This window comes from Lynx rufus, unplaced genomic scaffold (genome assembly GCF_022079265.1).
Source record: "Lynx rufus isolate CCGP_SWC_20201006 ecotype Redwood Valley unplaced genomic scaffold, mLynRuf1.p SCAF_14, whole genome shotgun sequence".
In the NCBI taxonomy this organism is placed as follows: Eukaryota; Metazoa; Chordata; class Mammalia; order Carnivora; family Felidae; genus Lynx; species Lynx rufus.
In genome coordinates this window covers 64107042-64251220 of record NW_025814828.1, presented here as the reverse complement: position 1 = coordinate 64251220, position 144179 = coordinate 64107042, and the positions used below count along the sequence as shown (strand labels likewise).

Here is a 144179-nt window from a genome sequence, read left to right as displayed (position 1 = left end):
CTTGCTAAGTTGCTAAAGGAGAAATAAACAGTGAATAGCTTTTTTGTCCCTCGGGGGTGGGAGAGGTAGTATAGGGTCATTCCCATTGCCATTGGGTCCCTGACCATGTTTACCAAAACTACTTCAAATTGTTTCTACTCTTCTCAAATGCCCAACCCAAGCCCACCTACTTCAGCAAATAATCTCCATTCTTGCTTTACTGAGAAGGTGGGAGTTATTTTCTACCTCAGAATTTCTTCCAGTTTTCTTTCCCATCTATTATCCCCAGAGAAAGAAAACCCCTTTTTCTCCCCCTTCTTAAGGTCAATAGCTTTGCTCATCATCTCACAACATTCTCTTCCTATCTCCTCTAGAACTTTTTCCATAAATTTTCTTTCTCTTGCTTCCATCTTCAACCTTTTTCTTGCCTCTAACACTTTCTCTGCTGTCTAAAAACATGTGAGGAACAGGAATTTTGCTGACTTATGTGAGCTGAGAAGTGGGAAGAATGTTTCCCTACTAGAGAAAGCCCCCTTCACACCCACCCCCCTGCCACAACCCACCACACACACACACAACCACGTCAAGACTGTTTTTACAGACAAGTTGGAGAAAGTTTAGAGGAAAGTAAAAGTATCAGAGCAAGGAATTCCCAGGTTTTAGGTCAGGCTAGGAAGTAAAAAGCAGCACTAATAAAATGCAGAGGACAAGAATAACCCTCTGTCAGTTATTTACAGAGTGGTTTTTGCCACTTTATTTGTCTAGCAGAGGTCGCTTCCAATGAATTGGGGTTTCATGCAACAAAACCAAAAGGGTTAAGTACAGGGATAGACAAAGGTGAAATGCCTCAGGAGAAGTTGGGATGTGAGAATGAGTCAGACAGTAGGAGGAGGGGAGTGTGTATGACATAGACAAGGAAGCAGGAAATTAGGAGATAAGTTGGAGAAACATGTTAGGAATATAGGGCCACACTGCTGAAAAAGCTGAATTTTGTCATTGGAGTTGATAAGCAATAAGGCAAAGCTATGATAGACCAAGAATTGAAGTCTCAGTGTTGTCCCAGTCAATGTTCTGAACATCCTCTGCAGCTTTTGTCAAACATCTCAAATGCAGAACTCATCTCACACACTTGGTTACCTTCCACCCTCTTTTACTGTTCTTAAAGCTTCTGCTAAACCAGAGCCAGCAGCTGGGATGTTATATAACCAAATATTATGTTCTGTTTGTTTTCAAATGTATTCCATTTAGGCCAAAACCACTTCAGTTACAGTTAAAGTGGAAAAAACACCAAATTAGGAGTTAGAAGACAAAGGTTCTAATCCCAAGTTTGCTATTACATTGCTGTTAACCTTTTGAGACATGTTGTTTTTTTTTCTTCTTATGGAGAGGATAATACCTGCCTTGTTCAGTTGATTAGATTGTGAATCAAACAGGATAATGAATGTGAACATATATTGAATATACTGTATTTATAAAGTGCTATTCAAATGTAAGAGATTATTATTTCTATTGCTTCAAGGTCCTAGTGGCTTACCTATCTGCAGAAGACATAAAGACCCAGAGTAGATTATAGCAAAGGAAGCAGTGCCAGGAATGTAATTAGCTCCTGTTTCCATGATAGATCAGGTATTTTTCAAGTTTGCTTGTTTTTTTGTTTATTTAGAGAATGCACAGGGGAGGGGCAGAGAGAGAGAGAGAGAGAGAGAGAGAGAGAGAGAGAGAATCCCAAGCAGGCTCCGTACTGTGCAGAACCCAATACAGGGCTCAAACTCACAAACTGTTGAGATCATGACCTGAGCTGAAATGGAGAGTTGGATGCTTAACTGACTGAGCTACCTAGGTGCCCCATAATAGGTCAGATATTATAGCACTTTAAGTAGACATACCAACAAGGCAGTCAGACTCTTATTAACCATCTTTATGTTATCAATCTTCCCATCCTCCTAGCCAACCCAGAATACTAGACACATGCACACATACTAACAATCTTTACATATGGGATTGCAGGATAGGATATACAATGCAATGAGAACTACTGGATCTCTAGGCTAAAGAGAACAGCTAATGATTTCTACTTTGATTGTGTTTAGGTTGCTGGGGCAAGGTGGGCATTTCTTGCTTGTAGCTTGTATTGAGAGGAGAAGGGTATTAATATTTTCTGAGCTCATACCCTGTGCCAAACACAGTGTAAGGCACTTGCCATCTGTTACTTCCTGTAACTTTCACAACAATTTGTGAAGTAAGGATTATTGTTCCCAACTCTGCAAATAAGGAAACTACAGCTCAGAGATATTAAGTAGCTTGTTCAAATTTATTAAGCTAATAAGAAATGAAAGCTGGGATTCTACCCCAAATCCGTCTGACTCCAACGTTAATGCTCTTCCAACTTCTCTCCTCCCAGACAGTGCTTCAATATTAAAAGTAGGGCACATCCTAGAAATCACCACTTCTTGGTGCATTCAAAAGCACATAGTGGCATAATATCTGGCAAGTACCTTGGTCACCAACAGGTAGAGGCCCCTTTCAGGGATACTTTTAAATCCTGAACTTGTTTTGAAATCTAAAGTGAGCCTGGGCCTAAAAGACAAGCGCCATCAGTCTTTTACATCTGGTAGTGATCTCCATACAGTTACGCTAAAGAAAGGCAAGATACTTGCCTAGCAGATGCAAAATTATAATTTCTTTTTTTTTTATTTTTTTTTATTTTTTTTTTAATTTTTTTTTTCAATGTTTATTTTTTGGGGGGACAGAGAGAGACAAAGCATGAACAGGGGAGGGGCAGAGAGAGAGGGAGACACAGAATCGTAAACAGGCTCCAGGCTCTGAGCCATCAGCCCAGAGCCTGATGCGGGGCTCGAACTCACGGACCGCGAGATCGTGACCTGGCTGAAGTCGGACGCTTAACCGACTGCGCCACCCAGGCGCCCCCAAAATTATAATTTCAAGGTGAGAATCTGTCAGTGATAAAAGGATGGCTCACACAGTGTTGTTCGGCCAATAACTAATCAAACTCAGAGTTACCACACTAGCCCCTCCTTCGGTTCAACTTTAAATTCAATCTTATAGGAGTGGATAGAGTCAGTAGGTACCAACTTGGTATGGTTTAAGGAGGATTAAAATGCCATTACTAATCAAAATGACTTCCTCCACCGGCCCTGCCATGAGACTTACAGTTTCCTATTAATCACTTCTCTCAGGTTAAGGCACTGTCAAAATATAAGTGCTATCTTCAGTCATTATACATTATACTCATTAGTTTATCACTTTCATTCTAATCACCAGACAGGTATGAGACACAAGGCAAATGACTATGAAGGGGAAGGCAGAGGGAAAGATTCAGTGTGACATATGATGGGCAGCTAGAGTCCAGCAGGGCCAGATCAAGATACTTAGAAGCACCAAAGAGATAATGTTATAAACCCCACACACCCATATATAATTCAAGATATAAATAATACTAACCTGTAAAATAAGCATAAGATGGCTCAACAAAAATCTGATCTTTCCCATAATTACTACTATAATTCTTTTTTATTGCCATATAATTCACTCCTTAAAAGTGTACAACTTAGTGACTTTTAATATATTCGGAGTTGTGCAACCATCACCACAATCAACTTTAGAACATTTTTATCACTTACCCCCGCAAAACCCTTATCAGTCACTCCCACCCCCACTTCCACTCCCAACCCTAGACAACCACTAATCTACTTTCTGTCTCTATAGATTTTCCTATTCTGTATATTTTATATGAGTGGAATCATAGAGTATGTGGTCTTTTGTGTCTGGTTTCTTTTACTTAGCATGTTATCAAGGTTCTTCCATGTTGTAGCGTGGATCAGCTTCATTCCATTCTGTGGCTGAATGATATTCCACTGCATGGATATGCTACAATTTACTTATCCATTCATCAGTTGGTAGACATGTGGGTTGTTTCCTCTTTTTGGTAATTACGACTATTGCTGCTATGAACATTTGTGTACAAGTTTTTACATGGACATATGTTCTTGATTCTTCTAAGTATACACCTAGGAATGGAATTGCTGGGTTATGTGGTAAACTCTATGTATAACTTTTTGAGAAACTGCCAAACTGCTTATCAAAGTGGCTGTACCATTTTATATTCCTACCACACCAATACTTGCTGTCTTTTTTATTATAGCCATCCTAGAGGCGTGAAGTGGTATCTCATTGTGTCAATCCTTTTTTGAAATGTCAAATATCCAATTCTTTCTTTAAAATATTTATTTATTTATTTATTTATTTATTTATTTATTTATTTATTTATGAGAGAGGGAGAATCTTTTTTTTTATATGAAATTTATTGACAAATTGGTTTCCATACAACACCCAGTGCTCATCCCAAAAGGTGCCCTCCTCAATACCCATCACCCACCCTCCCCTCCCTCCCACCCCCCATCAACCCTCAGTTTGTTCTCAGTTTTTTAACAGTCTCTTATGCTTTGGCTCTCTCCCACTCTAACCTCTTTTTTTTTTTTTTTCCTTCCCCTCCCCCATGGGTTCCTGTTAAGTTTCTCAGGATCCACATAAGAGTGAAACCATATGGTATCTGTCTTTCTCTGTATGGCTTATTTCACTTAGCATCACACTCTCCAGTTCCATCCACGTTGCTACAAAAGGCCATATTTCATTTTTTCTCATTGCCACATAGTATTCCATTGTGTATATATACCACAATTTCTTTATCCATTCATCAGTTGATGGACATTTAGACTCTTTCCATAATTTGGCTATTGTTGAGAGTGCTGCTATGAACATTGGGGTACAAGTGCCCCTATGCATCAGTACTCCTGTATCCCTTGGATAAATTCCTAGCAGTGCTATTGCTGGGTCATAGGGTAGGTCTATTTTTAATTTTCTGAGGAACCTCCACACTGCTTTCCAGAGCGGCTGCACCAATTTGCATTCCCACCAACAGTGCAGGAGGGTTCCCGTTTCTCCACATCCGAGAGAGGGAGAATCTTAAGCAGGCTCCATGCCCAGTGTCCCAATGCAGGGCTCAGTCTCACAACCATGAGATCACAATGTGAGCCAAAATCAAGAGTCAGACGCTTACCCAACTGAGCCACCCAGGAACCCCTAAAAAATCTTTAATTCCTCTATTTAGCTGATTTACTAAGCATATGCTTGATCTGCCAATTATTAGGCCATCCAGGACTGAGATCAGGTTGAATTGATTTAGATCCTGGAGTTGGAGGGCACATAAGGGAGGGCCTGTTATGTAAAATATTTCCAACATCAAACCAAGACACAAAGATGACTAAGCCATACTCCTTCTCGAATAGAGGGAGGCAGACATCTTCTCAAACAACTGTGAAAAAAAGTAGAATGAGAGAAGTGCTCTAAGGCAATGGAAGAAGAGGGGGGTGTTAGGACAATCCAGACACAGTCCTCCCAAAGTATAGTGCTAAGCATCCCCAAATGTCACCAAAGTGGCCCAGCTCTCCATTCCTATGCAGCCACAGCATGAAGTCAGTCTTCTTGGAAACAGCTATTAGAGCAGGGAACAAGGCTCTTAGAGATATACTGCACTGAGCCTGAGAGGTATGTTTGTCACTTTCTCATTTCAATCACTATTCATACTTAACTACCCACTGGCTGACTCTTTCAGACTTGGCCTCATTACTTTTAGTCTTACGTCAATTTGTAGGACTGCACTGAAGAATGGCTATAAAGTGCTGTGTAATTCTGAAGTGCATTATGAATAATAATCTCCCATTGCCACCATCTTACCAACAATAAGCAAATCCTACTCCAGCAGTTCCTCATTGGCCTCTTTTCAATCTACTATTTTACCTGAATTGTTCCCATTACACCTCTTTGCAGTATACCCCAACTTCTGGAGATAATGCTTACAAGCAGCTACGCCTTCAGAGAGCTTTTGCAGTCTTACATGCACTTTGATTCAGGATTTTGCTTTGGAAATAGAAAGCAAGCCAGAGAGATTGCTCCTATTTCATAATGGAGGTGCTGAGGCACATAAAGATGAAATGACCCACTATTTTTTTTAAATCATGTTTTTGGACTGATGTTCCAGTTGTTCTCCCTGTCTTACCATCACCTCTACCCATAAGAAAACTTCAGCTTATTAAGGTTGTGAGTTTGGGGTACCTATTCCCCAAGTCCTAAGATTTCCTCCTGAGAGTAGCTAAGAGTTAGCAGGCTGCCCAATCAGAGATAACTTATATTCAACAGACCAGAGAAGGTAATTTCACTTTTGAACTGCTCTCTACTTTTCTGAAGTGGGACTCAATTGTGCTTGAAAAATGTCAAGCACAACCTAATTGCTCTTAGCCATCTGTCTAAACCCTGCTCACAGCAATGGGCCAGGGAGTTGTAAAAACACGTGATTCCGCCTGAGGGAGGCCTTGGGGAAGCCCTTCAGAAAATAGAGACCTCTAATCACTTATTTCTTTATTCAAATATTTATTGAGCACTCACAAATTTTAAAACTTCAGAGTAGTAATAGCATAGGGGTTACTAGCACAGGTTCTGAAGGTCAGCTGCCTGGGGTCAAATCCTGGCTCTAATGACTGCTTATTGACTTTAGAGTCCCTCTTGGTAAAACAAAAATAATAAAATTACTCATGACTTGGGGTAGATACAAGGATGAAATGAGAGCTACATGTGAAGTGCCTAGCACATTGGCTGGTGCACTGAAAATATTCAATAAATGTTAGCTATTGTTGCTATTTGTGTAGAATCATAACAAACCTGTCAAGGATCAATGGATAGGAGTAAAATTTTACAGCTCTTCAGCCAGTTTCATGGGCCCATTGCTGGAACTGCTCTGGGGAAGAATCATGCCCCAAGAAGAGTGGTTGTAAAGGTACCATGGTTGGAGGAGGTAACTAGAAATGATACTTAGATGCCAGAGAACTGCTTGTTGCACCACTGAAGTTTCAGAAGATTATCAACACTGAAGAGGATATTATTGGGGTGCCTGGGTGGCTCAGTCGGCTGAGTGTCTGACTTTGGCTCAGGCCATGATCTCACAGTTCATGAGTTCGAGCCCCGCGTTGGGCTCTGTACTGACAGCTCAGAGCCTAGAGCCTGCCTCAGACTCTGTGCCTCCCTCTCTCTCTGCCCCTCCCCTGCCTGTGCTCTGTCTCTCTCTCAAAAAATAAATGTTAAAAGAATTTTAAAAAGAGGAAATTATTGCATGCCAATACATTGTATTCTAAGGTAAATGATTCCTCTAATGTAGCCAGGCCTCGACCAGTCCTGTTTTCCATCACATGACAAGGAGCACAATGCAGACGTAGGGCAGTGATTCTTAGGTGCAAATCCCAGAACCTGACAAATCATTCCAACTCCTCCCAGTAGCATTTTACCTGGGATTAGTCCTGCAAGTTGGGGTACTCTGACCCCAGGAAAAGGCAAAATTGTGGCCAAGAGAAGATCTAATCGATGAGCCAAATGAAGAGAGGACTTATTTAGGACTACCTTGAGCAGGTAGAGGGTCTTTTGCTGGGGCATGGTTTGAAAAGAACTAGGGAGGGTGGAGAGTGGAGGTGATAACTGTTTTGACCAGGCTAATGGCTGTCAGGCAGGAATCTTTAACCCCATTCCTGGCTTTCATGTTTATCAATCATCTACTCTGTGCACAGTAGTGTTAAGTTTCACGAGAGGCACAAACGTAGCAATAAATGAGCTTCCTGCTTCCAACCTGTGATTAAACTGAAGTTCAAAAAATATTCTGTATTTTCTACCTATAGCTTAATTCCAGATTGGGGAGTACAATGATAACAGCTTCACTAACTGCTTTTATTTCACATGCAGCACTTAGAGTTAGGGCTTCTTGAACTCAATTCACAGAGTGACATTAAACCGTGCATAGGCACTTCTGTTTGTTTATAGGATTGTAGCCAGAACTGTACAAAATTCTACATTTATGTTCTCTCACTGGATGGGCATTCTATAGTTTTTAAACAACAACCAACCCAGTGAAGTATCTCAAGTCCTCCCAGTAAGGGCTGGAGGGCCCAAGGACATACACACAGTGGATTAACATCATCAGGCATTCCTGTGCTAGATGTGCTGTTTTCCCTTAAGTCCTTTTGCCAGTCGAAGGCCCTGTTTTTGTTTTCCACTCCTGATGGGTTGAACCTCAGAAACAGTGGGCTAGTGAACAACCATTTGTGAACAATCTAATTGTGAGGGAATCAGGGCAATGGCAGACTGAGCATAATGAACCCTAAGCACCAACCAGCTACCAACCCACGCACTGATACACTCTCCAGATTCCTATGCCCAAGTTCCTCGTACCTCCCACTTAGGGTAAGAAGGCTAACAGTGAGGGGAGGTACCAGGCGAGGCAAGTACTTTTCTATGATTATTTTTCTCTTCTACAAGACATTCTCAAAAAGTTCTCCTTTGCTAGTCTAGGGTGGGTTAGGTGTAGTTCTGCTGAAAGCAAAGAGACCCTTTCTTCCAGCTACGTGAATCTCTGGTTCTGTTTCCTGACTCGCACATAGATGAGCCAGGTTTAGCACCCATGCTCTCTATCTAGTCTTTTCTTCTGTTCAAAGCCACCAAGGCCAAACTATCCAAAAGGTTTCTGCTTATTAAAGGTTGCTGCTACTGGTAGTACTACTATTTCTGTTTATCACTGTTTCTCCTCTTAGAGAGAAGCTCAGCCTGATAGCACAGACTGAGAAATTAATTACTTTTTTAAAATCAAAATATAGGGGCGCCTGGGTGGCGCAGTCGGTTAAGCGTCCGACTTCAGCCAGGTCACGATCTCGCAGTCCGTGAGTTCGAGCCCCGCGTCAGGCTCTGGGCTGATGGCTCGGAGCCTGGAGCCTGTTTCCGATTCTGTGTCTCCCTCTCTCTCTGCCCCTCCCCCGTTCATGCTCTGTCTCTCTCTGTCCCAAAAATAAATAAACGTTGAAAAAAAAAATTTTTAAAAAATAAAATCAAAATATATGTATATATTTTTCAGGAATAGAATTTAGTGATTCATCACTTACATATAACACCCAGTGCTCATCCCAACGAGTATTCTCCTTAATGCCCATCACCCATTTAGCCCATCCCCCCACCCAAAACCCCTCTAGTAACCCTCAGTTTGTTCTCTGTATTTTAGAGTCTCTTATGGTTTGTCTCCCTTCCTGTTTTTATATTATTTTTGCTTCTCTTATGTTCATCTGTTTTGTATCTTAAATTGCACATATGAGTAAACTCATATGATATTTGTCTTTCTCTGACTAATTTCCCTTAGCATAACACACTCTAGTTCCATCCACGTTGTTGCAAATGGCAAGATTTCATTCTTTTTGATCACCTAGTAATATTTCATTGGATATATATACCACATCTTCTTTTTCCATTCGTCAGTCAATGGACATTTGGGCTCTTCCCATACTTTGGCTACTGTTGATAGTGCGGCTATAAATATTGGGGTGCATGTGCTCCTTCAAATCAGAATTTTTGTATCCTTTGGATAAATACCTAGTAGTACAATTGCTGTGTCATAGGGTAGTTCTATTTTTAGCTTTTTCAGTCATACTGTTTTCCAGAGTGGCTGCAGCAGTTGGCATTCCCTTTAAGACTGAGAAATTAATTCTGACCTCAAGGAGTCACTGTGGGACTTCTAAGAGGGACTGATATTTAAACTGATCACCAGACAGAGAAGGGCATTCCAGGCTAAGGGAACAGCATGAACAAGGGTACAGAGGCATGTAAGTGCGTGGCATGTTCAAGAAAACAAATAGCTGAGTTGGGGTGACAATGGAGGGTATTAGAGCAAGGAGAGTGATGTCCAAGAGACTGGATCAAGGTAGGGTGGGGGCAGATTGTAAAGAGCATTAAATGCCATGTTAAGGGGGAGGTGGACTTACTCCTCTAGGCAATGGGGTGTTCTAAGCAGATGAAACACAATCCAATCCACATTTATAAAATGAGCTCTGGTGGCAGAATGGAGGCTTAACAGGCAAAGGCAAGGAGGCCATTTAGGAGGCTCTACCATAGGGCTAGATAAGAAATAAGAGCCATATCTAGAATAGTAACAGTGGGAACTGAAAAGTGGCAGATTTGAACAACACTAAGAAGTACTGGTATGCACGGGGCCCCCCAGGTGGCTCAGTCGGTTGAGCGTCTGACTTCAGCTCAGGTCATGATCTCACAGTTCGTGGGTTCGAGCCCGCCTCAGGCTCTGTGCTGACAGCTCAGAGCTTGGAGCCTGCTTCGGGTTCTGTGTCTCCCTCTCTCTCTCTGCCCCTCTACTGCTCATGCTCTGTCTCTCTCTGTCTCAAAAATAAATATAAGCATTAAAAAAAAAAAGCTTAAAAAAAGAAGCAGTGGTATGCTGGTAAACAACTGGCTCAGCAGAAAAGGAAAAACCCTTAATTTATAGTGTTTGCTGATTTCCACAGTGTAAATACTTCCCCGTAGCTGATTTCAAGCTATCAACTGGATGTCACTGGATGTGGAATTGAGAAGATCTCAATCAGCTCTTTCGAGCCAGCCAGTGTACCACTATGAAGTGACCAATTAGATGTGGGGGGAGGGTAGCAACGTGGATAGAACTGGAGAGTGTAATGCTAAGTGAAATAAGCCATACAGAGAAAGACAGATACCATATGTTTTCACTCTTATGTGGATCCTCAGAAACTTAACAGAAACCCATGGGGGAGGGGAAGGGAAAAAAAAAGAGGTTAGAGTGGGAGAGAGCCAAAGCATAAGAGACTCTTAAAAACTGAGAACAAACTGAGGGTTGATGGGGGGTGGGAGGGAGGGGAGGGTGGGTGATGGGTATTGAGGAGGGCACCTTTTGGGATGAGCACTGGGTGTTGTATGGAAACCAGTTTGACAATAAATTTCAAAAAAAAGATGTGGGGGGAGGGGAGGGAGAGAAATATCAAAGATTATGGATGTGTCTAATTTGAATGACTCCTTAGGCGTCAAATTAATGGAGAGAGGGAACTCAGAAGGAAAAACAGATTTTGTTTGTTTGCTTGTCTGGGATGGGGGAAGATAAGAGGTAAGAGGCATACCAGGAGGGAATTAATGACTTTGGTTTTCGACAATGTTGAGTTGGAACTGTTAGCCATGAAATCCAATTTTCAGTGAGGCTCTGCCTGGTAACAATAACTCATACTAATGGAATACTAACACTATACTAAGAACATTATGTATTTTTATGTTCTTTCCCCTTCATAATAACCCTATGGGTCTGGCAGAATAGCTGGAATATAGTAGTTGTTCAACAAATATCTATTAAGTGAATGAATGAATTAGGCACTCTTATTTTCTTTGGTTTATAAATAAGGGAAATGAAACACAGATTCATTAAGTAACTTGTACAATAGCACACAGCTGGACTCAAGCCTGGATTCCATCATTTTTTTTAATGTTTATTATTTTTGAGAGAGAGAGACAGCGAGCAAGCAGGGAAGGGATACAGAAAGAGGGAGACAGAGAATCCAAACCAGGCTCCAGGTTCCAGGCTCTGAGCTATCAGCACAGAGCCCCATGTGGTACTTGAACTCATGAACCGTGGGATCATGACCTGAGCCAAAGTTGGATGCTTAACTGACTGAGTCACCCAGGAGCCCCTAAGCCTGTGTGATTCCAAAACCACTTTGCGATACTATCTGTGTGCTGTGGAGACAAACCATGGCATGGAAGTTTTCTTTTTTATCTTTCTAACTCTAGCCCATCACAATGTCTATACATAGTGTTATGGACTGAATGTTTGTGTCTTCCTAAAATTCATATGTGGGAGCCCTATCCCCCAGTGTGACTGTATTTAGAGATAGGGCTTTTGTGGAGATAGTTAAGGTTAGATGAGGTCATAAGGGTAGGTCCCTGATCCAAGGAATTAGAATTGTCCTCATAAGAAGAGTAAGAAAGACCAGAGCACTCTCTTTCTCACTCTCCAATCCCTGCCTTCATGTGTATCCACTGAGGGAGGGCTTTTGAGGACAGAGCAAGAATGTGGCTGTGAACCAGGAAGAGAACTCTCATCAGAAGCTGAATCAGCCAGCACCTTGATTTTGGATTTTCCAGCCTTCAGAACTGTGAGAAAATAAATGTCTGTTGTTTAAGCCACCAAGTCTGTGGTATTTTGTTATGGTAGCCTGAGTTGACTAATACACAAGTACAGGACCATAAATATTTGTTGAATGAATGAGAACTGATCTTAACATTTATATTGGAAATACTATTTTTCAGAGATAGGACCTAGTAGGACATAAGGAAATTAGGAGTCAAAGAAAGCCCCCACATGATCTCTTTGATGGTGGATTTTTCTTTGATGAAAGCTTTGCTCTGTAGGATTATTAAGGGGTTTCTTGCCAGAATTTACAGCGTTATCCATAGCCAAGCCTCAGAAATATCTTCTCCTAAGGATCTTTGTACTCTATTTCCTCAATTCTTAATTTTCTTATGTCATTAGTACAATGGGAGAATTACAAAAGTATTTATTACTTTAACAAAAATGGGTTGAGTATCTTCTGTGCCATACAATATGTCCATTATAGTATTCATTTTTTACCACAAACCTTGGCGGTATTTCATGTTACCCCATTTATCCAGTGAGAAAATTGAGGTTGGTAGAAGGTATGTAATGTGCTCAACGTTCTTATAAGTGAAATCACACATTTAAACTCCTGTTTGGCTTTTCAAAAAAAATATCCTCTCCCTTTCTTTACCCTTACTAAACAGTAGGGTGCGACCTCTGCTCAATAATCTTTTCTCTATCTCTTGGCTTCTGGTTATTTCCACTTGGGGGCACAGTGCTAACTATTAATGCATTCTCTTATTTCATTCTCACAACAACCCTAGGTATCTAGCCCAGTATCTAGCTCATAGTAAGTATTCAACAAATATTTTCTGGAAGGATTACTATGTAATAATAATAGGAAGCAACATTTATTGATTTTCCTATGGGTCAGCATCCATTCTAAATGTTTTACATGCATTCACTTATTTAATTTCCACAACAGAATGAGTTAGTGACTATTCTTTTTCCACCTTTTAAATATGCCTACTGATAACTTTTTGGGTGTTTCACGGGCATCTCAAATTCAACATGCTTAAAATTGAGTACCTTTTCCCATAGCTCCTTTCCATACAGCCACCCTTCCCTCCCAACTTTCTCCTTCCCTGAGTAGACATCTCTCTGCCTAACATTCTATCAGCCCTGCTTCTAGAAAAAGTATGTATCAAGGCGCCTGAGTGGCTCAGTCAGCTAAGCATCTGACTCTTGATTTCAGCTCAGGTCATGATCTCACGCTCACGGGATTGAGCCCCATGTGGGAGATTCTCCCTCTCCCTCTCCTTCTGCCCCTACGGCCCCACCCCCCCTTAAAACAGAGAAAAGCATATATCATTCTTTGATATTTATATGTATCAATGAATGATGGAAATTGGCCCTCCACCATTTCATTGGTTCTTGAGGAATTATGAATACATTACCTCCACTTTCCACCATAGCAGTGGACATGTGATCCAAGCAAGGTTGGATTCTCTTAGAAAAGTGAATCTCTTTTTGGAACAGCTTGCGAAGGATAGGTATTATTTCTGCTTGAAATGTCTGATAGAATTCCCCAGGGAAGCCATCTGGTCCTGGACTCTTATTTGTTGGGAGATTTTTGATAACTGATTCAATTTCTTCGCTGGTTACGGGTCTGTTCAAGTTTTCTATTTCTTTCTTTTTGAGTTTTGTAAGTGTGTGGGTGCTTAGGAATTTGTCCATTTCTTCCAGGTTGTCCAGTTTGTTGGCATATAATTTTTCATAGTATTCCCTGATAATTGCTTGTATTTCTGAGGGGTTGGTTGTCATAATTCCATTTTCATTCATGATTTTATCTATTTGGGTCATCTCCCTTTTCTTTTTGAGAAGCTTGGCTAGAGGTTTACCAATTTTGTTTATTTTTTCAAAAAACCAACTCTTGGTTTCATTGATCTGTTCCAAAATATAGAAAGGGAAGGAAAACTTCCAGACTCATTCTATGAAGCCAGCATTCCTTTGATTCCCAAACCAGACAGAGACCCTGCAAAAAAAGAGAACTACAGACCAATATCCCTGATGAATATGGATGCAAAAATTCTCAATAAGATACTAGCAAATCGAATTCAACAACATATAAAAAGAATTATTCACCATGATCAAGTGGGATTCATTCCTGGGCTGCAGGGCTGGTTCAACATTCGCAAAGCAATCAATGTGATACATCACATTAATAAAAGAAAAGATAAGAACCATATGATCCAGTCAATCGATGCAGAAAAAGCATTTGACAAAATTCAGCATCCTTTCTCAATAAAAACCTTCGAGAAAGTCAGGATAGAAGGAACATACTTAAACATCATCAAAGCCATTTATGAAAAGCCCACAGCTAATATCATCCTCAATGGGGAAAAACTGAGAGCTTTCCCCATGAGATCAGGAACAAGACAGGGATGTCCACTCTCACCACTGTTTTTTAACATAGTGTTAGAAGTGCTAGCATCAGCAATCAGGCAACAAAAGTAAATTAAAGGCATCAAAATTGGCAAAGATGAAGTCAAGCTTTCGCTTTTTGCAGATGATACAATATTATACATGGAAAACCCAATAGACTCCACCAAAAGTCTGCTAGAACAGACACATGAATTCAGCAAAGTCACAGGATACAAAATCAATGTCCAGAAATCAGTTGCATTCTTATACACTAATAATGAAGCAAAAGAAAGACAAATAAAGAAACTGATCCCATTCACAATTGCACCAAGAAGCCTAAAATACCTAGGAATAAACCTAACCAAAGATGTGAAAGATCTGTATGCTGAAAACTGCAGACAGCCTATCAAGGAAATTGAAGAAGATATAAAGAAATGGAAAAACATTCCATGCTCATGGATTGGAAAATAAATATTGTTAAAATGTCAACACTACCCAAAGCTATCTACACATTCAATGCAATCCCAACCAAAATTGTACCAGCATTCTTCTCGAAGCTAGAACAAACAATCCTAAAATTTGTATGGAACCACAAAAGACCCTGAATAGCCAAAGTAATTTTGAAGAAGACCAAAGTGGGAGGCATCACAATCCCAGACTTTAGCCTCTACTACAAAGCTGTAATCATCAAGACAGCATGGTATTGGCATAAAAACAGACATATAGACCAATGGAATAGAATACAGACTCCAGAATTGGACCACAAAAGTATGACCAACTAATCTTTGACAAAGCCAGAAAGAATATCCAATGGAAAAAAGACAGTGTCTTTAACAAATGGTACTGGGAGAACTGGACAGCAACATGCAGAAGAATAAAAGTACACCACTTTCTTGCACCACTCACAAAAATAAACTCAAAACGGATAAAGGACCTGGATGTGAGACAGGAAACCATCAATACCCTAGAGGAGAAAGCAGGAAAAAACCTCTCTGACCTCAGCTGCAGCAATTTCTTACTTGGCACATCTCCAAAGGCAAGGGAATTAAAAGCAAAAATGAACTACTGGGACCTCATGAAGATAAAAAGCTTCTGCACTGCAAAGGAAACAATCAACAAAACTAAAAGGCAACCAATGGAATGGGAAAAGATATTTGCAAATGACATGTCAGACAAAGGGCTAGCATCCAAAATCTATAAAGAGCTCACCAAACTCCACACCTGAAAACCAAATAATCCAGTGAAGAAATGGGCAGAAAACGTGAATAGACATTTCTCTAAAGAAGACATCCAGATTGCTAACAGGCACATGAAAAGATGTTCAACGTCACTCCTCATCAGGGAAATACAAATCAAAACCACACTGAGATACCACCTCATGTCAGTCAGAGTGGCTAAAATGAACAAATCAGGAGACTATAGATGCTGGCAAGGATGTGGAGAAATGGGAACCCTCTTGCACTGTTGGTGGGAATGCAAATTGGTGCAGCCACTCTGGAAAACCGTGTGGAAGTTCCTCAAACAATTAAAAATAGATCTACCCTATGACCTAGCAATAACACTGCTAGGAATTTACCCAAGGGATACAGGAGTACTGATGCATAGGGGCACTTGTACCCCAATGTTTATAGCAGCACTTTCAACAATGGCCATATTGTGGAAAGAGCCTAAGTGTCCCTCAACTGTTGAATGGATAAATAAATTGTGGTTTATATACACAATGGAATACTAGTTGGCAATGAGAAAGAATGAAATATGGCCTTTTGTAGTAACCTGGATGAAACTGGAGAGTGTTATGCTAAGTGAAATAAGTCATACAGAGAAAGACAGGTACCATATGTTTTCACTCTTATGTGGATCCTGAGAAACTTAACAGAAGACCATGGGGGAGGGGAAGGAAAAAAAAAAGGTTAGAAAAGAATTTTTTAAAGATGAATGTTGATCAAGAACTTTGGAAATATGGCCTTTTGTAGCAACATGGATGGAACTGGAGAGTGTTATGCTAAGTGAAGTAAGTCATACAGAGAAAGACAGGTACCATATGTTTTCACTCTTATGTGGATCCTGAGAAACTTAACAGAAGACCACGGGGGAGGGGAAGGAAAAAAAAGTTAGAGAGGGAGGGAGCCAAATCATAAGAGAGTCTTAAAAACTGAGAATAAACTGAGGGTTGATGGGGGTGGGAGGGAGGGGAAAAGTGGGTGATGGGCATTGAGGAGGGCACCTGTTGGGATGAGCACTGGGTGTTGTATGGAAACCATTTTGACAATAAATTTCATAAAAAAAGAAAAGTGTATCTCAAGTGTATATGGAGATGAAAGTTGGCTAGGGTTTGGTAATCTAATATTAGCACTCTAAAGAGACATTCCATAATTTCCTGTTGCAGAGAAACTTATAGTTGCTTCTTTTTATTCTGTACTTTCTAAGGTCTGATCCAGCTCTTCCTTCAGTTGTGACCTACCCTTCCAATGAATTCCATTTTTTGTTTAAGTGAGCTAGAGACTTCTCTTTTTTAATTTAATTTTTTTGCTGCTTGCCACCAAAGGATTCTGTTTAAACCAAACTCAGTGAATGGTACCATTTTATTTGCCCAGTAGTTTAGGTTAGAAATCTGAGAATACTAGGCTGATAATGTATTCATCAGTCTCAAAGTCTGATATTAATTTTACATCTTATATCTTTTTAATCTTTCTATTTTTATTGCTACTGCCTTGATTCAGGCCTTTGTCTTGCCTTAAATGCAGCAAAAGTCTTCTTCTGGTTTATTCCCCTTCTGATATTTTCATGCTATAGTGAATGCTTTCTAAAAACCCAAATCTGATCATGTTACTCCACTATTTAATACCTTTTGTGCTTCCCCATCCCGTTGAAAATGAGTTTTAATTCCTTATCTTAATGCAAAGGGCAATTTATGACTAAGCCCCTGCCTACAATTCTCCCTCTAGAATAAAAGAAAATAAAACCACTATTTTTGTGTTAACATTCAACTACCCCTCTACCACATAGTACAAACCAATAGGCAGGAGATATTTTCAAAATATTTCCTCAAAAGCCCTTAACTCCTGGAGGAGAGTTTTTTTCATCTTTGTAATCACAGTGCCTATTCATAGACACATGATACTTAATTCTCTTTGCTCTTTCTTATGCTGGATATTCTCCAATAATTTCTCAGTGGAATTATTTCATTCTATTTCTTTGTTGCTTTGACCCTTCTGTACAAGCCAAAATGTATACATTATTTTCTTTCCTTCCTGTGGTGGTCCCCCAATGAGTCCATGCCTCCCTATATTCATGCCCTATGTGACCCATCCCATATCCCTTGAATCTTGACTGGTCTTGTGACTTTTTTTTGACCAATAGATAGAACTGACTGTGTGAATGCTGAGGCAAGGTTAGAAGAAGCTTTACGGCTTTTACCTGAGCAACTTGGACCACTCCCTCTCAGAGCCCAGCCATTATGCTAAGCTCAGGCTGCATTGAAATGGCACATGCAGTTGCTCCAGTTGACAGCCCCAACTGAGTTCCTAGCCTACAGCTAGCATCGGCCACCAGTGATGTGAATGAGCTACCCTGAATATCCAGCCAATCAAGTCCTTTGATGAATCCAACCCCAGCCAAGAATTGCCTAGCTGAGCCTAGTCAGCTCACAAGACTGTGTGAGACAAAAAATAGTTTTAACTTTGTGGTGGGTTTGTTATACACCAAGAGATAATTAGAACACTGTTCTCATTCCAGCCTGTATCTAAAAAAAGTCTCATAGATAAACTAGCTCATGTTGTAGGATTGAACCTTCTTTCCTGGTTATACTATTGTCCAATCTACTAAATTTTTCCTCCTAGGACAAGCATTCAGAGAAACTAACCTAGATGACTCAGCCTTACTGTACATCTACAGTTCTGAGTTTCTCTAAAAGAAGTAATATATTCATTGAGATTGACTGATTGATTTTATGAGATAGAGAGAGGGTGTAAGTGAGCGAGGGCTGAGAGAGAGAGAGAGAGAGAGAGAGAGAAGTGGGGCTCACCTGAAGCGGGGCTCATGCTCACCCAAAACAGGGCTCATGTTTACCTGATTTGGAGCTCAGGCTCACTCAAAGTGGGGCTCGATCTCACCCCATGTGGGACTCAAACTCATGAATCATGAGATCATGATGTGAGCCAAAGTTAAATGCTTAATCAACTGAACCACCCAGGTGCCCTGATTGGATTTTTTTAAAAATTAGGAGTAGTACTGATTATGGAACTTCTGACATTCATCCTAAGTAATGGCTAGGTACTTTTTTCTTTCATCTCTAAATGTCTGTTCTTGAACTCTTCTATCGGTAGCTATAGAATCCACAGACATCTTTATCCCTACACTTGGTCTCCAGGAGTAAATCCCTCTTCTCTTTGCAATAGAAAGATACTTAACAAAAGTAGACCACTGACATCTCATTCCCACATTAGAAAAGATCTAATGCTTCCCTGTTTTTTCTTAGTGGCTAGTCACTGAATTGTCAATTGTGTCTTTGTGTTTTTTTCTGGCAATATATATCAATGGCAACAATTAATAAGAACCAAGTTAACTATTTTCTCAATCTCACAACTTCTCCCTGCAAATCCTCAGCATCTTAACTAAAGATTCTCACTTCAAAGGAGAATTGCTAGATAAAGAATCCAGAGTCCATCTACTACTATCACTTTAGGCAAAATGTTTCCTAAGGGACTTATTGATGATTAATTGGGTGAAGAAGTGATAATAATAATGGTTAGCATTCATCAAGTGATCATTATATACTTAGCACTGTTCTAAGTGTTTTACATATATTAATTCATGTAATTCTTGTCACAACCCTGAAAGGAAGGTGGTATTATTATTCCTATTTTATAGATAAGGAAACAGAGACACGGATAGATTATTTAGGCCACATACCTAGAGTATGGCAAAGTCTAGATTTGAACCTCGGCAATCTAGCTTCAGAGTCCACTTTTTAACCACTATGCTATTAGGTCAAGATTTTGTTCAAAGCTTTCAGACACTCAAGCTTTAAAGAATGAATAGTGAAAGCAGAATTACCCAGTACCTAGTTTTCTTCTATTTTCTTTGTGTTAGAAAAGGATTATTCATTGGTCTGGAAAGGGTAGAACAATTACTAGTATGAATGTTATATCCAAAAATGAGTAAGCAACACTAAAGACAACATCTAAATTCTAGGGGCCTGTGCCAGTAATTTACCCTCTGCTCCTCAACTTTACTCCTACCATTCTGTATTTGCTCTCTACAGTTCCCAGGCTTTCTTGCCAATTTAGTTCTTAGGGTCTGCCAATAGGAGGCATTAGCAGGAGATCAGAAGGCAGGAGGAAGAGAGATGCTTCCTGCTTTTGGCTCTGATGGGTGATAGCTGCTGGCAGGAGCTGCAGTGCCAGCAATACCTGAGTTTCTAGCCTTGGTTAAGGTGATACTACTTTGGTAGATATATACTTGATTGTAATAATGTCTCTAACAGTGCAATAGTAGGAACAAGCTTATGAACTTCACTCCAGAAATATCACTTTCTGATCTCTGTATCATCTCTTCCTCCTTTTTCCTCCGTGTCTCCCTTTTGCTCTACCATTCTTTTCAAAATCTTTGTAATTAATTCATTTTATTAAATTTCCTGTTTGAAACACTAGAAGTAATTTTGCTTTATCTGGCTAGACCCTAAGACCTCAAAGAACTTACAGATGAGACTATTGGATCCCTATCAAAGATCTTTGAGAAAGTGACAATTACAGGAATGGCATCAGAAAACTGAAAGCAGTGAAATATTGTACTAAAAAAAAAAAAACCTTTTGTATTGTGAAGAATAACACATACAGAAAAGTGAGCATACATAAATATATAGCTTAATGGTTTACCAAGAATCAGCCATAAACCAGCACTCAGGTCATGAAACAGAACATTACCAACACCCCAGAATCCCCCTGCCAATCATTAGATTGTCTTTCTTCCACAAAAGCAATCATTAACCTGACTTTTATGACAATCATGTCCTCGTCTTTCTTTATAGCTTTACTGTCTAAGCATCAGTTAATCTTCAGGTAATGCCTGAACATTAATAATCTGTTTTTTTAACTATTATATACATGTAATCAGGGGCACCTGGGTGGCTCAGTCGGTTGAGCATCTGACTCTTGATTTCAGCTCAGGTCATGATCCCAGGGTGGTGGGATCAAGCCCACATTGGGCTCCACACTGAGTGTGGAACCTGCTTAAGATTCTTTCTTTCCCTCTCCCTTTGCTCTCCCCTGCCTGTGCTCTCTCTTTGTAAAATTTAAAAAAATAAAAATAAATGAACTATTATATACATGTAATTAAACAATATGTATACTTCTGTGCTGGCTTCTTTCACTCAACATTACATTTGTTAAATTAATCCATTCTAATGCAAGGAACTGTAATTAATACATTTTATTGCTCTATAACATTCTATTTTATGAACAAACATGGCTACCAAACAAGGTTTGATCTGAGGCCATATCAATAAAGTAGGAACCATTTGGTAAAATATCAATGAACTAGATGGCATGCTGTGAAGGATGACCAAGACAGTAAAGGTCTAGCTGTATATACTGGTTTGGAAAAAGAGAAGGCTTAGGGCATAGAAGGAAAGGAGCCACAGCTATCTTAAAATTTTTAAAGAGCTACCATGTATAAGAGGAATTGAACTTATTTTATGCAATTTCAGAGGGCATAATTAGGACCAATAGGTAGATGGTGTAAAGATTTCAGCCATCTTATCACTATATTCTTGCCCTTGTCTTCCATAAAGTTCTTGGAGATAAATAGGGATAAATTAAATGATCTTTATGGTTAGTTGCCTGAGCCCAGGGTTTTTAAATGCAATTAAATAGTTCTAGAAATAATCTTTATCTCAGCATTTTCTGCAAACTTTCTGTTGACAGAGACTTTTCAGCTGGAACAAGCAGAGGCAAATAAATATTAAAGATAAGCCAAAAACTGTATTATATACTGACCATATGAATCATGAGAACTAAATGATGTGAAGACTTCTGATTTGGAAAATTGCCATTTCAGTACTAATCTTTTTTTTTTTTCAGTTTTACACTAATCTTAAAAATCAATTCCTGGGGCGCCTGGGTGGCGCAGTCGGTTAAGCGTCCGACTTCAGCCAGGTCACGATCTCACGGTCCGTGAGTTCGAGCCCCGCGTCGGGCTCTGGGCTGATGGCTCAGAGCCTGGAGCCTGTTTCCGATTCTGTGTCTCCCTCTCTCTCTGCCCCTCCCCCGTTCATGCTCTGTCTCTCTCTGTCCCAAAAATAAATAAACGTGGAAAAAAAAATTAAAAAAAAAATCAATTCCTATACTAGGTAATGCTGGGAACTTTCTAACAAAAAGGTTATCTCAAATATGAAAAGTTAGAGGAAAGCCAGCAGAAATTTCTGGGAGCTTCTGTGTGAGCATGTTTGTCTAACACTACTTGCTTTACAGAGTTACAAAGTTCAAACAAGATAAGGCATATATAAATACTTTCTAAAGTGTATTAAACTAGAAGATGGGATTTAAAAGAAAACAAGGTTCTAAAGAACTCTCAGAAAGATCAGCCTAAAGTTCCAAACCAGGGCTTAGTCTGAATAAGTTTTTCAGAAATGAGGCTCCTAAAAATTTCCTGATGAGATTCTTAAACACAATTAAACACATAATAAGAATTAACCTCTAGAGAAGGAGTTAATTTGTGAATAATGAATAAGCACAAAAGGATATACCATTAAACTTTAGACCCTCAGGTCAAAATTTTGCTAAGAAAAAGCCTCTTCTAATCTAACATCTCCTTAAATACAATATCAGAGGTTTTTCTTTTATAAGCTGGCCAACAATACTAACAGGGTTGTTTAAGTGGCTATTGCAGAGATAACTAATAATGAAAGTGGTTTTTGCTAAACTTTATTCCCCAAATCTAAGCATATTAAAGAAAGATATGGAATCTGATATTATTAGTAAATTCTGGAGGAAAATCTCAGAGCTGTCAAATTCTATCTTAAGATTTAAAAAAAAATGTTTATTGGGGTGCCTGGGTGGCTCAGTTGGTTGAGCGTCCGACTTCGGCTCAGGTCATGATCTCACGGTTTGAAGGTTCAAGCCCTGCATCAGGCTCTGTGCTGACAGCTCAGAGCCTGGAGCCTGCTTCGGATTCTGTGTCTCCCTCTCTCTGTGCCCCTAACCCACTCGCATTCTGTCTCTGTCTCTCCCTAAAATAAATAAAAAACATTAAAAAAAATTTTTTTAAATGTTTATTTATTTATCCTTGGCGGGCCGGGTGGAAGGGGAGAGAGAGAGAGAGAGAGAGAGAGAGAGAGAGAGAGAGAGAAAGAGAACAAGCGGGGTAGGGGGAGAGAAGGAGACACAGAATGTGAAGCAGGCTCCAGGCTCCAAGCTGTCAGCTCAGAGCCCGACCCGGGGCTCAAACCCACAAACCGTGATATCATGATCTGAGCTGAAGTCGGACATTTAACCAACTGAGCCACCCAGGCGCTCCTATATCTTAAGATTTTTGATGGATGGGAATGCAAACGGGTGTAGCCACTTTGGAAAACAGTATGGAGTTTCCTCAAAAAATTAAAAATAGAACAACCTTACAACCCAGCAATTGTACCACTAGGTATTTATCCAAGGGATACAGGTATACTGTTTTGAAGAGGCACATGCACCCCAATGTTTATAGCGGCACTATTAACAATAGCCAAAGTATGGAAAGAGCCCAAATGTCCATTGGTGGATGAATGGATAAAGAAGATGTGGTGTGTATACACACACACACACACACACACACACACACGCACACACACATACATACATACATACATACATACAATGGCAATCAAAAAGAATGAAATCTTGCCATTTGCAACTGCATGGATGGAACTAGAGGGTATTATGCTAAACAAAATTAGAGAAAGACAAATATTATATGCTTTCACTCATATGAGGATTTTAAGATACAAAACAGATGAACATAAGGGAAGGGAAGCAAAAATAATATAAAGACAGGGAGGGGGACAAAACTTAAGAGACTCTTAAATATAGAGAACAGAGGGTTGCTGGAGGGGTAGTGGGAGTGGGGATAGGCTAAATGGGTAAGGGGCATTAAGGAATTGACTCCTGAAATCATTGTTGCACTATATGCTAACTAACTTGGATGTAAATTAAAAAATAAATTATTAAATGATTATCAGCAAAATAATAATTAAAAAATAAAAAATAATAAAAATACTTAGGAATATTTTAACATAGGAAGTTTAAGATTTGCACATTGAAAACCATAAAATATGGGGCGCCTGGATGGCTCAGACGGTTAAGTGTCCAACTTTGGCTCAGGTCATTATCTCACGGTTCATGGGTTCGAGCTCCATGTCAGGTTCTGTGCTGACAGCTCAGAGCCTGGAGCCTGCTTCAGATTCTGTGTCTCCCTCACTCCCCTCCTCCCTCACTTGCGCCCCCCCCCCAAAAAAAATAAATAAACATTAAAAAAAAAGATTTTTGATGGAGACTTTGTCATTTGTAATGAGTACAATGATTTCAGTTATACCTCTCTCAATTTACTATTAGCCATAGTATGATGTCTCATTGTGATGGGGAAAAGCCAAGTAGATGTGGTTGGGTGTTTTGATTTTTGTTTTGTTTTCTTAAAATTAGAAAAAAAAATGATTAAGACAAAATAGAAATAAAAAAATGTTATTTGAAAGTTACAGAAGACAGAAAATGACAAAATATTGCTGAAAAAACATTTTAAAACCTAAATAAATGGATTGATATACTATGTACATGGGTCAGAAAACTCATTATTTTAATATGTTAATTTTACCAAAATTGATATATAGATTTAATACAATAGTGATAGAAATGTCAACAAGGTTTATTGTGAAAATCAACAAGATGATGCTAAAATTTATATGGAAATGCAAAGGTTCTGGAAAAGTCAAAGCAATCTTAAATAAAAACAAACCAGGAGGGCTTACACTATCAGACATCAAGACTTGTACTATAATGCTAATAATACTATAATACTATAGTTAATAATTAAGACAGTGTGGTACTCACGGGAAGACAGTCACATACACAAACAGGAGGAGTGAAGAGTGACATCAATAAGATGGCCACATAAGATGTCCTTTGCTCATATTCCCCTCTCAACATCAGTTCAGAATACATCCACAGACAAAAGTGCCTTGGTGGGAATATGGGTTCCAAGTAAGAGACTGAAATCCTGATACAGTCTATGAATACAGACAGCTGGTTTGAAAAGACAGGCCCACACCCAGGCTGTTGACTCATCTACTATGGCCCCACCTATAGAACTGATACAGTTGTGTACCCCTAAAGATTTGGATACAGCCCCGTTTAGGTTTGGTTCTAACACCAGTACCATACATCAAGGGACTCAAAAGGAGTCTTACTGTATCCATAATAGGCATACTGATTTTGGTCCAGACTGGACCTTGATGTGGCTTGTGAAATGGATCCAGCCCCTCTTGGTCACAGTCTGAGAACCCCTAGAGAGCACTGATTTAGATAATTACCTATGGATAAGAGAGCCTTTGTGAAAGTCAAGGAGTCCAGTGGAGAAGTTCCAGCATACCATTTAAGCAAAAAAAAAAAAAAAAAATCCAAGATTGGACACAGTAGAGAGAGTAAGATAAACAATAGAACTTTACCTGCATTATTCCTCCCTGAAGGCAGTATAGGTTAGGGCCAGAAGAGCACCCTTCAGCTCATGATTTCTCCCACAAGGGAAAACGAGAACATGTAAGTGAGCACTGAGCTTCCCCACCTGTGCAAGACACTGCCAAAGAGGCCCACATCTCTTTCCCTCCGCCCAGAGTACCAAGTCATGAGTTGTAAAACTTGGGGTTGGTGAGTAGCTGGGAGAATAGGAGCTGGAGTTAAGAACATATCAAAGGGACATGGATCCTAATAACTGTGTCAGGAGTCTGTTCCCAAACTGCTAAGGACTACTCACCTGCAGATCATCCCAACTGGCACATAGACACCCTCAAAGCTCCATGCACTCCATGCACATTTCTCCCTAACCCCTTAGTTGGTTCCCTGTGCAAATTCCCAGTGACAGTGAGATCAAGCTTTTTCAGACAGCTAGTGAACACGTGCAGAAAGCCAGCCTGAATCACAGAAAGACAATTCAACAAAATCAGGAAAATAATATACAAACAAAATGTGAAGTTTAATAAAGAGATAGAAATCATACAAAAGAACCAAATAAAAATTCAGGAATTGAAAAATACAATGAATGAAATGAAAACTGCAATAGAGAGCGTTAACATTGGACTAGATCAAATGGAAGAATCTGTGATGTAGAAGAAGGGACCTTTGAAATTATCCAGTCACATGAGAACAAAGAAAAAAATGAAAACATCCAACTTGAAATATGGGATATCATCAAAAGAAATAATCTATGAATTATTGCAATGAGTCCCAGGAGACAAGAGGGAGAAGGGAGCATAAAGTTTATTTAAGGAAACAAATGGCTGAGACTTTCCCAATTCTGGGTAGACATTTGGCTATCCAAGTTCACGAAGTACATAGTCCTTCAAATTCAACTCAAAGAGATCTTCTCCAAGACACCTTATAATAAAACTGTAAAAAAATCAAAGACAAAGAATCTTAAAAGCTGCAACAGAAAAGAATCTTGTCACTTATAAGGAAACCCCCATAATGCATTCAGTGGATTTCTAGTAGAACCCTTATAGGCCAGGAGAAAGTGGCGTGATTTATTTAAATTGCTGGAGAAAAAAAACCCTGCCAACTAAGAATACTTTATCTGGCAAAGTTATCCTGTTGAAATGAAGCATATATAAGGATTTTCCAAGACAAACAAAAGCTGATGGAGTTCATCACCACTAGACCTGCATTATAAGAAACGTTGAAAGGAGATTTTCAAGTTGAAATTAAAAGATACTAATAGGTAACGTGAAAACATATGAAAATATAAAACACACTGACTGGTATAGGTAAGCATATGTCATATTCAGAATATTCTAATACTATAATATGATGCTGTGTAGCCACTTAACTCTAGCAAAAAGGTTAAAGGACAAAAGTATTAAAAATAACTATACCTATAGTAATTTGTTAATATACAATTTAAAAGGGGGTAAATTGTGACATCAAAAACAAAAATAAGGGAAGGAGTTAAAGGTGAGAGTTTTTTTGCAAAAACACTAACTCAAAAAGATATCTGCACCCCCATGTTCATAGTGGCATTATTTACAATAGCAAAGATATTGAACAAGACTTAGGAGACAACTTAAGTGTTCATCAATGGATGAATGGATAAAGAAGTTGTGAAATATATATGGATGGACCTTGAAGGCATTATGGTAAGTAAAATAAGTCAAACAGAGATGGGTGAAAATAGGTGAAGGGGATTAAGATGTCCAAACTTCCAGTTATAAAATAAGCCACAGAGATACAAAGTACAGCACAGTCATTTAGTCAATAATATTGTAATAATGTTATATGGTGACAGATGGTAACTATACTTATCATGGTGAGCACTAAGTAATGTATATAATTGTTAAATCACTATGTTGTACACCTGAAACTAATATAACATTATATGTCAACTATATTTCAATAACAAAAAAGAGAATATATAACAATCCTATATATGCACCCAACATTGGAGAACCTAAATATATTAAGAAAATACTAGCAGATCTGAAGGGAAAAATAGACAACAATACAATTATAGTAGGAGACTTCGATACCTCACTTTCAACAATGGATAGATCATCCAGACAGAAAAACAATTTGAAAACTTTGAATTTGAACTACACTAAAGACCAAATGGACCTAAAAGACATATACAGAAAATTCTATCCAACAACAGAAGAATATACATTCTTCTTAAGTGCACATGGAACATTCTCCAGCATAGATTACATTACAGTTCCCCCAACAAGCCAGCAAATTTAAGAAGACTGAAATCATATGAAGAATGTATTCCAACTACAACGATATGAAACCAGAAGCCAATTATAGAAGAAAAATTCACAAATATGTAGAAATTAAATGACACATTCCTGACCAACCAATGGATCAGAGAAAAAATCAAAGGGGAAATTAAAAAAATCTCACAACAAGTGAAAAGAGAAATACAATATATCAAAACTATGGGATGCAGTGGAAGCAGTTCTTGGGGGTAAATAACAAATGCCTCCATTAAGGAAAAGAAATGAAAATAAAGGACCTACCTTTACACCTTGAAGAACTCAAAAAGAAAGAACAAACTAAGCCCACAGTTTGCAGAAGGATGTAAACAACAGAGATATATGAAGTAGAGACCAGAAACATAATAGGAAAGAGCAACAAAACTAAGAATTGGTTTTTTGAAAAGGTAAATAAAACTGGCAAGCCTTTAGCTACACTAACCAAGAAAAGAAGAGAGAAGACACAAATAAAATCATAAATAAAAGAGGAAACATTACAACTGATACCACAAAATATATAGCATCATAGAAGAATACTATGAACAATTATATTCCAACAAATTGGATAACTTAGAAGAAAGGGATAAATTCTTAGGAACATACAACCTACCAAGAATGAATCTTGAAGAAATAGAAAATTCTGAACACACCAACAATGAGTAAGGAAATTAAATTGGTAATCAAAAGCCTCCCAACAGAGAAAAGTCCAAGACGAGATGGCTTCACTGGTAAATTCTAAAGAATTTAAAGTATCTAATGATTAAATTAATTTAAAGAGTTAATGACAATCTTTCACAAACTCTTCCAAAATATAGAACACTTCTTAACTCATTCTATGAGGTCAGTATTACCCCAATATCAAAACCAGACAAAGATATCACAAGAAAATACAAACCAATATCACTCATGAATACAGATGTTGTAAATACTCAATAAAATACTATCAAGTCAAATCCAACCACATATAAAAAGTATTGCATTCCATGACCAAGTGGGATTTGACACAGGAATGTAATGTTGAGTAAACATATAAATATCAACCAATGTAATTCATGGTATTAATAACATAAAGTTCAGAAACAAAACCATATGATCATCTCAACAAAAGCAGAGAAACCAATAACTTTTTATATAATAAAAGAACTCAGCAAATGAAGAATAGAAGGGAATTTCCTTATAAAGAACATCTACTAAATGTCCATAGCTAACATCATACTTAATTCCAAAAGAATGAAAGCTCTCTCCCTGAGTTCAAGGAACAAGAAAAAGATGTCTACTCTCCCCATTTCCATTCACCATTCTACTGGAGGTTCTACTAGCCAAGATAATTAGTCAAGAAAATGAAATAAAACACATCAGATGGGAAACAAAGTAGTAAAAAAATCTCTATTTGCAGATAGCATGATCTTGTGTATAGATAATCAAAATAAATCATCTAAAAAACTATCTGAGCTATTAAACAAGTTCAGCAAGGTTGCAAGATACATGATCAAAATACTAAAATCGGTTGTATTTCAAAACAGCTACAACTGAACAGAAAAAAAAAAAAACCAACCCTGATTTTTAAAAAAGGGCAAAGAAACTGAATTGACATTTCTTTGAAGACACAGAAATGGCCAAAAGGCATATGAAAAGGTGTTCAAATCACTAATCATTAGGGAAATGCAAATCAAAATCATAATGAGATATCACCTCATACCTATTATGATAGCTATTATCAAAACAAGCAAACAAACAAACAAAAACCCAAAGATAACAAATGTTGTCAACACTATGGACAAAAAAGAACTCTTACAAAGTGTTGGTGAGAATGTAAATTGTGTACTACTATAAATAACAGTATGGTGGTTCTTCAAAAACTTAAAAATACAATTACTATGTGATCCAGCAATCCCACTTCTGGGTATATATCCAAAGGAATTGAAATCAAGTTCTTGAAGACATACCTGCACTTCCATGTTCACCGCAGCATTATGCACTATAGCCAAGACATGGAAACAACCTAAATATCTATTGATGGATGAATTGATAAAGAAAATATGTTATATACATACAATGGAACATTACTCAGCCTAAAAAAAAACCAAGAAAATTCTACCATTTGTGACAACATAGGTGAATATAGAGGACATTATTCTAAATGAAATAAGCCAGCCACGGGACAAACACTACATACCATATATATGAAGAATCCAAAACAGTCAAATTCATAGAAGCAGAGAGTAGGATGGTATTGCCATAGGCTGGAGGGAGGGGGAATGGGAAGGTAATATTCAAAATGTACAAAGTTTCAGTAAAAAAATAAAATACAGATAAAATCAGTTGTATTTTTATATACTGATAATGAACAATAAAAAATGAAATTAAGAAAACAATTCCATTTACAATATCACCAAAAAGAATAAAATACTTAAGAATAAATTGAACAAAGAAGCATAAGACTTGTACACTAAAAACTACAAAACATTGTTGAAATTAAGTAAAGCAGACCTCAATATATGGAAAGATATCTGGTGTTTATGAACTGAAAGATTTAAAATTGTTAAGAGGACACTACTCCCCAAACTAATCCACAGTTTCAATGCATTATCACAATTCCAATTGTCTTTCTTTGCAGACATTAACTAGTTAATCCAAACTTCATATGGAAATGCAAGGGACCCAGAATAGCCAAAACAACACTGAAAAAAGAGAACAAAGGGGATTATCCATACCTCTCAATTTGAAAGCTTACCACAAAACTACACTAATCAAGACAGTGTGGTACTGACATAAGAACAGACGTATAGATCGTTGGAACAAAATTGAAAGTATAAACCCATACTTCTATAGCCAATTCATTTTTGACAAGGATGCGAAGACAATTGAATGGGGGAAATAATAGCCTTTTTACTAAATGCTATTGGGATAAATGTGTATCTTCATGCAAAATAATGAATTTGAACCTCTAACTCACACCATATAAAATAACTCAAAATTGATGAAAGGTCTAAGACTGTAAAACTCTTATAGAAAAAAATATTGATGTAAGGGTAGATGGGGAGGTGGGGGAGAGTGGAAAGCAGGTGATGGGCAGGGAGGAGGGCACTTGTTGGGATGAGCACTGGGTATTGTATGGAAACCAATTTGACAATAAATTATATTTAAAAAAATATTGATGTAAATCTTCATGACCTTGGTTTGGGCAACAATTTCTTAGACATGACATCAAAAGATAAGCAATCATGGGCGTGTGGGTAGCTCAGTCAGTTAAGTGTCCATCTCTTGATTTCGGCTCAGGTCATGATCTCGTAGTCATGAGATCAAGCCCCGCATTGGGCTTGGTGCTGGGCATGAAGCCTATTTAAATTTCTCTCTCCCTCTCCCTCTCCCCCTGCCCCTCCCCCATCTCTCTTCCTCAAAAAAAAAAAATACAATTAACCAATGAAAAAAATAGATTGGACTTCATCAAAGTTGAAAAATTGTGTGTACCAAGGGCACTATCAAGAAAGTGTAAAGGCAACGAAACATTTGCAAATCATATATTTGATAAGCATCTTGTATTCAGAATATATAAAGAAGTCTTCCAACTCTACAACAAAAAAGACCAACAACCCAATTTTTAAACATGGGCAAAGGACTCAAATAGGCATTTCTCCAAAAGATACAAAATGGCCAACAAGACACAAAAAGAAGCTCAACATCATTAGTCATTAGGTGAATGAATATCAAAAGCCACAATGAGATACCACTTCACACCCACTAGCATGGATGTAATTTTTTAACAATGAAAAATAATAGGGATGCCTGGGTGGCTCTAGTCAGTTAAGTGTCTGACTCTTGGTTTTGGCTCAGGTCATGATCTTGTGGTTCATGGGTTCGAGCCCTGTGTCAGGCTCTGCACTGGCAGCATGGAGCCTGCTTGGGATTCTCTCTCTCTCTCTCTCTCTCTCTCTCTCTCTCAAAATAAATAAATAAATAAATAAAACTAAACAAAAATGAAAAACATTAGTGATTATGTGGAAAAAATGAAACCCTCATACATTACTGATGGGAATGTAAAATGGTGAAGACTCTTTGGGAAACAGTTTTGCAGTTCTTCAATAAGTTAAACATAGAATTACCATATGACTCTGTAATTCTATTCCTAGTTATATACCCCAAAGAACTGAAACACAGGTGTTCAAATAAAAATTTGAATGTTCATAGCAGCACTATTCACAACAGCCAAAGGTGAAAACAACCTAAATGTCCATCAACTCATAAACGGATAACAAAAGATGGTATATCCATACAATAGAATATTATTCAGCCATAAAAAGTAATGAAGTACTGATACATATTGCATAATGTTGAAACCATTAAGCTAAGTGAAAGAAACCAGACCCAAAAGGCCACATATTGTATGATTACATGAAATATCCAGCATATGCAAATCCATAGAAAGAGACACAGATTGGTGATTGCCTGGGGCTGGGAGAAGAGGGGAAAATGAGGAGCAACTGCTTAACAAGTACATTTGGAAGGGGTGATGAAAAAGTTCAGGAACTAGATATTGGTGATGGTTGTATAACATTGCAAATGTATTTGTTGCCACTGAATTGTACACTTCAAAATGGATAATCCTAGATTTTGTAGTAATAACATGGAATTCTAAACATGATTAAGATTTTTTATACAGAGTATATTAGAAACTGGGTTAACTTTTTGAAATAAGCCTAATTTTTACAAAAAGATGCTCAACATAACTCGTCATAAGGGAAATACAAATCAAAACCATGATAAGATACCACCTCACACCTGTCAGAATGGCTAAAATTAACAACACAAGAAAAAACAGATGTTGGTGAATATGTGGAAAAATGGGAAACCCTCTTACACTGTTGGTGGGAATGCACACTGGTGCAGCCACTCTGGAAAAAATTAAAAATAGAAGTACCCTACAACCCAGCAATTGCACTACTAGGTATTTGTCCAAAGGATACAAAAATACAGATTCAAAGGGGTACATGCACCGTGATGTTTATAGCAGCACTATCAACAATAGCCAAACTATGGAGAGAACTCAAATGTCTACCAACTGATGAATGGATAAAGAAGAAGTGGTGTATATATATATATATATATATATATATATATATATATACATATATATATATATACATATATATACATATATATACACATATATATACACACACACACACAAATATATATATACACACACACACACACATACACACATATACACAAAGGAATATTACTCAGCCATAAAGAAGAATGAAATCTTGCCATTTGCAACAATATGGATGGAACTAGAGTGTATTCTGCTAAGCAAAATAAGTCAGAGAAAGACAAATACCATATTATTTCACTCATATGTGAAATTTAAGAATCACCTGAAATCAAATATATACAATTATCCATCTAAAAACGTGAGATAGCTCCCCAATTTTATGTAAAATACCATTCACTGGGACACCTGGGACTTCCTGGTTCATAGACAGTCATCTTATAACTTTACTTGATGAAAGAGGCAAGGGAGTCCTCCAGGGCTTCTTTTTACAAGGGCACTTAACTCATTCATAATGGTTCTACCCTCATGACCTAATCACCTCCTAAAAGTCCCACCTCCAAATATCACATTAGGTTTCAACATATGAATTTGAAAGAGGGGGGCACAAACTTTCAGTGTATAGTACACCCCATTATCTGCCTCCCTTTCCCCATCAGCCCTATAGTCAACCACATTATTTTCTGTCTTTATAAACATTTGCCTATTTTGGACATTTTCATGTAAACAGAACCATACAATATGTGCTCTTTTGTGAGTGTCATGTTTCACTTCACATAAGTTTTTGAGTTTTTTTCCATAGTATAATATATATCACTTCTTCAATCCTTTTTTTGTTTTGTTTTGCTTTGTTTTTGGCCAAACACTATTCCATTATATGGAGATAGTGGGTTTTATTTATTCACTCATCAGTTGGACATTTGGGTTGATTCTTTTGGCTATTATAAATAATGCTGTTATGAACATTTGTGCACAAATTTTTATGGGGACATGTTTTCATTTCTTTTGGGTTATATACTCAGGAGTGGAATTACTCATACAGTATCTTTGTTAAAAATTTTGAGGAACTGCCAAATTGTATTTCAGAGTGGTTATACTATTTATAGTTTAGTCAGCAATGTATGAGTCTTTTAATTTTTCCACATACTCACTTGTTCTTTTATTATAGCCATCCTAATGGTTATAAAGTGGTACCTCATTGTGGTTTTGATTGAATTTACCTAATGACTTTTAATGTTCTTATTATCCATTCACAGACTTTTCTGGGGAGAAATATCTATCTGGATCTCTTGCCCATTTTTTAATTGAGTTGTCTTTTTACTATTGACTTACAAGAGTATACTCTAGATACAAGACACTTCTCAGATACATGATTTGCAAATTTTTCTTCCATTCTGTGCATTTTCTGTTCACTTTCTTGGTGGTCTCATTTGAAGCACAAAGTTTCTAATTTTGATGAAGTTCATGAATTTTTTCTTTTACTGTTTGTGCTTTTGTTATCTAAAGGTCATTAAGATTTACAGTTTTTATCTAGTTTTACAGTTTTAGATGTTACATTTAGGTTTTTGATCCATTTGAGTTAATTTTTGTATATGATGTGATATAGGGGTCCAACCAGATGGTTTTGCATGGGGATATCCAATTGTCCCAGCACCACTTTCTGAAAAGACTATTCTTTCCCCATTGACTGTCTTGTCATACTTGTTGGAAATCAAACTGACCTTACTTGAATGAGTTTATTTCTGGACTCTCAATTCTATCCCATTCATCTATGTGTATCCTTATGCTAGTATAACACTGTCTTGATTAGTGTAGCCGTGTAGCAAACTCTGAAATAGAGAAGTGTGAGGACTCCAACTTTGCTCTTTTTCAGGGTTATTTTGGTCATTCATGGCCTATTTCCATTTGAATTTTAGAATCACCTTGTCCGTTTCTGCAAAAATGCCAGCCAGGGTTTTAATAGGGCTTGCATTGAAACTAGATCAGTTTGGGGAGTATTGCCATCTTAACAATATTCAGTCTTCTGATCTATAAACATGGAATATCTTTGCATTTATTAGATGTATTCTTACTTTAAACCGTTTTGATAAGGTGTATAGCATTGATGTTAAACCAATCTTACATGACTGGCATATATCCCAGTCGGGGAGTATAATCCCTTGTATATTGCTGGACTTGATTTGCTAGTATTTCCCTGAGCTTGAATGTATAGACTGTTTTCATCAAATTTGGTGTATTATCAGCCATTATTTATTAAAATATTTTTCTATCCCTTTGTCTCCTCCTCTGCTATACCCATTATGAGTGTGTTTGTGTGCTTAATGATGTACCACATTTCTCTAAGTTTCTGTTCATTTTTCTTCATTCAAGTCCATGATTTCCATTTGGAGTGTGTGTGTATGCATTCTATCCCTTACAGATATTTTCTTTTGGATGTCATTATCATCATATATTCCTTTTAATTATTTTAAACATGGTTGAAGTTAGTTTTTTTTTTAAGTAGGCTCTATGCCCAATGTGGGGCTTGAACTCATGACCCTTAGATCGAGTCGCACCTTCTACTGGGCCAGCCAGGCGTCTCAAACATGGTTGAAGTTTTTTAGACATATTTATAATAGCTGATTTGAAGTCCTTGTCCACCAAGTCCAACATCTGATGCTTTCAAAGGAAATTTCTATTTTTCCTGTGGATGGGTCACATGTTCCTATCTCTTTGCCCCTTATAACAGTTTAGATAATATATTGTAGCAGCTCTGGATACTGATTGTCCCTGTTCTGGGGCTTATTGCTGCTGTTTAGTAACTTGGCTAGACTAATTCTGTGAAGTCTGTTTTTCCACAGTATGCAGCCTTTACTTTTCCTGTTTGGATTTTTTCTTGCCTTTATCTCTAAACCTGGCATCCTAAGGGTCATCCCTGGGTCATTACAGTTTAGCAGTCAGTTACTGATTGACCAGAATTGTGTTTAAGTTCCTGAGCCAGTAAGGTTTTCATTTTTTGCTGTGTGATCTGTGTGGCTTGGAGACTGCTTTCACATTACAGAAAGTTTACAAGTTTGTTCCACTGAGGACTAATAGCAAAGCAGTTTCCTCTCCAGTTGCTCCTGAGAGAGTGTGGCCTTAGGTATCAGCACATTATTCTATATCAGGCCTCCTTTGCTGTCTCTTTCTGATCTCCCTGTTAAACTTCAGATCTGCTTCCACTGGTATTACACCATGCTTTTGCTCTCTGGTAACTTATCTGATTTTTATTTTGAACAATTCCTTGGAGGCATATATTGCTCCACTATCCAAATAAAGTCAGACCCCTCAGACAGGGCCAGGATGTTGCCAATCTTTGAGGTTTTCTCTTACCTCTCCATGGCAGAAACTCTGTATTATAGACCAGTATCTGGGACTGATGGGAGTTGCCATTTGGTTTCTCAGTGCTAGAACGCCTCTTCTGAAACAAATTTGGGAGAGGGAATGGGTGTAGCCTCTACCACAAATGTTATAGCCTCCCTACTACTATTACTGAATCCTATATGTTTTGAATAAATTGTTCTCAATTTGTTGTAAATCCTTTTATTATTCTCCAGAGACTTTGAATGATTGTCTTTGCTAATTTTGACCAATTAGACAGATACTCCTCTGGGAAGATATCACAGTCCGTGGGTTTGGGCCCTGCGTCGGGCTCTGCTGACAGCTCAGAGCGTGGAACCTGCTTTGGATTCTGTGTCTCCCTCTTTCTCTGCCCCTCCCCTGTTCATGTTCTGTCTCTCTCTCAGAAGTAAATAAACATTAAAAAAATTTTAAATGTAGTCTTGTTCAATATCATGTGATATTAACTGTGTTATTGTATCCAGGGCTGGAATACTCACAAATGACAAGGATGTTAAACTCTTGAATAAATGCTTATTCATAGTTTCAGCACTTTTTCCAGAAAGGGTCAGGCAACCTGTGTTCACCCAGAATGTAGAGTATAACAAAATGCATATTACTTCAATATGCTACTACCTTCTGTGACAGTCTTCAATTGCATTCTGTAAGTTATACTTTGATTACATACACTTCAAAGGTAAGAAAAACTTTTGTATCTTTTTTCCCCCTTTATGGCTTTCAATGAAATTTCACAGGTTTTCTATCATTTTATATGCCAAATCTTTGAAAAACATACATTAGAGTCTAAATTTTGCCAAAGAAGGAATCAAGATGCAAAGTACGTAAGTGACTTCCAAGGTCATACAATTCATTAATGATAAACGTAAAACTAGAAGCAACGAAAGGATTCCTCAATATCCAGCCTTCACCTCTGTGCACCAAATCTAGTTAGATAAGCTAAGATTCCTCCTAGAAAGATAAAAAAAAATTGCTCTTCTGCTACATAACTAAAAGTAGACTTTAGGGCACCTGGGTGGCTCAGTTAAGTATCCAACTTTGGCTCAGGTCAGGATCTCACAGTTCCTGGGTTCGAGCCTCACATCAGGCTCTGTGCTTACAGCTCAGAGCCTGGAGCCTGTTTCAGATTCTGTGTCTCCCTCTCTCTCTCTGCCCCTCCCCTGCTTGTGCTCTCTTTCCTCTCTAAAAAATAAATAAACATTAAAATAAATAAATAAATAAATAAATAAATAAATAAATAAATGTTAACTTTAATTCACATGTACTTATTATGCTTCTGGGGAAGACATCCTTTTCTGGTATTATAAATATAAAGCATTGATGATTCAGATCAAAAATATATTGTTAAACATTGTTGGCCATTGTTGCTATAACATTATTTCTCACAATTCCGGAGGCTGAAAGTCCAAGATCAGGGTGCTATAACATGGACAGGTTCTGGTCCTCTTTCTAGCTTGTACATGGCTACCTTCTTGCTGTATCTTCACATGGGGGAGAGAAAAATCGGTATCTCCCTTGTTTCTTTTTTTTTGAGAGAGAGAGAAAGCATGCGAGTCAGGGAGAGAGGCTGAGAGAGAGAGAGAGAAAGAGAGAGAGAGACAGAGAGAGAGAGAGAAAGAGAGAGAGAATCTTAAGCAGGTTCTACACTTACTGCAGAGCCTGACGTAGGGCTTGATCCCATGGCCGTAGAAACATTACCTGAGCCAAAATGGAGAGTCAGATGCTCAACCAACAGAGCCACCCAGGTCCCCTTCTTGTCTCTTCTTATAAAAGTACTAATCTCATTGATGAGGACTCCACTCTCATGACCTAATTACCTCCCAAAGGGTCCACCTCCAAATACGATCATGCTAGAGGTAAGGGCTTCAATGTCTGAATTTGGGGGAAAAACATTCAGTCCATAGCATCCATCTTTATCAAAAATAGAATTCTTATGTGACAAAAATATAGGCTTTCTATAATAAAAAATTAAGTAAAAAGTTACATCAATTGAAAAGAGATCTTAAAAGTATAATATCAATTTTAGAGAATATTTTTTCTTATTTCTAGTAAACCATTGTGTCATAAAATGTATCTGATTTAGAGAGAATGTCTGCTATGTTAACAGAAATTATGTGAGATACCATAGACTTATCTAAACTTTTCTTTCCAGGTCATCCTCAAGACCAAGAGGAAGAAGTTATGATAAAAAGAAAAATAAAATGTTAGAAATCTAACAGAAATTTAGTATTGAACATTAAGTCAATATTTATAACATCAACAATGTTACATAAATACTAGGTAAAGAAAATTATTGTTATTTTTGTACAATTGGGATAATAAACCAAATTTTCTATTTTTCTCTTCTAGACAACTTTTGCACTAAAGCAAAATATTCTTATTTAAATCTTATTTTTGTCATGAACATTCTTCAAAAAAGAGTTTTTAAATAACTAGATTTGGCTTATTTGCACATCCATTTATATAATCTTAAGTGGGTTAAAAAAATTGATCAAGAGAATAATATGGACTCAAAAGATCCCCAGGGAATCCTTACTGAACAAAAAGACAAACATAAAGGAAAATAGTTTTTTCCCTGGGTCAAAAACTTAGGTTTAGAAATTTCTTCCATGACTGGAAGACTGTTAGGGGTTAAATTTTAGGAAAAATAATCAAATCCCTTCTCACAATTGAAAGTTCCACACGACCTTAAAGACAAAAATATCATGTCCTGAGTAACAATATGGAAAGTTATTTAGAACACAAACTTAAAAACAAAGAGAACTCTCTAAATGAGAAAGGGTATCTATTGGGGATGCTATCACATTTACTTCAAAGTGGCTAAAACTTTTTTACCTGGGTATATAGGCAATATTCCACACCAATAAATACTCCTTCTTGTTTGACACACTTTTTTCACTTGGCTTCCAGTCTCCTGACTTTTCTTTAGCCACCAGTGGGTCTTTCTGTCATTTGCTGGTTCCTCCTTTTCTCTTCTACTTTTTAATGTTGGCATATACCATAGGGCTCAGTCCTATGCTGTCTTTATCTGCTCTTTTCTAGCTGCACTAAATGATCTTATATGATGTCATGTCTATTCACTAATGACACCGAAATTAAGTCTGCCAGTCCCAACTTGTACCCTGAATTCTAGACTTGGGATATCCAGCTGCCTACTCCATCTTCAACCTAACATGGCCAAAACAGAACTTCTGATTGAACACTCCTCCAAATCTGTTCCTTCTCCAGTATGCCACATCTCTGCAACCCAGAATTCACCCAGTTGCTCAGTCAAAAACCTAAGAGTCACCCTTTTCTTCTCTCTTTCCCTCTCATATCCAAGCTAACAGCAGATCCTATCTTCCCTACCTTTAAAGTAGAGCCTAAATCCAATACCTAACCATCTCCCCACCATCTACCATACTAGTCTAAGACTCTTTCCTGGAACTCTAATAACTTAACCGGTCTCTCTGCTTTAACCCTTAATTCTCTTCAGTCTAACTAACCTTCAAACAACAGCTCCCATACAGGTAAGCCAAAGTATATCACTCTGCTCTCAATCCTTCTAATGACTTCTTATTGTATACCACATTATTAGGGCCTTTATGAACTACTCGATGGTTTCTTTCCTATGTCATTCCTTACCATTCTTCTCCTTTAATTACTATGTTGTAACCTGGACTGGTCTCTCTGCTAGCTCTCAAAAGTATGCCAACTAAGTTAACATTTTTAAGCCCTTCACAACTTGCCTTTGACTCTGCCCAGAATGCTCTTCCCCCAGATATTCACATGGCCCATATACTTATTTCATTAGGGCTTCTGCATAAGTCACCTCCTCCAATAGGCCTTAGTCCCTAACCACCTTATCTAAAGTAGCAACCCTCTAAATATTCTCTCCCTATTCCTTGTTTCTTCTTTATAGCACCTCATGTTATATTTCTGCTTACATTTTTATTGTCTGCCTTCTCCAAAAGGACGTAGTAAATTTCACAAAAGCAGTACTTTGTATTGGTCACAGCTATACAACCAGCACACAAAAGAATATCTGCCACATAGTAAACTAGATAAATATGTACTGAACCCCAAAAATGAATGAATGGGATTCGAGTCTGAGCACTACCCAATAATATAGTTTTATTTTGCTTTAGAGGAAAAACAAAAGCCACAAGAATGTGCCCTTAAGACCAAAAGTAAACTCAGCTTAATTTCTCTCAAATGACATGAATTTTATTAAAAGAAGAGTTACTCAGTAGCAGTGAATTTTAATTTTCAGCAAAATATTCTAGCTATGATAAAATTTTTTAAAAGCTTCAGAATGATCCCCCAAAATAAAGTCTCGGTTTATTTAAATGAGCCTGAACATGTAAAAATGGGACATGTAACATATACATATATACACATACACAAAATAGTACAGTTTTATGAAATCAAAGTGGAATAAATGGGAACATTTTAGATTATCCCACAATCCTCTCCCCTTCCTTCTCTCATCAAATTGCTACCAGTGAAGGCCCAGGAAGCTACCAATTAGCTAGAGCTGGCTTTAAGCATTAGCAATGTATCCTGTTAACTTGATGCTGACATTGTTGTTCACAATAAGGAAAATGGCAATATCCCCAGAGGTTTCAGAAGCGGCAGGGCTTTTTGCACGAGTATGTCTGTGGCTTAACTGCCACTATATGTTATCTGCTCTCTTCCACTGATGCAACTTAGAGTCCACAAGAATGTGAAAAATTCCACCACCTAATAGATGAATCTCTTTATGTATAATCTGGTGGAAGGCTGAGCCTGATGATGAAGTCAGTTTTCACTAGTGGGCTAAAGAATCTAGATCTTGAAAAATAAATTTAGCCACACTGAGGCTCTCCTGAGCCATGCACAGAAGGCCAGTCCCAGTGCTCCGAGGATGGCAGTCTGTTGGTGAACAGATTATGGCAACTCAAGTTGAGCCACTTGGCCTCTCTAGCAACAAGGAAAAGAATTTAGTCCGGTATGGTCAGTTTGTTTCAGTCAAAACTCATTTAATGTTGATGATGTGGTTTATGCTCTCTGGTCAGGGGGGTAGAAGAACGATGAATACTACTCCTTATGAAAAGTTTCAAGCCTTGTAACCCCTCTGAAAATAAATAGTCCAAATACCAGTTCCATTTCTTTCCCTGCAGGCACAAAAAGGGGAAAATTACTTATCAAATATTTACTAGGCTTATTCTCTACCTCCTGATCTTTGCCTAGGAAAAGTTCCCAATGTCCTGAATGCACATACCAAGAGTTAGCTCAGAGGAGCCAGGTTTATAACTGGAACTCAGGCACTAAGTAATATTCAAACCAGAAAGTACCCATAATTTAAGGGCTAACCATTCCTTTTATTATACTGGCAAAAAAATTTTTAGCTGTTCAACTGAACAAGTACTATGAAATGGAAATGGGTCATCATTCACACATTCTAGAAATTTAACATTTAAAATAGCTAACATGGGAGCAGACATTATGTTACTGCCTACATTAAATATGTACCCAACAGAGTTTCTGTAACAATGAGACAACTGTGTTAGGTTATGTTGAATCAGCCTCATTACAGTCACACTTTGAATACATGCAACTGTATTATAAAATGAGAAAATGCACAGATACAACAGCAAGAGTCAAACTATGAATAGCTGTATCTTAGAGAAGACTGTATAGGGTATGTGCCAATAAATGCACATCAAAGTCACTGGAATGAATTTAGAAGGCAAACACTTCACTTTGACTTTGTGGAGGCAGCTGGATTAAGGTTGGGAGAAAAGTGAAGGTATAAATTTTTTGATGAAATGAAACTGTAGTAAATCCCTGAACATGATGAATATAAATTTATTTACCCGAACAGAGCTCATGTTTACTCTCCTTTCTTCTGGCCATTCCTTAAAAAACAAAAGCAAAAAAGAAGTGGGGAGATATGAGGATGGAAATATTTGGTTAGTAAAAATTACTAGAAAATTAAGATAGCTCTTCATTGTCTGATTCATTTGCTACATTTTATTCCTGCTATCGCTTTTGGATTCCTTTTGAATAAACACTCACAATAGCCTTCAATATTGCTCCCTAGAGTACACACAGAAGGAAAATAAGATCACAGTGAAGAAAGTATACATCATTTTGCCAATTTATGGCCTCAAATATGTACTCAGTCACTGGGGTGAAGATGAAAGATGTTAGAGAAGGCTTCTTCTGAGGTATAGGACACCCGAACAGAGTCCTGAAGGATGAGAAGGAAGTCTGGTGAGGCAGTCTCTGTACACAGTAGATTCTATAAAAACTGTGATTCTTTATGAAAACTCAGATCTAGGTGATCTCATTTATTTCCTATCTTTAACTATCACCCACTATACTTCAATGAAAAGTCATTAATTCTAAAACAAACATTTTTTATATATTACTAAGAAAAAACTATGCCTATTAAACTATATATAACACAACGTCTTCTAACACTTAAAATTTAAAAAATTTTTATTTTATAATGATTGAGTTTTAGATGTAGGCAGATTTTGATCATATATCCTTTTTATAAACATGAAATGATAAATATAAACAAAATTAAGTAGGGAAAGTATTCAGAGTCCTACTCTTCTGAATTACTTTTCTACTCAAGAGCTGTAGATAACTATGTTTTTTTTTCCCACACAATATCATCTTCTGCGCCAGAGTGTTGGCAATGGAACATTTCTTATAAGAACTAAAAGATACTGGTACTGGGATCCCAATTACATAAACCTAACCTACTTTTGGCACCTGCTTCTAAGAAAGTCCATAACATGTATGGTTTACTTCTTCCCTCCCCTCTTCCTCCAGGACATTTGGTTTTGGGGGCTTAAAAGAGTGTTCCAATATTTCCTGAAAGTTTTTTCCCCAAGCTTCTGACAACCATCCCACAAGGTCTGATTTTGGCAACCCCCTGGGGCACACTCAAAAACAGCAAATGATGGGGCACCTGGGTGGCTCAGTATGTTGAGTGTCTGACTTTGGCTCAGGTCATGAACTCACGGTTTGTGGGTTCAAGTCCCATGTCAGACTCTGTGCTGACAGCTCAGAGCCTGGAGCTTACTTCCGATTCTGTCTCCCTCTCTCTCTCTCTCTCTGCTCCTCCACCCTCGCACTGTCTCTCTCTCTCTCAAAAATAAATAAACATTTAAAAAATATAAAAAAAAAACAGCAAATGACAACTATATCTTGATTGCTGCCTGGCTGACACTGATCACAAGACTCATCCTGATCTCTAAGAAGTTCAAAAGTGAAAAAAATGTGTTTTTACCAATTAAATATACTCTAAACTCCATGCTGATGAATTCCATATTTATATCTCTAGTTCCAACTTCTCTCTTGTGCTGTAAGTCCAGCTACAAACTGCCTACTTACACTTCTCTTAGATATCTAACAGGTATCTCAAACCTAAGTAGGTCAAAACAGAACTTGAGTCTCAACTTGCCCTCCCCCAAAACCAAAATAACTTCTCTTATTCTTTCATCAGTATTCCTGTTATTAATAAGTGGAACCAACATCAACCCAGTTGCTCAAGTAAAAAAAACTCAAAAGTCCTTTTCTTTTCCTCATTCCCACTTCCAATAAAATCATCAAGTCCTGCCTGTTCTACCTCTGCAATATATCTCAAACCAGTCCACTTCTATCCATCTCCACTACCACCACATATATACAAATCTCTATTGCTATCTCCTGTATAGACTCCACCAACAGCCTCCTAATTGGTGCCCCTGCAGCCACTTGGGCCTCCTCTTATAACTCTGTCCTCCACAAAAAAGCCAAAGTGATGCCTATTAAACATAAACTCAGACCATACTACAACCCTGCTTTAAAATTTTTTAATTGTTTCCCATGACACTCCTAACAGACTCATAAGAGAGATAGCCCCTGAATCTCTGCCACCTTATTTCATTCCACTTTCCCTCTTTTCCTTAAGCTCTAAGCCAAACTGGCCTTCCTTTTTCCCTTGAACCTCTTGAGCCATTGTGCCATTCCCACTGCCTAGAATGCTCTTCTTCCAGCTATTCTTAGGCTGGCTTATTCTCATCTTTTAGAAGAAATCTCAGACCAAATACCACCTTCTCAAAAAGCCTTCCTTAAACACCCATTCCTCACAACTCCCCAGTCACTTTCTCTCACCCCACCCTGTTTATGTTCTTCATAGCATTTCTCAAAATTTATAATTATCATGTTTATTTACTCATTACTTGTTTATTGTTTGTTCTCATTAGAATATAAACTCCATTTGGGCAGAGATATTGGTATTTGTCTCCATAGGCACTATACTCCCAGTGTGAGAAGCACAGTAAACACAAAATAAATATTTGTTGAATGAATAAAGAAACAACGATTGATTCAAAGGTAATTATGATAATAAAATGTAGAGCTTCAGAACTGCCTGAAATGAAGGCTCTACAAATGTTGAAAATATTTTGACTCATTAAGTGAACAGAGCTCTTTGACACTGAGAACTGATTGGTCAAATTATATTTACTAAATTATCTCTAAAAAGCTGACTAATTTGAAACATTAACAATGTTAAAATTCAGTAAAATCAAAATGTCAGAATCAAATCATACTACCATGGTATCAGAGGTTATTTTTACCATCTCAAAGGTAAGATACTTAGATAATGAACAGTTAGTTGGTGACAAGGGCTCAAAAAGGCACTCTTTTTAAAACAAAAATTGACATTAAAGCCTAGTACTTTCAGAACCATATAGAAATATCATCAGTTTAAAAACTGGCAGTTTCAGGGGCACCTGGGTGGCTCAGTCGGTTGAGCGTCCGACTTCAGCTCAGGTCATGATCTCGCAGTCTGTGAGTTCCAGCCCCGCGTCAGGCTCTGTGCTGACAGCTCAGAGCCTGGAGCCTGCTTCGGATTCTGTGTCTCCCTCTCTCTCTGCCCCTCCCCCACTCATGCTCTGTCTCTCTTTGTCTGAGAAATAACATTAAAAAAAATTAAAAAAAAAACTGGCAGTTTCACATTTTGCCAAATGTGCTCTATGCCACTAGAATTTAAATCTTCTAGTCAGAACCAACCTTCCTTAATAAACATTTTAAAAACTGTTTTCTGCTTTAAAAGAATGTATCAATTCCTGATCTTTCAAAATGAGTTTGCTCACCTATGTTCGAGTTGATAATATTTACTACTTTAGAGACTGAATTTTATAACACACATGGTCTAGAAGAAAAAATTATTTGACTTATGAAAATCATTTCTACTTTATCTATGGTTTATTACATGCTTTGCCAAATAAGAACTGGGTGCAACATTATTGACTGGGTATGGAGAAACCAACAACCATTCATGGTTAGCAGTAATGTAAATCTGTATGAATTCTACTGAAAGGAATTTAACAACACCCAACAAAATTAAAAAGACATAACCTTTGAGAACAATTCCACTTCAGAGCAATTTTATCCAGACACACTTGTATATGTATGAAATGACGTATATGGTTTAAGAATATTCATTAGAGGGACACCTGGGTGGCTTAGTCAGTTAAGCATCTGACTCTTGGTTTCAGCTCAGGTCATGATCTCACAGTTCATGGGTTCAAGCCCCGCATCAGGCCCTGTGCTGACAGTGTGGAGCCTGCTTGGGATTCTCTCTCTCTCTCCCTCTCTCTCTGCCCCTCCCACAGTCAATCTCTCTCTCAAAAATAAATTTTAAAAATTAAAAAAAGAATATTCATTAGAGTATAATTTCAAAACAGAACTAGAAACAACTTAAATGCTCAACTTACAACTTACATGCTTAACTTTAATACAGATTCATATGATGGAATACTATGGAGACAACAAAAAGAATGAGGCAGCCCTTTGCATACAAAAATGAAACAAAGCCAAGATATTGAGTCAAAAATTCAAGAGGCAGTAGATATCGTATATAATGTTGTAAAAGATCATTTACACAGAAATATACAATATATCTCTAGAAGGATATTCAAGAAATTGAATGTGGGTGCTTTATGATAAAAAGTGTCCATATGGAGTTTCACTCCCAGGAGAAGATCATGAGTTCTATGGACACACTCCCCAGAAAATGAGAAAATTTGGCAAAGACCATTTTTAAAAACCCAGCACTTACAGTATCTGAAAATTGTCCTAAGGGTATATTAATGTACAAATATAACAATATTTATTCAAGAAAATCTACTAAAATTCTGTAAGAACAGCAAGTGTCTGGGGCATGTGACCTGATCGTTCCTATGTGAGTGTGGCTGAAAGGTCAGGGCTGTAAATACCTACATTAAGAATGAAGGAGGGGCACCTGGGTGGCTCAGTCAATTAAGTGTCTGACTTCAGCTTAGGCCATGATCTCTCGCAGTTTGTGGGATCCAGCCCCACACTGGGCTCTGCACTGGCTGTGTGGAACCTGCTTGGGATTCTCTCCCTCTCTCTCTCTGCTCCTCCTCCACTTGCACTCTCTCTCTCTCAAAATAAATAAACTTAAAAAAAAGAATGAAGGAAGATTTCAATTCAATAATCTAAACTACTGTCTTAAAAAACTAGAAACAGGAAGGCAAACTAAAATCAAAGCAAAAAGAAATTACAGGTGACCCTTGAATACAGGGGGTTAGGAGTGCCAACCCTGGCACAGTCAAAAACTCTGTGTATAACTTTGACTCCCCAAAAACTTAACTACTAATAGTATACTGTTGACCTGAAGTCTTACCAATAACATGTCAATTAACACATATTTTATACACATTATATATTGTATTCTTACAATAGAGTAAGCTAGAGAAAAAATGTTATTAAGAAAACCATCAGGAAAATACATTTACAGTACTGTACTGTTATTGAAAAAAAAGGGGGTGCCTGGGTGGCTCAGCTGAATCAAACTCTTGGTTTCAGCTCAGGTCATGATCTCACAGTCGTGGGTTGGAGTGGGCTCTGTGCTCACAGAGCAGAATCTGCTTTGGATCTTCTGTCTCCCTCTCTCTGCCTCTCCCCCACTCACGTTCTCTCTCTCTCAAGAATAAATAAATGTTAAATTTTTTAATTAAAAAAAGAAAAAAAGAGAAAGAAAAAAATTCTGCATTTAAGTGGACCCATAGGAGTCTCAGACTTCCTAATTCCAAAACTTACTCCAAAGTTACAGTAATTAAAACAGTATGGTACTGGCATGAAGACAGACCTATATACCAGTGGAACAGAACAGAGAGCTGAGAAATAAACCCTCATGTAGAATATGGTCAAATTATCTTTGAAAAAGGTTTCAAAATCATTTAAAGGGGAAAGAACAGTCTCTCCAACAAATAGTGCTGGGAAAACCAGATATACACAAGCAGAAGAATAGAGGTGACCACTTACTTTATACCATATACAATAATTAATTCAAAATGAATTATAAACCTACACATAAGACTTAAAACTATAAAATCCCTAGAAGAAGACATAGGAGGAAAGCTTTATGACATTGGATTATGCAATGATGTCTTGGATATGACACTGAAAGTACAGGCAACAAAAGCAAAAACAGAAAAAAAGGCAAATGGGGCTACCTTAAACTTGAAAACTTCTATATATTAACAGGCACAATTAATAGAATGAAAAGGCAACCTATAGAATGGGGAGATATTTTGTAAATCATTTATCTGATAAGGGGTAAATATCCAGATTTTTAATTTTTATTACCTTTTTTAAAAGTTTATTTATTTTGAGAAAGACAGCATGTGATATGAGTGGGGGCAGGGGCAGAGAGAGAGAGAGAATCCCAAGCAAGCTCCATGCTGTCAGTGCAGAGCCTGACACGGAGCTCAATATCACAGGCCATGAGATCATGACCTGAGTCGAGATCAAGAGCCAGATGTTTAACCAACTGAGCCACTCAGGCACCCCCAGACTTTTTATATAAAGAACTCATACAACTCAACAACAAAAAAATAAATAACTTGATTTGAAAAAATGGGCAAGGGACTTGAATAGACACTCCTCCAAAGAAGATATACAAATGACCAATGAACACAGGAAAAGATGCTCTACATACTAGTCATTAGGGAAGTGAGAATCAAAACCACAATGAGGTACCACTTCATATTCATAGGATGGCTATTAAAGAAAAAAGGGAAAATAAGAAGTGTTGGTGAGGACATGGAGAAATTGGAACCCATGTGCCCTGCTGGTATGAATATAAAATTAATATGGAAACACCTATGGAAAACACAGTGTTTCTTCAAAAAAATATAAATAGAATTACCATATGATCCAGCAATTCCACTTCTGGCTATATACCCAAAAGAACTGAAAGCAAGGACTTGAACATACAATTTTATAGCCATGTTCATAGCAGCATTATTTTCAAGAGCCAAAAGTGGAAAGTAATCCAAATATCCATCAAAGAGCAAACAGACATGGGTGGATCTAGAGCGTATTATGTTAAATTAAATAAGTCAGACTGAGAAAAACAAATACCATATTTCACTCATGTTGAATCTAAAAAACTAAACAAATGAACAAACAAACAAAAAGCAGAATTAGACCTATAAATACAGAGAACTGATGGCTGCCAGAAGGAAGGGGGAGTATGAGGGATAAGCAAAATGAGTGGTGGGGAGTGGGATATACAGGCTTCCAGTTATCAAATGAATTAAGTCATGGAAATAAAAGGTACAGCATTATATGGTGACACATGGTAGCAACACTTGTGATGAGCATAGCATAATGTATAGAAAGACTGAATCACTATGTTGTACAACTGAAACTAATGTAACATTTTGTAAACTGTAACCTGCTTCAGATTCTGTCTCTCTCTCTCTCTCTCTCTGCACCTCTCATGCTCATGCCCTGTCTCTCAATAATAAATGTTAAAAAAATTTTAAAGGAAAAGAAGTCTTTTCAACAAATGGTGTTAGGAAAACTGAAGCACCACATGCCAAAAAATAGAGTTAGATACCTGTATCACATCCTATGCAAAAATTAACACAATTTTTTAATCTAAAAAAAATCACAATTTTTAATCTAAAAAACCTAAATATAAGAGCTAAAATTATAAAACTCATACACAAAACATGGGAATAAATTCATGATCTTGGGTTAGGCAGTGATTTCTGAGCTATGACATCAAAAGCACAAACAATACACTAACAACCAATTATCCAAAAAGGAAATTAAGAAAATCCTATTTATAATAGTTTTCAAAAGAATGAAATATTTAGGAATAAACTTAACCAAAGGATATGAAAGACTTATACACTGAGAAACTATAAAACACCAATATAAGAAATGAAAATATATGTAAAAATGTTTGAAAGACATCCTGTGCTCACGGATTCTGAGAATTAATATTGGTAAAATATACATACTAGCCAAAGTAACATGCAGATTCAAAGATTCAATGCAATCCCTACCAAAATCCTAATGGCATTCTTTACAGAAAGAAAAAAAAAAACTATGAAATTCATAGAGAACTATAAAAGACCCTGAATAGTCAAAAGAATTTTCAGCAAGAATAACAAAGCTAGAGAAATCATACTTCCTGATTTCAAAATATATATCAAAGCCTCAGTAATCAAAACAATATGGTACTTGTATAAAAACAGACACAAACCAATGGAACAGAACAGAGCTCAGAAATTACAAGGGTGCCAAGAATACACACTTGGGAAAGGAGAGTCTCTCCAATAAATGGTGCTGGGAAAACTGGGTATCCATATGCAAAAGAATGAAATTGGACCCCTACCTTACACCACTTACAAAAACAAACTCAAAATGGATGAAAGACCTAAATGTAAGACAGGACGACATCAAAATCCTAGAGGAAAAAACTGGCAAAAACCTCTTTGACCTTGGCTGCAGCAACTTCTTACTCAACACGTCTCCGGCAGTGAGGAAAACCAAAGCAAAAACGAACTACTGGGACTTCATCAAAATAAAAACCTTCTGCACAGCGAAGGAAACAATCAGCAAAACTAAACGGCAAGTGACAGAATGGGAGAAGATATTTACAAATGACCTATCAGATAAAGGGTTAGTATCCAAAATTTATAAAGAATTTACTCAACTCAACACCCAAAAAACAAATAAGCCAGTGAAGAAATGGGAAAAAGACATGAATAGACACTTCTCCAAAGACATCCAGATGGCCAACCGACACATGAAAAAATGCTCAACATCACTCATCATCAGGGAAATACAAATCAAAACCACAATGAGATACCACCTCACACCTGTCAGAATGGCTAACATTAACAACTCAGGCAACAACAGATGTTGGCGAGGATGTAGAGAAAGAGGATCTTTTGCACTGCTGGTGGGAATGCAAACTGGTGTGGCCACTCTGGAAAACAGTATAGAAATTCCTCAAAAGATTAAAAATAGAAATAGCCTACGACCCAGCAATTGCACCACTAGGTATTTATCCAAGGCATACGTAAGCTGTTTCAAAGGGGCACATGCACCCCAATGTTTATAGCAGCACTATCAACAATAGCCAAAGTATGGAAAGAGCCCAAATGTCCATCAATGGATGAATGGATAAAGAAGATGTGGTATATATACAGATAAAGAAGATGTGGTATATATATACAATGGAGTATTACCTGGCAATCAAAAAGAATGAAATCTTGCCATTTGCACCTACGTGGATGGAACTAGAGGGTATTATGCTAAGCAAAATTAGCCAGTCACAGAAAGACAAATATCATATGACTTCACTCATATGAGGACTTTAAGATACAAAACAGATGAGCATAAGGGAAGGGAAGCAAAAATAATATAAAAACAGGGAGGGGGACAAAACATGAGACTCTTAAATATAGAGAACAGAAGGTTGCTGGAGGGGTTGTACAGGGGGGATTGGCTAAATGGGAAAGGGAGGGGCTTAAGGAATCTACTCCTGAAATCATTGCGGCACCATGTGCTAACTACCTTGGGTATAAATTTTAAAAAACAAATAAATTATAGAAAGAAAAATTAAAAATTAAAAAATCTATGAAAAATTTTTAATTAAAAAAAGGAAGAAATCCTGCCATTTATGACAACATGGATAAACCTGAAGGAAATTATGCTAGGTGAAATAAGCTAAACACAGAAGGACAAATATTACATGGTACCACTTATATGGTGAATCTAAAATAATCAAACTTGGGACACCCGGGTGGCTCAGTTGGTTGAGCATCCAACTTCGGATCAGGTCATGATCTCTCTGCTGCCAGTATGGAGCCCGCTTCAGATGCTCGGTTTCCCTTTCTCTCTCTGCACCTCCCCCACTCGTGCTCACTCTCTCTCAAAAATAAACATATAAATAAATAAACAAACATACTCCTAGAAATTGAGAGCAGAATGGTGGTTGCCAGGTGCTGGGGAGACAAGGACATACAAAGTCATTTTTCAAAAGCACAAATGATAAAGGAAAAAAATTCATAAATTAAAAGTTCAACAAAATTAAAAACTTTTGTCCTTCAAAAGATAGCAACAATGAAAAGACAACTCACAGAATAGAAAACTTTTATAAATCATTTCTCTGATAAGTAATTTAGAATATAGAAATGATTCTCAATGAGTCGATAACAATAAAACAAATACATTAAAAATAAACTAACTTATTTTTTATTTTTCTAAATGTTCATTTGTCTTTGAGAGAGAGAGAGAGACAGAGCACAAGTGGGGAAGGGGCAGAGAAAGAGGGAAACCCAGAATCTGAAGCACGCCCCAGGCTCTGAGCTGTCAGCACAGTGCCCTTTGCAGGGCTCAAACCCACAGACCGGGAGATCATGACCTAAGCCGAAGTCACACGTTTAACTGACTGAGCCACCCAGGCGCCCCCAGAATAAACTAATTTAAAGTAAAAGTAAACCAAAAAATGGTCTGACTCTTGATTTTGGCTTAGGTCACGATCTCATGGTTCTTGAGTTCGAGCCCTGCATCTCGCTCTCTGCTGTCAGCACAGATCCCGCTGCACATCATCTGTCCCCCTCTCTCTCTGCCCTTCACTTGTTCATTCTCTCTTTCTCTCAAAATAAATAAACTTTAAAAAATGGGCAAAAGGTCTGAACAGACCTTTTTCCAAAGAAAATATATAATGGGCAATGGGCAATAAGCACATAAAAAGGTGCTGAACATAAAGAGCTATCAGGGAAATAAAAACTGAAACCACAATATGGTACTGTATCACACCCTCTAGGATGGCTAGAATAAAAAAAAAGAATAACAAGTCTTGGGGAAGATATGGGGAAAACAGAACCCTCACACACTGTTGGTACAAATGCAAAATGGTACTTTCAAAAACAGTCTGGAAGTTCCTCCAATAATTAAACATGGATTATACCATATAATCCAGCGTTCCCACCTCTAAGTATATCCCCAAGAGAAATGAAAACATGTTCACACAAAACCTTGTATACAAATCCTTATAGAAACATCATTCACAATAGCTAAAAAGTGGAAATAACCCAAAAGTCCATCAACTAATGGATAAGCAAAATGAAATATATCTGCCCCAAAAATATATTATCTGGCAATAAAAACAAATGAAATACTGATACATGCTATGCCATAGATAAACCTTGAAAACATTATGCTAAGTAAAAGAAACCAGTCACAAAATAACATATATTTTATGAGTTTATTTTTATGAAATTCCAGAATAAGTGAATCTACATAGATATAAAAATAGATTAGTATTTGCCTAGGATGGGGGCAGGGAATGGGGAGACAGAAGTGACAGCTAAGGGGTGTAGATTTTCTTTCCAGGATAATAAAAATATTATAAAATATATTGTTATGAAGGCAAAGCTCTGTGAATAATCTAAAAGCCATTGAACTGTATACTTTAAATGTGTGGATTATACTGTATTTGAATTATATCTTAATAAAGCTGTTTTAAAAAGACTAATTTTTTTAAAGTGCCCTATCTTTTAGAGGTATATAATGAAGTATTTACAGCAAAATTGTATAATATTTGGTATTTGCTTCAAAGTAACTCGGTGGGGTGAGAGGGTTAAAACCGGTTGGGAGTAGAGACTGAACTGGGTGATGGGCATGTGGGGATTTATTTTCCTATTCTCTCTACTTGTGTATGTTTGAAATTTACAACATGAAAAAAGTTTTGTAAAAAAAAGTAACAAAGACCTAATGCTATGGTAAGGAATGCCAAAATCTATGGAAAGGTAAGCCAGTATCTAGAACGTGAGAAGCCAGATGGGTAAACCTCATTCTCAAAGTCGCTCTTGGCTTTTCTTCCACAGCTTCAAAGGGCAAAGGTAACTAAAGTCAAAGCAGGTTCTGCCAAAGTAGGAAGTCTTATAACGCAACCCCCAATTTAAACTAGAGACCCAAAAGGCTATACCTTCAAGGTAAGAGTTCATCAGAAGTAAATTCGCCTTCTCAAAGGCTGGTCTATCCACCTATGATCAAGGGAATCTTAGGCATAGTACTTGGATTAGGGTAGTCCCAGACAAAGAGCACTCCTAGGTATCTATGGAAGTAAATGAAAGTTCTCTCTACAGGAAGATCTCACTCTAATCTGATTCCTTCTACAGATAATATTCCAGGTATCCAGCACATGGCCAAAGATAACCAGACACACAAAGAAATTAAGCAATATGAGGAAGAAGCAGCAGAAAAAGGAGGCAAGCAGTACAAACACTTCTGATACTGGAATTATCAGATAAATTATAAAACAATGTTTACTAAGTTAAAGAAAGGAAACACTGGATGGTTAAAACAAGAAGCAATAAAAATGGCTACCTAAAGACAAAGAAGAGAGAAGAAGAAGGAGACAAGGATGGAAGAGACATTTCAACAGTTTATATTTGGAACTAGGTAAATGTTTTACATATTCTATGTTAAAAGTAACCTCTAAAGCATGAAAAGAAACTGAAACAAATATACCTAAATGTATATAAAATACAGTACATGCTCTGTACAGTTTTAGTAGGATTTAGTCCAGAAGCAAAAAGAACTAAAATTATTTCAAATTTCTTCCAGTAGTCTCATTATTAATAGTAATATAAATACTATGAATTTGAAACAAGTTTATATATATATATATGATAAATCAGACAAATTATTATGAAGATGAGAAAAACAGAAAGAGAAGAACGAATATCAGAAAATCACTAAACTATACACCTCTGAAATCCCTCTATGTACTTAAAAATATAATTTTAATTCAAATACTGAAATCATTCAATATGTTTCTGAAGGCCTACATACTAATTTTTTCACCATCTGGTCCTTGACTACACTTCAAAACCTCATATCCTATAATGCTACAGTCTAAACTAGTGGTTCTCAACCCTGGTTGTATATCACAACAATTATATTAAAAAAGCAGATTCTGGATGTCACCACATTGTTATTAGATCAGAATCTCAGGGTGGGAGCATCAAGGATGTATACTTTAGAAAAGCACCCTGGGTACTTCTTCTCAGTTAAGGGAGAATCCCTGCTCAAGCCCTACAATTCTACTTAAGTTCCCCAAACGTGGTAAGCTCTAAAGAGGGGGTCAGCAAACCACGGCCCAGGTCTCACATCCAACCCAATGCCTGTTTCTGTAAATAAATTTTCATTAGAACACAACTCAGCCCATTTGTTTACCTACTGTCTATTGCTACTTTCATGCTACAATGACAAGGCTGAGTAGTCTTGATTGAGACAACATGGCCTGCAAAGCCTAAAATATTTACAATCTGGGCCTCTAATGGAAAAAGTCTACTGACCCCTTATCTATCTTTGCATTTTTCTTCAAATACTTCTCCATCTTGGCAAGATCATGCTCATCACTCAAAGCCCTGACTGGCACCACTTCTGTAAAGCCTGAACTGGGTTAGTACCCCTGTATATTTTTTTCAATGTCCTCTGTATTTTCCCTATATTACTCATCATTCTTTATTCTAAGATGTCTATTTAATGACCACCACCCTATCTAGACCGCAAACACTGAGGACAACACCCAGATGTGTCTTGTTTACCACACTGCCTGATTCATTACATGCATATATTAAGCATTTATTCAATAAATATCTCCCCCCTCCTGTACATTTCTTTTCCATCTTATTAGATTTCTCAGTGTTCCAATCGGTTAAGGGAATTCTGAATTTAGATTCTATCAGTGTATCTGTAATCCCATCATATTGTGTCATTTACACATTTGATATGCACACCATTTGAATTTCTCAAGTCACTGATAGTGGTGAAAATGACAAGGCTGATAAAGTCCTAAGAAGACTGGACCCCCTCCCTGCCAGCACAGTGACACCCATCAAATCAGCAGTCTTTAGTGTAGCCTACATTTCCATCTTGTCTAGAAGGATTTTATGAGAGTTTCCACTTCTTCACAGTCATTTCTTACCTGGTACCATCTCTACCCAAGTAGAACTGAACTAACAATCACTCCCCCATCTTTCTCACAACGGTACCTTTTTCTCATTTCACCTCACTATATTGTAATAATGTTTACAAGTCTGTCTTTGCCACAAGCCCAAGCCTGGAGGATAATCCTCCTTGGGAGGATAGAAACTTACTTAAATTAACTTTGAACCTCCAGAACCTAGCACAATGTCCAAAAATTGAGCTGACACCAAAAAAGGAATGAATGAACACGTCTTACAATTCAGACACAATTTATTGCATTTCCTATTTCTGCCATTATAGCACTCCTATATAAAATCTAAAAATCCTTTAAACGTCCTTACCTGGAGCAGAAAAGAAACTGTATAACTCAATAGAGCTGGGTGATGAACTAAATTTAAACTGCTTTTATACTCTGCTACTCCAGCTTTTTCTATGACTTCATGGTCAATATACAATCCTTTCTGGAAAGGTTTGGACGTCCACAGGCAACCAACCATCACTGTCAAATAGTGATTAAATTCTTTATAGGTCTTGGTGCTGAAATTGAACTCTGATTTTGTCTGTTGGGAAAGAAAAGAAATATTCTCATTATAATCTTTTCTTCCTTTCCTTCTTATTCCCAATAGATCATATATATCCAAACTCAATTTTTCAACAATGGTGATTTAATACAGAGCTTTGTCATCTATACCTTTTGTAGCAACTCATTTTTCTTTGCAGCAGTCAAATTTTTACGATACCTAAAATGGAGAACAGAATGAAATTTTGAACATTGAATGCTTTTGAAATGTGTAAACATAAAAGTGTACATTAAAATTTTTTTAATGTTTATTTATTTTTGAGAGAGAGACAGAGTGTGAATGGGGAAGGAGCAGAGAGAGAGGGAGACACAGAATCCAAAGCAGGCTCCAGGCTCTGAGCTGTCCGCATGGAGCCTGATGTGGGGCTCAAACCCATGAACCATGAGGTCATGACCTGAGCCGAAGTCAGCCGCTTAACCAACTGATCCACCCAGGCACCCCAAAAGTGTCCATTTTAAATGTAAATATATGCAGATGTGACATACACAAATACCCAGCTGCCTAGTTAAGGTTTTTATTCTTCTGTGCTACACTCCTCTTAAAGATAAAAGTTAATAGAGGCTCAAATATTGAGTTGTACATTTAAGATATGCACTTAACTATATGTAAATTTTAGCTGCCTGAACAAAAAAGAAAAACCAATGAAGGAAATACTTTTAATGTTTCACTATAAAAAATTAATAGAGGCTCAAGAGCAGTCACTGATATAAAACATGTTCTCTTAATGTAGAAAAAAGGTACAGTAGAAAGGATAAACGGGAAACTTATAAATTTATTTTTTTCTTGCCTGGGAACAATTATTAATTAGTTTATAAACATTCTAACCTTGGTGTAATCCTTAAAGTTATGCCAAAGGGGTCTACGACAATTGTGGACTAAAAGAGAAATTTCAGGGGCACCTGGGTGGCTCAGTCGGTTAAGCGTCCGACTATTGATTTCAGCTCAGGTCATGACCTCACAGTTCGTGGGATCAAGCCCCACATCAGGCTCTGCACTGAAGGGCCAGAGCCTGCTTGGGATTCTCTACTTCTCTCTCCACCCCTCCCTTGCTCACATGCGTGCTCTCTCTCTCTCAAAATAAATAAATAAACATTTAAAAAATAAAAAGAGTAATTTCAGTCTGTAAGTGAAAGAATTAGAGGGGATCAGAAACTCCTCTTACAGTTTCATATAATTGGCAATAGCTCCCCTCATCTACCAGAAAATATTCACTTCTTTTAAAGTTTATTATTTATTTTGAGAGAGACAGAAAGCAGGGTAGGGGCAGAGAGAGAGGGAAGAGAGAGAATCCCAAGCAGGCTCCACACTGTCAGCACAGAGCCTGATGCGGGGCTTCAACTCACAAAAAGTGAGATCATGACCTTAGCCAAAATCAAGAGCTGGACGCTTAACCAACTGAGCCACCCAAGTGCCCTAAAGATGTTCTTTTTACCAGAGATACTACATAGAACTAAACTAGTTGTCAGCAACTAACTAATTTTTCTTTAGGACACAGCAATGAGAATGGACAATGCTGAGGGCACCAGTACCACTGCACAAAAGATTTGTTAACTAAGAATGTTTTTTTTTTAAATTTTTAAAATTTGAGTGTGGCTGACACACAATGTTACATTAGTTTCAAATGTACCACACAGTGATTTGACAAGTATATACCTTATGCTATGTCTACCACTGTAGCTGTCACCATACAATGCTATTACAATATCACTGACTATATTATTCATGCTGTGCCTTTTATTACCATTAACTATGAATTTTTTAAAACCATATCCCCCATGGTGACATTTCAAAAACACAGTTAAAATAGTCCCATATTAGAAGGTCATTACCAAAAGAAAGACATGTTTCCTATTTCAATAGGTTCTGGCAGGAAATAAAAATAGTTTTATTGTCTTTAATATTTTATTGTATACAATATATTACAGGGTATACATTATAATTTATTGTATAGTTGAAAAACAAAGATAGAAGTATGATGTGTTAATTTATATAAAACAGTAAAAATGTTTTGTACCTGTCCATGATATAACACAGCTGGTTCAGGATACTGGAATCTAGGCTGAGGAGAGCAGGATAGAAGATCCCCGGAGGAAACAATACCACTAGTGGAAGGTTATAATTTACATATATGTCACATACCTTTTGGGAAGAATGATAACATCAGTATACAGATTATTTCCCAGAACCCCTCAACCAAGTTCACCCAAAGATTTATGAATAGAGAATAAGCAATAATAGAACATCAGATTTGGGTCTGCCTGACTCATAAATTGAATAGGTAATCACAGCCTGCTTAAAAATGTACCTCACTAAACATCAAACTTGCCATAGAGGATTATTTCTACAATGTCATTACTAAAATATTCCATTTTTTCCTGGGGAGAGGGCTTTAAGTTGTGAAGAGAGGAGAAGGGAGTCCTTAAGGGAGTATTAAGTCCCATTAATAGTGATTTATCTTATTAGTTAGCTATCAACATGGAAAATGAGCATGCTTCTAAAATATATAGCACAAGACAATTAGTGCAGGGAGGAAGCCAAGAAAACTGAGATTAGTAGGTACTTCCAGGATAATAGTTTTGTCCACATCAAATACTACAAAATATAAGAAGACCATAATCATAGATGTTTTGAAAGGTAGAAGTGGATATATGAAGAAACAACAGGGTATTTTTTGGGTTTTGCCAGGAGTTTGGAATGTACAATGAATGAGTAAAAAGTGATGCTATAGACAGACTTCTGCCAAGGGTCAGCATTCTTCAGGGGAATGTCTATTAAAGCAGTACCTGAACTTTTCACCAAAACCATTTGTTTCTCCATTTTATGAAAATCAGTTATTCAGGTGAGAATCTAATCATGAACTTCAAAATAAGAAGCTTATTTTAACTGTGTTAAACATAGTCACAGTCCAACTTAATAGTTGTACATAAAATTTAAATAATAGACCAGTAAAGCAGACAGCCAACACAAAAATCAAAATAGACAATATGGGATGTGTACTACCTTCTCATAGAAATCCAAAATAAAGTGCAGTAAGAAAGTATTGTTGCTTTCCAAGCGCATTGCAGTAGTGGACAGCCACCCTACGTAGTCAATCAGTTCAGACACAGTGTTCACGGATCCACCTAAAGTGGTATCCCTGCAATAAGAAACCATGACACTCAGACCCACATTAGCAAAAGTCTTCACAATTTCCAAGCTAAAGTTAAATAATATACAGCAAAAAGTTTTTTAAGGATTTCAGAAAATGATCAGTGCTCCAATGTATAATTGAGGTTTTTTTTAAACCACAGTGATTAACCATAAAACTACACAGTGCTCCAGGGAACCATTAAGATAAATTCACAGAACATGCCCAGCAACTACTCTACTAGTAAACATCAGAGAAAAAAGATTAAGCTCCAGACAGACTTTAGATGTCCAGGAACCACAGAATTCAGCAAATTAGTTTCTAAGTATACAAACCAAGACTCAGTTTTACCTGAATTCCTGAGTTGAAATGCTATTAAAACTAATTTCACTTTAACTGGAATTCAATTCAATCCTAAAACTGAATTAGTATAATTTTTGGCATCTTTCTTCCAGTAATAACCAAATGTGGTTATATTATATCCTTCCCAAATCAATAAACTGTGTCTCTTTATTTTTTTTAAGATTTTATTTTTAAGTAATCTCTACACCGAACATGGGGCTTGAACTCACAACTCCGAGACCAAGAGTTGCAGGCTCTACTGACTTAGCCAGCCAGGTGCCCCAAACTGTGTCTCTTTAAATCACACTTAAACACTGACTCCTGATTTCACTTCTCTCTCTCTCTCTCCCCCACCCACCTCTGCTACCTCTCTTTCTCACACTTTTTTTTTTAAATATTAACTTAAAATTTTTTTTAATGCTTGGTTAGTTTTGAGAGAGAGAGAGAGAGAGATAAAGACACAGCCTGAGCAGGGAGGAGCAGAGAGAGACGGAGACACAGAATCCAAAGCAGGCTCCAGGCTCTGAGCCATCAACACAGAGCCCAATGTGGGGCTCGAACCCAAGAACAATGACATCATGACCTGAGCTGAAGGCAAAAGCTTAACCGACTGTGGCACCCCCTCCCCTGGACCTTGTGCATGCATTCACTCTCTCTCTTCAAAAAAAAAATCACAAAAAAAAAATCTCAAGAAAAAAGGGAATAACAAGTTCAATTGATCTATCCACTCACCCTGTTCTTCAATCCACTGTTGAGTGGACTAGGAAAAGACTTACAAATGTGATTTCATACCTTTACCCTCTGATCTAGGTGGCCAACAATGGTTATGCACAAGAAATAAAGAACGGCAGATAGTCTTAGAGCCTGAGAAATGATTATGACTCTACCACCACCCACTGATGGATCAGTGTCAGAGTGAACAGGGAAAAGATCAGGAGACCATTCACAAAGGTGGGCATGCATACTGTCAACTGGCTATTTGCAAACTATATTTTAACTATGATTTTTGGCAGCACCTGGCAAATGTTTCTGAAATAATTTGAGCAATGATGATTGCTTACAACAGCACACTTTGAAGTGCTTCTCCACAGGACACAGAGGCACTTAAAAAAATTTTTTTTTAACGTTTATTTATTTTTGAGACAGAGAGAGACACAGCATGAATGGGGGAGGGGCAGAGAAAGAAGGAGACACAGAATCGGAAGAAGGCTCCAGGCTCTGAGCCATTAGCCCAGAGCCGGATGCGGGGCTCGAACTCACGGACCGTGAGATCGTGACCTGAGCCGAAGTCGGCCGCCCAGCCGACTGAGCCACCCAGGCGCCCCGAGGCACTTTAGATGAAACAATATTCTGTTCAGGACTGCATCCTACTCCCCACACACAGCAACATGTTTACCATCCTTGGCTACCACTCACTAAATAATGGTAGCACCCTCTTCCCATTCACAGTGCCAACCAAAAACGCCCAATGGAGAACCACTGCTGAGAATGGCTTCCTACCCTTCCCTCCTTATGATCTACAACTACAATTTACTCCCGCTTTGACAGTCATGTGGCATATGGTCATATGAGAGGGACATGGCATTATATCCATATTGCCAAATAGAAGGAGTTACTGAGAGCATAAGAGCTATATTATACAATGCCAAGTGGTATTATGACACTTAAGTTATCTACACTTATGTCCATTTGTTTAAGACTTTTAGAAAACTCCTTTTTAACTGCCCTGACGAAATTTATGACACTAGTTTAAAAAGGATCCTAGGGGCCCACGGAAGAGGGTACAAAGGGCAGAGAGGCAGTGCACGCTACACGGACTGCAGGAGGGAGCCAGGGTGGTGGAGGGGCAGCCCGCCCGGCAAGGTGGAATCCCCGAGTCTGGCTTGCAAAAGCGGAGGGGCCAGACTGTGTGAGTTCTGACAGCCAGCGGGACTTAACATCTGGAACTTATAAGTCAACAGCTCTGCTCTCAGAGAGTAGGGAGGGTGAGAGGACGCCAGGAGGGAGAGGTGTAGGTGTTGAGCCCTGGAAGACAGAGCTCAGCTCGGTGGGGAACAAAGGTGCTGGACAGCGCCATCTCCCTCTCCCATCCCCCAGCTGAAATCCCAAAGGGAACCAGTTCACGGCACCAAACTTGCTTGCACCACGCAAACACCCAACGCTGTGCTCCTCTGGATCCATCCCTCCAACGGTCTGCCTGCCTCCCTCCCAGTGCTGCAGGGCACCTCCTGCAGGGGACCACCAGCGGCAAAGCCAGCTAAGCCTGCCCCTCCCACCCCTGTGCACCCTGCGGATCCATGACAGCTAATACGCCAGATCCCATGAAAGCAACTCCACAAGCCTGGCAGTGTGCAGGTAGCCCAGACAGGGGCCACACCACTCCACAGTGAGTCCTGCCCCTGGGAGAGGGGAAGATAAGGTACATAGCAGTCTGACTGTGGCCCCATTGGTGGGTTGGGGACAGACATTGGGTCTGACTGCAGCCCCACCCACCAACACAAGTTACTCCAAATAGCACAAGGGAAGTGCCCTGCAGTTCCGCGCCACCCCAAGGACTATCCAGAATGAGGAAACGGAAGAATTCGCCTCAAAAGAAACTCTAGGAAATAGCGACAGCTAACGAATTGATCAAAAACAATTTAAGCAATATAATGCAACCAGAATTTAGAATAATAGTCATAAAATTAATCACTGGGCTTGAAAAAAGTATAGAGGACAGCAGAGAATCTATTGCTACAGAGATCAAGGGACTAAGAAATTAGTCATGAGGAGCTAAAAAATGCTATAAATGAGGTGCAAAATAAAATGGAGGTGACCACACTTGGATTGAAGAGGCAGAGGAGAGAATAGGTGAATTGGAAGATAAAATTATGGAGAAAGAGGAAGCTGAGAAAAAGAGAGATAAAAAAATCCAGGAGTATGAGGAAAGAATTAGAGAACTAAGTGATGCAATCAAACGGAACAATATCCGTATCATAGGAATTCCAGAAGAGGAAGAGATAGAGAAAGGGGCTGAAGGTGTACTTGAACAAATCATAGCTGAGAACTTCCCTGATCTGGGGAAGGAAAAAGGCATTGAAATCCAAGAGGAAAAGAGAAATCCCTTCAGACGTAACTTGAATAGATCTTCTGCACCACATATCATAGTGAAACTGGCAAAATACAAGGATGAAAATTCTGAAAGCAGCTAGGGATAAACACGATCTAACATATAAAGGGAGACTGATAAGACTAGTGATGGATCTATCTACTGAAACTTGGCAGGACAGAAAGGAATAACAGGAAATCTTCAATGTGATGAACAGAAAAAATATGCAGCCGAGAATCCTTTATTCAACAAGTCTGTCATTTAGAACAGAAGGAGACAAAGGTCTTCCCAAACAAACAAAAACTGAAGGAATTCATCACCACTAAACCAGCCCTACAAGAGATCCTAAGGGGGATCCTGTGAGACAAAGTACCAGAAACATCACTACAAGCATGAAACCTACAGACATCACAATGACTCTAAACCCATATCTTTCTGTAATAACACTGAATGTAAATGGACTAAATGCTCCAACCAAAAGACGTGGGGTATCAGAATGGATAAAAAAACAAGGCCCATCTATTTGCTGTCTACAAGAGACTCATTTTAGACCTGAGGACACCTTTAGATTGAGAGTGAGGGGATGGAGAACTATTTATCATGCTACTGGAAGTCAAAAGAAAGCTGGAGTAGCCATACTTATATAAGACAAACTAGACTTTAAATTAAAGGCTGTAACAAGAGATGAAAAAGGGCATTATATAATAATTACAGGGTGTATCCATCAGGAAGAGCTAACAAGTATAAATGTCTATGTGCAAAATACAGGAGCCCCAAAATATATAAAACAATTACTCACAAACATAAGCAACCTTATTGATAAGAATGTGGTAATTGCAGGGGACTTTAACACTGCACTTACAACAATGGATAGATCATCTAGACACAAGATCAATAAAGAAACAAGAGCCCTGAATGATACATTGGATCAGATGGACTTGACACATATATTTAGAACTCTGCATCCCAAAGCAACAGAATATACTTCTTCTCGAATGCACATGGAACATTCTCCAAGACAGATCACATACTGGGTCACAAAACAGCCCTTCCTAAGTATACAAGAATTGAGATCATACCATGATACCTTCAGACCACAATGCCATGAAGCTTGAAATCAACCACAGGAAAAAGGCTGGAAAACCTCCAAAAGCATGGAGGTTAAAGAACACCCTACTGAAGAATGAATGGGTCAACCAGGTAATTAGAGAAGAAATTAAAAAATATATGGAAACAAATGAAAATGAAAAGACAACAATCCAAATGCTTTGGGATGCAGCGAAAGCAGTCCTGAGAGGAAAATACATTGCAATCCAGGCCTATCTCAAGAAACAAGAAAAATCCTAAATACAAAATCTAACAGCACACCTAAAGGAACTGGAAGCAGCACAGCGAAGACACCCCAAACTCAGCAGAAGAAGAGAAATAATAAAGATCAGAGCAGAAATAAACAATATAGAATCTAAAAAAACTGTAGAGCAGATCAATAAAACCAAGAGTTGTTTTTTTGAAAAAAGAAACAAAATTGATAAACCTCTATCCAGGCTTCTCAAAAAGAAAAGGGAGATGACCCAAATAGATAAAATCATGAATGAAAATGGAATTATTTCAAACAATCCCTCAGAAATACAAGCAATTATCAGGGAATACTACGAAAAATTACATGCCAACAAACTGGACAACCTGGAAGAAATGGACAAATGCCTAAGCACCCACACACTTCCAAAACTCAAACAGGAAAAAATAGAAAACTTGAACGGACCCATAACCAGTGAAGAAATTGAATCAGTTATCAAAAATCTCCTAACAAATAAGAGTCCAGAACCAGATGGCTTCCCTGGGGAATTCTACCAGACATTGAAAGCAGAGATAATACCTATTCTTCTCAAGTTGTACCAAAAAATACAAAGGGAAGGAAAACTTCCAGACTCATTCTATGAAGCCAGCATTACTTTGATTCCCAAACCAGACAGAGACCCAGTAAAAAAAAGAGAACTACAGGCCAATATTCCTGATGAATATGGATGCAAAAATTCTCAATAAGATACTAGCAAATCAAATTCAAGAGCATATAAAAAGAATTAACCACCATGATCAAGTGGGATTCATTCCTGGGATGCAGGGCTGGTTCAACATTCGCAAATCAAAAAATGTGATACATCACATTAATAAAAGAAAAGAATCATATGATCCTGTCAATCGATGCAGAAAAAGCATTTGACAAAGTTCAGCATCCTTTCTTAATAAAACCTTCGAGAAAGTTGGGGTAGGAGGAACATACTTAAACATCATAAAAGCCATGTATGAAAAGGCCACAACTAATATCATCCTCAATGGGGAAAAACTGGGATGTTAACAACTGCTATTGTTTAACATAGTGTTGGAAGTGCTAGCATCAGCAATCAGACAACAAAAGTAAATCAAAAGCATGAAAATTGGCAAAGATAAAGTTAAGCTTTCACTTTTTGCAGATGACATGATATCATACATGGAAAACCTGATAGACTCCACCAAAAGTCTGCTAGAACTGATACATGAATTCAGCAAAGTCACAGGATACAAAATCAATGTCCAGAAATCAGTTGCATTCTTATACACTAATAATGAAACAACAGAAAGACAAAGAAACTGATCCCATTCACAACTGCACCAAGAAGCATAAAATACCTAGGAATAAACCTAACCAAAGATGCAAAAGATCTGTATGCTGAAAACTACAGAAAGCTTATGAAGGAAATTGAAGAAGATATAAAGAAATGGAAAAACATTCCGTGCTCATGGATTGGAAGAATATTGTTAAAATGTCAATACCACCCAAAGCAATCTACACATCAATGCAATCCCAATCAAACTTGCACCAGCATTCTTCTTGAAGCTAGAACAAGCCATCCTAAAATTTGTGTGGAACCACAAAAGACCCCAAATAGCCAAAGCAATTTTGAAGAAGACCAAAGCAGGAGGCATCACAATCCCAGACTTTAGCCTCTACTACAAAGCGGCAATGATCAAGACAGCATGGTATTGGCACAAAACCAGACACATAGACCAATGGAATAGAATAGAAACCCCAGAATTAGACCCACAAAAGGATGGCCAACTAATCTTTGACAAAGCAGCAAAGAATATCCAATGGAAAAAAGACAGTCTCTTTAACAAATGGTGCTGGGAGAACTGGACAGCAACATGCAGAAGGTTGAAACTAGACCACTTTCTCACACCATTCACAAAAATAAACTCAAAATGGATAAAGGACCTGAATGTGAGACAGGAAAACATCAAAACCCTAGAGGAGAAAGCAGGAAAAGACCTCTCTGACCTCAGCTGTAACAATTTCTTACTTGACACATCCCCAAAGGCAAGGGAATTAAAAGCAAAAATGAACTATTGGGACCTCATGAAGATAAAAAGCTTCTGCACAGCAAAGGAAACAACCAACAAAACTAAAAGGCAACCGACAGAATGGGAAAAGGTATTTGCAAATGACATATAAGACAAAGGGCTAGTATCCAAAATCTATAAAGAGCTCACCAAACTCCACACCCGAAAAACAAATAATCCAGTGAAGAAATGGGCAGAAAACATGAATAGACACTTCTCTAAAGAAGACATCCGGATGGCCAACAGGCACATGAAAAGATGTTCAACGTCACTCCTCATCAGGGAAATACAAATCAAAAGCACACTCAGATACCACCTCACGCCAGTCAGAGTGGCTAAAATGAACAAATCAGAAGATTATAAATGCTGGCGAGGATGTGGAGAAACGGGAACCCTCTTGCATTGTTGGTGGGAATGAAAACTGGTGCAGCCGCTTTGGAAAACAGTGTGGTGGTTCCTCAAACGATTAAAAATAGATCTACCCTATGACCCAGCAATAGCACTGCCAGGGATTTACCCAAGGGATACAGGAGTGCTGATGCATAGGGGCAGTTGTACCCCAATGTTTATAGCAGCACTTTCAATAATGGCCAAATTATGGAAAGAGCCTAAGTGTCCATCAACTGATGAATGGATAAAGAAATTGTGGTTTACATACACAATGGAATACTACTTGGCAATGAGAAAGAATGAAATATGGCCTTTTGTAGCAACATGGATGGAACTGGAGAGTGTGATGCTAAGTGAAATAAACCATACAGAGAAAGACAGATACCATATGGTTTCACTCTTATGTGGATCCTGAGAAACTTAACAGAAACCCATGGAGGAGGGGAAGGAAAAAAAAAAGAGGCTAGAGTGGGAGAGAGCCAAACCATAAGAGACTCTTAAAAACTGAGAACAAACTGAGGGTTGATGGGTGGTGGGAGGGAAGGGAGGGTAGGTGATGGGCATTGAGGAGGGCACCTGTTGGGATGAGCACTGGGTGTTGTATGGAAACCAATTTGACAATAAATTTCATATTTAAAAATAAATAGATAAATAAAAGAATCACCTTTTAACAACAACAAAAGAAAGGATCCTAGGGGGGTGCCTAGGTGGCTTGGTCATTTGAGCATCAGACTCTTGGTTTTGTCTCAGGTCCATGATCTCTCATTGTCTTTGGGATGAAGCCCCACATTGGACTCTGCCTTCCCACTCTGTCCCTCCCCCGCACTCACGAACTCACTCTCTCTCAAAATATAAATAAATAAACATCTTTAAAAAAATAAAAAGAGGTTCTTTGTTTGGAATTTAGTATTTTTGAAAGAAAATATAGAAATGGAAGGCTCCTCTATCGGGTTACCTGAAGATTTACACTGCAAATTGGCGAAAGATTATAAATGCAAACACAGTGTCTTTAATAGAACTGAGATGTTTGAAGAGGTTAAACATTTAATTTCCTTATGATCGTAGTTCTCAAACTTTAGCTAGCATCAAAATTATCAAAGTTTTTGTTAAAACATAGATTACTAGGCCCTACATCCAGAGCGTATTTCAGTTGTTCTAGGATAGATTCTGAGACTTTGCATCTCTAAAAAGTTCCCAGTGATGCTGATGCTACTGGTCCCCAGACATCACTTTGAGGAGCACAGCCTTACAAGAAACTTTCACTACCCATAATATTCTATTTCCTTCTAAAAGTTACCAGACATATGTGATATATGGACACACTACAACAATGAATATGAATAACTAAAAACAATTTCTAGGCAACTCCCAAGCTTTTATTCACCATGTTCCTCTCAAAGGAGGAGATCACTATAGGTATAAGAACACATAGGAAAATAGGAGCTAATCTAACCAAGCTAACCACTAACCACGTGCAACTGAAGCTAAGGGATCCCTATACTTAAATAAACTGTGATTGATGATGTAAGGAATTTGAATGCTAATTAGATATTTGAAGATATTAACTAATTTTATAAGTCAAAGAAAGACAAATACCATATGATGTCACTTAGATGTGGAAAAACAAAACAAACGAAGAAACAAAAAACAAACAAACAGAAAAAGCCTCATAGAGAACTTATGACTGCCAGAAGAGATGGAGGTCAGGGGGGATGGGCAAAACAGGCGAAGGGGATTAATAGGTACAAACTTTCTATTATAAAATAAGTCATGGGGATGAAAAGTATAGCAAAGGGAATATAGTCAATAATATAGCAATAACTTTGTAGGGTGACAGATGGTAACTACACTTATCTTTTAAGTTTATTAATTTATTTTGAGAGAGAAAGACAGCATAAGCAGGGGAGGGGCAGAGAGAAAGGGAGAGACAGAGAATCCCAAGCAGGCTTTGCACCGTCAGCACAGAACCTGATTCAGAAGCTCAAACTCACAAACCATGAGATCATGACCTGATCCGAAATCAAGAGTTGGATGCTTAACCAACTGAGCTCCCCAGGCGCCCCATAACTACACTTATTGTAGTGAGTACTGTATAATATATAGAATTGTCAAATCACTATGTTATACACCTGAAACTAATATAATGTTGTGTGTCAATTATACTTCAATTAAAATTTTTTAAATGATGATAAAATAAAGCTATTAATTTTTTGGTGTTATACTGCTATCATTTTTCAACAGTTGAAATGATGTGTGGGTTTTGCTTTTTCCTTAAAAAAAAAACCTAGAACAAAAGAAAATGAGGAGTGTTATAAATTAGAAAAAAAAATTAATCATGACCTGATAACTGTTAAAGCTGGATGATGCATACATAAGGATAACACTGTACTATTTTCTGTCCTTTTGAATATGTTTGCAATTTTCTATAAGAGTGCTTTTAAAATTAATGTTAAAAAATAATGTGACTGATAATATAGGAGAAGCCAAAGATTTTATGTAGAAAGAGTAAAAAAGGGCACATTTAACAATAATCAACATAATGGAAAGCTGGGGTTCTTTTTTTTATTTCAAAGTGAAAAGAAATTAATGTACGTAACCAAAATACATCAGAGAAACCAAAACCAAAACTGTACAGAAAAATTACAGATTTTCCTAACCATCATCAGAACTGACTTTACATGTAAGTAAGAACATATTTTATAAAGTGAGCTAAACTGAATGGAAGCCAAAGATGCAAGTTTTAACATCAGCTCTCCAATGTTTTGCTATAGTAACTCTTGTAAGTCACTTAGAGATTAGGGGTTGCTTTCTGATTTATACAATTGAACTTGAAGAATTTAGCCTCCCTCACAGGATTACAGGGAAGAAAAGCAAAAAGAAACAAAAACATTTTTGTTAAGAAAGCTATGACTACGTATTTACAATAAGGTCTCATGCCATACTATTAAACTCTATCTGCAAACATTTTAATGCAGATCATCTCTTGTGGAGTGTTGTAAGAGAACTCACAGAGGACTGTCCATCACAGGTTTCATGTGGATGTCCGTAGAAAGCCACAACAGCCAATTCTGCAATAGTTCTTTCAGACTCTGGAGAACACTACACTGAGGAATCAAAACAAAAAAAAATCATTCATAAAACCATTCAGACACACTACAGTGTCGAGAACAAATTAAAACCAGAGGCTTGGCGGTGGAGATGACTGCATCTAACTCAGAACCTAATAGCTGCTGCTCCAGCCTGACCAGTCTCCAAGAGACAGATGAATGCCAAGTACAAGTTTATATTGCCATTTTCTCTACAAGACTGCCCCCAGCTTATCAGCCCAGGAACAGACTCTTGTTTCTCTAAATTACATTCATTTATAACATATATTACATCTTCAAATAAAGTATCACCCACCCCTTGCTGTCTCCCCTTAGATATCCTTTAAAGTTGCTATAGAAATGAGTTTCCCATCCATTTCACCTTGTGTCACAACTACAATTTACTCCCTTTTTGACAATCATAAACTTTATCTTACCTTCTGTAACTGTGGAAAACAAACAATTCTAGTCATTCTCAGGCTTTGCCTTGATTTCTCAGGGTCTCATTTACATACAAATACAGTCTTGACAGAAGTGTGCCCAGAGCATTAATGAGGATAAATCATAGTATCTATAAATTTGAAAGCTATCCATATCATCCCAAAACCTAATACAGGAAACCTTTATTACATATCCTTAACAACAGGGGGAGAGCATTCGCACATATCCTTAACAAATAATGGCCTAGATACTATTTGAATATCTCCAGTGATAGGATGCTCACTTCACAGAACAGTTCAATTAATACTTTTTAAAGAAACTGACACCTTGCATTCAGGTTATAAATATGTTCAAGTTGAAAGTGACCTTGGAATCACCTAAAACAGTGTTCAATTTTGGTGTCAACCAAGGATTTAAACATCTGAGAAGGTAGTAAATATTACCATGTCATATTCAGAAAACTAAATCCTTTCATTCCCCACTCACTTATTCTAATCCACGCAGTCCCCACATTAAAGTCATGAGATTTTTATGTTTATGAGAGGAACATGGGTTAAAAAAAAAGGTTGAGAAGCACAGCTCTACCCTATATAAGAACCTTCTCTACATAAATATCCCCAGTAGATATACCCACTAAGCCTATGCTTGACCTATTCTAACACCAGGAAATATACTACCTCTTAAAGTCCTTTATTCCATTTTGAGTTTCCTCTACCTATAATGAGATACTGCCATGGGGTGCCTGGGTGGCTCAGTAGGTTAAGCAACCAACTCTGGATTTCGGCTCAAGTCATGATCCCAGGGTCGTAGGATCGAGTTCCACATTGTGCTCCGTGCCAAGCATGGAGATCTCGCTTAAGATTCTCTCTCTCCCTCTGTCCCCCACCCCACTCTGGCATGCACACACATTCTCTCTAAAAGAAAAAAGTTTATTAAAAAAAAATACTGCCCTATATCTAATACTGCCTTCTGAAGTCACATAGAGATCTGCTCTTTCCATGGGACAATCTATCAATTATTTGAAAAGAACCACAAAATATTCATCTTTTTTCCTCCAGGCACAATATTCCTGGTTCCTTTACTATCCCAAGCTAGAAATCTCAAAGTCATCTTGTGTCCTTCATGCTTCATTTCATCACCAAATCCTATCATTTTTTCTTTTCAAAATGCCCAACTTTTCCATTCCTTCCAATCCCCCTGTAACTACCTAGCCCAGGCCTTCACATCTCTAAGATTACTTTATCCTCCTAGTCAGTCTTCTTTTTCTAGTCTCATCTCCCAAACCCCCATTCTTTCTCTATGGCTACCAGACCTTTGTTACTTAAGTACTCTACCCATTATATCCATCTTCCCTCAAAGAACCACGTATGGCAAAGGAATAGCAGTACATAACAAGGTCTTAAAAATGTTCAAACTCTTTCCTTTTACCCAGTAACTTCACTCCTGGAAATGGATACCAAGAGAAGAAATCTGTATTATGAAGATGAGCAATATAGTTATCTATACCTACAAAGAAACAAATTAGAGATAATAACAGAAAAAGGATTAAATACATTTTTGTGAACTATGACTAGGTATTGACTATATTTGACTAATTCCGGATTGATTTTTTTTGAGAGAGAGAGAGAGGGAGAGAGCACGTGCAAGTTGGGGAGGAGGAGAGGGAGAGAAGACATCTCAAGCAGGCTCCATGCCCAGTGTGGAGCTTGATCCCACGACCATGAGATCATGACCTGGGCTGAAATCAAGAGTTGAACACTTAACTGACTGAGCCATCCAGGCTCCCCTGTATTCTGATTTTTAAATTTATGTCCACTGTTTTTGTAATTATATAGGAGATATAAATCAATGTGGACAAAAATTAGAAAATTAACATGTCAAAATGAAAAAAGCATTGTTACAGTGGATTTGTGGGATTTTCTCAACCAAAATTCTTCAAGAAAAAAGTTGTTTACTGATAGGCACAACTAGCTAAGCACAAACAAAAGCACTGAAGATGTGAAACTATTAGAGTTTTAAACATTATTTATTATGTTAAGCTGGGTAATCAAGCTATACAATAGCTAAGGTGATAATAAGTCATTAAAAGCCTCATAAACTCTACTCTGTTTTCTCTTTTGCCTTTTAAAAGCCTCAAAAACTGGAGCACATGGGTGGCTCAGTCAGTTAAGTGTCCAACTTCCGCTCAGGTCATGATCTCACAGTTCGTGAGTTTGAGCCCTGCATTGGGCTCTGTGCTATCAGCACAGCTATCAGCCTGGAGCCTGCTTCAGATTCTGTGTCTCCCTCTATCTCTGCCCCTCCATCCCTCCCTCTTTCTTTCTCTCTCAAAAATAAATAAACATTAAATAAATAAAATAAAAGCCTCATAAACTGAATTTTTAGCTAATTCTACCACAGGTCACATTGCTGTTATACTTAGCCACTTTCCCAGAATGAAAACCCTTTGATCACTTATCTTTCCCTCTTTCATTGATCTCAACCTTTCCAAATCTTTCAATTACAGTTTCCAGAACTTCTATTCCATGATAATCTAAACCTATACCTTCATATTCTTCAAAGTATGCTTTCCGTCTTCTTATTCTAGTCATATCCTGGCTCTCCCTCCCCACTCGAGGACACTTTTCTCTGAATACATTTCCATATCTCCCTTCAACACCTGGAGGTAAGCAATGCCCTAGCTTCCTTGCTAACATGAGAAAAGAATGTAAGCCCATTCTTTGAGAAGGTAAATATAAAATCAGAAATGAATCTCCCTTTAAAAGGAAAGAAATCTGGTTCTGCCCCCATGATTCCACTGAAACTCCTCACAAAGGTAGCACAAAACTTCTGTATTATCAATTCCAAAAGAAACTTTCTTTGGTCCTTATCTTTCTGGATCTTCCTGGGATATACGGCAACATTCTTCCTTCACTACTTCTTGATATCCTGTATTCCTTTTGTTTCCTTGGCACTACTGTTCTTCTGGCTCTTTTCATAGCTCTTGAGAAGGTTCCTTCATAGACTCTCCTTTTCAGGTAAGTGTTGAGTATTCCCTTGAGTTCTGTCCTTGGCCCACCATCTGTTTCCTTTCCTCTAACCTTTTCTCTCCCCAGCCTCCCACTCTCAAATATAAATATATGTATGTGTGTATAAATGCATATATACTTACTAAGTTGGACCATATGAAATTAACACTGATCAAATACTTTTGACCTACAAAATGGCAATTTTGTATGGTTCGACCTAATATTTATAGATAAATAGCTCCCTAGAATGATGGAATAAGAGAAGAGATAAAGAATGACCCAATTACAAGATAGGAAGAAAATCACAAAAAGCTGCAAAATGAAGGCCCTGAAGATGTATTGGCTAGGGAGAAGTGGTAGGTATTGTCATGTGAATGATGACGTTGGTCAGGTAGTAAGTACAAATAATATAAATTAACCTCAAATCCAAGTTAATGTGACAGGTAGTTAATAAAGTACCATTTGATTATGACAAATACTAAGCAGGACAATACATTTTTACTGTAAATGTGGCCAACAGTAAGTGACTTAAGGTGAAAACAATGTTACAAAAGAAATACTCTTTATATTGTCACTCTTCTGAAATAGGAATAACCATTCTATACAAAAGTGGCTCTCAGACTCAGTTGGGTAGAACTCTTGGAACTCAGTGGTCTTTTTGGAGAACACACCAAAATAGTAACACATTTTAATTTTATATAAGGTTGGAACAATTTTATTAGCAGAAAATAAGAATGTTATAAATATACAGTATGAATGTCACAGGGGATTTTGTTTGTTTTGGCCATTACTGTATTCCCAGTGTCAAGAAGAGCATCTAGCACATGGTGGGTGTTCAATAAATATTTGTAAAATGAGTAAGGGTATCTATAAAAATATCAACCACAACAATCAAACTAAGTATGGTTAAGTATTTCCCAGTTTGTTTTTATTAATACTAATTTGCCACCTGTTCATTTACTTTGTCACCTGCTACAAGTGGAAGCAGTTCAGGAAAACTGTATGCAACAAAACCTTTACAAAAGAAAATTCTATGCATTAACTTTGACTTGAGTGATGTAGCATCTCAAATCCAGATCCAAGGGAATCCTGGTAGAAAACCACTGCTTTAATGTGGGTTTAGAATCATGTACCACTGACCATAAAACCATACTTCCTATTTAATCTAAGCAATACAGTATTTTCTTACCTTGAAATAAATGGTTGATATAAAGAAGAGCTGTGCTAGATGGTCAAAAAGAAGTGGTTTCACCTCTAGGAATTGAAGAAAAAAGATTATTCAAGATTCCTTTAATTAATATTACAATGAATTAAAGGACTCCAAATTTTCATGATACATACCAGAGAAGCTACTAAAAGGAATCCAGCTCACGAGCTGAAGGAACTGTGATCGACAACAGAGGCCATCCCAGAGAGGAAGGCTCTTATACAGGAATGTTTCACAGGAATAGAACCCCTCCTACAACACAAGTCCATAGTAATAACTCATATAAACCTCTTCAGTCCATAATTACTCTCTAAACAACCAGTTTATTCTGTGCTATAGTTCTTTTAGACCAAATTTTTTTGTCATCAATACAATAAAAGCCTTGGGTTAAGTGCCAGAGTTCCTCATAAAAAGGACCAGATGATTAATATTTGGATACATTACCATCTTCACCAACATAGTTTTCAAATACCATAAAACATCAACTAGAAAGAAGGTAAAAAGACAAGTTATGTAATGTTTTTAAAGATAAATGAAATTGTACTACTCTGGAGTATATGCAGTCACTTGCACAGTCAATAAGATGTACACAATGTTATAACAGGGCTGTAATTTCTTTAGAGGCCATAGACCAAATTCAAACTCTGGGCAGCTCCATCAGGAGGAATACTGAATGTGTATGTTGCTTATATTTCCACCAAAGAGAGGATCCAGGGCTTTCCTTTTTTTTTTCCTGTGTTGCCCTGAGCCTTAAATAATGGCATGCACCAGGACTCCATCTTAGACCTCCTTCTCATGACATGAGTTCTCTGGACAATATCATCTATAACATAGCTAAAACCACCACCTATATAATGAGGAGTCCTGTAGTTTAAATCTCATTCCTCAGCACTAGACTCATTATCTAACTGCCTACTGGGTATGACCTTTTAGATATCCAACAGGCATCTTTTAAGTCAAAATTCTTTCCTTCCAAGCCTGCCTGTTCCTTCTACATTTCCCTTTCTCACTGAATGCCATCATCATCCTCCCAAGCAGGAAACCTAAAAGTCAACCTAAATTCATCCCTTTACCCTCACCACCATAAAAATCACATCCAACTTTCAATTCAATGGCCTCACACCAAATCCTTAAGATTTATTCAACACATTTATTGGGCATCTTTTTTTTGTACCACATACCAAGATGAGCAATTGTACGGGAAGAAAATTTAGACATAGTTCCCCCTGACCAGGAGCTTATCTGTGAAAACAGAGATGCTGCAAGAGACAGGATACAGGTAAACACAGTGAACTAAGAGCACATAAAACAAACATCTAAACCAGACTAGGGCAATGAGTATAGGCTTCTTGATAGTGCTGAGTGGCAGCTTAAAATACAGCTAGGTTACTTACGTAGGCCAAATAATTAATTGGCTAGTACATTAAAAAATATTTATTGATTATGAGAACACAGTAACCCTATGAGATCTTACCAATGAATTCAATTGAATGCATTCAGTTATATCTTCAGTTTGTTCTCTTAAATTACAGCCCTTTCTCTCTTATTCGCATGATTTAACAAATTCTTTCTTCAAATCCAACAGTACAGAGATAAACATCAATTCAATTCTATTTATAACGAATTTTGAAATGAGTAAACACGGTTTACAAATGATGCCGAGCACTAAAGAAAAGGTATTCAATGGATATCTAAATAAATTTTAGAAAGAAGTGGTGGCATGAATATGAAGCAAGTGGATTCTTACTTGTAAGAAGTACTCTGCCCTGATGATAGTGTCCAGTAAGTTGGCAAATTCTTTTCCATGTTCATAATTATTCACCTTATACCAAATACACTCTGGAGCACAAAAATATTAAACATAAGCAACTGGTTGCATGACAATAAAAACTATACAAAACATAATTACCACTACTCTAAAATGACAAATGATAAATATAAACAAGTAATCAGTCTTATACATCCTTATACATACTAGCCAACCTGCACTGCAGACTGTAACAGTTATGAGGGAGATCGATGTTCCTCAAGAACTTCATGACATAGGGAAATCTTACAGTGAAAAAATAAACTAGTAAAATTAACATACAATAAATGTGATTAGCTTAAGTCACATAGTAGTCCAAGAGAGTATAAATGTGTGAATTAAAAGTTTGAGTATAACCCAAATTTCAACTAGGGTGAGATGGGGATAATCTCAGAGTGGTAGGACTTTAGTAAGTGGTAATCTAATAAAATATCACATCTTATCTAAAGAAAAACTGAGCAGGAGAAGGAGAGTTAGCCTGGAACTGACTAAAACCAATTCTGAACACTAGAAAAAAGTCAGGAGTTGCTTACCCAGGAAAGAAATGATCTGGCCAACAGAAATACGATCTCTAAAGAAACTGATCCACTTGGAAAAATTAAATTCTCAGGTCTTACTAGGGCCTGGATGAAAAACTCCCTTACTGCTCTTTCCTTCAATTCTGTAATTAAGAACTCTTCTGATGACTAATTTGGCTCCCATCTACACTGACAGCAGAGATGAGATATTATTGTTGGCAGAAATATGTAACATGAACATGTTACCAAAAATAATTCTTTTTTTAATTTTTTTAATTTACATCCAAGTTATTTAGCATATACTGCAATAATGGTTTCAGGAGTAGATTCCTTAATGCCCCTTATCCATTAAGCCTATCGCCCCTCCCACAACCCCTCCAGCAACCCTGTTTACTCTCCATATTTAAGAGTCTCTTCTGTTTTGTCCCCCTCCCTGTTTTTATATTATTTTTGCTTCCCTTCCCTTATGCTCATCTGTTTTATATCTTAAAGTCCTCATATGAATGAAGTCATATGATATTTGTCTTTCTATGATGGGCTAATTTTGCTCAGCATAATACCCTCTAGTTCCATCCATGGAGTTGCAAATGGCATGATTTCATTCGTTTTGATTGACGAGCAATACCCCATCATATATATATATGTGTGTGACACACACACATACACATACACACACACATATATATACACATATATATGTGTGTGTGTGTGTGTGTGTGTATATACATATATATATATATACATATACATATATATATATACACACATATATATATATGACACATCTTCTTTATCCATTCATCCATCGATGGGCATTTGGGCTCTTTCCATACTTTGGCTATTGTTGATAGTGCTGCTATAAACACTGGGGTGCATGTGCCCCTTTGAAACAGCATACCTGTATCCCTTGGATAAATACCTAGTAGTGCAATTGCTGGGTCACAGGGTAGTTCTACTTTTAATTTTTTGAGGAACTGCCATACTGTTTTCCAGAGTGGCTGCACCAGTTTGCATTCCCCCAAGCAGTGGAAAAGAGACCCTCTTTCCCTACATCCTCGCCAACATCTATTGTTGCCTGAGTTGTTAATGTTAGCCATTCTGACAGGTGTGAGGTGGTATCTCATTGTGGTTTTGATTTGTATTTCTCTGATGACGAGTGACGTTGAGCATTTTTTCATGTGTCGGTTGGCCATCTGGATGTCCTCTTTGGAGAAGTGTCTATTCATGTCTTTTTCCCATTTCTTCACTGGCTTATTTGTTTTTTGGGTGTTGAGTTGGTAAGTTCTTTATAGATTTTGGATACTAACCTTTTTTCTGATATGTCATTTGCAAATATCTTCTCCCATTCTGTCAGTTGCCTTTCAGATTTGCTGATTGTTTCCTTCAATGTGCAGATTTATTTTCATGAGGTCCCAATAATTCATTTTTGCTTTTGTTTCCCTTGCCAGAGACGTGTTGAGAAGTTGCTGCAACTGAGGTCAAAGAGGTTTTTGCATGTTTTCTCTTCTAGGATTTTCATGATTTCCTGTCCTACATTTAGGTCTTTCATCCATTTTGAGATTTTTCTTGTGTATTGTGTAAGAAAGTGGTCCAGGTTCATTTTTCTGCATGTGATTGTCCAGTTTTCCCTGCACCACTTGTTGAAGATACTGTCTTTATTTCATTGGATAATCTTTCCTGGGTTGTCAAAAATTAGTTGGCCATACGTTTTGGGTCCATTTCTGGGTTCCCTATTCTCTTCCATTGATCAGAGTGTCTGTTCTTGTGCCAGTGACATACTGTCTTGATGATGACAGCATTGTAATACACCTTGAAGTCTGAGACTGTGATGCCTCCTGCATTGGTTTTCTTCTTCTAGATTACTTTGCCTATTTGGGGTCTTTTCTGATGCCATAGAAATTTTAGGATTGTTTGTTCTGGCTCTGTGTAGAATGCCTGTGTTATTTTGATAGGGATTGCATTGAATACGTAGATTGCTTTAGGTAGTATTGACATTTTAACAATATTTGTTCTTCCTTCCCAGGAGCATAGAATATTTTTCCATTTTGTTGTGTCTTCTTCCACTTCTTTCATAAGCTTTCTATAGTTTTCGGTGTATAGATTTTTTTACCTCTTTGGTTAGATTTATTCCTAGGTATTTTATGGGTTTTGGTGCAATTGTAAATGGGATCAATTCCTTGATTTCTCTTTCTGTTGCTTCATTGTTGGTGTATAGGAATGCAACTGATTTCTGTGCATTGGTTTTATATCCTGCAACTTTGCTGAGTTCATGGATCAGTTCTAGCCATTTTTTTGGTGGAATCTTTTGGGGAATTCATGGATCAGTTCTAGCCATTTTTTTTTGGTGGAATCTTTTGGGTTTTCCATATACACCATCATGTCATCTGCGAAGAGCTAAAGTCTGAACTCCTCCTGGCTGATTTGGATGCCTCTTATTTCTTTGTGTTGTCTGAATGCTGAGGCTAAGACTTCCAATACTATGATGCATAACAGTGGCAAGAGTGGACATCCCTGTCTTGTTCCTCAGGGGAAAGCTCTCAGTTTTTCCCCATTGGGGATATTAGCAGTGGGGGTTTTATATATGGCTTTTATGATCTCAAGGTATGATCTTTCTATCCCTACTTTCTTGAGGGTTTTTATCAAGAAAGGATGCTGTATTTTGGCAAATGCTTTCTCTGCATCTATTGAGAGGATCTTGTCCTTTCTTTTATTGATGTGATGCATCTCATTGATTGTTTTGTGGTTATTGAACCAGCCCTGAATCCAGGTATAAATCCCACTTGGTCATGGTGAATAATTTTTTTAATGTATCATTGGATCCGGTTGGCTAGTATCTTGTTGAGGATTTTTGTGTCCATGTTGATCAAGGAAATTGGTCTATAGTTCTCCTTTTTAGTAGGGTCTTTGTCTGGTTTTGGAATCAAGGTAATGCTAGCTGCATACAAAGAGTTTGGAAGTTTGCCTTCCATTTCTATTTTTTGGAACAGCTTCAAGAGAATAGGTGTTAACTCTTCCTTAAATGTTCGCTGGAGGGGCGCCTGGGTGGCGCAGTCGGTTAAGCGTCCGACTTCAGCTCAGGTCACGATCTCGCGGTCCGTGAGTTCGAGCCCCGCGTCGGGCTCTGGGCTGATGGCTCGGAGCCTGGAGCCTGCTTCCGATTCTGTGTCTCCCTCTCTCTCTGCCCCTGCCCCGTTCATGCTCTGTCTCTCTCTGTCTCAAAAATAAATAAAACATTAAAAATAAATAAATAAATAAATAAATAAATGTTCGCTGGAATTCCCCTGGAAAGCCATCTGGCCCTGGACTCTTGTTCTTTGGGAGATTTTTGATTATTAATTCAATTTCATTACTGGTTATGGGTCTGTTAAAATTTTCTATTTCTTCCTGTTTGTTTTGATAGTGTATATGTTTCTAGGAATTTGTCAATTTCTTCCAGATTGCCCATTTTATTGGCGTATAATTGTTCATAATATTCCCTTATTATTGTATTTCTGCTGTGTTGGTTGTGATCTCCTATGTCATTCTTGATTTTATTTATTCGGTCCTTTCCTTTTACTTTTTGATCAAACTGGCTAGGGGTTTATCAATTTTGTTAATTCTTTCAAAGAACCAGTTTCTGGTTTCATTAATCTGTTCTACTGGGGTTTTTTTGGTTTTGATAGCATTGATTTCTGCTGTAATCTTTATTATTTCCTGTCTTCTGCTGGTTTTGGGTTTTATTTGCTGTTCTTTTTCCAGCTGTTTAAAGTGTAAGGTAAGGTTGTGTATCTGAGATCTTTCTTCCTTCTTTAGGCAGGCCTGGAGTGCTATATACTTCCCTCTTATGACCACCTTTGCTGTAGCCCAGATGTTTTGGGTTGTGGTGTTATCATTTTCATTGGCTTCCACGAACTTTTTAGTTTTCTCTTTTACTTCTTAGTTAGCCCATTCATTCTTTAGTAGGATGTTCTTTAGTCTTCCAGTATTTGTTACCTTTCCACATTTTTTCTTGAGGTTGATTTCGAGTTTCACAGTGTTGTAGTCTGAAAATATGCACGGTATAATCTCGATCATTTTGTACTTGTTGAGGGCTGATTTGTGTCCCAGTATGTGATCTATTCTGGAGAACGTTCCATGTGCACTGGAGAAGAATGTGTATTCCAATGCTCTAGGATGAAATGTTATGAATATATCTGTTAAGTCCATGTGGTCCAGTGTGTGATTCAAAGCCACTGTTTCCTTCTTGATTTTCTGTTGAGATGATCTGTCCATTGTTGTAAGTGGGGTGTTGAAGTCCCCTACTATTATGGTATTGTTATCAATGAGTTTCTTTATGTTTGTGATTAACTGATTTATATATTTGGGTGCTTTCACATTTGGAGCATAATTGTTTACAATTGTTAGAACTTCTTGGTGGATAGACTCCTTAATTATGATATAATGCCCTTCTTCATCTCTTGTGACAGTCTTTATTTTAAAGTCCAGATTGTCTGATATAAGTATGGCTACTCCAGCTTTCCTTTGTCGACCACTAGCATGATAGATGGTTCTCCATTCCCTTACTTTCAATCTGAAAGTGTCGTTAGGTCTAAAGTGGGTCTTGTAAACACTACATAGATGGATCTTATTTTCTTATCCATTCTGTTACCCTATGTCTTTTGATTGGAGCATTTAGTCCACTGACGTTTAGAGTGAGTACTAAAAGATATGCATTTATTGCCATTATGTTGCCTCTAGAGTTGGAGTTTCTGATGATGTTCTCTTGCCCTTTCTAGTCTTTGTTGCTTTTGGTCTTTTTTTTTTTTGTCTTTCCCCCCCTCAGAAAGTCCCCTTAAAATTTCTTGCAGGGCTGGTTTAGTGGTCACTAACTCTTCATTTTTGTTTGTCTGGGAAACTTTTTATTTCTCCCTCTGTTTTGAATGACAGCCTTGCTGGATAAAGAATTGTTGGTTGCATATTTTTCTGATTCAGCACATTGAATATATCCTGCCACTCCTTTCTGGCCTGCCATGTTTCGGTGGATAGGTCTCCTGCAAACCTGATCTGTCTTCCCTCGTAGGTTAAGGACTTTTTTCCCTTGCTACTTTCATGATTCTTTCCTTGCCTGAGTATTTTGTGAATTTGACTATGATATGCCTTGTTGATGGTCGGTTTTTGTTGAATCTAATGGGGGTTCTCTGTGCTTCCTGTATTTTGATGTCTGTGTCTTTCCCCAGGTTAGGAAACTTTTCTGCTATGATTTGCTCACATAACCCTTCTACCCGTATTTCTCCCTCTTCCTCTTCTGGGACCCCTATTATTCTGATGTTGTTCCTTTTTAATGAGTCACTGATTTCTCTAATTCTTAAATCATGCTCTTTTTCCTTAGTTTCCCTCTTTTTTCCTGATTCAGTGGTCTCCATAAGTTTGTCCTCTATATTGCTGATTTGCTGCTCTGTCTCATCCCTCCTTGCCGCTGTGGCATCCATTCGAGATTGCAGCTCAGTTATAGCATTTTTTATTTTATCCTGAGTAGCTTTTATCTCTGCAGAAAGGGATTCTAATCTGTTTTCAATCCCAGCTAGTATTCTTATTATTGTGATTCTGAATTGTGGTTCAGACATCTTGCTTTTATCTGTGTTAAGTCCCTGGCTGTCATTTCTCCCTGTTCTTTCTTTTGGGGCGATTTCATTCGTTTCGTCATTTGAAGAAAGAAAAGTAATTAATAAAGTTAAAAAAATTAGAATTAAAAAATTTAAAAAAACATAAAAAAAATCAAATAAAGGATGCTAGATCCTAGGTGTGTTATGGTATTGTTTGTGATAGGAGCTTGACAGATTAGAGAAAAAAGGGAAAGATAAGAAGAAAAAAGGAAAATGTTTGAAAATTTGAAAAAAATGAATGCAATGAAATAGAATAAAATGAAATGGTGGAAGTAAAAAAACAGAATTTGAAATATTTACAAAAAAGTAAAAAATAGAAAAAAATTTAAAGAAAAATATTTTAATAGAAATGGGAAATAAAAATATATTTTTTCTCTTTTTGTATTCAAGAATAAGAAAAACATTGAATAGATGGACCAGCAAACAGACAGAAGTATGATTGAAATTACATCGGTTTCCCCTAGAAGGCAACTATGAAGCACTTTATAGTCCATATACTAAGCAGGCAGAGAGACTTGTGTTGTTCCTGAAGAGCGAGGTTGGTCCAGTTGGGTGGGGTTTAGTGTAACCGCTCCATTCTCCACTAGATGGTGCTGCTTAGATTACTGGGGTGGATTGCTGTGGCACCTGCAGGTGTGTATGCACATGCGTGGAAAGGGTGAAAATGTTGTCACCTAGCTACCCAGTCTCTAGTATCAGAATTCTGTGCTCTCCCCCACCAGCAATCGTGTACCCCGCCTTTGTCTCCAGCTTCCATCCACTCCCTGCTTTTACACTGTCCATGACCTAGCCATCAGGTTGCCAGGCGGCACCTCCCTCCTGAGTTTTATCTCAGATGTGGCTGTGTTTTCCAATCCCTCACTTCTGAGGGACTACAGCTTTGACCCGCTCAGACTGTCTGGGAGAGGGTCTCACTGAGCAATGGCCAGGTGCCCGCCCGCCCCCAGTAACGTTCGCGGGACCATGCTGCAACTGACGCCCAGAGACTGCAGCTAGGTGCCAACCTGCCCCAGAAAAACTTCATGCGATTGTGTAGAAGCAGCGTTTCAGGGACTGTGGTAAATCACAACACACATCTGGCACCAGGCTGCCCCCTTAATGTCTTTGTTCCAGCACCAGTGAATATGGTTGTTCTCCAGGGTCTGCTGGGACCCTTGCCTTTGGGGTGGCCACACAGCCTCTACCAAATGTCCTCCCAGCAGGGGAACTGCGTCTCCCCATTTGGTCCTCTGCTCCTGGGGATTCGCCTTTCCCACCAGAGAATCGCTGGTTATTGAGCTGCAGATTTTCAGACTCTGCACTCCCCCAGTTTATAAAGTGTTAATGGAATTTAAACCCTCTTCTTTCTCCTTTCTCCCTTTTTTGTTCAGTCCCTGTGGCTTTTTCCACATTTCCATTTCCTCCTCAGCTGCTTTTGTGGGGCTTGTTTTCTCCTGTACTCTCCCCCAGCTCTGTACTCTCTCTGCAAGCAAAAACAGCTCCTTTCCCTCCACGGCTTCTATCTCTCCCAGTTCACCTCTCCATACTGTGTACCTGTGGAGTTCTGTGGTTCAGGTTGTGCAGATTATTGTTTTAAACCTTAAATCAGTTTTCTAGGTGTGCAGGATGGTTTAGTGTTGATATGGCTGTATTTCATGGATAGAGACATAAAAAAAAACTTCCATGCTGTTCTGCCATCTTAAGAATTATTTCTAGTATGAAGTAGTAAGTTGATATCCTGACATGTATTAGTCTTCTCGAGTGTGGTTAACATTAATCTGATTATTTTGTGGGCTGAACAGCAAGTCTCTGGACATACAAAGATGAAGAGGTTTTGGGATTGGGATGGTCATCAAAATGGAGCCACCCAGTGAGTTTGGGTGGCCATCTAGCAATGTTTCCTTAACAACATACCTCCTTTATTACTGTATCTTAAAATTAGTATAAAGGAAGCATACCAGCTCTGAATATATGATTATTAAAGAGATAGTTACAACATATGAAGGCTCCTCCTATTTAGAATTTGTCACCCTTATAAAAGATATAAGCTATTTGGTTCCCTCCTCATGCAATCAATGAGTTTAAATATCAATTTTTACCTTCCTGTAATGTTTGACTCAACCAGTGATAGATTCTCAGTAAGATGGACTCGTCTTTGACAACGTTAATATAGTGAAGCAGCAGAGAGTTGTTCAACACTGCACCCATCTGAGAAGGCAGCTGCAAAGACAGAACAATCAAGTGTAAGTATATGAAAAGGAGTAAAAGGAACATAGCAACAAGGAAATCATCAGATAGGAAATACACAATAAAAATAAAGGCTTTGAAGATTGAATGGAAAATATAGATAAGCACATGGTCCAGTCACATACCTCTAAGCAATGGATGTTCTTTAAGAGTTGAGGGAAGCTTTTAAGCTGTTCTAGTGGAAATGATCCATTACTACGGAGATAGTCAGAAAGAGCCATCCCTTTTTTCCCACATTCTTTACTGCAGCTACTAGAATTCAGCATGGGTATAACTGAGTAAGAATTCCATTTCTAAAGAAGAAAGACAGTAAAACAATCTATCAGTGGACTAGACAGACTAAAAAATAAATGTAAAATCAGTTGTTAAGTTGTTCAGTTAATGAAGTCTAAATGTGGTTCACACAGAATTCTAGGTAATTAAAATGTATTTAAATTTCTATAATCTCTTGAATCATCTGAATGGTTACTGTTTGGCTTTAAGAAAAGAAACCTGCACAAATCATTTGGAGTTTTAGACACTTACTCTTTTTACAGGATGGACATTAGCTGGACCTAACATTAATTTTACAGGTTCAGGAGGGGGTCCCTGAATCCTTTGCCTCACAGCAAGTAGAGCTGTCTCCCACAGATTCTCTGAATTCCTAAAATAAATCTATAAGAAAATTGTATTAAAGTACATAAATAGGTACCCATAACATGAAGCAATATAAAATATAAAATTCTTAATTGAAAATGTATTAATTATGATACATTTTTCTGCCATGCAAATGGTTTTTTTTCTGATCAAGAATCTATTTTATACATTAAATAGAATTAAAACAAAATGCCAATCCCTTAGAAAACTTCCTAGAAACAATGCCATAATACTAGATTTTAAAACGGTATGCTGTAGGGGGTGCCTGGGTGGCTCAGTCAGTTAAGTGTCTGTCTTCAGCTCAGGTCATGATCTCACAGCTCATTGGTTCAAGCCCCACATCGGGTTCTGTGCTGACAGCTCAAAGCCTGGAGCCTGCTTAGGATTCTGTGTCTCCCTCTCTCTCTGCCCCTCCCCTGCTTTCACTCTGTTTCTCTCTCTCAAAAATAAATAAACATTAAGAAAAAAATAAAACAGTATGCTGTAAACATTTCATTCCAAATCTGTAAATTAACTTAATAAAAATATTTCGATCTCAATATGACTTATCACTCTTTAATCCCTCACCTTTTTCCTTGCAGGCAAAGATACAGAAATCAAAGTAGGAGCAAAGAACTTATACAGCGATAACAAAGCCTGGAGGTGAGGCTGCATTCCCTGAAATGAAAAAAGAGTTCTCAATTTTCAATTCTTTGGCATAAGAAAGAAAAGTAACAATAAAATAAACAGATTAAACATATATTCCAACCCTAATTTTACTATGTGATATGGCTATTGGAAGATGCTATAAAAAAATCAAAGAATAAATAATCAGACATTTTAAGTCAACTATCATAAAACTACCCTCATGAGCCTGTGGACTTCTTTTATGACCTTTTCTTTTTTACTTTTTCCTTAATATTTTATCTTGTCTTCTATGCCCATGCCTTAGGTCTACAGTCATACTTACTAGCATGGCTTACTTTCACTGGTAGCATACTCAGGACTCAAAGTTTACTCATTCTTGATTTAGACAGAAAGGTGGGAAGACAAAAAGGGAAGCTAAGAAAACAGGGCAAGGAAATATTAATACGTTATCATAATTCCTGGAAAATTAACTAGGAAATCCAACAGGTACGCAGTAGTCAAGCAGCTTGATACGACTAAAACAAGTCTTAACAAAAATATTAATTTTAGAATGACAGAAGTCATTACTGCTGGACACCTGGCTATCCAGGTAGACATATCTGGCTATCCAGAGAAAGCATACTACTAAAATGAATTCCAAGAAGGGGCACCTGAGTGGCTCAGTCAGCTAAGCGTCTGACTTTGGCTCAGGTCATGATCTCACATTTTGTGAGTTCAAGCCCCGCATCAGGCTCTGTGCTGACAGCTCAGAGCCTAGAGCCTGCTTCAGATCCTATATCTCCCTCATCTCTCTGCCCCTCCCCTGCTCATGTTCTGTCTCTGTCTCTCTCAAAAAAATACTTAAAAAATTTTTTAATGAATTCCAAGGAAATAACCAAATTGTTTTGTTATATTACAATTTTGTTGAATCAAATATTGTACAAAATAAGACAGGCAGAAATTGGGGCTTAGAAATACAGTGTTCCTATTTTTGTAACAGCTTCTTGAAAATAAATTTGTTATAACAAAACCAAAATAATCCAATTTATCTACACCAAAATATCTTCTGATCTCTGTACTAATTGTCAATTAGTATCAGAGTTTGCTTTGAGTTGGAATGCTTTTTGATAGAGAAAATATTTAGGAGAGGAGAGACCTTTAGAATGTACTGTCTAGTTAACTAAACATATCTTTGTTGTTAAAAAGTTAACACTCTTTTCTTTTTTAAAAATAATTCCAGTTAAATATGACATATTGAAAATAGATGTTTAACTCTGGGTCCTCCCAAAGCCCCACTAAAAAAGTAAAGGAATGAAAAAGGCATAAAACACAAGTTCAAAGAAAACAAGAGAGGATACAACAGCAAATGAGACATTCCAACAAGATTTTGGAACCTAGAATAAAAATGGACAAATAGTAACCAACTTGGCAAAACAGAGAAAACAAAATCTAAGGTAGTAACAGAAAAAGGCTCAAAAGCAGCAGATTCATGTTTTAGAACTCTCAAAAGGACTCAGGAATTTGAGGGACGAGATACCTCTGAAAAGTGGGGGCAGCAGAAGTGCAAGAAAGGCAGCAAACAGGAGGATTGGTTGAAAATCTAAGTAAGAAGCAATTAGAACTCCAAATTCCTTCACCACACTAACGAACATCAAGGTTTTACTCTCTTAAGATGAAACTGGAATTAGATAACAGACACAGCTGAGGGAAGGTACCAGGACCCTTCCTCACCCCTTTCCACTGCCTGCAACCCAGAGTGCTAGGAACCAAGCTGATAACCTGTGATGGTTAACTGTATGTGTCAACTTGGCTGGTCCAGAGTGCTCAGATACTTAGTCAAACATTATTTTGGGTGTTTCTGTGAGGGTGTTTTACATTTTAAATTGGTAGACTTTGAGTAGATTGTCCTCCATAAAGTGGGTGGACCTCATTCAATCAGTTGAAGGCCTATAAAGAACAAAAAGACCAGCCTCCCTCAAGCAAGAGAGAATTCTTAGCAGCCTGCCTTCAGACTTCACCTGTAACACGGGCTCTTTCTGGTTCTACAGGAGACTGTCTTTGGACTAAAACTGAGACATCAGCTCTCCAGGGTCTCCAGCCTGCTGGCCCACCCTGCAGATTATTGGCTTCCTAGCTTCATAATCATGCAAGCCAATTCCTTATAATAAATATCTTTCTACATATCTATACACACATCCTATTGATTCTGCTTATGGAGAAGCCTGACTAATATATGCCCTAGGCAGGAAACAAGAGGATTCCTCTCTGGGAAAAGTGACACAGCAATCTGTGGGGCTCCCCAGTGAAACATCAAGATCCAGCAATGAACAAGACCTGCTCACATGCAAAAGTTTCCAATCACCATTTTAGTTCTTTATTATTAAATATGGACAAACAACATTTTCCAGGCATTTGAGAAAAGCCTCTACTGTGAACCACCAAATTAACTAAAGAAAGGAACTCTGAGGAAACAAGAGACCAAGCTGGAAACAGGAAAAGAATCACAGCCAAAGTCACATAGGCTCACGCCTAGCAGAGGGTACAATCCTAGAAACCATCCTCACCAACTCCCCACCCCTGTTCCAAAGACTGTTCTCAACAGGGCCTGGTGTATATATGATAACAACATGCCTGCACCACTTCCCACCAGTCATGCCTGCCACCACAAAGACAGTTGCTGTATTTTGTTTCTTTCACAGATCAGGAGTTATAGGGTATGAATGGGTATAGAGAGGTTACATGCCTTTGCAGGTGTCAGAAATCCATATATCCAATATATTTTCTCAAACACACAGATTATGCCTGTTACTGCTATACACGTTGTGCTACATGTAAGCACAGCCACGATTTCTTGGTTTGATATTGTTGGACTTGACCAAAATCACCAAAATTCAGCTAATCAAAACAATTCTAAATGCCTCTTTATATGGCTGCCTAGGTGGCTCAGTTGGTTGAGCATCTGACCCTTGATATTGGTTTAGGTCATGATCTCGTGGTGGTGAGAATGAGCCTTGCCTCAGGTTCTCTGAGCATGGAGCCTTGATATTCACTCTCCCTTTCTTTGGATTCTCTCTCCCGTCTCCCATTTACAAGCATGCACGTTCTCACTCTCCTTCTCTCTCTGTCTCTCTCAAAGTAAGTATTTAAAAAAATAAAAAATAGGGGCGCCTGGGTGGCGCAGTTGGTTAAGCGTCCGACTTCAGCCAGGTCACGATCTCGCGGTCCATGAGTTCAAGCCCCGCGTCGGGCTCTGGGCTGATGGCTCAGAGCCTGGAGCCTGTTTCCGATTCTGTGTCTCCCTCTCTCTCTGCCCCTCCCCCATTCATGCTCTGTCTCTCTCTGTCCCAAAAATAAATAAACGTTGAAAAAAAAATTTTTTTTAAAAATTAAAAAAATAAAAAAATTAAAAAATAAATGAATCTTTATAAATGGGCATGGATAATGGAATAATAATGTACTATATAAAATGTTATTAATGAAGCCATATATTTAATGTCTGGGTTTAAAATTTTTACACAATCAGGGGCACCTGGGTGGCTCAGTCGGTTAAGCATCCAACTTCAGCTTAGGTCACAATCTCATGGTCCATGAGTTCAAGCCACATGTTGGGCTCTGTGCTGAGAGCTCAGAACCTGGAGCCTGCTTCAGATTCTGTGTCTCCCTCTCTGTCTCTCTGCCCTTCCCCTACTCACATTCTGTCTCTCTCTCTCAAAAATAAACATTAGAAAAAATAAAAAAAATTTTACACAATCATGTACTAAACCATTTTTTAAACTTGAACATAACACTATTGTTTCAATTAATACATCAGCAAGATCTTTTTTAAGTTTATTTATCTTGAGAGAAAGAGAGGGAGTGCGAGGGGGGAGGGACAGAGAGAGAGGGAGAGAAAGAATCCCAAGCTGGCTCCATACTGTCAGTGCACAGCCTGACTTGAGATCTGTGAGATCATGACCTGAGCTGAAATCAATGGTTGGATGTTTAAATGACTGAGTCACCCAGGCACCCCCCAAATCAGCAATATCTTACTTATGCTAAGAATTTTCTTATTCCATTGAAATGCTTTGCTGTTAACATGAAGAAACTTTATAACTTTTTCACAATTTATATTACTGTAAAATAAAATTCAACTTGGACAAAAACATGATCATTAATATATTCAGAGAGCTAAGAGAAGACACTGGACTGACACAATGAAAACAGGAAGCTATTAAACAAGAACAATCAAGGGTGCCTGGGTGACTCAGTCAGTTAAACATCTGACTTCAGTTCAGGTCATGATCTCACGGTTTGTGAGTTTGAGCCCCGCATCGGGCTCTGTGCTAACAGCTCAGAGCCTGGAGCTTGTTTGGAGTCTGTGTCTCCCACTTTCTCTCTCTCTCTGCCCCTACCCCGCTCATGCTCTGTCTCTTTCTCTCTCAAAAATAAATAAACGTTAAAAAAACAAATGTAAAAACAAGAACAATCATTGAATTGTACTAATGGGAAACCTCACACTGGAGAAGCATGTATGTGCACATTTGTTTGTATTTTTCATTAAACTTGCATGCCTTTTGGTAGGTCATGCAGGCTTCAGCAGTTAAGACAGGCACTACAACTTCCTACTGTTTTATACCCGAAACTTCACAGACTTGTTACCAGGCAGGTATAGTGAAAATAACAATGCAAGAAAGCTGTAAGGATAAGAGATAATGGTCAGGGAATATACTAAAGTCTATGTGTCAAGAAAGGAATGCTTTCCTAGATCACATCCACAAAAACATAAATAAATAAACTAATGCTTTACTTTAATAAAGTAGTCATTTTTGACTACTCTCCAACACTTATTTTCCAGCCATAACAACACAGTTTCCTAAACAGTCTTGCTGTTTAACATCTATATATGTCTTTTCTTAAGTTGTTCCCACCGCCAGGAGTGCCCTTCTCTTCTTTCTTGGCCTGGTTAAATCCTATTAATCTCTTAAAATTTCTCTTAAGAATTACCACTCCTCCTTGACCCTCATCTATTTCTGATTTTTTTTATTTTGTTTTCAAAGCTCAGCAGATAATAAGCTCCCTGAAGATCATGATTCACTCAATTTATATCCCCAAAGCTCAACTCAGTACCTAGCACAGATACACTGGCCAATTTTAGGTCTCTTTGGTACTCACCATTTTGGCCTGAAGACCAAGCAGTTTTCTCACACGAAATGGTTTGACTAGAAAAGATAAAGAAAAGTACAATGCATGAGGTTCAGAATAAAAACAAACCACGTGGCTCATAAAACATCTTTGTACAACACATCAAAAATATAAACACTCTGTTCAATTAAACCATTAAGCAGACACTCTTAGATAAAAGCACAAAAAATAATTCCCACAAAATCTTGTCATTGAACTAATGCTACCAGTTAACTTTATAAAGGCCAATAGAAATGTTAATTCCAGATACTCTGTCGAACAGAGAGGACGATGGTGGCGTAGAAGGACACTGTGATAACCTCCTGCTGATTGCTTAGATTCCACCAACATCTGCCTAAATAACCCAGAAAACCACTGCAAGACTAGCAGAACGAACTCTCCAGAGCCAAGCATAGACAAGAGGCCCACAGAAGAGGGTAGGAAGGGTGGAGAGGCAGTGCATGCTACAAGGACTGGCGGGAGGAAGCCGGGGCGGTGGAGGGGCAGCCCACCCGGCAAGGCAGAGCCACCAAAGTCTGGCTTGCAAAAGCAGAGGGGGCAGACTCCATGAGTTCTGACAGCCAGCGGGACTTAACATCTAGAATGTTAAAAGTCAACAGCTCTGCTCTCGGAGGGCGGAGGGCGGGAGGGCAAGAGGACAAAAGGAGGGAGAGTTGTTGAGCCCTGGAAGGACAGATCTCAGCAGGGGAACAAAGGTACTGGCAAGAGCCATTTCCCTCTTCCATCCCCCAGCAGAAATTCCAAAGGGAACCAGTTCTCATCACTGAACTTGCTTGCACCACGCAAATACCCAATGCTTTGCTTCTGTGGATCCATCCCTCCCACAGGCCTGTTTCCCACCCCCCACCCCCGGTGCTGCAGGGACCCTCCCAAGGGGACCACAGACAGCAAAGCGAGCTAAGCCTGCCCCTCCCACCCAAGCACCTTGCAGATCCACCCCGTCTAATACGCCCTTGGCCAGATCCCACCGAAGCAGCACCACAAGCCTGTCAGTGAGCAAGCAGCCCACACAGGGGCCACACCACTCCACAGTGAGTCTTGCCCCTGGGAGAGGGGAAGATAAGGTACACACCAGTCTGACTGTGGCCCCAGTGGTGGGCTGGGGACAGACATCGGGTCTTACTGTGGCCCCACTCACCAACACAAGTTAGTCTGGACAGCACAAGGGAAGTGCCCTGCAGTTTGGACATACTGCAGGGACTAACCTAAATGATAAAACGGAAGAATTCTCCTCAAAAGAAACTCCAGGAAGTAGTGACAGCTAACGAATTGATCAAAAACTATTTAAGCAATATAACGGAACAAGAATTTAGAATAATAGTCATAAAATTAATCACTGGGCTTGAATAAAGCATAGAGGATCTTGCTACAGAGATCAAGGGGTTAAAAAATAGTCATGAGGAACTAAAAATGCTATAAATGAGGTGCAAAATAAAATGGAGGTGACCACAGCACGGATTGAAGAGGCAGAGGAGAGAATAGGTGAATTAGAAGATAAAATTATGGACAAAGAGGAAGCTGAGAAAAGAGAGATAAAAAAATCCAGGAGTATGAGGGGATAATTAGAGAACTAAGTGATGCAATCAAACAGAACAATATCCGTATCATAGGAATTTCAGAAGAGGAAGAGAGAGAGAAAGGGGCTGAAGGTGTACTTGAACAAATCATAGTGAGAACTGCCTTCATCTGGGGAAGGAAAAAGGTATTGAAATCCAAGAGGCACAGAGAACTCCCTTCAGACTTAACTTGAATCGATCTTCTGCATGACATATCATAGTGAAACTGGCAAAATACAAGGATAAAGAGCAAATTCTGAAAGCAGCTAGGGACAAACAGGCCTAACTTACAAAGGGAGACCCATAAGACTAGTGGCAGACCTATCTACTGAAACTTGGCAGGCCAGAAAGGAATGGCAGAAAATCTTCAATGTGATGAACAGAAAAAATATGCAGCCAAGAATCCTTTGTCCAACAAGTCTGTCATTAAGAATAGAGAGATAACGTTTTCCTAAAGGAAATAGAAGCAGAACAGCAAAGACACCCCAAACCCAGCAGAAGACAAATAATAAAGATCAGAACAGAAATAAATAATACAGAATCTAAAAAAACTATAGAGCAGATCAATGAAACCAAAAGTTGGTTTTTTGAAAAAATAAGCAAAATTGATAAACCTCTAGCCAGGCTTCTCAAAAAGAAAAGGAAGATGACCCAAATAGGTAAAATCATGAATGAAAATGGAATTATGACAACCAATCCCTCAGAAAGACAAGCAATTATCAGGGAATACTATGAAAAATTATATGCCAACAAACTGGACAACCTGGAAGAAATGGACAAATTCCTAAGTACCCACACACTTCCAAAACTCAAACAGGAAAAAATAGAAAACTTGAACAAACCCATAACCAGTGAAGAAATTGAGTCAGTTATCAAAAATCTCCCAACAAATAAGAGTCCAGGACTAGGTGGCTTCCCAGAGGAATTCTACCAGACATTTAAAGCAGAGATAATACATATCCTTCTCAAGCTATTGCAAAAGATAGAAAGGGACGGAAAACTTCCAGACTCATTCTATGAAGCCAGCATTCCTTTGATTCCCAAACCAGACAGAGACCCAGTAAAAAAAGAGAACTACAGGCCAATATCCCTGATGAATATGGATGCAAAAATTCTCAATAAGATACTAGCAATCGAATTCAACAGCATATAAAAAGAATTATTCACCATGATCAAGTGGGATTCCTTCCTGGGCTGCAGGGCTGGTTCAACATTCGCAAATCAATCAATGTGATACATCACATTAACAAAAGAAAAGTTAAGAACCATATGATCCTGTCAATCGATGCAGAAAAAGCATTTGACAAAATTCAGCAATGTTTCTTAATAAAAACCCTCGAGAAAGTCGGGATAGAAGAAACATTCTTAAACATCATAAAAGCCATTTATGAAAAGCCACAGCTAATATCGTCCTCAATGGGGAAAAACTGAAAAATTTCCCCTGAGATCAGGAACAAGACAGGGATGTCCACTCCCACTGCTATTGTTTAACATAGTGTTGCAATCAGGCAACAAAAGAAAATCAAAGGCATCAAAATTGGCAAAGATGAAGTCAAGCTTTCACTTTTTGCAGATGACATGATATTATATGTTGAAAACCCGATAGACTCCACCAAAAGTCTGCTAGAACCGACACATGAATTCAGCAAAGTCACAGGATACAAAATCAATGTACAGAAATCAGTTGCATTCTTATACACTAATAATGAAACAACAGAAAGACAAATAAAGAAACTGATCCCATTCACAACTGCACCAAGAAGCATAAAATACCTAGGAATAAACCTAACCAAAGATGCAAAAGATCTGTATGCTGAAAACCATAGAAAGCTTATGAAGGAAACTGAAGAAGATATAAAGAAATGGAAAAACATTCCATGCTCATGGATTGGAAGAATAAATATTGTTAAAATGTCAATACCACCCAAAGCAATCTACACATCAATGCAATCCAAATCAAACTTGCACCAGCATTCTTCTTGAAGCTAGAACAAGCAATCCTAAAATTTGTGTGGAACCACAAAAGACCCCGAATAGCCAAATTTTGAAGAAGACCAAAGTGGGAGGCATCACAATCCCAGACCTTAGCCTCTACTACAAAGCGGCAATCATCAAGACAGCATGGTATTGGCACAAAAACAGACACATAGACCAATGGAAGAGAATAGAAACCCCAGAATTAGACCCACAAAAGGATGGCCAACTTTGACAAAGCAGCAAAGAATATCCAATGGAAAAAAGACAGTTTCTTTAACAAATGGTGCTGGGAGAACTGGACAGCAACATGCAGAAGGAGGAAACTAGACCAGTTTCTTGCACCATTCACAAAAATAAACTCCAAATGGATAAAGGACCTGAATGTGAGACAGGAAAACATCAAAACCTTAGAGGAGAAAGCAGGAAAAAACCTCTCTGACCTCAGCAGCAGCAATTTCTTGACACATCCCCAAAGGCAAGGGAATTAAAAGCAAAAATGAACTATTGGGACCTCATGAAGATAAAAAGCTTCTGCACTGCAAAGGAAATAACCAACAAAACTAAAAGGCAACCAACGGAATGAGAAAAGACATTTGCGAATGACATATCAGACAAAGGGCTAGTATCCAAAATCTATAAAGAGCTCACCAAACTCCACACCCAAAAAACAAATAATCCAGTGAAGAAATGGGCAGAAAACATGAATAGACACTTCTCTAAAGAAGACATCCAGATGACCAACAAGCACATGAAAAGATGCTCAACGTCGCTCTTCATCAGGGAAATACAAATCAAAACCACACTCAGATACCACCTCATGCCAGTCAGAGTGGCTAAAATGAACAAATCAGGAGACTATAGATGCTGGCGAAGATGTGGAAAAACGGGAACCCTCTTGCACTGTTGGTGGGAATGCAAACTGGTGCAGCTACTCTGGAAAACAATGTAGAGATTCCTCAAAAAATTAAAAATAGATCTACCCTATAACCCAGCAATAGCACTGCTAGGAATTTACCCAAGGGATACAGGAGTGCTGTTGAATAGGGACACTTGTACCCCAATGTTTATGGTAGCACTTTCAACAATAGCCAAATTATGGAAAGAGCCTAAATGTCCATCAACCAAGGAATGGATAAAGAAGTTGTGGTTTATATATACGATGGAATACTACTTGACCATGAGAAAGAATGAAATCTGGCCTTTTGTGGCAACGTGGATGGAACTGGAGAGTGTTATGCTAAGTGAAATAAGTCATACAGAGAAAGACAGATACCATATGTTTTCACTCTTATGTGGATCCTGAAAAACTTAACAGAAGACCATGGGGGAGGGGAAAGGGAAAAAAGTTAGAGAGGGAGGGAGGCAAACCATAAGAGACTCTTAAAAACTGAGAATAAACTGAGGGTTGATGGGGAGTGGGAGAGAGGGGAGGGTGGGATATGGGCATTGAGGAGGGCACCTGTTGGGAGGAGCACTGGGTGTTGTATGGAAACAAATTTGACCGTAAATTTCATATTAAAAAAAAAAAGAAACGTTAATTCCACAGAATAAATGTAGTAAAACTGGAATAAAAATACTCACCATTCTCTTTTCTGGTAAGTAAATACAGCAAATGGCACACATAAGGGCACTGTTATAATATAAAATTTTAAAAAGAAATGACAATATATCTTGAACAGAGTGGCAACGCATCTTCCTCAAATGTCAATTTTATCCTGATTAAGTAAAAAGGCTGCAGAATTTTGCTGAACAATAGCTCTTAAAGCTTCCCTTTTTCATACTACATAGTAGTGGTAAAAACCAATAGCTTTAATTGGTATCTCATTACACTATTTTTAAGTTTCTTTTGGAATATAGAAACCCTGCAGACAATTTAAAAAGAGAAAAAGATCTTCTAGGGGCACCTGGGTGGCTCAGTCAGTTAAGCATCCAACTTCAGCTCAGGTCATGAGCTCATGGCTTGTGTGCTCGAGCCCAGCATCAGACTCTGTGCTGACAGCTCAGAGCCTGGAGCCTTCAGATTCTGTCTTCCACTCCCTCTGCCCCTCCCATGCTCATGCTCTGTCTCTCTCTCTTGCTCTCTCTCAAAAATAAATATTAAAAAATTTAAAAAAAGATCCTTCTACCTAACAAAAATTCATGCATTCCTTCCAGTAGTCCGTATTTAAGATACAAACTTAAACTTTTATCTTGTTTCCCACTTAAAAGCATTTTCTCATGTTGCTTTGTCTTCAAAATAATCATTTTCAATGATCTTAATATGGCAATGAGTGGATACTCCATAATTTAATTAACCATTTAGCTCTCAGTTTGGCAAAGAGCACACATTCAATAGATTTGTTACTTAAGTTACTGAATGACTGGTTCCTTTATAACATTTCATTTTGAGTGTCCATTTATTGAGGTTTTATTCTAGATTAGGGGTCAGCAAACTGCAGTTCATGTGGTTTTGTAAATGAAGTTTTAGCAAAACATAGCTACACACATTTCATTTATGAACTCTCTATAGCTGCTTTCCTGCTACAACAGCAGAGCTGAGTAGTTGTGACAGAGGTCTATGGCCCACAGAGCCTAAAATATTTACTATCCTGGCTCTTTACAGGAAAAGTTTGCCACTACCTGTTCTAGAAGAAAACATAGGAGAGTATCTATTTTTTTTAACGTTTCTTTTTGAAGGAGAGACAGAGCATGAGCGGGGGAGGGGCAGAGAGAGAGGGAGACACAGAATCTGAAGCAGGCTGCAGGCTCTGAGCCATCAGCACAGAGTCCGACGCGGGGCTCAAACTCACGGACAGCGAGATCATGACCTGAGCTGAAGTCAGATGCTTAACTAACTGAGCCATCCAGGTGCCCCTAGGAGAAAATCTTTAGGTCCAGAGGGCGGCGTTTTTTTTTTTTTTTTCTTTCAGAAAAGAAAATGATAGCCACAAAATAAAACATGAAAGAAAAAGCCTCCATAAATTGGAGATCATTCAATTTAGAACATCTGTTTATTGGGCAAGTAAATAATCTATCACAGGGACGAGTAAACAATAACCTGTGGGTCAAATCCAGCCCATCACTGGTCATTATAAATAAAGTTTTATTGGAACATTGCCACAGTCGTTTATGTATTGTCTATAGCTGCTTTCACACTACATCAGCAGAATGAGCAGTTGTGACAGAGACAGTATGGCCCTTAAACCTAAATATTTACTAGTTGGCACTTTAAGAAAAAATTTGCCAACACTTGCTGTAGAAAAAAAGTAGGGGTGCCTGGATGGCTTAGTTAGTTAGGTATCTGACTCTTGATTTCGGCTCAAGTTATGATCCCACAATTCATGGGATGGAGCCCCACATGGGGCTCGATGCTGATAGCGCAGAGCCTGCTTAGGACTTTCTCTCCCTCTCTCTGCCCCTCCCCTGCATGTGCACATGCTCTCTCTCAAAAATAAACATTTTTTTAAAAAAGTAAGTGATGTAATGGAATTAGAGAAGGCAACAAAAGCAAAGACTTTCTTTAAACAAATTTGTATTTTGGTAATCATGAATCTAAACTTTAAAATCTGAAGTACAACATTCCATATTGCCTGTCCTCTACTTAGAAATGGGTTCACATTCTGCACATACTTGTAAGAAGCATGAATTTAGATACAGGGTTTTTTCTTAAGGAAAGGACATACATTATGACCAAGTCTGATATAATCTACACAAAATACAGTAACATTGAGTAAAAAACTCACTACCTCATATCCCTAGGATATAAACCATTAGCAACACTATTTGTCATGCTGGGTATGAATGAGTGTCACACAATCACTTGCTCTGGGCTCCAACATTATAGGAACTCTGACATTGTTTTTCAATCACATCTAAAAAGGAAAAACTCATATACATCTAGGACATTACAATTGTCTTTCTGGCAAATAGTAAGCACTGCCTCTGAGTCACTAAAGAGTCAGGCTCCCACCAAATTATATGAAAATAACTTTCTGAAGTAATGCTTTTAAAAGTTAGGTTCCTTATTTCTTGATGTGGGTGATATTTACACAAATGTGTTCAGTTTATGAAAATTAATTGAGCTGATCAATTATGATACAGTCAATTTTCTCTACATATATACTTCAATAAATATTTTTAAGAGACAGAAAAAGGGTAAAGAAAAAGAAAAAAAGTAGGTCCCCCTCCCTCTTGCCAAGCTGATCAAGAAACTCATCAGCATCATGAAAACCATTCAAGTACAGGTATATGATCTGACAAACATTTATGAGTATCTTGTGTTCATTCATTCATTCATGAAACAAAAATTTATTGAGCAGTGACTAAAACAGACAAAAAGGCCGGCTCTTATGAAGTTTATATTCTATGTGCCATGAACAGTGTTACTAAATACTTGGGTTATAAAATGCTCAGTCTCTGCCTGGAAGAACTCAGTCTATTAAGCTATTACAAGAAAGGGGAAAGCATGCTTTAGTATTTCCCACTCTTAACAAAGTATGCTTAAACATAGAATTCATTTGTTTTGTATTTTGATTAGTTTAAGAACAAAAACCATATGAAGTTAAGAGAGATGTCAAAGGTAAAGGAGAGTCGATCACATACTACTTACCATTCATCCACTCCTGTGTACCACAGGACAAACAAAGGGATGAACATTAGTTACTCTTGTTATTCAAGGTACTTCTCTTTCATTCTTGCATAGAAAAAGACTTCCTTTGACACTTAGTCCACCCAACTTCAGTACCTCCAAATTACCTATACTCATCTGCTCACTACTAACCTCTTAGTGACTTCCAAAAGTTCGCTGAGGACTTACATGTCTGACTCAGTCTTCTACTATAACCCTAATCCCAACCGCATGTCAGAAGATTTTAATGTCTCTATCAACAAATCACCTTGTCCTTACAGCTTATTGACTTCTGAATTCCAATGACCTGATCACCATTTATAGAACTACTGTATATTAGATACCCTGATTGACCCTGCCTGCTTTCTTGCCAACTCAGAAATGTTTTACATTGTATCCAGCTGCTTAAGTACATTTCTGAGCTGGCATGAAAGCAAAGAACTGCAGTTCCCAAAAACAAAGTGAAAGAGAGAACACTGAATATTGAACAAGTTCTCACCCCAAGATTTCTGCCAAACCTTAAAAATCTTGAACTTACAGCTTTAATAGCTACAAAGGGAGGTAGGAGACGGGTAGGCAGGTGATAAAGCTTAGGACCCACCCAATGTGTGGAATATACAAGGGATCTATTAGAAAACTAGAAACCATCCAATGTGTGGAATATACAAAGGATCTATTAGAAAACTAGAAACCTCAGGGGACCTGGGTGGCTCAATCGGTTGAGCGTCTGACTTCAGCTTTGGTCATGATCTCGCCGTTCATGAGTTTGAGCCCCACATCGGGCTGTCTGCTGTCAGCATGGAGCCCACTTCAGATCCTCTGTCTCCCTCTCTCCCTGCCCCTTCCCTGCTCATTCATTCTCTCTCAAAAATAAACATTATAAAAAATTTTAAAAAGAAAGAAAACTATGAACCTCAAGAACCACACCCTAAGCACCCAGGTATGAAATAAAAACAAACCCCACTGTGCTGAAGAGGACGGCAAGTAAACTTGCCTGTCCTGGCCTTGGGGATGGGTGAAAGGAAAATAAAGCCATTCCAAAGAATATGTAACCACAAGCCAGTCATATATAGGTCTACAGTTTGAATTTACACTAGTGATATGACCCGGAAAACCTCAAGTGAATAATTTTAAGTGGTTCCAGCTTGTACTTCCCAGAAAAAACATATCTGATAAGGGACTTGTACCTAAAATACACAAAGAACACTTACAACCCAGTAATAAAAAGATACCCAATTTAAAAATGGGCAAAGGATCTGAATAGACATTTCTCTAAAAAAGATATATACATAGCCAATAAGCACATGAAAAGATGTTCAACATCACTAATCATTAGAGAAACACAAATCAAAACCACAACTAAATACCACTTTACATCCAGTAGGATGGCTGAAGTCAAAAAGTCAGACAAATTAAGTTGGTGAGGACATGATGAAATTGGTACCCTCATACACTGCTAGTAAATGGTCCAAACAGCTTGGTGATTCCTCAAAATTCTAAACATAGAATTAACATACAACACAGCAATTCCACTGCTAGGTATATATCCAACAGAATTGAAAGCAAGGACTTGAACAGTTACTTGTATGCCAATGGTGACTAGAACATTATTTATGGTAGCCAAAAGGGAAACAACCCAAGAGTCCATCAACTTGTGAACAAACAAAATGTGGTATATACACACAATGGAAAATTATTCAGTCATAAACGTGAATGAAAATCTGATACATGCTATAACCTGGATGAAACTTGAAGACATTATGCTAAGTGAAAGAAGCCAGACACAAAATGACAAAAATTGTATGATTCTACTTATATAAGGTGTATAGAATAAGCAAATTCATAGAGACAGAAAGTAGATTAGAGGTTACCAGGTGCTGGGGGAAGGAGGAATGGAGAGTTACTGTGTAACGAGTAGAGTTTCTGTTAGGGCAATGAAAACATTTTGGAAATAGATAGTAGTGATGCAATTAATGCCAATGAACTATACACTTAAAAATAGTTAAAGTGGTAAATTTTATGTTATGGAAAAAATATAACAGGTTAAAAAAATGAAGTATTGATATATGATACAACATGGATGAACCTTGAAAACATTATGCTAAGTAAAATATGCCAGTCATAAAAGACTACATATGATTCCATTTATATGAAATGTCCAGAATAGGCAAGTCTCTGAAGACAGAAAATAGATTAGAAATAGGCAAATCTACTCAGTGATGAAAAAGAATGAAATCTTGCCATTTGCAACAACATGGATGGAGTTAGAGAGTATTATGTTAAGTGAAATAAGTCAGTCAGAGAAAGGTATCATGATTTCACTCATGTGTAGAATTTGAGAAACACAACAGATAACAGAGGGGAAGGGAAGGAAAAATAAGATAAAAACAGAGAGGGATACAAACCATAAGAGACTCTTAAATACAGAGAACAAACTGAGGGTTGCTGGAGACATTGGGGTGGGGGGTATGGGCTAAATGGGTGATGGGCATTAAGGAGGGCACTTGTTGGGATGAGCACTGGGTGTTACATGTAAGTGATGAGTCACTGGGCTCTACTCCTGGAGCCAAGATTACACTGTATGTTAACTAACTTGGAATTAAATTAAAAAAAACAGGCAAATATTTAAAGTCAGAAAATAAATTAGGAGTTGTTTAGGAACCCCTAAATAGAAAGATGGGGGAATGATAGATAAAGGGTACAGGGTTTTGGGGGTAATGAAAATGTCCTAAAATTGACTATTCTCATGGTTGCACATATCTGTGAACATACTAAAAACCAGTGAATTGTATACCTTGAGGAGGTAGACTGTATGATATGTGAATTATATCTCAATAAAGCTGTTCTTAAAAAGTACCCAGAGAGAAAAGAAGAAATGACAGATTACAATTAAACAGACTCAACAACAAGAGAAAGAAAGAGCCAGTGGAATAATATTTTCAATGTCCTGAGAGAATTTAACTGTCACCCCAGAACAGGGCACTCTAAGACATTTTCAGACAACAACAGTTTACTATCCAAAGATTCTCACTGAAAGAATATTCTAAAGGAAATTGATCTCAGATTGAAGGTCTGAGATGCAAAAACAAATGGTAAGCAAAGATATTGGTAAATAAGTGGGCAAATCTAAACAAACATCAACTGTGAAGATAATAATGATGTCAACTTCATGTGCGTGTGGAGAAGGGTGGAGAAGAATGAGATAGAACTAAAACAAGACAATAGCATATAATCTGGAAAGGCTTTGATCAGAGGTAAAGCGTTCTTAGGACCTTGCCTCATTTAAGATGAGAGTAAAGATACTGGTTACCTTTAGACTCTATGAAAAATCATATTAGAAATTAAAACTGAGAAAAATTGAAATGTTTATCAATTCATTAGAAAAATAATATGCCCATTACATGCTAACATAAATAACATATTCTATGAAAAATAACTATATTTTCCAGAAGAAAAACAGTAGGAAGAGTGACATTGTTGTACATTTTTACAATAAATATGCATGTTAAAATAGATACAATAACACCTAAAAGAACACACACAGAATGTATAACTAACTTCCAAACAAGAATAGGGGGAAAACCACAATCAATCAAAAATAACAGAGAAAGAGGTGGGGGGAAAGGCAGAAAAAAGCCAATCATTTAGAAAGTTTCAAATAAGATCTTTGAATTTATTCCTAGTATATCAATAATCACTACACAGGTAAATAATTGTCTAGATTAAAGACAAAAATCATCAAACAGGATTTAAAAATAAAATCTAGTTACATACTATTCAAAAGAGGCATCTAAGACATGAGGACAAAAAAGAAAAAAGATTAAGTAAAACCCCAAAAGATGGAAATATACCAAGCAACTACCATCCAAAATAAAGCCAGAGTAGCAATGTCAGTCTCCTACAAAACAGACTAAAACAAAAAGCATTTCCAATGACAAAGAGTTACTCCATGTTTATTTATTTGGGGGGGTGGGCAGAGAAAGAGGGAGGGAGAGAATCCCAAGCAGGCTCTGCACTCAGAGCAGAGCATAACGGGCTCAATCTCATGACAGTGATAACACGATGTGAGCCATATCAAGAGTCGGACACTTAAGCAACTGAGCCACCCAGGCACCCCAAAGAGTTACTCCATGATAACAGGTTTGATTCATCAGAATGATAAGAAAGCTATAATTGGGCAAACACCTAATAACAGATTCAAAATAAATAAAGCAAAAACTGACAGAACTTTAAAGAAAAACTGACAAATCTTCCATCACAGTGGGAGATTTTCAACATACTTTACTCCATAATCGATAGACGGGCAGCAACAACAAATCCATAAGGAAAGAGAAAATGTCAATTCCAATAACCTTCATTCCCTCACTCTACTTCAACAACTCTCTCGCCACGGTCACTCTGAATCTTGTCATCACACTGAACCATCGACTCCTGAACCTTAAACTCCAATGCAACAATTTCCTATTATTCCAGCTTTTAACCCCACTACAGGTCTTGACAATCACCAAAGCATTCCAAACCTCTGCTGTGTATGTTCCCAGTCTCCCCTCTTCTGTCTTCACCTACTTCCCCTTTCTATCTAGACTCCCTGGTCCATCAGCTCAATCATGCTCTTGTATTCTAATCTGACCTATCCTTTGCATATTAGTAACATCACATATCCATGCTCTCTAACCCCATCTGGGCCTTCAAAACTTCTGTCTCTAATCATCTCCCATTCCCATTTCCATCAGAAGCTATTTCAAAATGTATACTGTCTCCTCAAACATAGTATTTTATCTTCCCCTCCTCACTGTTAGAAGACTTTGCCTCCTACTTAGAGTGAAAACTTGAAAAAAATTACCACTGGGCAGGAACTCCCTCAACTGTGTCCCTTACTAACCCACACATGTATTAGCATCAACACCCATCCTTTTTCCTTATTGTCAGGAGAGGTATCTTGCTTCCTACAGAAAACAAATTCCTATAATTTTAACTCTGATCCCTAGTCTTATTTTGATGCCTTTCCTCTATACCACCACAGAACCCTGTGGATACTCTCATAGGATTTATCACCTTGTATTTATCTTTTCCCCTACTACCTTTAAAGATCTTCCAGGCTAAGTCTCTTACTAGGTAGCTTACCTCAGCAAAGTTATTTAGCTTTTCCATGCCTCAGTTGTCTCTTCTCTAAAAAGGGAATGATACAATTTTGCCGTAAATCCTGGCTCTAGTCATGTGACCCTGGGTAATTATTTGACTTCTTTCTGCCTCAAGACTCCTCATCTCTAAAATAGAAAAACAAAGGGGCGCCTGGGTGGTTCAATTGGTTAAACGTCCAATTTTGGCTCAGGTCATGATCTCACGGTTTGTGGGTTCGAGCCTGCGTCAGGCTCTGTGCTGACAGCTCACAGCCTGGGGCCTACTTTGGATTCCGTGTCTCCCTCTCTCTCTGCCCTGCCCCTGCTCACACTCTGTCTCTCTCTCATTCTCTCTCTCTCAAAAAATAAAATAAAACGGGGGCACCCGGGTGGCTCAGTCTGTTAAGCGTCCAACTTCGGCTCAGGTCATGATCTCGTGGTTCGTGAGTTCCAGCCCCATGTCGGGCTCTATGGTGACAGCTCAGAGCCTGGAGCCTACTTCAGAATCTGTGTCTCCCTCTCTCTCTGCCCCTCCCCCACTCGTGCTCTGTCTCTCAAAAATAAATAAACATTAAAAAATTAATGGCACAAAAACAGACACTCAGATCAATGGAACAGAATAAATAAGCCAGAAATAGACCCACAAACATATGGCCAACTAATCTTTGACAAAGTACGAAAGAATATCCAATGGAATAAAGACACTCTCTTCAGCAAATGGTGCTGGGAAAACTGAACAGTGACATGCAGAAAAATGAACCTGGACCACTTTCTTACACCATACACAAAAATAAACTCAAAATGGATGAAAGACCTAAATGTAAGACAGGAAGCCATCAAAATCCTTGAGGAGAAAGCAGGGAAAAACCTCTTTGACATTGGCTGCAGCAACTTCTTACTCAACACATCTCCAGAGGCAAGGGAAACAAAAGCAAAAATGAACTATTGGGACCTCATCAAGATAAAAAGCTTCTGCACAGGGAAGGAAACAATTAGCAAAACTAAATGGCAACCGACAGAATAGGAGAAGATAGATGCAAACAAGATATCAGATAAAGGGTTAGCATTCAAAATCTATAAAGAACTTATCAAATTCAACACCCAAAAACAAATAATTCAGTGAAGAAATGGGCAAAAGACATGAATAGACACTTCTCCAAAGAAGACATCTAGATGGCCAACTGACACATGAAAAAAATGCTCAGCATCACTCATCATCAGGCAAATACAAATCAAAACCACAATGAGATACCACCTTACACCTGTCAGAATGGCTAACGTTAACAACTCAGGCAACAGATGTGACGAGGATGTGGAGAAAGAAGAACACTTTTGCACTGCTGGTGGGAATGCAAACTGGTGCAGCCACTCTGGAAAACAGTATGGCAGTTCCTCAAAAATTAAAAATAGAACCACCCTACGACCCAGCAATTACACTACTAGGTATTTATCTAAGGGATACAGGTATGCTGTTTTGAAGGGGCACATGCACCTCTATATTTATAGCAGCACTATCCATAGCCATTGATGGATGAATGAATAAAGAGGATGTGATATGTATGTATACATACACAATGGAGTATTACTCAGCAATCAAAAAGAATGAAATTTTGCTACTTCCAACTATGTGGATGGAACTAGAGAGTATTATGCTAAGCGAAATCAGTCAAAGAAAGACAAAAATCATGACTTCACTCATATGAGGACTTTAAGATACAAAACAGATGAACATAGGGGAAGGGAAGCAAAAATAATATAAAAACAGGGAGGGGGTGAGGCACCTGGGTGGCTCAGTCAGTTGAGCATCCACTTTGGCTCAGTCATGATCTCACAGTTTGTGAGTTCGAGGCCTGCGTCGGGCTCTATGCTGTCAGCTCAGAGCCTGGAGCCTGCTTCGGATTCTGTGATTCCCTCTCTCTCTTCTCCTCCCCCACTCACGCTCTGTCCCTCTCTCTCTCTCAAAAAATGAATAAACGTTAAAAAAAATTAAAAAAAAAACAGGGAGGGGGACAAAACATAAGAGACTCTTAAATATGGAGAACAGAGGGTTACTGGAGGGGTTGTGGGAAGGGGGATGGGCTAAATGGGTAAGGAGTATTAAGGAACCGACTCCTGAAATCATTGTCGCACTATATGCTAACTTGGATGTAAATTAAAAAAATAAATTAAATTTAAAAAATTAAAGCATTAAAAATTTTTAAAGAAAATAATAAAATAAGGATAAAAGCCTATATCTTTTAAGGTTGTCAAGAGACTTAAATGGGTTAAAACCACATTTTATCTGGTGTATATTTTATACTTACACACATTTTAGTTTGGCCCAGCTAACTTTCTAGTGTTCACTAGTCACATGAGGTTAATGGCTACTATACTGGACAGCACAAGTACAGAAAATAGTAGGTGCTCAATAAACATTTTTTAAAAGTAAGCTCTGTGTCTAACATGGGGCTTGAACTCATGACCCAAGATCAAGTCACATGTTTCACTGACTGAGCCAGCCAGATGCCCCTCAATATTTTTTTAAAGGAATATTGATGTAAAAAATATTGAATTTTAAAGGAATATTTCAGAACCCCAGGACTAGAAAAAATACTTTACATAACCCAATATTTTTTTTTACATTTTAAATCTCTGAAAATAGGACTAATCTTATAATTGATGCCATATGACAGTTTTAATGACAGCACTTTTTAGTAGTGGTTCATAAGATAATGATGTCTCTTACAATTGATGGCATCTTAGAGTTGATAAAATAACTGTATATAAAGCACCGAATGCCTAGCATATAAGCCTCACATATATTATTATGTCTTACTGTTACTTGTATTTTCAATTCTAAATTCAATGTCTGGCATCGTATGCAGTTAATAAATGTTCATTAAGTGAATTTCTACAGGATGCCTTGTGCTCTCAAACTTTGTACATCTAAATCCAAAGATATTATATGCCTTCCAAAACTACCTCCTTCCCTTTCATGTTCAAAGGTACCATCATTCTGAGCCATGCTGAGAAATGGCTCAGATCTTGATCTCCTGATCCTTTCCTTAATCCAGTTTAGGTACCAGATCCTGTCAATTCTTCCTTTATAATTTCCACCAAAACCTGTCCTTTCACTTTTTCATCCCCACTGCCACCTCCTTAGTTTAGGACAGTGGTTCTCAAACCTTTTGGTCTCAAGACTCTTTACGTTCTTAAAATTTAGAGGATCCCAAAGAGCTTTTGTTTATCTGGTTTATATCTATAGATACCCACCATATTAGAAATTAAAACTGACAAATTTAAAAATGGTTATTAATCCATTAAAAAATAATAAACCCATTACATGCTAACATAAATTACTTATTTTATGAAAAACTACTAATTCTCCAAAAAAAAATGACTAGAGTGACATTAATGTTTCAGACTTAATAGAATATGGCTGGATTCTCTGCTTCAGCACTAAACCTGGTTTGTTTTCACTGAAGTAAATGAAGAAAATCCAGCCTCACAGACATGTAGTTGAAAAAGAAAGGAATATTTTAATAGCCTTTTCATAAAACGGTGTATATTAGTCTTGATAAGTGGTAGTCTCTTAAGGGTTAGCTGCAATGTGGAATCTGAAACCTTATCAATGAACTCTTTGTACTGTTCTATTAAAATTCATTGGTGTGGGGCGCCTGGGTGGCGCAGTCGGTTAAGCGTCCGACTTCAGCCAGGTCACGACCTCGCGGTCCGTGAGTTCGAGCCCCGCGTCGGGCTCTGGGCTGATGGCTCAGAGCCTGGAGCCTGTTTCCGATTCTGTGTCTCCCTCTCTCTCTGCCCCTCCCCCGTTCATGCTCTGTCTCTCTCTGTCCCAAAAATAAATAAACGTTGAAAAAAAAAATTAAAAAAAAAAATTCATTGGTGTATAAAATTAAAGTCTATTGAAAAAACATTAAAGAAATAGTCTTTTGAAAAAGTATTATGTAAATAAATAAAATTCATTGATATATCTTGCATTTTGAATGGATCTTTTACCCATGTATAATTTTATAACATCATACTTAGTCATCTGGAAAAGACTGGTTATTGAGTTATACCAAGCTTCCAAATATTGACACATTTCATTACAATTCACATTTATTATTACTGTTACCAATCTCATCAGAAAAGTTTAAGTATTGGGAAGCTGTCAAGTTCACAGTGGTAGATACAAATTTTCCCAACTCATAATTTTCACTTGAAAGCTCAAATCAGTGGGAACAAATACTTCAAGTTGTTTCCTTTGAAATGACAGGCTGGCTTTTCATTTTTGAGAAAACATCTGCCAAATACCCACATCTGAATAACCATAGTTTAAACGTCAGTCATTCAAGTAAAAATGGTATTCCATGAAGAAAGCAGCTAGTTTAGCTCACAACTCAATCACATAAGTGCTATTCCTCAGGACAACAATTATACTTTAGTACACAGAAGGGATTTATTTGTACTTCCTATTTCATCACACAGAATATTAAAAACATGTCTCAAAGGTTGAAATTTAGTAAAATTAATGCATTATTTTTTACTGCTTCATTTGAGACATTAAGAGAAACTAGCATTTTTGTTTTTTACTACAGTGAAGAACAAAATGACCATTAATACAGTTTGGCCCCACTGCCCTGATTCTGGCTAAGGCACCAGTGAGAGAGTGAGAGAGAAAGAGAGACAGAGCACAAACTGGGGAGGGGCAGAAAGAGAGAGAGACACAGAATCGAAGCAGGTTCCAGGCTCCAAGCTGTAAGCACGAGCCCAACGCGGGGCTCGAACTCACAAACCATGAGATCATGACCTGAGCTGAACTCAGACGCTTAACCAACTGAGCCACCCAGTTGCCCCTCAGGCACCAGTTATATTCACCATTACTTTATAGCACCATCAGTGCAAATGCCAACACAATGAAAATAGCAGATAATATCTTGACATTGCTATGAAAATAATTTCGACTTCTCAGAACTCCTGAATCAGGGAGACTCAAGGGGCCCACAAATCATATTTGAGAATTTCTAGTCTAGGACTTCATCACTTTATACCTGGATTATCATATTAGTCTCCTAACTATTCTTCCCAACACTAGCCTCTCTCCTTATTCATATTGTTTGGCATACTAAACACAACTTCCAACAATTCTGCTTTCAACATGTTCTTCCCAAAAATTATCACTGATTTCCCCATTGGATAGAGGATAAAGTTCAAATTCTTTAGCATCACCTTAAGACCTCTACAATCTTTCCTCATCCAACTTTTTCAGCCCTACCCTCCACCACTGCCTGACACAACTGTAGTTAAGTCAGACTGATCTATTGAAGTTCTCTGGGAACAAAATTTACACAGCTAACAACTTTGCTTGAAATGTTCCTGTCATATGAAATAATATTTCCTTTTATCAAATCTCACATCCTATTCAACCTTCAAGGACTAGCTTGACACCCACATACTTTATTTATGATGCTTTTTCTAATCACTCTGGTTTACAGTGCTCTCTTCCTTCCTGGAAAAGTCACAGCAATTATTATCCCCACATTGTCATATACTATCTTTGATAATTTAACTCTTAAGGTATTATTTAACTTTATGTACTTTCCTTAATCCCCCAACTGGATTTTAAATACCTGGAATACAGAAACTCTCTGCTAAACTTTTAATCTTCTACAGTGCCTAGTACAATGCAACAAATACAGTGAAAATATCAATTTTTAAAAGTAAAATCAATGAATGAATTTCCTTTCCAAAGCCAAGAGGAATTTGGTTAAATGAATGATTCACACGGTCTACGAACTACTGATGGCCCTTGAAAGTCTTCCAGGTGGACAGTAGATTGATTTCTTAGAGTTACTAATGTTTTCAAGGGGAATAATTATGCTATTTCATCAAAATCAGTCCACTAGCATCTCATCAAAAGCAATCCTCTCCTCATTAATTCTGATGAGGTTTTTGCAGTGGTAATACAAGAAAATGTAGAATAAGTGACCCACAGGACTCTGTTAAAGTGGTTTTAAAGGGAAAAGATTACAATCACTGCCCTAAATTAGCAGAGACTCCAATATGGAGTCGATTCTATCTGTAACATTTTATTTCCTTAAAAGAAAATATAAAGCAAATATGGTAAAAACTTTGTTAATATGAAAGACAGGTGCAAGAGTGTTATGCTTTATACTTTTCTATATGTTTAACATTTTATTTTTAATTTTTTTAATGTTTATTTTTAATTTTTTTGATGTTTATTTTTGAGAGAGATAGCACAAGCAGGGGAGGGGCAGAGAGGGAGACACAGAATCCTAAGCAGGCTCCAGGCTCTGAGCTGTCAGCCCAGAGCCCGACGCAGGGCTCTAACTCACATGTTGTGAGATCATGACCTGAGCCGAGGGAAACACTCAACCAACTGAGACACCCAGGAGCCCCTTTTTTAAAAATGTTTATTACTTATTTTTTGAGAGAGAGAGAGAGAAAGAGACAGAGCATGAGCTGGGGAGGGGCAGAGAGAGAGGGAGACACAGAATCCAAAGTAGGCTCTGGCTCTGAGCTGTCAGCACAGAGTCCAACATGGGACTCAAACTCACGAACCATGAGATCATGACCTGAGCCAAAGTCAGAGGCTTAACCAACTGAGCGACCCAGGTGCCGCTGACTATTTTAAAATAAGGAAAAACAGGGGCAACTAAGTGCCTCAGTCGGTTAAGCCTCCAACTTCAGCTCAGGTCATGATCTCACGGTTCATGAGTTCAAGCCCCGCATCAAGCTCTCTGCTGGCTATCTGCTGTTGGCATAGACCCGGCTTTGGATCCTCTGTCCTTCTATCTCTCTGCCCTTCCCTGCTCGCGTTCTCTCTTTCTCTCTCTCTCTCAATAAATAAATAAACAAACAAACAAACTTAAAAAACTTAAAAAAAATATTTAAAATAAGGAAAAACAGGGCACTGGGGTGGCTCAGCCGGTTGAGCATCCAACTCTCAGTTTTGGCTCAGGTCATGATCTCATGGGTTCATGAGTTTGAGCCCTGTGTCTGACAGCGCAGAGCCTGCTTGGGATTTCTCTCTCTCTTCCCTTCCCCAGCTCATGCGCGTGCGTGCTCTGCCTCACTCTCTCAATAAATAAACATTTAAAAATAAATAAAAATAAGGAAAAACTCATTGTGTGGCACTTTGACGCACACATCATGTGTCAATATACAAGAGCGTACCATTTGATTGATTCATAATGTCTAATTTTTACTTACCAGTGCATCATCTTCCAATGAGGCAAAAAAGAAGCCATAGAGTAAGTTAATTTGCTCCTTGTGATCAATGAAGTCAAACATAGCAACCAGCCAACGATAAAAAAGTACCTATCAAGAGACAAAATGCTTATCTTTAGAGAAATATAACTGGCACAGGAGAGAGCTTAATTGCCCACTCAGGGCTATTTTAGAAGCCTCTAGCACAAAGTAGGATAATAGATTTTATATCTCAGTAAAAAATTTCTGCTTGAGCAGAGTCCCTGCATCAAGTTATATTGTTCCAAAACCACAAGCTTTCCACAAAAAGCCACTGCCATTACTCCATAAGTGGCTCTTCCTTGCCAGCCCTTAAGTGGTTCTGAAGGACTTATCATCAAAGTGTTTAAAAAGATTACCTTGGTGCTACCAGAACACTTGCCAACACAAAGCCAGGAGACTGCCTTAACCACAGAATCTTCTGATATTAGAGTTGTTGGAATCATGCACTTCAATATCCGAGTGTTTACAACATTTCCTGGAAAGCAGACAAAACTGCAAATTAAACTACATTTTAGAATCTTGTTTATTACTTTACTATTATTCACTTAGTCCAAAAAAATCTCACTGTATACTGAAGGCAATAAACAGTGAGTAATATTTGATAGATCTCTTATCATCATTTCAAAACATAGTTTCAAAAAAAATGTACCTTTAACTTCTAATATAAACTATAAAGCAAATTCTTTGACTCTGTATTTCTATTTAAAAAGGGAGGATGAGTACAGGGTTTCTCTTTGGGGTGATGAAAATGTGTGGGAATTAGAGAGTGGTGATGATTGTACAACTCTGTGAATATGCTAAAAAAAATCCTGAACTGCATACTTGAAGAGTGAATTCTATGGAATGTGAATTATACTTCAAAAAAAGCCTTACAAATTTCAAAGATTATTTTTTATTTAGTTATTATTTTTTAATGGCACAATAGATTCTTATTTAAAGCTACAGACAGACATCTTGCATGAGCTGCTTCATTTAAGAATAAATATATTTGTATTCTCCATCCCTCCCAAAAAGTGGGGAGGACAGCAGAATGAAACAGCTATTCTTGGAATTAGCTGGCTGTAATATCATTCTATACTGGTCCAATCTTTCCATCATACTCTCTGGCTTCCATGGTATTCTCCCATCTGGTAATAGAAGTGATGCTGCAAATAGCTTTGTATACACCCTATATCAATTTCTGCTTATGAAGGTTTCAAGAATTAAATGCATATCTCATCAATTTTTTTGGTACGTAAACATTGTTTCATTTGCATTATAATGTGGTAATCACACCAGTCACTGAAAAAACAACTATTCTCAACTTCTCATGCAAATAGAATTTTCAAAAGCATCTTGGATCCATGTCTTTAACCACTGTTTCACATGCATTACAGTGTGCTGATCACATCCATTCACTATAATAACACAGTTCTCACTTCTGCAATTAGCATTCTTAGAAATTATCTTATACAGTTTGTTTTAGATGTATTCTAGAATGATGATCACATCCATTTATGGAAATAACACTGATCTTAACTTGGCCCGTAGGTAACATCCTCAGAAATATCTTACACACATCTTTTTTTTTTCCCTGAGGGTGAAGACCTCTATTTATTTTTTAAATAAAAATTACATATATTTAAGATGCATAGCATGATGATATCATACGCATATACATAGTGAAATGATTACTACAGCCAAGATAATTTACAATTATCTCCTCACATTGTTAACATTTGTGTGTGTGTGGTGAGAGCACCTGAAATCTACTCTCTGACCAAATTTCTCATATTCAATACAATATTATTAACTATTGGGGCACCTGGGTGGCTCAGTCAGTTGAGCATCTGACTTTGGCTCAGGTCCTGATCTCACTGTTTGCGAGTTCAAGCCCCACATTGGGCTCTGTGATGACAGCTCAGAGCCTAGAGCCTGCTTCAGATTCTGTGTGTGTCTCTCTCTCAGTCTCTCCCCCACTCACACTCTGTCTCTCTCTCTCTCTCAAAAATAAATAAACATTAAAAACAATATTAACTATAATCATCATGCTATACATTAGTCTCTAAATTTATTCATTCTACATATACCTCAATTTCTACTCCATCATTCTGTGGAGAAGGAAGGAAGCAGTGATGGCAGGTGATGAATCACAAGAATAAAAATCTCTCTATTCCACTATGGTTCCTTGTTTTCATTTCTCTTTTCTCCCTTACTCCCATCCCCAACTATTCTAAAGTTTAAAACAGTCTGACCACTAACACTTCACACATGTACCAAATTCAAAGGGTGAATTCAATAGACTTAATACTTACTTCCCAGCAACTTTTTAATTTCTAAAGTGTCTGAAGTCCTTTTTTCAAAACTTTATTAACTTTGAGAGAGAGACAGAGAGAGAGAGAGAGAGCGCGCAAACAGGGGAGAGGCAGAGAGGGAGAGACGGAATCCCAAGGAGGCTCTACACTATCAGCACAGAGCCCAACACAGGCTCAATCTCATGAACCATGAGGTCATGACCTGAGCCAAAATCCAGAGTCAGAAGCTTAACTGACTGCACCCCAAAGTCCTTTTGTACTTAACTATGAAATTTGTAGCACACCTGCCCCTGAATATGCATTTCAACTTAGCAAAAGAGCTATATGTAAAGATATAGTAGTGATGGAGGGTATCACAGAAATAACGAAAAGGAGAAAAACAATTAAGGAGGCCACATATGACATCTCCAATTCCAGCTTAACAGAAAAATGAAGTTAGAATAGAAAGAAAGAGATTATTTTTAAAATTGCCATATACTAGTTTCCAAGGCTGAGGCATGCATTTGCCACAAGACCTGACAAACATCATGAAAACCTTCTAACCATTACTTTCTAAGATATCAAAAAAAGAAATTCCAAAATAGAAAATACTTGTATATTCCATACATGTTTTAAGGGGAGAAGAAATAGAATTGACAATAGACACTGATTAGTTAAACATGGATTCCTGGAGGGGCGTCTGGGTGGCCCAATCGGTTGTGTCCAACTTTGGCTCAAGTCATGATCTCCTGGTTCATAAGCATCAGGCTCTGTGCTGACAACTCAGAGTCTGGAGCCTACTTCAGATTCTGTGTCTCCCTCTCTCTCTGCCCCTCCCCCACTTGTGCTCACTCTGTCTCTCAAAAATAAATAAAACATTTAAAAAATTAAACATGGATTCCTGGAAAGATATTAGAACCAAAAAATTTAGGGGCACCTGGGTGGCTCAGTCGATGAAGCATCCAACTTCAGCTCAGGTCATGATCTCGCAGTTCATGAGTTCGAGCCCCAAGTTGGGCTCTGTTCTGACAGCTCAGAGCCTGGAGCCTACTTTGAGTTCTGTGTCTCCCTCTCTCTCTGCCCCTCCCCCACTCTCATTCTGTCTCTCTCTGTGTCTCAAAAATAAATAAAACGTTAAAAAATAAAAGAACCAAAAAATCTGAAACCGCTTAAAAGAAGAGCCAATTTTATCAGGTCAAATTTCACTTTGTGGTTAAACACAGAGAATTAATCAAGTAAAGGTAGAGAAAATACCTGGGAGTCATATTTTGGTTTCAGCTAGTAATGTGTTGTTGCTTTAAAACATACACCCCTGAAAACATGATGCTAGGGTATACACAAAGGAACCCAATATGCAAGGGCCAGGAAATAACATATAAAGCAACCAGTTTTGACAGATGTCTTAACAGTTCAAAAAAAAAAAAAAAGTAGAAAGCCCAATAGCAGTGTGGTACAGTATAAACACTAGAAGGGGACTTAGAAGATCGAAGTTCCCCAGTTCTAACTCTGACATTAAGCAAGTCTCTTTAACCACTCTGAGTCTCAGTTTCCTCACCTTTAAAATGAGGATGTTCAAGGCCTTAAATACCTTCCGAGTCTGAATTTGGATGAGAGTAGGTTAAAAGGTTCTTGTCAAGTAAAAAAGAATACGGGTCAGGTGTTATTTCTTTCTAAGAACCTCTCCCCCTCCATTCAAAATGCACTTAGAGGAGGAAAGAAATCATTTCCACAAAAACAAAAGCATATTGTCTGTTAGATCATAGACACTATAAAGGAACCAGTATCAACAGGGACTTGTCATAGGCAAGTAAACCTAAAAGCAATGAAACAGATCAAGTGATCTCTTAAGCTGCCTTCTAGCAGCATTATTTAAAGTATTATCTATGCATGGGGCGCCTGGGTGGCGCAGTCGGTTAAGCGTCCGACTTCAGCCAGGTCACGATCTCGCGGTCCGTGAGTTCGAGCCCCGCGTCGGGCTCTGGGCTGATGGCTCAGAGCCTGGAGCCTGTTTCCGATTCTGTGTCTCCCTCTCTCTCTGCCCCTCCCCCGTTCATGCTCTTTCTCTGTCCCAAAAATAAATAAACGTTGAAAAAAAAAATTTTTAAATAAAATAAAGTATTATCTATGCTTAAGAGAAATACTAAAAATGACTCCCATATATTTGGAGATAAGAGTTTATACATTCTATTTGTAAAGTCATGTGATAACTAACCATTCTCAACATATGCACACAGAAACTTTTGGTTCATAAGGTAGCTTGAACACAAGAAAGGTCCATTTTATAATCTTACCAGATTGGCTTTATGAAGAGAATAGTACAAATAAGGAACTACAGCTGATACCAATAAACAATCTAATTCAAAGTCTGGAAGGCAAAACTAACTGCAAACTGATGACAAATGTATCCCCTTGACATACCAAATTTGCCACTAAGTGCCACATTTAGTAGAATGTCAATTCCTTCTGGAGCTAAACCACTCTTCCAAGCCACATTTTCCACAGTTTTCAAGTGTTTTTCCAAGGTTTTATCTCTACTCCGTGAAGTTTCAACAGGACCTGGAAAAAGGAACAATATTAAATAGTGGGACCTTTAAAATTCTTTCAGTCTTCAACCTCAACAGTTGCAACTTGGGATACTATAAAGAAATAGCTTTATGTTAAAAATGTCTTCCCCAAAATGTTTCAAAGCCTTTAAAATTCTACAATATTTAACAGCAATGGAGCAATAGCACCTTCAGTGAGGAAAACTGAATCATGCTCTGGCATCTCTGATCTAAAGTAACTAAAAGCACTAAACTTAGACTATAAGCTGATCCAATACTAGAGCAGTAGTTCCCAAACTCTGCTGCAAATTGTAATCACCTAAGGAGACTTTTAGAAATCCTGATGCCCAGACTGCATTCCACACCAATAAAATCAGAATGTCTAAGACTGGAAGCCAGGCATCAATGTTTTTTTAAAGATTCTCAGATAATCCCAATGTGCAGCAGTTAGGAAACCACACTGCCAAGAGTTTGTTTTGTTGTTGTATCCCTAGTACCCAACATACTGACATTAGTAACTGCTCAATAAATGCCTATTAAATAAAAAAAAGCATGAATGAACAAAAATATGCTTTCCTTTAAAAACCCATAAGGGAGCACCTGGGTGGCTCAGTGGGTTGAGCATCCCACTCTTGGTTTTGGCTCAGGTCGTGATGTCCCAGTTCATGAGTTTCAGCCTCACAATGGGCTCTGTGCCGATGGTGCTGGGCCTGCTTGGGACTCTCTCTCTCCCCCCCCCCTCTCTGCCCCTCCCCTGCTCATGCTTTCTCTCTCTCTCTCAAAATAAATAAAGTTAAAAAAATATTTAAAAAATTAAAATCCATAAGTAAAAGGTGTAGGATATTTTTTTACAGAAATAGAACTTTCATAAGAAAAATTATCTGTCTTACCTTTCTCAAAGTATCTCACTGCTCTTTTCAGAGCATCTTCTGCTTCATCATCAGCATGTCCATAATCTTTCACTGGATCGTTTTGTCCATGTTTTAAGCTGCACTTTGAGTCATTTAGGTCCTCTTCTTTCAAGGCCAAGAGATTAGTCTTATAACTATCACTATCTTGTGAAGTCCTCTTTTGTGCCTTAGAGTCCTTAACTCTCTTTTGAGGTGACATTATTGCACATGTTCTATACAGAAACAAGTGTGAAGTTACCATTAAACAGGCAAAGCATCCCTTTTTACTCCACAAAGACAGGAACCATATCTGCCTGGTATTCCCAAACATTCAGTATACGATAACTATCACACAAGCAGCATACACATAAAATACCTGACAACAATCCTGGCAACAAAGTCTATAGGTTAACTTGCACAGAAAGCCCTTGACCTAAATAGGAATAGGGAGAAACAACTCTCCAAGGTAACATTTACCAGTTGAACTTGACTTATTGTGGAAAAAGAGTACAAGCAACATAGCAAGCTCTCTTAAAATGGCTCTATCACACAATAAGTCCAAAACTATTCCATCTCATACATTCAATCTCACTTTCTCCCCTCACTCCTATATTTCTCCACCCTCCTTGATTTTGCTTTTAATCTTTTATGCTCGCCACTTTGTGAGTGCTAAATTAAAACTGCACAGTTCAAAAATCAAACTGGTGACCAAACTAAGGATTCTCACAACAGAATTATTCCCCATGAACTCATTTATTCCATAAATAATTGTTGATCAACTATATGCAAAGCACAGTTCTAGTTACCAGGGATAAGATAACAAAACAGTCAAGGTCTCTACCCTAATGAAACTTATGGGGGTAGCGTGGGGAGGAGTGTGAAAGAGGGGAGTGATACCAACTGATTTGTTGTAAGACCGTTTCAGCTGCAGTGTGGAGAAAAGAATGTTAGGGGATCAAGGAGTGAAAACAGACCAATTTTTAAAAGTCTTGCAGAAGTCCAGAAGACATATAACTGTAGTCTGAACTAGGCCTAAAACAGCGGTGGAAGAGGTAGAAAATGACTGATATGCTTTGGAGATGGACTGGGCAAGGCTGTGATAAAAGAACTGGATGTAGGGAAAGAAAGGCTAAGAGAGGAACCCAGAATGCCTTTTAAGTTTTGACCTCAAATAGGAAAAACTAAGGAAATGGTCGGAAAGACAGTTACTCAATCCCACCTCCCTACAACATATGAGGCCGGAGCAGGAGAGCAATACGTATATCTAAGCCAATGGGAAGTTCTAGGTTCTGAGTAGTTTCCTAGGGTACTAGAAAAGAAGCGAGGGATAGCAGCTTCTGAACCCATCCAGTTTAACCGTCCCATCATCGCTTCCCATGAACCCGGCCCTTCACAGCCTGCCCCAGCAAAGAGCGAACTTGGCCATGGCGACTCACCCACTAGACAGATACCTGGGCTGGGGAAAAATCCGACCCCAGCCACACCTTGTAGGAGAGTCCTGCTCAGAAATCAGGAGATTCCCTCCGCTCTGAGGGCCCCCATTTCGCGCAGCCTTTAAAAGTACCTCACCTGTTCGAGCCCCGTGTGCTGACAGCTCAGAGCCTGGAGCCTGCTTCCAATACGATGCCTCCCACTCTCTCTGCCTCTCCCCTACTCACGTTCTGTCTCTCCTTAAAAAAAAAAAAAAAAGAAAAAAAAAGGAAAAGAAAAAGAAAAAGAAAAAGAGAAAGTACCTCACCTAACACGCTCCTTCTTCAAAGCCTCCAGAATTCAAACACCGCCTCCTAGATTCAAATAAATGGGCCCCGCCCCGCGCATGCGCTTCTGCGGAGACCCAGTCCGCGGCCAGGCAGAGAGGCGCGCTTTGCTGAAGCCTGATTGGTTGCGTTTCAACTCAAGGACGCGAGGCCGTGAGCGGGCTGACGCAGACCCAATTCCGGAGAGCCGCTCCCCCCCCCCCCCGCCCCGGGCAGGGGGGGGCGTGTGGGCCGTTGCTGCCAGAGCTAGACGATTGGCCGTTGCTGCCAGAGCTAGGTGATGGCTAGCGCTCCCACTGTCTTGATAATGTTTGCCTTTGTTATTTTGCTTGAAACCCGACAATTAGTGTCTCGATTCCTGAATTTAACAAGAGCAATTCAGTTATAGTGATCATTTTGCCCAGATTGACCCCAATGTCGGGACTTTGTAGAAAAACATGAAACTGCAAACTTAGCAATAAAGGCTGCTTCTCCCTTGCTGTACAAGAGACTTAGGTTATGAAGCTGTCGCTTTTCCCAGGTGAAGCAAGGGGGTGGGAAGAAAGGACAGCTGGATCTGCCCTCTTTATACCGAGGTTGGGCAGCCATATCTACCAGGGTTTGCTAGAAACCTGTGTCCTAAAGTAGGTGTGGCACCTTGCACTTAACCCGCCAGGCAACACGTAAAGATTTCTAACTTTGGGGAATCAGTGAGTTTTAAAGAAACTGGCTAAAACAGCAACATGGGCTTAGTCTGAGACCTGAGTTTAGTCCCTAGTTTAATCTCTTAACTAGAGTAGGAATTAGAGAGGAAAAGTAAACTGAGTGACTCTCACTGATTTTTTTTTGAGGCCAAAGCATACCCATAAACTGTAGGCAAAACTGTAGGAGAAAACTGAAATCTTAGGAAGAAATGACGAATCAAAGATTAAGTTGATATATTTTGGAAAGATGACACAGAAATTACTATTGACTGCATCTCATGATTTTCGGAGTACTTTCATGAACTGTTGTTTAATCATGCATAAGAATTGAATGTTTGATATTTGCTATGACAGCTGCTCCTATCTAGTAAAACTGAAAATTTCTCAAGAGTCATTTTTCATACTTTTAATGATTTCATAGACCCAAATGTGAATTGGAAGGGATTTTAAACCTTCAATCCCCTTCCCTTTTGTAGATGGTGAAACTGGGGCTCTGAGTGGTGAAATAACTTTACTAATATGACAGGTCTGTGGCATTGGAATTTGTGCCACTTTGTGGACACACACAGTGAGAGAACACTGGTTCACCTTTATTTAATATACCTGCAATTTTCTCTGAAATCACTCTTCCACCTTCCCTTGGCATCATCTAGTGAAACAGAACTCCAAAAACCTGAAAATTGTATTGATCCTAATTCTATGGCTTTCTGTTTTATATGCTGACATCACAAAATTGTGGGGAAACTTAAAATGAGATTGGAAAGTTGGTAACCTCGTTAGTATATTAAGTGATTATACTTCTCCTTCTCTTTCTTCTCCCTTATCCAGAATCAGAAATAAAAGAGCCTGAATCGCTTGATATGACCCTTTCTTCCCAGATTTTCATTATTTGTCCAGGCAGTTTCCTCCAAATTTCAAAAATTTTTATTTTGAAAGAATGAGAGAAATAAGACAGAGGTATCAATTAACAAGAACAATGACACTGAAGAAAATACAATAATTTGTACTCCCCACACACACAACACCCCCACCCCTCTCCCCATCCCTGGCACAATAATATTAAAACCATCAAAGTACATCTAACAAGGAGAAACAGCAGTATGGAATGAAGAAAGCAATGTTTCATACTGCTCAATCCAACTAACCCATATCAAATGTCCTTCCCCCAGATAAATTCCACCCACCAGAATTGATAAAGAGGTGTAGAGGAGACAACCATGGGAGTAACTTGGATCTCTGCTTACACTTGCAAAGTTCAGTGAAGATTCAATAGGAGTAGTGAGTCTGGCAGGGAAACACTGGTTATAGCTCCTCTGTCAAGTTTCAGATGATTTAAGAGAACAGCTAGAGTTTGAGATTCACAGAATTCTAACAGGACTAATCCCTGCTCCCTCAACTGCAACAGTGGAGCAGCTGCCAAATCCTGGTTAGCTGCTGAGAATAGTAGGAAGTGAGACAGCTTTTGGCTTAAGAAAATCCAAAAAAGAGGTCTGGTGACAAGTTACTGTGTCAGTTTCAAACTGTGAGTAAAGGAGCTTAGTAGATTGGATTGGGGCAAAGAAAAGGTGAAACTTCCAATTTTATAACTTGAAGAATTAGATTATGTACGGACTGCATATATCCCTTCTTTTAATTAAACTGAATATAGAGTATTTAAAATTTCAACAACTGTTACAGTGGAGGCTAATCAGTATAACTCAGTGTCTGAAATTGAAGGAACTTTTTCCTAAAGTGATAAATTGGTTCTCAGCTTAATCTATTGAGAGAAATTCCCTCATGCCACAGAAACATATCACTTGATTTATACCAGAAGTAAGTAGGATTCTCTTTATAGGAGGTTTATTTTATTCTGCCCTTACTAGAATCAGTCTATAAAGGGAAGGATACCTGTGCAGGATTAGTTTAAGATCAGAGCCTTCTCCTTGCACCTGCATGCACGCACACACACACACACACACACACACACACACACACGCACACACAGTAAATACATTTTCCCACGTATAATCTTACAGTCACATGCTTGCTGGAGTCCATCTCACAAATACACTTCAATAGTTAGCCATATACATGTGCATGCAGCAAGATGTGAGAATTTCCCCGGAGTGATTAAAGGTGGTGCACTATGTCTATGTGGGGAGGTCATTTTAGGGTATAGGTGTACACAAGCCAATAGGGCCATTAACTTGCAGATTGTATTTTTTCCTTTCCCTCAAGATAAATAAATCAAATGAAAAACACACACTGACATCTTCCTGGGTGTAATGGAGGCAACTGCCTGGAAGGTCCACTTTTTGCACTTTTGCTTTCCTATGATAACTTCATTTTGCCCTGAGGGGCCTTCTCATATAAGGAGGACTGCTCCTCTGCATTCCCGGAATTCCCTGCTTGCCCTGGTGGTGGTGAGGGCTTCTTCTCAGAAGACCGGTCTTCTGGCTTGCGAGCAATCAACAGGCGGCAGGTGAGCAGGATTCCAAACACCAGAGCATGGGCGTAGCGTTTGAGAGGATCACCAACTAGCTGATGGAAGAAGAGCACAGCCAACACGAGCAAGAGTAGGAAGAAGTTGGCCACATCTTTGGGACGCCCAGGCACAAGGGTCATGACAATGCCACAGGCCACCTCAAGAGCACCAATGCTTTTGCGGAGGAGAATGGAATTGATCCCCATTTTCTTCAGCAGAGGGAGGGCTCGGACATAGCTCTTGTAAGCACGTTTCTAGAGTGAAATACCATAAGGAATGCCACATTAACCATGATTTTAACATTAGAATGAAGAAAACACAAGCAAGGTCCTCCTTCCCCACCATTCCCTTTCTATGTCCCCACTAGGTCCCAATTTTTTTTTACTGTGGCCCCTAAGTAAAATCTTGTAATTAAGATGAGAAAAAAGCAAGCAATCTTCTGAGGACCCTGTGATCTGAACCTTAGTAACAGCACAAAAGAGAATTTGGCTTTATTGTTAGAAATTATTTTCTGATTATAAATCATAAACAACACTAAAGCATTTAAAAAAAACTTAGGGGTGCCCAGGTGGCTCAGCCAATTAAGCATCCAACTCTTGATTCCAGCTCAGTTCACGATCTCTTGGTTCTTGAGAACAAGCCCCTCATCGGGCTCTGTGCTGACAGCATAGAGCCTGCTTGGGATTCTCTTTCCCTTTCCCTCTGCCCCTCCTGCTTGTGCTCTCTAAATAAATAAATAAATAAATAAACAAACAAATAAACATTTAAAAAATAAATAAAAGAAATTTTATTGGGCCCATAAAATCTGGTATGGATTAGCCATATCTACATTTTCTAGCGCTTGCCTCATCCAAACCCAGTTGAATATGAATACCAACCAAAATGAAACAAGGCAAGGCACATTATGGTAAAGCTTCACTAATTTAGACTTCCCTAATTTGGAATCTGATAAGTCAGACAAAAACTGAGCTAGAGTTTATATCTGTATAATCTGTAAAAATTAAAAAGTGAGTGCTATGTGAATAGAAAAATACAAATGTATGCAAATACTAGACTCATATATCTTTAAAATATAGTAAGATAAAAATCATTCTCATGGCCATTGAGATAAATCCTTAGGCCTTTACAAGACACTACTTTGATTAGCCTGGTGCAAGTTCATTAATTTTAATTCAACAAATATTTATTAAACACCTACCATGGATTATGCAATGGAGATAAGTAGGTAAATAAGACAGGGTCAAGAAGCTCTTGGTCTAGTGGCAGGAAATAGATACATAAAACACCAGTAAAGAGCAGTGTGGTTAACAGCACATGATAGAAGCCTGTACAAGGTCTAATTATAGCCCAAAGTGAGACATCATAGAACAGAGAAGGGAGTCACTGGATACATTACAAAGCAATAAGATTATATTGACCTTAGAGTAATAGATAATCATATTTTTCACTGTATTCAGATTGGCCTGATCCTCATTTTTTAGTAAATCAATGAGATTTCATCAAATGTCTTACTAGGTGGGCCCACTGCTTTGTTTTTAGTAAGTATCCATTAATTCATTCAGTATTTATTAGTGCCTCCTTGTGCTAGGCACTGTACTAGGTACTTTGGATATAGATGTCAATCATTCAAAGGCCCTGCCTTCCTGAAGCTTGAGTTTATATGATAAAAAGTAATGTAAATACAGAAGTGCAATAAAGTGTAATGGGTGCTGAATAAAATCATATAGTGGATAGAGTAGAGGCAAGCCAGAGTGGTCAAGTCTCCCTAGATGGAAACTGAGAAAAGCTAGAGTGGAATATTAAAGGAAGAGCAGGTGTTTGCAATATCAACAAGGGAAGCTCATTGGGGCACAGGAAAATGGACGAGCAAAGGCCCTGAAGCACAAAACAGACGTGTGTGTTTCAAACACTGCCCCAGTTCAGCATAGGTTGGAGGAGGGAGAGGTCAGAGTAAGACATGAGACAGGGGAGATAGATATGAATAATGGATCATGAAAACTATATATATCCTTTTATATATGTCTATATATGTGTCACCGTGAGATCATGGAGAACTATATATGTTGTGTTGGAGAGGTGGACTTTATTCTATAAGCCAGGAGGAGTAACATAATTTGCTTTTGAGAAAGGTCCCTTTGGAAATAATGTGGAGGATGGATTGGGAGAGGTATGCTTGGAAGCAAGGAAACCAAGTAAGAGTAGGGTAATGACAGTAAGGAGAGAGGGAAGGGGACAGTCAAGGATACTTTTAATGCAAAATCTACAGAATTTGGTGTCATATTGGATGTGGACACTGAGGGAGAGGGATACGTCAAGAAAGATTCTCTGTTCTCTGGATTGGGTACCTGCATAGAAGAGTGTTACCATTCTCCAAGTTTGGGGATGCATCTGGAAGAACAAGTTGGGGGTGGGGCAAGGGGTAGGAAGGAATAAGGGACTCAATTTGGGTTTTTTTTTTAGTTGAAGTATCTCTAAGACATCTAAGTGGGGATGTCTGGTAGGCAGCTCAGTACGAGAGATCTGGGGTAAAGATACAGAATGGATAGTCATCAGTATCCCAGGTAGAATGTATTCAGTAGGGAAAATTGTGTGACAGATGTTTAAGAAATGTAAAAAGGAAGAGAGTCCACAAAGTAGACAGAAGAGAGTGTAGTCAGAAAAGTATGGGGAAAGCCAAAAGACAAGGTCATGGGGGCCAAGGTTTTCAAGAAGAGAATAATCAAAAGTTCCATATGCAAGGCAAGGATTATAAGAATCAGGAAGAAAGCCAACTTGACCTCTTAGAAGCATCTGGCACTTAGAATATGTTCACACAATCTAGGTTTGGAACAAATGTTAAGTCATTTCTCTCACTTCTGGATAAGTGAATACACCTTATTTCATGGATTAATTATCATGAGTGGCACAAGATAATCCTCTATGAGGACTGTTAAAAGACCAATGGTTCAGTGGAAAAAACCCCATGGGTTTTGATTCCAACAGACTTGCCTTTAAATCCCATCTCTGTCGCTTTCTACTTGGGTGTCCATAGGCAAATTATTTTACCTCTCTGAGCCTCATTTTCCTGGCCAGGGTTAAGATTAAAGTGAAATGAGCAAGGCTATTTGCCTGGAATGCAAAATTTAAGAGGGCACCAAAAACACTTCTTGATTAAGGTAGATAATATCTGTAAAGAACAAAATATCAAAACTTTAAGTAAAGGCAAGATCCAAGTCAGCACTTGCACAGCTCTGCCTCACTTACCTCTTCCTAATCCTGGCCCTGTCACATCCTGTGTTTAACATTTCACCTCACCCTGTCCCTGAGCATATAAAGAAACACAGCAAGTTAGACATTCTTCCTCCCTCATCCCATTTTCGGTTAATCAGGGATTTTGACAGAAATTAGGGGAGAGGTTCACCAGTAAGCAGTGGAAAACCCTGGGCTGAACTGAGCCAGACCCAAATGGAGCAGAGCATAGATGAGGGTTAGGGCACCTGGTGGTGGGGAAAAGTATGCCTGTTTCCTCTTGCTGTTAAACTAGATGCCACCTGCCAACTCTTTCCACTCTGCACTCTGGTGACAATAGCAGGGCAACATTAAGGAAAGAAATCTAAACCCAAGAGGCTTCCTTAACACTTTTAAGTAAGGACCATTTCTAATTAACAACACAAAGCTTCCCAAAAGGCAGTTCCTAATCCTAAATGTAAGCTTCTGACAAGATGAATGCAGGAGATAAGAAGAATTTCTTACAGTAAAGTTCAGAGCCAAGACTTTCAGATGCTGGCTGAGTGGCTTCTGGAAATGGTCCTGTTTTGGCTAAGGCTAACCACCCATCATTCAATAATAGATTCTTAACTATACCAGAGTGGAATCTGTAGCATTCGGCCAAATTCCAGGTCTTTAAATAAAGTTCCTAAGACTTCAGGGACCTTTATTTTCTTTTTTTTTTTTTTAACATTTATTTATTTCTGAGAGATGGAGACAGAGCACGAGCGGGGGAGGGGCAGGGAGAGAGGGAGCCACAGAATCTGAAGCAGGCTCCAGGCTCTGAGCTGTCAGCACAGAGCCCAACACAGGGCTGGAACTCACGAACCATGAGATCATGACCTGAGCCGCAGTCACCCAGGCACCCATAGTGACCTTTTTTTTCTTTACATTTGCTGTAACTCCTTATTACTTTTTCAGTTGTTTATCGAACTTCTTAAACAACAGCTGTGGATCTTTTATGAGGCTATTGCCTCTTTATTTCCCTTCTTTCCTACAGAGGAAACTGCATGACCATAAGCCATTTCATCAAATCTTTAGTTCAAAGTTGAGTAGGTACAGATAGCACCTATTCTCCAGGACTCTAGACAGGGAGTGTTTAATTTGTTAGAGATGGGACTCAGCTTGGGTGGGGTCTTGAAATTATAGGAAGCCCTTTATTCTTTCTCCTGTGGAGTAGGATGGAGACATCAAAAGAATCCTACTATTGTTAACCCCATCAATGTTTGGTCTGGGCCACTTCAGTTCTAACAATAGAAGGGTCACATGTCTTGAGTCTATTATAGTAACTAGATCTCTAAAGACTTTAATTGTTCTGATAGTAAGAATAAAGAGAGTTGACCTAGTCACTCTCCCAAAAGGCTCTCACAGATCACTTTGTTAGATCTGTTTCCTTTCCATTGCAATGACCTAGACCCTGTAACCATAGTTTCCTTATAGGGCAAGGAAGCAAGAAAAGAGGAGTGTTTAGTCAAATGTTTCAAATCCCTTCAATGGGAAGCATACAGCAATATCCTTGGGCTGAGATTCTTAAGATAAGCTAAATTTCAATTTTAGTTTTGCCCCTAAGTTGCTTGGAGAAAATTATTAAGTATTTTATTATCTGGGTTTCCCCTTTTATAAATTAAATGTGCAGTTTGGAGATTCAATAAAAAATCACAGCATCATGGCATCAACCAAGGGCCACAAACACACATTTCATAATTAATGAACCACACAATGAGAAGACCATGTGTTTGTAAGCCACAGTGATTATTTTAATGGTAATAACAATGAATCAAACAGGTCTATTTTTATTGTATGAGAAAATATGATTCAGACATGAGTCAAAAACATATGGAGCCTTTCTTTAGTCATACTTTTTTTTCTTTTTGTCATTTACTATTCACAACACACCAGGGTCCATGATCTCATGTTAATGATATTAAATTTGAATAGCTCAAAACTGCCTAATTACGAAGCACCAGAGTGGTTCAGTCAGTTAAGTGTCTGACTCTTGATTTCAGATCGGGTCATGATCTCACAATTTGTGAGATCGAGCCCCACGTCAGGCTCCGCACTGACAATGCAGAGCCTGCTTGGGATTCTCTCTCTCCCTTCCTCTCTGTCCCTCCCCTGCTCTCTCTCTCTCTCTCACTCTCAAAATAAATAAATAAACATTTTTTAAAAACTGTCTAATTACATTCATCTTCAAGTGAAATTAATAACTGGTCCAAGTCAGCTAACAGGACAAAATGCGAACAGAGGCCAAGTGGTTTGGTCCACTTCAGTATATTTATGCCAGTTAGGTAAAAGAAAAAAAAATGGCTAATCTACTGTGTACCTCCATTTATATAAAGTTCAAAAAAAGGTAAAACTAACTTACATTTTTAGAATTCAGGAAAATAATTACTCTTGGGGAGGTAGTAGCTGGAAGGAGCCCTAAGGGGGGTTTCTGGGGAGCTGGTAACGGTCTGTTTGTTGATATGGGTGCTGGTTGCACAGGAGTATTCTGAAAATTCCTTGAGCAGTTCATTTATGTTAGGTAAACGTTTCAGAATGCTATTCTTCACTAAAATTTACAGAGAAAAAAACTATATGAAAGCCAAAGAGGGCACTGACAAAAATATATTTTGGCTAAAATTCTCAGCCTGGTTGCGATCTTAGACAGTAAAGGCTGTCTTAGACCATAACCGCTGCAGAATATACTGACTCAAGTATGATTTTCCTGCATCTCTGTAGGGAAAAAGTGCCATATGTGAATTATTATTTCCTAAGGGCAATAAAAAGCCATCACGTGTTTAATTGTCAAATATCCATGTGAATGATAAACACATTTTAAGCAATTCTCTTCCCCACTGTTATATAGTACATACCTAAAGAGGAAGCTGGGAAACCCGGTCCTGCTAACCAAACTGCATTTTAGGGCAGAAGAATCTGACTTCAACTGTTAAAGAAAGGTAGCTCTGAAACAAGCACAGCTGTTGGCCATTGAGGGGCCACAAGTTCCTTGGCATAAAATCCAATGTAGTTTAGCGTGGGATGGCTAGTTGTATGAACTAAGTAAAGTCACTTCACATCTCAGGGTCAGTTTCCTCTCTGACAGAATAAAGGTACTGTACCACCTCAGAGAGCAGTCTAGGCATCAGTGAATTACTGTCTTATTACCTAGCTGGAAAGCAGTTAATGGCGGTGATTGGAAGTGTAAAAGATTACCTAAGGGCATTAAATAAACTGCCCAAACATGAGGGCATTTGACTATAAGATAAGCAAATCAATCAAATCAACAAACCTTCCCTATGAGGGGATGTAAAGCAGCAGAGACTTGCCCTGTTTTCCTTAGGGCCACAATCCCTTGGCTTCATTGTGACAGGAATTTGGCATTTTCTTACCATTCTACATGGGGCCCCTTTTGACTACAGAATGGAACCACTGCTACAAAGAGCTGAATACCAAATTTAGAGCAAGTCAACCATTTGTTTGTTCCCCATCACTGCACAGGAAGCTGCTTAGCAACATTTGTAAGCGTTGTCTCCTAATTTCAAGTGAATTAATGAAGGTATTTAGTCAAGGGAGTGATCAGTCATATTGAATTCACGTGGGCTTTAGAGTACTCTATAATGATACTTGCTAAATCTGGAGGAGGTATGGGGCGACACACACCAAATGGGCAATTCAGAGAGACATCTGGAAGTTCTGCATGGAATCCACTGTGCATTACCCAGCAGCAAGTGTGGAGTTTTCAATATTAGCTAATTGCATAAATGTCTGTTCACCAGGGCACATGAAAATAGCATCTTGCTCTTCTAAATGCCTGATTTCAATCCCTTAAACTGACCATTCAAATTAGTCAGGAAGCCACTGCATAATGTAGAATCCATGATCATCATTACTTCACCCAGAGCATTTCTTAAACACTCACTATATGTAAACACTATACCAGATGCTTCCATATATAATCTCGATTAATATTTGCAACAACTTTCTGAGGTAAAGTTGAGGAAATGAGGAAACTGAGACACCAAGAATGTCAGGACTCAAGCCCAAAGCTATCTGACCAAAAGCCTATGCTCCATCCATTAATTTTTCCTGGCTTCTGCAGTATACAGGAAAGGAGTTCATAGTCATGTGTCCATTTGGTTCTTAGCAACGATTCTCCATGGAGGGGACAACACGTAGGCATAACACTAATGGTTTTAGAACAGGGGAAAAAATAGTGGCAGAAAAGAAAAACACCAAAATTCTAAATTTGAAAAATTGGTTTCAAAGGAAAAGTATGGATTGGTGCAATTGTACTGTTACAAAAAAGAAGCAAGAATGTGCCAGGTATTTTCAAGAATCAGTTGTAAGTTCTGACATCCAAAAAGGTAGTTGTGATCATTAATAACTCCTCTACTGAGAGTACTGAGTCATGGACTTGGTTTCTAATCTCTGCTCCCACAACAGTTTACCCTATGATATTGGATCATTTTAATCCATCAGTAAAATAAGAATAACTAATTAAATGAATTTACCTCACTGATATGTTTTAAAGAACAAATAATCTTTAAACTACCACACTCTGAGATCTTGTAAGAAAAGCCACTGCAGGCAATGCATGACTATCAATGCAGAGGAATCACTCCTAAATGGAAAACAGAAAATTCCAAATAATCATCACAGCTGATCTAGAGTTGGGGTCCTGAGGGGCCACATGCCCTTCTAAGAGCAAGAAATGGCTCCTGTACTACATAATCAAGATCCAACCAGAGAAATCTGAAGGGTGGTGACCAGCCAAGAGAATGCTCCAATAATTCATTCATTTGCTCATCCATTCAACAAATATAAACTGAGCCCCTTCTTTGTACTAGAATTGAATTTTTCCCATTTCCTATGGATTCAAGAATAAAGCTAGGCCAGCCCAGGACTGGTGCAGTGGGCCCTGTGCCCATCTCCAGCCTGGGGCCCAATGTTCAATGCAGGAGGGGACCTTGGAAAAGGCAATCTGAAAATCCTCCTCAAGCTTCACATTACTGTGAGGTCTACCTCCCAGCTAGATACAGTTCTTCCATTCCCTCCAGATGCCCCTAAACACATAATCACAGAACTGTGTGTACACACACACACACACAACACACACAATGTTTCTGTCCTGCTGTATTAGCTTACACCTATTTAAACATGTTCCTTTATATGATATGAAAATTTGATATTGGTTTCTTCTGACTTTCATTAGACTGCAATAAACAGCTTGACCCCCTAGGAAGAAACCTACTATAAACCCATTGGTGGCTGGTCCTCCTCAGGAACTCCTGCCAAGCTTCCTGGGTGACTCCATCTTAGTTGGATTGCCTGCAGAGCCTAACATTGTACTTAGGGTGCAGCTTGGGGGAGGGGGCTCTAAAACAGCTGAGGAGAGCCTGGGGGACAGGGAGTATACTGAAGAAGCGTACTATGTCCTGAGGAAAGGGAAAGCTCAAAAATACCTAAGGTGCACACACAAACATAGAAATATCTGTACATACTAAAAGTAAAGAAAAGCAAGAGCATATTCACGTATTTATAATCTAACACCAAACTACTACCACCAAGACAAAAATATAGTGGCATGTCCCTCCCACCCTGTCCCTCTGCCTTTGGTGGCTTCTGCCACCCCACCTCCCTGCCCCTCCCCAGTGCAGGCTGCCTTGGATACTCATTTTGATCTGATTTCAATTCCATCTAGTCAAGCGTGATGGGAGGAGGGGAGGGGAGAAGAAGAAATATATTAGGATTTGCCACTGGGGCTAGACCTAGACCCTTGAGTCCCAGCCACCCTCCCCCACCTCAGGGTGATCCTGTGATGAGAGAGACATGGAAAGCACCAGCTCAAACCCTGACACAGAAGCCAGAGCTGCCTGCAAACATTTTCTGAGCATCTACAATTTGCCAGTCTCCATCCATTTGCAGCTCCCATTGAGGAGCCCTGGAAGGCTCCGCAGTGGGCTCCAGGAGAGCTATTTATTCCTGTCAACGTGTGGGGCTATTCTTCCTTGCCTCAGTCCTAATGGGGAGTCCCTCTTGCCTCTTTTCTCTCTCCCTTCCTGTTCCTCCCCTAAGCTCCTTTCCTTCTTGACCTTGAGAGCTCAGTAATGGGTTCCCTCCCATTACTGGCAGTCTGGCAAAGGCAGTGAGAAACAGGTTCTCTTCAGCTGGGGCAGGTAAATGAAGAGGCAAAGTGATGGGGAGAGGCGAGAGACAGAAAGTGCTGGAAACATCCCCTGCCATCCCCTAGCACTCTACAGCATAGGAACAAGTCCTCTTCACGTCCAACTAGGAAGAGCAGCCCAGCCCCCAGGTTGCAGAGGAAATGTTTTGACCAGTCACCTTTGGTTATTCCAACTCTGCAGAAGGGAAAACCTGCAGAGGACCTGGCCCTGAGCATCCACAGGGCAAGATGGGGATTATGGATTATTTTGCAGGAGCGAAGAGGGAGACTTTGCAGATTTTGCAGATTAGCCCACCAACACAACACAACACAACACAACACAACACAACACAACACAACAAAACATCCAGGTCTCCCTTGAGTGAAAGGGAGGAAGCAGGTGCTCAGTGACCTTTATTTGGGCCAAGACTGCTTTGTTTCAAGCATACAGACACAACACACCCAGGGGGCTAGGGGATCAGTTCTCCTCCTGGAATGAGGAATACCTTTCCTGCCCCTAAAAAAATCACGAGTTTTAGTAGCCCTTTCTCCTCCAGCTGTTTCCCTCCTTCCCCTTTGTTCTTCCTGAAGATGAATAAACTCTCCAGCTTACTAAACTCCTAGCTCCAGGGGAAGGAATCAGACTTGCAGACTGGTTGCCCACACTTTGGGTGTGCTAGAAGGAGGGAAGGGTTCCTGCCAATGACAGGTGCTACGCAGGTCTCAGCCTTCTGGTTTATTTGGAGGTGGAGGTGTACTCGCTGGGCAACCCCTCCCCCAACTGGTGTTCAGTAGCTCCAAAACAGTTGCTCCTGGCATAGCCCACATCGCTCTTGCCCAGATGCTCCTTCAGAGCTGCAAAGTTGTTGGGGAGAAGGGATGGTCCGGGGTGGGGGTAGGGGTGAAGGGGGTGGGACCACGGACGGGGAAGAAAAGAAGGGGAGAGGTACTCGCAATCCCTCGGGGGTGCGTCCCTCATCACCCATTTGTTTCACTTACCATCTCACTGTAGGCATCCTTGCTGAGCCTGGGGGTCAACTTGATAGTTCCCATGAAAACAAAGAAGAGTCCCAGGGCCACTGAGAGGGCCACGACAGTTACGGTTCTGGGGGACGCCATGGGGTTACCAAGGCAGGTCCCAACCAATCCTTCGGCTTTGCGCACCCTGTCTAAGGCGCAGACAGTTAGCACAGGGAGAGCTAGAAGGAAGGAGAGCTAGAGGGATGCTGCGGAGGCAGCAGGCAGCTAGAATGACAAAGGAAGAGGAGGGAGCTCGGGAGAAAAATTGAGAGATTGAGATTCAACCTCTCTCACTACAACAATCGCTGGGTCCTAATGCCCTACGCTTACTCCTCACTGGCCAAAAGCACAGTCTAGAAGTTAAATGGAGCCCTCCACGGAGGTGGAAACTTAAAATGGGGAAGTCGTAAAATTGGGAAAAGGTAGGTTATGGTTCGAGTTCAGTCCCTGGGCTGTCTCCGGAATGAGGAATCAGGGAAGACCTCCTTTCCACCACTTCCCACCAGGAGCACTTTTCATTTCTATAGTCCTCTAGTTAATTCACTCCACTCTCATTTTTCAACCTCCCTCCTTCTCTCCCCTTTTCCTTTCCTTCAGTCGAAAACATTACTCCTCAGTTTGCTGGTTTCTGCAGTGGGTAACATTCAAGGATAAAACTGCAAAGTTTCCAGCTCCATTGCTGCTGAAGAACGCTTTATCTTTCTCTTCCTCAAAAACTTTTAATGGCTCCCATTGCCCAGTGGTTAACTCCAGGGTTTTAAATTAGGCATTTGAGGCCTTCCACATTTTGACCCCTGCCTCTCTTTGGAGGTTTATCTCCCAATAGCTCCCATGCCACCCCTTATCTCCTATCTACTCATGGCCCCATAAACCTGAGCTTTCCCACCTCTCCCTATTCCATCACTCTTCATTAACATTCAACCTTTTCCTCAATGTCACCTCCTCTGGAAAGCCTTTCCTGATCCATTCCCAGCTGGATATCGTTTCTCCATCCTCTGATTTCCTGTAACAATAACCAATGTTTGTTGACTGTTTACTAAGTGCTAGACACTGCGCTTTACTTGTATTAACTCATTCAGTCTTTTTATTTATTTATTTATTTATTTATTTATTTATTTAGAGAAAGAGAGAGAGAGAGAGAGAGAGAGAGAGACAGAGAGAATTCCAAGCAGGCTCTGTTCTGTCAGTGCAGAGCCCGACACATTGCTCAATCCCACAAACCATGGGATCATGCCACGAACTGTGAACTGTGGGATCATGACCTGAGTCGAGATCAAGAGTTGGAGGCTTCACCGACTGAGACACCCAGGTGCCCCAACTCATTCAGTCTTTACAGCAACACTGTAAGCTAGGTATGAGCTCCCCACCCCACACACACCCTTTTGATGAGGCAGTGTTCATTAATAGTCTAGAGTCAGGTCCAGAAGGTCCAGGGTTTAAATGCCACCTCTGCAACTAACTAACTAACTCTGTGAACTTGGATAAGTCTCCCAACTTCCCCAAGCCTTCCATTTCCATATTTGTAAAATGTCTGTGAAAATTCTGCCTCAAAGGTTTGTTATGAGAATTCGATATAAGTAAATTGCCTAGCACAGTGTCTAACATATAATGATGTAGCTCCTTTTTTGCTTCTTTTGCTTTCCTAATCTACTCCACAGTTAGTTTAGGTTATAAGCATTTCAAAGGTAGGAACAACTTCTATATATTCCCCATAGTACCTAGAACAACACCTTTTGTGCACGAGATCCTAATAAATCTTCCTTGCAAAAAAAAAAAAAAAAAACGGATGAATTTAAATGCACATATCCCTGGGAGTGGTAACACTTTAAGTTTAACAATCATTTACATCTTATTGTGGAAGAATTTCAATCTTTCGTGATTATGATTTGACCTATAAATTAATGAGTGACTACAATGTGCATACAAGTGAATTAGGCACTATAGGAATATGCAGATAAATGAGGCATAGACCCTGTTCCCAAGGGATTTGTTCTATAGTAGAGAGTAGGATTTGTTAGAGAGGAGCAAAATGAGCATGTAGGTAAGCCCATTCACATAGTTAAGCAACTTATCAAATATATATATATGTATATATACCATTTTCCTTTCAAGTTACATGATAATGGGAATGATAATATTCATTATAAAATGTGTAAAATACTGAATAATAGAAATACTAATAATAAATATAAGGAAAAAATAACTTGTGATCCCAACGTGCAGAGATGAACATTGTTATTCTGATTGGTCAATATTCTAATTGACCTTTTTCCTAAATGCCTCTCTATGTACAAAATATATATAAATTAATTTTTCAAAATTTGATCCTACTAAAGAATCAGTTTTATACCCTGTTTTTTTCACTTGTTAGCATTTTTCCGTATCATTAAACTATCTTCAAAAACAGAATCTTTTCAAAATGATTGTATAATACTTCAGCATCATTTGAATGTATTATACTTCATTTAACTATTCACATGCTAGATATTATTGGTTTAATGGTGTTTGCTTCTGTAAATAAAGATGCGATGCACATCTTTGTATGTCAATCTTTGTCTAAATTCCTGAATTTTTCCTTAGGATAAATTTCTAGAAGTCGGATGGGTCAAAATTATGAACTTTTCATATATGTATATTCCTTTTTTTTAATTTTTTTTTTTTGAGAGAGATTGAGAGCATGAGCAGGGGAGGGGCAGAGAGAGAAAGGGAGAGAATCCCACGCAGGTTCTGCGCAGAGCCCCACGGGGGTGGCTCCATCTCACAAACCGTGAGATCATGACCCAAGCCGATCAAGAGTCAGATGCTCAACAGACTGAGCCACCCAGTCACCCCTATACATATTCATTTTTATATGTACATATTTAATAATAGCTAACATTTACTTATCATCTAGAGAATACCAGACACTATTCTAACTGATTTGCATGTATTGTGAGATTAGTACTATTAATTCCCTCCATTTTATGAATGAGAAAACAGAGCAAGGAGTGAAGCAGTGACCCAGGTCCATAGCAGGGCTGCCACCTATTGGGGTATTCAACTTAAACCTGTGTTGTTCCTCCATTTGCTGTTGCTGCTCCTTTAAATCATTTGAAGAGATAAATGCTTAAAAGACTCTTGATACAGGGGTGCCTGGGTGGCTCAGCTCAGCTCTGACTTCAGCTCAGGTCATGATCTCTCGGTTTGTGAGTTCGAGCACTGCATCGGGCTCTGGGCTGATGGCTCAGAGCCTGGAGCCTGCTTCTGATTCTGTGTCTCCCTCTCTCTCTGCCCCTTCCCCGTTCATGCTCTGTCTCTCTCTCTCTCAAAAAAAAATAAACGTTAAAAAAAAATAAATAAATAAAAGACTCTTGATACATATTACTTATGTGCTTTCCAAAAAGCAAATTTACCTTCCCATCAGCAGTATAGAATATGTATGCATCACCACATCAGATCTGCATTGAGAATTTCAGTGTTTTTTATCTTCATCAATTTCATTCATAAAAATGTTTTGTATATTATTAGTGTGTTAGGACATTTTTTCATATATTTGTTGGTCATATGTATATCTTCTGTTTATGTCCTTTTCCATTTTTATTTTGAGTATTGATGTTTTTTTATTGACTCTAAGAACTTTTCATATCATACTAACATCAATTATGTTTTAAATATTTTCCCTAGTTTGTGTTTGCCAATAAATCTGGTGGAGCCAAATCTAGCAATACTTGTACAACTTTTTCATTGCTTTTACACTTAGAAAATTCTTCCCAATCTAGCAGCCGCTGAGTGGTTCAGTTGGTTGTGCATCCAACTCCTGATTTTAACTCAGGTCACAATGCCAGGATCATGGGATTGAGCCTCATGTGGAGTCCTGCATCAAGCACACTAAGTGTGGACTCTGCTTGGGATTCTCTCTCTCTCTCTCTCTCTCTCTCTCTCTCTCTCTCTCTCCCCCTCTCTCTGCCCCTCTGTCCCTCTTTCCTGCCACTAATTCGTGCTCTTTCTCTCTCAAATTAAAAAAAAAATTCTTCCCAATCTCAAAATTTAACATTTGCTTATACTTTTTTTTAATTTTTAAGTTGATTTATTTATTTTTTTTAATATATGAAATTTATTGTCAAATTGGTTTCCATACAACACCCAGTGCTCATCCCAAAAGGTGCCCTCCTCAATACCCATCACCCACCCTCCCCTCCCTCCCAGCCCCCATCAACCCTCAGTTTGTTCTCAGTTTTTAACAGTCTCTTATGCTTTGGCTCTCTCCCACTCTAACCTCTTTTTTTTTTCCTTCCCCTCTCCCATGGGTTTCTGTTAAGTTTCTCAAGATCCACATAAGAGTGACACCATATGGTATCTGTCTTTCTCTGTATGGCTTATTTCACTTAGCATCACACTCTCCAGTTCCATCCACGTTGCTACAAAAGGCCATATTTCATTCTTTCTCATTGCCATGTAGTATTCCATTGTGTATATAAACCACAATTTCTTTTTTTTTTTTTTTTTAAATTTTTTTTTTCAATGTTTATTTATTTTTGGGACAGAGAGAGACAGAGCATGAACGGGGGAGGGGCAGAGAGAGAGGGAGACACAGAATGGGAAACAGGCTCCAGGCTCTGAGCCATCAGCCCAGAGCCCGACGCGGGGCTCGAACTCACGGACCGCGAGATCGTGATCTGGCTGAAGTCGGACGCTTAACCGACTGCGCCACCCAGGCGCCCCAAATAAACCACAATTTCTTTATCCATTCATCAGTTGATGGACATTTAGGCTCTTTCCACAATTTGGCTATTGTTGAGAGTGCTCCTATAAACATTGGGGTACAAGTGCCCCTATGCATCAGTACTCCTGTATCCCTTGGGTAAATTAAGTTGATTTATTTATTTAGAGACAGACTGAGACAGAGTGAGTGAGAAAGCAGAGAGAGAGACAAAGAAGAGAGAATCCCAAGCAGACTGCACAGTTCGCACACAGCCCCATGTGGGGCTCAAACTCATGAAACCTGAGATCATGACCTGAGTCAAAACCTAGAGTTGGATGCTTAACCGACTGAGCCACCCAGGCACCCCCAACATTTGTTTATACTTTTTAAAGCTGTTTTAGGCTTTCATTTTTTTGCATTTACTATTGTTGATGAATTCTGTCTTCACTGGTTTGTGATGCTTCCTTTATTGTATATTGGGTTCTTATCTTTTTATTAGGTCAGTCTCAAGGCTTGTGTTCCTTTGATTTGTTTGTTGATTCCTGTGACAGTACTATGTTTTAAATATTATAACTTATGTGTACGTTTTAATATCTTATAAGCCAAGTGTCCCATCATTATTATTCTTTTTTGAAAATTTCTTTGCTATTATCCTTATTAATTCTTTTAGGTGAATTTAGAATCACTTTATCAAGGTAAAATAACTTTGAATCTTGACTGGGTTGAATTAAACATATAATTAATTTTTAAAGCTGTCATCTTACAAAATTTAGCTTTCCCATCCAGAAATATGGCATCAATTTCCATGTTTTCAAATCCCACTTGCTAAAAGATATACAAATATCCTTGTTTTCTTTGTGTAAAGCATATGCATTTCTTAAAAAATTATTTCCAGGGATTCTGTGCTATTTTTTGTTGTCATCACAAATGGATTTTTTTCTCCATTATATCTCCTAACTGGTTGTTGCTGGCTTACAGGAAAACTATTGATTGCTATTCAGCCACTTCATTGAACTCTTTTCTGAACTCTCTCTTTTCTGAGTTAAATCTGAGTGTTTCAATTGATTCCCTTGGGTGTCTTCTGGCTAGACAAACGAATCAGCTACAAATAATGATGACTTTGTTTCCTTTCCAATAGTTATACTTCATTTCTTTTTCACATCTTACTGTGTTAGCTACAGGCCAGCTAACATTTGCTTGGCCTGGGGCAAGAGTACAAATGGAGGCCCACTTACCACATTTCAAGAAACCATGAATTGGAACACAAATAGAAGGAAGAAAGCCAATGCTTGTTGCTACTGGGACACAATCATTGTTATGGAAGAATCTATTGTTATTGAGAGAGAAAGGACTTGACATGTTGATTTGTCTTTTCTCTTACTAAGCACTTCAGCTGCTCAAATTCTCCCTGAACAACAAAGCATTTGTCTGATAGCCGCAGCAGAAGTCACAAACCTTTGTGGCATTCAGATGCATTTGCCTTTTGTTTCAAGTACACATGGCAAGCAATATGAAGTATTCCCCTGACATTTGAATGATGTTAATTATGAGACCAGGGGTTTAGGGTTGTGTGCTGTGCCAACACTGAGCACTGGATCCTGAATGTCACAAGTGCCCATGTCTTCGTTAATAAATATATTTTTGTATATTTGTAATATGAGGGATCCTCTAAACTATGCCCAGGTCTGATGATGGTGCTGGTTACTCAGGACACTTCTAAGCACTTTTAAAGACTAGTTTTGTCTTCAATCCTAGTTAGAATAGTTCCAGTTAATAGAGAGCTATCATTTACTGAGGGCTTGCCATGTGTCAAATGCCATTATAAGTGCTCTACATACATTATCTTATTCATTCGTTACAACAACACCCCAAAATAGGAACTCTTGTTATTAAGCTTTGCTTGGCTAGGTAACTTTCTCAAAGTCACATGTTTGTATGCTGCTGAGCTGGGATTTGAAACCCAGGTATGTCTGAAAAAGGTTCATTTTATCAACTGCCACATTATGCAAACTTAACATCATCTATTGGTTTGAGATGATTCTTTGTCTTTAGTTGGCTCTGGAGGCAAAATAGAATACTGGATTTTAAATTTTTTTTAAGTTTATTTTGAGAGACAGAGACAGAGAAGGAGGGGGCAGGGTCTGAGAGAGGAGACACAGAATCCAAAGCAGGCTCCAGGCTCTGAGCTGTCAGCACAGAGCCAGATGAGGGGCTCAACTCACGAACTGTGAGATCATGACCTGAGTCGAAGTCAGACGCTTAACCGACTGAGACACCCAGGTAGGTGCCCCATGAATATTGGATATTTAAACTTGAACTTGAAACTGAACGGAGATCCAATAGCTGGTTCTTAGAAAGAGGTGGCTCTCTTTATTGTCTCATAGGGGATGAGAAATTCTATTCTTTATTCATACCATTCCTTACATCCTACCATTTGCATATTTGTAGGTTTTCCTTCCAACTGCAGAGGTCTCTGGGTGGTGACTACACTGGGGTCACAAACTCACATGCCTACAGAGGGTGAAGACTTAATGTAAATGTGTAAATTCCATGAGACATTAGACAACAGATACTAAGTTTTTTTGTATTGTGACCCCTTCATGCTCTGGAAAATTCTGAGGTAACTGGTAATGAGACCACCAGTTATGTAAAATACAGATCATCTTGCATTCTTTTGGTGATTTTCAAAATGTGACCTGAGAACCCCAAGTGGTCTGTTATTTCCTTGAGGTACTTTGTGGGTTTGTCTCTTAGAGACTCCATCTCAGGTTATGATCTCATGGTTCATGAGTTCAAGCCCCACATTGGGCTCTCTGCTGTCAGCACAGAGCCTGCTTCAGATCCTCTGTTCCCCCCCCCCCGCACCTCTCCCGATCGTTCTCTTTCTTTCAAAAATAAACATTTTTTTAAAAAAGCTTTCCAAGTGATTCAAATGTGCAACCATACTAATGAATATTTCACTCTGCTTTGTTGCCTCAAAACTCAGTGACCTCAGCTGTATCTCAGGGAAACACAAGGCACATGGTGGAAAAAGAGTGAAAAGTGAAAAGAGAAACAAGGTTATGGTGGGGTGAGTGTCTCTGTCTACTGTAGGCAACATATGTTCTTTATAAGGTAGGTGTGAACAACAAATTCTGAGAACAGCTTACATGGTAATGACTCTTTCCTCAGCTTCACAAGTAGTGCTAATCGAGACTCTCTACAGCCTCAGACTGAATGTGTCAGTTATATCAAAATACCAACTGACAGGTAGCTGTACTTGGCAAATACTGCTCTTCAATTTTAACTCTTTGAGTTACTTCCAAAAGAGAATCAAGATCATACTCTATACATATCAGGGTTGGTTTTTTTTTTTTTTTTTGTAGCTGTCAGGACCAAGTTAGAAACTGAGACTAACCCAGGATATGACTGTTTCCAGAAATAGTGTGTTCTGTGAGCACAGCCTATGCACTGTGTTGTCCCCCAGGGTGCAGTTTCTTGTTTCGTCTTACTGTAAAGGCAGAGGCAGGCAGTGACTGGAACCCGCAGTTCAGAACATCCCCAAGGACCCTGAGCACTGAGCCATAAGGAGAGTGCAAGCTTTCTGCATGTCTTTACAGCTCTTCTTTCCGGGAGGGAAGGCAGTAGAGTACAGAGTGCAACAACAGCATCAACAACAGCAACAACAGCATCACTTGGGAACTTGTTAGAAATGCAAAATCTCATGAAAAATAAGATAAAAACAGGGAGGGAGGCAAACTATAAAAGACTCTTAAATACAGAGAACAGACTGAGGTTTGCTGGAGAGGGGTGGGGTGGGGAGATGGGCTAAATGGGTGATGGGCATTAAAAAGGGCACTCTTCAGGATGAGCACTGGGTGCCACATGTAAGTGATGAATCTCTGGCTTCTACTCCTGAAGCCAAACCTACACTGTATGTGAACTAACTCAAATTAAAAAAAAATGCAAATTCTCTGGTCCTACCCTATACCTACTGAATCAGAGACTCTAGAAAGGGGCCCCAGCAATCTGCTCTATCAAGTCCTACAGGGAATGCTGATGCACACTAAAATTTGAGGACCATTGATTAAAAGTTAAAAGATTAGGAGTGGAGACACAGGCATCAGACAGCTGAATTCAAGTGCTGGTTCCACCACTTACTGTGTGACTTTGGGCAAGTTATTGACCTGTCACTAAATGTCAATTACCTCATCTGTAAAATATAGCTACCAATTTTCTTATCTGGAAAATAGGTACCTACATGGGATAATGCATATAGAGCACCAATCATGGGGATGGGGCAGAAAGTATTTCATTTATGTTTCTTCACAGAATCATGGAACATAAAAGCATGGAGGGGCATCTTAAAAACAATCTAGTCCTACCATTCCATTCAACTTAATAATGGCTCTTAAAAGAATTCCAGGTGCATAGCATCCTGAAAAGAAAGTAGAGATACATGTCATTATTATTAAGGGTTTGCTGGTGTTGGTGAGTTAGAGAGGCTCAAAATTGTAGCCTCTAAGTTGTTGTAGAATTTGTGCCCTTGAACTGAATCCCAGGCATGAAGCTGAGGTGCATGTATTGATGGCATTCCAATGTGGAGCAGGACATGGGATGATTGTCCTCTGTTAATTCCTCTACATTAAGCTCTTAAGGAAGAGATTCCAGTATTGGAATGCTATTAATATTGAATTGCAAACTTCAACACTATAAAAAGCAAAGGGCTGGGACCTTATTAAGTGAGAAAATGAACATTAGCACCAGCCATGTAAATATGAGGTAGTAAATATCTGTGTTACCTTAGAAACCAGAACATAAAGGTAGCTAGGTAGTTTGGTGACAGTTTCCAGGGTAATTCCTCCCACATACAACATAAGAGCTTGCCTATTATGTTAACTCCTTCTCTACATGCCCACTGGACCCTCACTCAATGTTCCACTATCATCTCTCTCTCAAAAAAACAAAAAACAAAAAACAAAACAAAACAAAAAACCTCCCTTTCTGATTTCCCTGTTTTTGTTAGTGCTGATGCCATTCTCCTAAGTACTCTCTTCAAAAGCCCTTGATGTTTATCAGTGAACGGAAGGGCCCCATAAGTAATATGTATCTCCAAACCTAAGAGATACAGTTTAGAAAAAATTAGACACATAAATAAATGATAGACTCTTCAACTGAAATTTAAAAAAAAAGCTCAAAGTGGATGAGACTAGCCATGTGTGACTTCCCTGAATCAACTTCTTGTAAATATAATTTGTAGATATACTGCAGATGAGATTGAGATGCCTACCAATATCTCACCTGGGAGCTACCAATCTAGAATGTAATTCAGGTTAAGATGAGCTGTTACCTTGGTAACTGTGACATGTAATGAGGATAGGAGGCAGGTAATATTGTAATGACAGAGAATTCTGGTAACTAGTTGGAGGTGATGGAAAAAAGAACAGTGGAGAGTCAGTGTTTATCCAACACCGTTCAAGTAACAGGGATACTGGTCTGATAGACATGTTACAAATAACCCAAAGAATTCTCTCAAAACCATTCACCATCATCTGTTTAAATTGCAAGTGATATTCTGATTGCTAGTTTGGTTTCTCTGGTACATAAATAGCTGGTGAGTATCACTCTATATAGAATATTTCAGTCACTAGAAACTATTCCTCACTGGCATTTGGCTTGTAAGCCAGTATCCTATAAATCTGCTTCTTGTAAGTTAGTCCCCTCTGAGTCTAAATCACTTCCATAGGAACTGATAAAATCTCTGTTTCACAGTCTGGAATATGAGGGCTTTACCAAGATGCTTCAATTCACTTTTTTTTCTCTGATATTTTACTATGTTTCCTTGTTATCAATGTAATGTATATCCATTGTAAAAAAAAAATTGGAAAGTACAGAAATGTAAAAGAAGCTGACAAATGAGTCATTCCTAAGCCTGATATCTAGAAGCAACAACTGTAAACAGTTGGTGTATTGCCTTCCAAAGCATTTTTTGTTTTATACATTTATGATCGTACTGAATGCATAATTCTTTATCCTGCTTTTTTCATTTAAGGTTGACTTCTACACATATTTCCACGTCATTACAAACTTTTCCAAGGCACAATTTTAAGTTAAATTTTTACTAAAGTGTAATCTACATACAGAAAAGTGCACATATTAAGAGTACAGACTGATAAATTTTCACAAAGTGAACACAACTCTGTAACCAGCACCCAGATGAAGAAATAGAATATTATTGGTACCTCAGAAGCCCCCACATTCCCACTGCCAGCCATTACCCACACCCAAAAGGTAATGCCATTCAGACTTACAACACCATACCGTAAGTGTCATTTTAGTGTCTCTGCGATAGTCTATGAATAGACCATATTTTATGACCATATTTTATGTAATCATTTTGTGTTTTTCTAATGTTGGACCTTGAAGATGCTTTTTAATTTGTAACTGTGAGACCCTTTGGGCATATATCATTGTTCACATCTCTATCTCCTTAGAATAGATTCCCAGAGGTGAAATTTCTGGGGCAAATGGTGTGATATTTTAAAAATTCTTGAGGGGAGCCTGGGTGGCTCAACAGCTCTTGATTTGGGTTCAGGTCATGATCCCAGGGTCATGGGATCAAGCTCCGCATCAGTCTTTGTGCTGAGTGTGGAGCCTGCTTAAGATCTCTCTCTCTCTCTCTCTCTCTCTCTCTCTCTCTCTCCTTCTCTCTCTGTCTCTCTCCCCTGCTTGTGCTCTCTTTCTAACTAAAAAAAATAAAATAAAATAAAACAATAAATGATTCTTGATTCTAATTGCTTTCCAGGAAGTTTCTATCAGTTTAAAATCCCACCAGCAATGTGTGAGAGCATCTGCCTCACTGTCCATGGTCTACTTCAAGGAATAACAGGTCTTTTTTTTTTTTTTAATTTTTTTCAACATTTTTTATTTATTTTTGGGACAGAGAGAGACAAAGCATGAACGGGGGAGGGGCAGAGAGAGAGGGAGACACAGAATCGGAAACAGGCTCCAGGCTGTGAGCCATCAGCCCAGAGCCCAACGCGGGGCTCAAACTCACGGACCGCGAGATCGTGACCTGGCTGAAGTCGGACGCTTAACCGACTGCGCCACCCAGGCGCCCCATAACAGATCTTTTAAAATGTTTGCCAATCAATATACTTTGCATGTTCTGGCATTACTAGTGAGGTAGAACAATGTACTTTTTGACTATTTATATTTCTTTTCCTGTGAATTATCTCTTCAAACCTTTGCCAAGGTTTCTATTAGGGTCACTGTGTTTTTCTTATCAGTTTATATAAGCTCTTTATACACTCAAGATAATGACCCTCTGCCATACTTCTGTATTTTTTTCTGTTTGTTGCTTATTATTTAATGTGTTAATTGTATCTCTGTCATATAGAAATTTTTAAGGTTTATATAGTAATCTCTACCTACTTGGTATTTTTTTTCCTACTGGTTTTCAGTTTAGAAAAGTCCTCCTATAAACAAATTTCAGATGCATAATTATCTATGTTCTATTTTAGGGATTTTATGATTTGATTTTTTTGACTTTCAACTAATTCATCTGGCATTTTAGTTGATGCATGGTGGGAGGACTCAAATTTTAATGGACATCAGCTTCAGTGCTTGTTACAGACCCAAATATTT

The 144179-nt window shown here is 38.5% G+C and overlaps 2 protein-coding genes across 2 annotated transcripts; both read right to left on the bottom strand.

Annotated features, from left to right (window-relative positions):
* Window positions 1–39903: 39903 nt before the first annotated feature.
* Window positions 39904–116777, bottom strand: CENPI (centromere protein I). Its single transcript, XM_047076298.1, has 20 exons — window positions 116558–116777; window positions 115543–115680; window positions 111208–111326; window positions 110813–110920; window positions 95456–95504; window positions 90312–90358; window positions 85122–85211; window positions 84444–84572; window positions 84044–84211; window positions 83771–83891; window positions 75494–75585; window positions 73881–73998; window positions 73729–73793; window positions 69014–69108; window positions 58680–58815; window positions 57694–57818; window positions 55790–55838; window positions 55440–55658; window positions 41637–41678; window positions 39904–40934 (listed from the first exon to the last, which is right to left on the bottom strand). Exons 1-20 carry the CDS (start codon window positions 116775–116777, stop codon window positions 40800–40802), a joined length of 2265 nt encoding a protein of 754 aa, XP_046932254.1. The 3' UTR covers window positions 39904–40799.
* A 3216-nt stretch (window positions 116778–119993) lies between these two features.
* On the bottom strand, window positions 119994–132078 carry TMEM35A (transmembrane protein 35A). The gene is made up of 2 exons (XM_047075709.1): window positions 131852–132078; window positions 119994–121715 (listed from the first exon to the last, which is right to left on the bottom strand). The coding sequence occupies exons 1-2, from the start codon at window positions 131969–131971 to the stop codon at window positions 121308–121310; spliced, it is 528 nt and encodes a 175-aa protein (XP_046931665.1). The 5' UTR covers window positions 131972–132078; the 3' UTR covers window positions 119994–121307.
* Between the last annotated feature and the right edge of the window lie 12101 nt (window positions 132079–144179).

Coding starts and splice junctions, on each gene's coding strand:
- TMEM35A (XM_047075709.1), bottom strand. CDS start 131,971: ATGGCGTCCCCCAGAACCGTAACTGTCGTGGCCCTCTCAGTGGCCCTG. Junction 121,716..131,851: donor AGGATGCCTACAGTGAGATG/GTAAGTGAAACA, acceptor ATTTCACTCTAG/AAACGTGCTTACAAGAGCTA.
- CENPI (XM_047076298.1), bottom strand. CDS start 116,777: ATGTCACCTCAAAAGAGAGTTAAGGACTCTAAGGCACAAAAGAGGACT. Junction 90,359..95,455: donor ACTTACCAGAAAAGAGAATG/GTGAGTATTTTT, acceptor TATCTTTTCTAG/TCAAACCATTTCGTGTGAGA. Junction 58,816..69,013: donor CCTGTGATGGACAGTCCTCT/GTGAGTTCTCTT, acceptor TTCTTATTGCAG/GGATACCACTTTAGGTGGAT.